The sequence below is a fragment of the Artemia franciscana genome, chromosome 3 (genome assembly GCF_032884065.1).
Source record: "Artemia franciscana chromosome 3, ASM3288406v1, whole genome shotgun sequence".
Taxonomy (NCBI): domain Eukaryota; kingdom Metazoa; phylum Arthropoda; class Branchiopoda; order Anostraca; family Artemiidae; genus Artemia; species Artemia franciscana.
In genome coordinates this window covers 12,988,512-13,132,690 of record NC_088865.1, presented here as the reverse complement: position 1 = coordinate 13,132,690, position 144,179 = coordinate 12,988,512, and the positions used below count along the sequence as shown (strand labels likewise).

The window sequence follows — 144,179 nt, the reverse complement described above, 5'->3', positions numbered from 1 at the left end:
AATGGTTAGTTTACATATATAATATATGCTATGCTTTACCCCCACCCCCCTGATGTGCAAATATATAGCCCAAATTTGTTTCTAAACTATTACAGATTTGTAATGACCCCATATATAGGTCATTTTTATGAGGTCAAGAGGTCAAAAAGTGCTTAAATCTGAATTTGCAGTAGAAGCAATTATTATATTTGTAAAGAGCATAAAAAAAGGCATCAAGTGGTATATTCACTTTATATGAAAGCCAGTAATACTGTTTGCACCAGTTTTACCCTCATTTCTTGTTAATATTACTAAGCAGTCATAGTTAAGCACTAGAGAAGTCATTGTTAAATAACATGTGCTTATGTATATATAGCTTTTTGCTACTTATTCTTCTCTGGTTATATAATGCTTGATGTGGTATAAGCCAAGAGAAGGACCTGTAGACCTATAGAAGAAAACCTGTTAAAAAAAGATGATTCTTTGTTATTTACATAATAATTATACCTAACACATTCTACATGCAGCCATGCTCTAATTTAGCCCCAACCCTCCTAATATAGAAATCTATAGCTGAAATTACATATTTTCTATTGATTCTGCTAATCTATCCCTCAACCCTAGTACCTGTTAACTGAGGCAACTGTGGCAAAACAAGAATTGGAAAATCAAGTAGAATGTGGCAGAAAACATTGGAAATATATAATCAAATTAGGCATGTTAGGGGTGAATTTTTTCTTGTTCATATTTTGATTGACAAATCAAGTGAATATACCACTTGATGCCTTTTTGTATGTTCTTTACAAATATAATAATTGCTTATTTTGCTAGTTCAAGTTTAAGCACTTTTTGACCTTATTTAACCTAACAAATTTTGGCAGTGAAAAACATACATTATTTTGTCAAGAATGACCAAAAACACATACCTTAATTGAAAATTTGGCATCAAAGAAGAAGAAATACAGCATAATATTGTAAAATTTAATAATCCAACTTAACTGTGGAAAATCAGTGCTCATAGATTATACAACATGTAAAAAATGGATTAATAATGAAACAGTAAGTTTGAGACCAATGTTTTGAAGCTTTTTTTTACCCAAAAACTATTTGAGTATACTTTGGTTATTTTCAAGAGCTCAAAAACTTGCACTTGAAGCACTTATTATGTTTATAAAAAACATAAAAAAGGCATCAAGGAGTATGTTCACTTTAATTGTAAATCAAAAATACGAACAACAAAAAATTTACCAATTATTTAGTATAGCTGCACAATTTTCCCCTGGGTATGTAGGCTTAGTGGAAGGTCACTTATACCTGATCATGTCCCTACTGTTTTTACTTGGTTGAAAAAAATCCAAAGAAAGTTCCTATTGAAAAGGAAAGAGACCAAAAGTGAGATTGAATTTGTCATAGCTTGGAGGTTTGCCCCTTCAGTCTGTTTAAAAGAAAACAGATTCATAATTGAAGCTTTGTTCATTTCAATCTTAGGGATGATCTACATTTGTTACACTTCATTAAATGGTTGTAAAGGAATACTTTTATTTATTTGTCTTGTTTGTTTTCTACATAATTTTTTTAATCTTTAAATTGATATTCATTTCTTACAAATTAATTAGTCATACCATAGTTCCATTTGCAAGTTTTGACCTACTTCGTAACCCTGGTCTCAAAATTGCATATAAATTTATTGAAGCTAGGAAACATAGAACTCCTCTCTGTTTAAAAGAAAATGGATGGCCATAAGCAGTGCTGTCACTTACTTGAAGTACTTTTACTTGAAGTACTACTAAGTAAAATTTTCCATTACTTGTACATGTACTTAAGTAAAAACTCTAGGGTGTACTTATTACTTGGTACTTAAGTAAGATTACGAAATACTTATTACTTAAGATACTTTTAATGTACTTGTTTTTCAAATACTTTACCTTTGACACGAAAATTTTGTGTGTGTGCTTTGGCAATGTACAAGAAAACATCACCTTTAGATTTAGAGCAAACTCAGATATAGCTTTTGTGTGTCTGTGCTTTGGCAATGTACAAGAAAACATCACCCTTTAGATTTAGAGTAAACTCAGATATACCTCCATGCCCTATTTTTGGATATGAAATAAGGTATTTGTTTTGACAAAAAAAATTATAGTATTATTAACACTTGGTTTAATTTTTGTTTAAAAGTTATATAACAAAGAAAATTGAAATTATGTCGCAGTTCACTGGTCGACAGTGAGCTATAATCCCTTGTTTTGTGCTAAATGTTGCATACTACAGTCCATTTGGGCTTATATTTCTAACATTAGTGTTTAAGTTTTGTCATCTCGTCAACTGAACCAGATTTCTACCATTTCATCATCTTCAGGACCATATTATTGGTAAAACTACTGAAGCTATGAATCTTTGCCCATCTAAATGTTGTCTGCAATAAACAAGTCTAGGTATTTCTAGCAGGATCCAATGCAGTGGTATTTTGTCAAATTCGTGTCAGCAAATTAAGGTATTCAGACGAATCTGACATCAGATTTGTCACTCCATTCGTAAGTTATAGGCCCTACTAAATTAAAGGAAAACTCAACTTTCTTAAGAATTGAAACCCTCTCCCTCTCGCCCTATTTGAGATAGGGTTTGTGTTACCGGAACTTGATATGAGCCCTGATCTTAGGCATCTTTGGTCTAGTTTAGATTCGGATCCGTTACTCCATTTGCAAGTTATACTAAATTAAAAATTAAAGTTAGGGTCTTTATCTCAAAACTTGATGTGTCAGGGTCTTAGGCCTCTTTGGTTCAATTTTCATTCAGATCCATTACTCCATTCGCAAGTTCCTCTGAATTAAACGAAAAACTGTTTTTAGCAGGTAAAGCCCTCTCCTCCCTGTTTTATTTGAGCCAGGGTCTTCATCTTTCAACTTGATGTGTCTCATGGTCCTTGGCACAAAATCTTGCCATCAAAATTTTCATCCGAATCCAACCAACGTTTCTTCCCCTATACGTGATTACACAGACGGACGGACAGACAGACAGACGGACGGACAGATTTTACAACGTCTTAGGTAGCCATGTTGGCTAATTGGATCCAAAACAAGGAAAACAATGGCATATCATCATGCAGATATCATCACCTATTTGGACAGTGGAAAATATCCATCAAGATAGGTTTTTGAGATCTATCTGTCTGTCCGTCCGTCTGTGCAATCGAGTATAGCGGATTTGTATTGAAATTGAAATATTTGGATTAAAATTGAGCTTAATTAGGGCGATGGGGCTTTAAGTGTTAAAAAAATTCGAGTTTTCATTTAATTCACTGTAACTTACATATGGAGATGAATTTCGATGAAAATTGAATAAAGATGCCTAAGAGTATGATAAACATTGAGTTCTGGGATGGAGACCCAAGCTTAATTAAAAGTTGAGTTTTTCACTTAATTCAGTTGTAGCTTGCGAGAGATTGATGGATCTCAGTGAATAATGAACCTAAGGTGTCTAAGACCGTGACAGGCATCAAGTTTTGAGATGAAAACCCTAGCTCAAATAGAACGAGGGAGAGAGGGTTTAAGTGCTGAAAAAGGTCAAGCTTTTAGTTTAATTTAGTATAACTTGCGAATGGAGCAACGGATCCAAATAAAAGCTAGACCAAAGATAACTAGGATCAGGGCTCATATCGAGCTCTGATATCACAAGCCATATCTAAAATAGGGTGAGGGGGTTTCAAGTTTTAAGAAGGTCGAGTTTTCCTTCAGTTTAGTAGGGCCTATAACTACTTCCACCCATGGCTTGCCCAAAGCCTGGAAATAACCCTTTTCCAAAATAAGTCATACTGAAGCCAATCTTCAACCAAATATTCCGTCCCCAGAGAAAAATTACTTTGTATGGCACTTGGTATTTACCAAGTGACATACAGTGATCGCAAATTCTGTAGGTCTGTCGGTCTGTCAATTCCGGTCTTGCTAGTTTAGGCAATTCCAGATAAGCTAGGACGATGAAATTTGGAAGGTGTATCAGGGACCAGACCAGATTAAATTTGAAATAGTTGTTCCCCCGATTCGACCATCTGGGGGGAGTGGGAGGACGATTAATTTGAAAAAAATAGATCGGGATTTAATTAAATTTTATATTTATATGGATATCATGTCTCAGAGCTCTTACTTTAAATTCCGACCGGATCAGGTGACATTGGAGGGGGAAAACAAAAATCTTGGAAAATGCTTAGAGTGGAGGGATTGGGATGAAACTTAGTGGGAAAAATAAGCACAAGTCCTAGATACGTAATTAACATAAACAGAACGAATTCACTCTCTTTTGGGGAGTTGGGGGGAGGGTTAATCCTGAAAAATTAGAAAAAATGAGGTACTTTTAACTTACGAAGGAGTAATCGGATCTTGAATTTCATCGGATGAAATTTCATATTAGAAGGACCTTGTAACTCAGATCTCATGTTTTAAATCCCGACCGGGCCCAGTGGTCATTGAGGGGATTGGGGGGGGGGGCGGAAATCTTGGAAAACGCTTAGAGTAGAGTGATCAGGATGAAACTTGGTGGGATGAATAAGCACAAGTCCTAGATACGTGATTGACATAACCGAAATGGATTCGCTCTCTTTGGGGGAGTTGGAGGGGGTGTTAATTCGGAAACATTAAAGAAATTGAGGAATTTTTAACTTAAGAGCGGGTGACCGTTCGTGAGGTATGCTTGAATTTGACATTAAGAAGGAACTCATGTCTCAGATCTCTTATTTTAAACCCCGACCAGTTCAGATGACATTGGGGAAGAGTTGGAGGGGGACACCGGAAATCTTGGAAAACGCTTTGAGTGGAGAGATCAGGATGAAGCTTGGTGGGTAGAATAAGCAAATGTCGTAGATACGTGATTGACGAAACCGGACTGGATCCACTCTCTTTGGGGTAGTTAGGGGGTCCAGTTCTTTGGCGAGTTCGGTACTTCTGGACGTGCTAGGACAATAAAATTGGTAGGCGTGTCAGGGACCTACACAAATTGACTTGATAAAGTTGATTTCCCCGATTCAACCATCTGGGGGGGATTGAAGTGAGAGGAAAAATTAGAAAAACGAGGTATTTTTAACTTGCGAGTGGGTAATTGGATCTTAATGAATTTTGATATTTAAAAGGACCTTGTGTCTCAGAGCTCTTATTTTAAATGCCGACCAGCATTAAGCCTCTGATTTTTCTTTTAAATTAATATATTGATTCTTATAATTTTGCTACAGCTCATGCCATATGAGCTCTTGGCTCTTCCGACCTCGTCACAAGTGCCATATATATATAAATATATATATATATATATATAATATATAAAATACTTGAAGTAATACTTAAGTAGAATTTTGGCAAGTACTTGATATTTGATACTTAAGTAAGAATTTGGAAAGTACTTATTACTTGATATTTAAGTAAAAAAACAATGAGTACTTAATACTTGATACTTAAGCAAAAATTTGGAGTACTTGTTGAAGCACTGGCCATAAGTAGGATTTAATACACTAAAGTCCTAGGGCCATGGAAATTAAAACAAAGCAATGAAGATTAACTTTAAAATTCTGGACATGACATAAATATAACATCCACAAAGGCAAAACCATTCAAAAAATTTTACTTTTGTGCTCAGTTGCCAACCTGAGCAATTGCCCTAAATTTTTAAACCTTGCAAAACACTCACCAGCCACCTCTTATGACCTACACTCTTGTCTGTACATCAACAATTCATTGAAAAGGAAGGACCACCTTACTGGCATTTCTTCCTTTGTACTTATATTTAATGGATTTAAAAGAAAGCTTCTATTGGCTAAGTCAAAAGCCCAGTAAAGGACCAGGTGATCCTTTAGCCAGGAAGTGCAATAAGAAGCTAGGGACCAGTCATCCTATGCTTTTGCATGCCCTATCAGGGCATTGCGGGTGATTGGATCTCCATGAAATTTGGCAGGCGTATCAGGAACTGGACCAGATTAAATTAGAAATAGTCGTTTTCCTGATTTGACCATCTGGCGGGGAGTGGGGGGCCTCTTAATTCAGAAAAAATAGAAAAATGAAGTATTTTTAACTTACGAACGGTCAATCAGATCTTAATGTAATTTGGTGTTTGGATGGATATCGTGTCTCAGAGCTGTTATTTTAAATCCCGACCGGATCTGGTGACATTGGGGGGAGTTTGGAGGGGGAAACCTAAAATCTTGGAAAACACTTAGAGTGGAGGTATTGGGCTGAAACTTGGTGGGGAATATAAGCATAAGTTCTAGATACATGATTGACATAACCAGAACGGATCCGCTCTCTTTGGGGTAGTTGGGAGGGGGGGTTGATTCCGAAAAATTAGAAAAAATGAGGTATTTTTAACTTACGAACGGGTAATCGGATCTCAATGGAATTTGATATTTAGAAGGATATCGTGTCTCAAAGCTCTTATTTTAAATCCCGACTAGACCTGGTGAGATTGGGGGGAGTTTGGGGTGACCTAAAATCATGGAAAACGCTTAGATTGGAGGGATTGGCCTGAAACTTGGTGGGAAAAATAAGCACAAGTCCTAGATACATGATTGGCATAACCAGAACGGATCCGCTCTCTTCGGGGTAGTTTGGGGGGGGGGGGGGTGATTCTGAAAATTTAGAAAAAATGAGGTATTTTTAACTTATGAACGGGTGATCGGATCTCAATGAAATTTGATATTTAGAAGGATATCGTGTCTCAAAGTTCTTATTTAAATCCTGACCGGAACTGGTGACATTGGGGGGAATTTGGGTGGACCTAAAGTCATGGAAAACGCTTAGATTGGAGGGATTGGGATGAAGCTTGGTAATTTATGTGACCAGGCATCTCACGCCATCTACTACAGCTCTGATCCCGAGGACTTCCGAATCCTATATTTGGCCTATATTTGGGCCCGGGAAATCCTATAAAAATAGGACAGAGCCTATAATTTGAAACGAACCAACATGTCCGAACCCTTTTTTTTCATAGGCATGTATTTTGGGGTGATACCTGACACGGGGATGCCATGGATATTCTGTGGTAGGCACAACAGTTGAGAATTTAAAGTGCCAAAAGCCTATAGGCAAGTGTATTCTCCTGATGAGCCCTTGTGTTGGGTTGTTGCCTGTGAATTATTTGTCTTTATTGTTTGTATTGTTTGGTAAATGACAACTTATACTTATTGACGACATGACTGTCCATGGATTATTCTTTATGGTTGATTGTGTATGGCTATGCTGCTTGACCTATGTGGTTGTATGGATGAGTAGGGTTAAGGCCTCATTCAAGTGCTGGTCTATATTAGCCACTAATTTAGGAAAACAGTTTTCTCTTTCTTTTTCTATCTCCTCTCTTTTTATATATATATATATATATATATATATATATATATATAAGGCAAAGGAAACAATGATGACATCTATATTACTTGCTATATTGAGAGCATCAAGATTTCGATATCTGTAGATACATCGAACCTCATTGGTCTGCTTGCAAAATATTGTTTTTTTTTTTATGTATTTAAAAGCTTCTAGCCTGTTGAAACGTGCTTGATATTTTTTCAGTCAGTAAACATTCAATGAATGAACTATAATTTAAAAAAAATTTCTGAAGACAAATTCTGTCTGAATGAAATAAAGTAATGTGTTTGGGGGGACTTAGAAACTGTAATCACAAGGGGCCCTTGACCCCTGAATCACAAAGGCCGTGGAATAAACTGTTGAAATTACTAAAAGTACTTTAGGGTAAAGAGTAAGGTATTGTGGAGGAGACAAACCCCCTTATATACGTAATATTTTATGTTCGTTTTAAGTTCTAATGCTACTCATTATTTCTTTGTGAATTTTTTTTAAATTTATTTTCTCATTGTTTTTTTTTAAGCAATGCTGGAAAATCCTGCGCCCCTTCATGGAAATTCTCTTCCCTCATGATAAATTCTCCCATGGAAAGATCCTCCCACGTAACCCCCTCCCCAACCCATTCTCACCCTAATGCAAAAAATTCCCCCTGAAAACGTCTGTACACTTCATAATAACCATTACTATATGTAAACAATGGTCAGTTTGTAACTTGCAGCCCCTCCCTGGGAACTGGGGGATTAAGCTGTCCCCAAAGACATAGTTATTAGGTTTTTGACTAAGTTGAACAGAACAGCTTTCTCAAAATTTTGATCCGGTGACTTTGGAGCAAAACTGAACGTGGGAGGGGGACAAACTAAAGCAAATTACGGAAATAACTCCTAAACAAAAATGTGTCTAACAGAAGAGAGGAAAACTATATGGACCTTCTACAGGTATGAGAAACAGGTGATTAGAAACAATACATCTTTGTATTTCTTTATCATTAACTAATATGATCAAACCACAAACATCTGCATCAAAGATATCTGCTAAATTTTAATCTAAACTTTAATCAAGACACTTTCTGTTTGTGAAATTTGAATTTAAGAAGAGCAATTCCTATTCTGCAGGACAAAAAAAATTTATAGAACCAAACAATACAAATAAATAAAGGAAATTACCCTTTTACACCAATTGAATGTAAGATAGAATTGATCGAAGCTCCAATTATGGATCCGTGTTTATTTAACAGACAGGAGGATTGAGCCTCCAAGCTTTGATAAGTTCAATTTCACTTTTGGAATGGGGATCCAAGATAGGTCAAAAACTTGTAAATGAACATCTAGTATGAATAAGTCATTTCAAAAATGTATATCAATCAAAAAATTGTCAGTTCTCAGAGGTATATAAATCTTACTCCCATTGCTTTTCTTAATTTTGCAATATTATTTTCACTGTATATTAACAAAACCAGCATTCCAAAAAGCAACAAATTTCGGTATTATATGCATAGGCACCTGCTTGAGTGAACGACTAGGCAGCCTGGTCCAAGCTATGAGCACACTTGAAGTTGACAAAACTTATTCTTACCAGACTGTTCTCCACTTAGTAGGCGTCCAGCAACCAATATATTTAAGCTAGGATAATAATTAGAAATAGACTTTTGTCTGTTTCAAATAAAAGGTAATATCTTCCCTACCTCAGAAGAGTTAGTGGATTCCTTATTAAGAAAGTACCCCATACTTTCTGCCAAAATATATAAATTATATGCCAAGTAATTTCATGTTTCCTACCCAAGGGATATGAGATTCTGAAATTCCTAATAGGTCCAGTTTGAAACCTCTGTATTCATCACTTAAGATGTTAACACAATATTATTTTTTTAATGTTGCAAAATTCCGAGTTCAAATTTTCATATTCTTTTAGTAATTGAAATTAATATGGACTAAGGAAAAGCAATGAAAATCCCATGATCAGATTCAATGTACTATAGATCCCTACTTGAAGCCCCAATCTTCTTTTTTCTATCTGCGAAAATTTCGAATTTTGTATTTTTTTCAGAAAAAAGATCATGATTTGATGTTTATTTGTTGTTGTTTTTTTCCCCATGGGTGATTCTATCAAACCAATTTCCTTAGAAAATTGGAGAGCTTATTTGAATGGAAATTGTAAGTTTTCTATTGATAGAATGACCAACGTATTACATGGCAATCCTCCCCTCAAAATTGTACCATCAAAACATTTTGCTCAGAAGGTTGAAAGCCCTAAAACTATGCATTTGGAGATAAAAAAGAACCCCCCCTCCAGTTCCTGGGGATAGGTCTAAGTTATAAAAAACTGCCCATTTTGATAGTATTTGTTATTGGGAAGCTTTAAGATATATTTTTTGTGTGTGAGGGAATTTTGTGCTTGAGCTGAGTTTTCATGGAGATAATTTTTGTACGGAGGGGAATTCCCAGAGGTGAACATTCTAGTGATAATTCTAGACTGGGTGGATTTGATAGAATTCCTGATCGAAATTATTTTTATTTGTCTTATTTCTCTTTACCTTCTTAGTTTTGCATATATCCCTGGGAATAGTCCAGGGAAATGTTTTGCGTGTTTGGATTTCCGGGAAATAATATCTATGAAAGGAAGGACTTCCAGAGTGATTGAAAAACGATTAGAGCTTAGTCTGTTTCAAATAAAAATATTCTTAAGAGAATTTTTCTGACTGAATCTTCTGCAAGAAATTTTACGGGGGGGGGGTATTTTTTGCAAGAGTGGAATTGTCCAGATGGAATACTATGGGGAAGAGATCTACATTACGTGAGAAAAAACTTTCCCTTCATTTGAGGAAATTTTTTTTGGAGGGTGAGACAGACTTACCAGCATTATTTGAAAAACAATTGGAATTTAACAAAAACAAGTTTTTTCAGCTGAGAGTAAGAAGAAGCATTAAAGCTCAAAACATTTTTGAAGGGTTTGCAATCCTCCTTAATAACTTGCTCTTTACAGGAACGTTTGATGGTTTGTCCAAATTTTCCCAATAACAACTCTTCAAATGCAAGGGCTATTTGATTAGAATAGGAAGCTTTTTTAGAAGTGGAAAAATTTAGCGTGAAGAGCAAAGCAATGAGGAGGGGGGCACTCCCTTCATATGCAGAATAATTTTTATGTTTGTTTTGGGTTCTAATTTTACTCCTTACTTTCAGTTGAAAAAAACTTATTTTTTTATTTGCTTGGCTAAAAATTTATGTAGTGTTTTCAACTTGTCATGTTACTTTTGAAGAATTATATATATTCTTCTCTATATTCTATATATATTTTCTAAGTTGGAGCCAATTTTCCCAAATCCAGTGAAAATGACAATGAAAACCGAAGAATGAGTCATAAATTACTACAAAGGTAAAGAGGCACTTAAGAAAACTGACATGTTTCTCTAAATACTAGAAATATGCAGGTTTATCTTTATTTTGACAATTTTTTTACAGAAACTAAATTTCAGTTGGGGGGGGGGGGAGTGTGCCAAAATAAGGTTTAGAGGGCAAACTTGGATCTAGAGAGGGCAGTTAACCCCATGCCACATAGCAAATTACACCCCTGTAGACTACACAAAAAGAAATACCCAACCATTTGATCTTTAATGATTGCTCCTTGTAGATATTATGGCTACTAACATCACATTTTAATTTTCACCCAGTCATGAGGCCATATATAGACTAGCTAAGTTTTTTTTAATGCATTTCTCATTGACAAGTAGCCTACTCGAAACTGAGGCCCAAAATACAAAACTGGAAATAACAATATTAAATATTCAAAACTGTTAAGTCTTTAGCCTAGTTGTTTAACTTTCTATCCAACATGGTAATTAATAGAAAACCAAAGTTTGTAGCAAAAAATTGATTCAAGTAAGACTTGTGGTCCCATATCAAAATATATAGCTAAAAATTAATCAGAGCAAATTCTTGCATATCTGAAGTACCTTAAAAACAAATTTAAATATTTTTGATTCACATTTATAGATAAAAACACCAACAATTTTTATCTAGATAAGGTTAATTGCGGCTTACTGAGTTTGAAGCACAGTAAGTAAATAATTGCAGCAGTTTCTAATATGTGCTTTTGATCATAATAGCAATACTTACAATAAGCTGAATTTGATGCAGGGCATACCAAGATTGCTGCCTTAGATAGCAGAAGTATATCCCTAATAGGTCCCAAAAGAGTGCCTATTATACCTTCAAGTTATATAAGACAAGACTATTGTCTGATGAAGCTTACCTTAGATTCCTTTTGGAAACAAAACTAGGGACATCCACATAAGTATTTTGAATAACAGTTAGGCAGTAGTAATTTTTTTATGGGGAGAGAAGAAAGAGAAACAGTTAAATTCTAGTCAAGGGTTTCTTAAACCCTGAAAACTTGTTGAATTAGGTGAATATAACTTTCAGAATTGAATACAAAGCCAAAGTGTACCATAGGAGGCAGGTCCATTGGACAGGGGCCAGCTTCCTGGGTGCTATGGTTGGGGTAATACCATGGCTTGGAAGTTACTCACCTAGATCAAATTTGTCACTTTGATTTATTTTTTGCTTATATTTGAGTTAGAAGGGGGGGGGCTGTTATTAATTTTACTCTGGGTACTTGAAATTCTAAGAACAGCTCTCTTGGGAATGTGTTGCCAAGTTACCCTTTCTTGGTTTTAGGGCTTAGAAGATTGCATATATGAGAGTTATAAAAGAACCTGTCTTAATTCTGACAAAACTATTTTAACTATATTTTAAGTTTTCAATGTTTTCTTTTCTGTCAAAAAATACAGTTCATACTATGTCAGTAGGATTTTAAGCAATATCTCAGTACAGTTTTAAGCAATATCAGAAAGTGCTGTCTTAAAATTACAAGTAGGGGTACAGATCTAAAAGAGTTTTATTCACCTGACTCAACTATAGTACTTTCCAAGATGGCAACAAGCCCACAAACTAGAATTTTACCAAAGATCAGGCTTTTTAGATGTAGCCAAATTAAAAATATAAAATCCTTATATAGCCTAGGCTACATATCAAGATTGGATGATTTTGAAGGTCTTTTATTCAAATTGGCTTTGTTTGACATTATAAATGATTGTTGATGAGAGATAGCCTCAAGAAGTAAAAACAAACCTATGCCACAAGTTAACTTTGGTATATAGGGTAAAATAGGACAAAACGTTTTGAGAGAAATAAAAATGTTTTCTTACTTTTTTGGTAAATTTTTTGTTGTTCATTTTATTGACTTACAAATAAGGTGAACAAAACATTTGATGCCTTTTTAAAGCTCTTTACAAATATAATAATTGCTTTTATTGCAAATTTTGTTTGTTTTAAAGGTTAGGTTCTTTGTTTTAAGGTTGAAACTAATGTTTTAAGCCTTTGTTATACCCAATAGCTAGAAATATTTTGGTCATTTTTAAGAGCTCAAAAGAGGCTTAAATTTGAATTTGCGATAGAAGTGATTATTATATTCTTAGAGCTTAAAAAAAGGTATCAAGGGGCACATTATTCTAAGTCAATAAAATGAATAATGAAAAATTTACCACTTTTTTACTTTGAACAGTTGGGTAGGCTAGTCTAGTTTTTCTGCTTAATAGTGCAGTAGCCTAGTTTTTTTAGGCTATTGCATAATTAACAGTTTCACTAAATGGGTCACATATAGATTAGGTTTGCTAGTTTTGAGGGAAACCCCTCATTCTTTACTTATTTTCAACCCTTAATTGACTCATGATGCCAAATTATTGTAAACTAATGAATAAATTATAGAATTAGCTATTAAAGGGAAGTGATCAAGGTGTAATTGCTATTGGAGAAATCAATAGGCCTACTAGCCTAGTCTATTGCCCATTATGAACCAATTGAAGATCAAACTGAATGTGCTGTTCTTCTAATTAGGCAATAGTGTTTATCTAAGGCCAAACATAAGCCTTACAAAACACAAGGCTATCAATGATTTTGCTATTTATTGTCCTAGGCTATCTTGGATGTCCAAAAATAGGCCTATGTCTTTGCTATCATCAGCCCAGTTCTGGAGCAGTCTCAACAGTTATTGAAACACTCAGAACCATGCCTTTGGCCTGGAGATCTGGCTTTGCAAGAATTACCAAGCATATATTTCAGATCTATAATAGAAGGATAATTCTTTGGAACTTTTGTAGCCTACTCCACAGGATTTTAAACATCAAATAGTAGTACTAGCCTACTATCAGTTTTAATTCACAAAATAATTTAATGTTGCATAATATGATAATTGCACCATGATTGAAGTTCATAGCCTGTCTCGATATTACCTTCTTAGCTTTGTAAATTATGTAGGTTGAATGTCATTCTGCCAAAATTTAAAAAATTTTGCTTTCCGATAATCTATCATAATTTAATCCTTAAAATAAATAATTTAATAATAATCCTTAAAAATAAATAATCATAATAAAAAACTGCTAGCTTTTTTTAAAATATAAAAATATATATTTTTATATAGTTAAATAATTAAAAATTGTTTTCAATACACTAATTTATTACTTTTTTATTTGAAAAAATTTAATTGTGTATTTCACTTTTTCGCATTTTAAGAAGAAAGTTTGAGTCTGGCAACGTTAGCGCTAATTACTAATTTAAGACAATGGATGAGGAATTTTAAACTTTCAAGCTTTGGCGTGTTAGGAAGACAGCCCTTCAAGTGAGTAGGGTTTGGAGAAACTATAAGTCCCGTTAAAGTTGTCTTGAAGGGAGAGAAATCAGTAAAATTCTTGATGGGGTATTGTTTAGTATCTTGTAGAGTAGGTGGTAAAAATCTAGACAAGCTACTTCTTGCTGTCTTGGAGAGTAGTTATTGTATGAAAATGAAACTTTTAGGGATGAATCTATTGAGTGACGTATGGGTAATTACCCAGCAGTTTATATAACTGAGCAACAAATAAAGTGAACACAGACTATACTAGCCTACCACCCAATGCCACTTGTTTTGCTCTTTCTGAATATAATAATCACTTTTCTTGCTAAATCAATTTTAAGTCTCTTTAGGAACCTAAAATGATGATATTTTCTTGTACATATTTTTGGATTTAAAAATGGTTTAAAATATTTATTTCAAACTTACTATTTCAATAAAAATCCATTTTGTAAAAGTTGTATCATTCACAATTAGCCTATTGATTTGTCAGGATTGAGTTGAATAAAAAAGAAATTGAAAACAGTTCCCCATGTTTTCTTTTTGTTAGCCTGCATAAAAACTGCTGTTTCTCTTATATGTCAAAAAATACCAAAGCCAATGGAAGAAACATGGTGGACAGAAAAATAGATAAGTTACTTTAAATTTTTTAGACAGCTTAATTGTGACAAATCAATGCTTTCAAATCATCTAACTTTAACAAAATGGATTTTATAATGAAATAGTAAGTTTGAAACCAGTAGGTCTATTTTAACTGTATTTATCCAAAATAAAACATAGAAAGAAATTATCATTTTCAAGGGTCTAAAAAAGGCTTAAAACTGAATTTTGAAAAAAAGTGATTATTATATTCAGAAAAAGCATAAAAAAGGGCATCTAGGATATGTTCAGTTTAGTGTGAAATTCTAGTTGAGTGACTTCCTGCTTTCTCAGAAAGGGGTTAAGTTAGGAAAATGAAATTTTCAGGGATGAGTCTACAGGCTAAAGTATATCCCAGGAAGGTATTTTAAAGTACCCACCTCCACTCCTTCTTCCTCTAGAGAGCCCTGAAATTTGCCTACATGACAGGTTATACCTATTGAAATTTTGACAAAACAACATTTTACCTTAATTTTCAGTTACCAGTTGCTTTTTCTCTGCCTTTAGTTCTGAAATTGCAATTTCTGTAATTTGAGTACAATTCTGAGCCATATCAATGTTTTTTCCAAAATTTAGGAAATGTATTTGCATATTTTTAAACCTTATAAATTGGGATTGAGCAAAGTTGTGAAGCAGAAAACAATTTTGTTGTACTTCATTCAAGCAGAAGATCTATTTTGCAAGGTTTGACTTTTATAACACACATATTTTTGAAGGTTATCAGAGGTCAGGGCCCTCTAGAGGGAGAAGGAGTAGAGATAGGTACTTCAAAATACCTCCCCAGAACATACTGTAGACCCATCCCTGAAAGTTTCATTTTCCTAACCTAACCTATTTCTGAGATTTCAAGAAGTCAATCAACTAGAATTTTACTGTTCAGTTTTTTTTGTCAATTATATAAACTGCTTAGTATTTATCAAAGTTTATTCTGGGAAGGTATTTTGATCTACCTACCTCTGCTTCTTCTCTCTCTAGAAAGCACTGGCCTTTGAGGATTTTTAAAAATGTTTGTTTATAAAAGTGAAACAGAGAAGTATTGGTTACTCACTCTGGTATCTGCTGTCTTCTGGGATGACTTTTTACTATGCCTCTTTGTCCTCAATGATTCTTTTGATATTAAGATTCACCATTCAAAAGCATTGTAAAAATTCACCTCTTTGGCATTGGTTAACAAGTATTGGAAGCTGTAGTTTATTCAATCAAGATTGATAGCCAAGATTCTTGCATCCATCAACAGCTTTTGCTGCCCATCTTTGAACATGTTTTGTTTTCTGCTGAACACCCTTATTCAGGGGTATTACAAAATACATCCCAAATTCTATCAATTGTTACACAAGACCCTTATATAGTTTGCTTGCAACTTTAATTTAAATAAAAAAAGCAGTTTTTTCCAACTGAAAGCAAGGAACAACATTAAAACTCAGATGAAAAGAAATATTTCCATATATGAAAGGGACTGTCCCCCCTCCCTCAATGCCCTGCTCTTTAGCTAAAGTTTACTGTTGTTTTGAAAAGTAGAGTTGTAAGAGAGAGTCAAATTTTAGTGTAAAGAATTGAGCATTGAGAAGAGGACAACCCCATTCATATACAGAATAGTTTCTGTTCATTATAAGTTTTAATGTTGCTTCTTACTTTTAGATTAAAAAGCTTGTTTATATTTAACTTCTGATTGTTCTTCAAATAATGCTGGGAAATCCAGTACCCTCTATGTGGAAAGTTTGCTTCCCCCATGGAAAAATCCTCCCACATAACTTTCTTTCTCCAACCAAAAAAATCCTCCCTGAAAATGTCTGTATACTTTATTACCTTAAATCGCAGCTTGGAGTGATATAAGGATTATCCATCCTTGTGATGCTCCATGAGAAAAAAGAATTCGTTTGGTGTAGATTGTGGCTGTTAGATTAGACTCTTGTGGAAGGCTCTGCAGCTTCCCAATTGTAAAGGAACTCCTGGCAGAGCCATTCCCTATCAAGGTGGGACTTAAAGATGTCAGTTTAAGTAGCAGAAACTGTTTCTTCAGACAGCTGGTTCCACATATTGATGATTCTTTGGTTGAAGAAGTGGCTTCTATGTCTACTCATGGAATGCTGCATGGAGAGCTTCAAAGAATGTCCTCTAGTACCAGAATGCAAGGGCTGTGCAAAGAGACCGGGAAGGGTACTTCCCAATAACCAATCCTATATGTAAAAAATAGGCAAAGTTTACAAGTGGCAGCCCTTCCCCCAGGGACTGTGGGGGATTAGGTCATCCTCATTGAAATATTTTTGAAATTTTTTGAAAAAATGAGTGTAGGAGGGGGTCTAGTTGCCCTCCAATTTTTTGGTCACTTAAAAAGATAACTAGAACTTTTAATTCTTGTTTAAATGAGCCCTCTTTTAATATCCTAGGACCAATGGGTCAATGGGTTCAGCAATGGGTCAATGGGTTCACAAACATGCAGCTGTGATCTTTCTTTGGACAAAAAAAAAATACAATAATCCACTTTTTGCAGATATGAACCTGAAACCTCCACAGGAAGGTTCTCTGATATGCTGAATCTGATGGTGTGATTTCCATTAAGATTCTGTGACTTTACGGGATGTTTCCTGCTGTTTTGAAAATAAGGCAAATATTCTAAGGCTTGTAGCTTTTGAAGGGTTAGAATAAACTTGATGAAACTTAAATATTTGAAATGCAGTTGAAGTAGCAGAAACTGTTTCTTCAGAGAGCTGGTTCTAAATATTGATGATTCTTTGGTTGAAGAAGTGGCTTCTATATCTACTTGTGGAACGCTGCATGGAGAGCTTCAAAGAATGTCCTCTAGTACCAGAATGCAAGGGCTGTGCAAAGAGACCGGGAAGGGTACTTCCCAATAACCAATCCTATATGTAAAAAATAGGCAAAGTTTACAAGTGGCAGCCCTTCCCCCAGGGACTGTGGGGGATTAGGTCATCCTCATTGAAATATTTTTGAATTTTTTTGACTTTGCTGAACAAAATGGCTATCTCAAAATCTTATTGGGTGACTTCGAGAAAAAATGAGTGTAGGAGGGGGTCTAGTTGCCCTCCAATTTTTTGGTCACTTAAAAAGATAACTAGAACTTTTAATTCTTGTTTAAATGAGCCCTCTTTTAATATCCTAGGACCAATGGGTTCAGCCTTGGTAAGAAAAACAAACAAACATGCATCTTTGATCTTTCTTTGGACAAAAAAAAATTACAATAATCCACTTTTTGCAGATATGAACCTGAAACCTCCACAGGAAGGTTCTCTGATATGCTGAATCTGATGGTGTGATTTCCATTAAGATTCTGTGACTTTTATGGGGTGTTTCCTGCTGTTTTGAAAATAAAGCAAATATTCTAAGGCTTGTAGCTTTTGAATGGTAAGAATTAACGTAATGAAACTTAAATATTTGAAATCAGCAAAAAAATCAGACTCTTTTGATGTATCTATTAGTATCAAAATTCTGTTTTTGAAAATTTCAGTTACTATTGAGCTGGATTGCTCCATAATTAAAGTTTGTTACCACAAACTGTTTAATGATCTGCTGCATATTGTATGCTTGATTATGCCAACAGTCTGGAATGCTTTGACAACTGCCATTTGTGCATATTAATGAAATTTTAATTTTTTATCAGCAACAAATCCCAAATCTTTCCTAGTTGCTGAAGAGTCAATCGGTTGTCTCAAGCCATCCTCTCCAATCATATAGCACTGCCATTTTATGTTCACTCTCCCAAAGTACTGTAACTTGCACTTTAGAATATTAAATTCAAGCTTCTACTTGCAGGCTCAAAGTGAAAGCCAATGCAGGTCTTCCTGTATGAAATATCTCATAACTGATGAGTCTGCAGAGCCAATAAGCTTTGAATCAAATATAGTATATATAGCTAGGTATAACGTGAAAGAAATCCAGGGTAAAACCAAAAGAGAGGGATATCTAATGCACAGTTTTTAATAAAGTGGTATGGAGAAAAACTTCATTGTCAAAAATTAAATATGAAAAAAAATATATTTGCAAATAGGTGGCTAATGTGAATATAAGTGTATTTAAAAGCAGGGGCAAATCTCCAGCATTTTATTGGGGGAAGGGGGCAAGAGGAGACCATATATGGATAGTCAAGGGGCATGGGATATATAATGGTTTTTCTCCACATTATGGGGGGGGGGGCACTGCCCCTTGGCACACTATTAAACACCATTGTATCATTAAATTACAAAAGTCATCTACATATAGATATTCAACAGCATGAAGTTAGTGGGAAATTACAAGCACCTCAGCTGATATGATTTTATAATCTTTGATATTAATTAGGTACTTTAACTTCTTTATTATGTACTTTAGAGGTCCAGGGTGGTAAATTCAAAGTTTGTGAAAAATTCCCTCCACCCTGCGTTTCACTGAAAAAAATATTTTATTTTACATCCTGTTTTGTAATTTTCAATTTATAAGGATCTTGTCTTGTAAAAAGAAATACCTGTATTTAATTTTGTTATGTTACATGTTACTATCAGCACCCATGCTTCAAACCTAACAAATAGACAAAAACCATGCCTTCTTTTCCTTTTACTCCTTCTTCAGCTCATTTTTCCTCTGAATTTGTATTGTGTTAGTGTCACAAAAAAGGTTTTTTTCTGTGAAAAATATGTTTGTTGGAAATTTAAATTTTTAATGACAGCCTAATGGTCATATAGATGGCTCTATGGCTCAGATGAATTTTACTTACAGTTACAGGAGAAAATAGACAGGGTTCCAGGTAGAAATATGGTGTTTTTATTAGGAGATTTAATCCACAGGTCAGTAGAAACAGGGATAGATGTTATCCTAGCCTAGGTAAATTTGGTGTTGAAAAAAAAAAATACAGTAATGGCTAAAGACTCTTGTAATTTTGTAGGTATAACAATCTAGTTATAACCAGTACAGTGTTTGGTCATAAAATGGCCAATAAGTTAACATGGTATTCAAATGATGGTAAGGCAGCAAACCTTATTTATTATGTTATTTTAAACCAAACTTCAGCAGGATCCATAGAAGATACTAGGGTATATAGGAGTGGTGTTATTGATGCTAAAAGTAAAGATTACTATGTGGTAGTATAGGGTTAAATTAAAGCTGAGATTTCAGAAGGGTAACTACCTTCCAGGACGTTATGATATTGCTAGACTCCAGAATGAGAATTTGAAAGAGAATTTTCAGGAACAGTTGAATACTAAACTGCAGAGTATAAAATTTGACAATGTGGGATATGGATGTAATAATTTTAGGAAAACAGTTTGTGAAGTTCCTGATGTTATTTTAGGGAAGAAAGTTAGGACTGCAGCTAGGAAAATTAGTGAAAGGTTTTATGTTTATCAGAGAGGAGAAGGGGCTTGTACAAGAATTATCTGAATGATAAGTCCTACAAAAACAAAAGGAATGTAAACAATGTGAAGAATTATATTAAAATATGAACTTAGGAGGTGCAAAGCAGAGGCCTTGGATAAAAATGTCAAGGATTTGGAAGATGCAGCTATACAGAATAATAGGAAAATATTATACTGGCATATTAATAAATCGAGAGGAAGCAGTCAATTTGGACTTATCCCAGTCAAAGATAGGAATTAAGCCACAATTAGTGATAATGAAAGAGAGAAGAGCAGAACATTTTGAGAATATGCTAACCCAAGATAGAATTGCAAGAAAAGATGTAGGGAAAAATGAAAAAGTTTGTGATACCTTGAAAGTGAAGGAACATTTGTTTTATGAGGAAGAATTAGCAGTACTAAAGACTTTAGCAGTACTAAAAGTATAAAAAAATAATAAGGCTATAGCTGCTGATTATGTGGTGAATGAGTTCCTTAACTATGGTGGTGCTGAGGTTAGAAATAAGTTACTGAAGATTAGGAATATTATTTAAAAAAGGGAAAGTACCTAGCAGTTATAGGGAAGCCTGAATTAAACCACTGTACAATAAAGGTGTTTGACTAAGTGTTATAACTATCAAGGCATTAGTCTGGTCTCTGTAAGTAGCAAATTACTTAGTAATATGATATTTTTTAGACTGAGAGAGGCTGTAGACAAAGTTTCAAGAGAAGAACAGTGTGGTTCTAAAAAGGGTAGATGATGTGTCAACAAAATTTTCACTCTTAGGTTAATAATTGAGAAGTACCTGAGTTGTCAAATACCTTTGGTCCTCAGTTTTACAGATTATAAGCAAGCATTTGATTCTGTTAATAGAAAAGCTTCATCAAAGGTCTTATCCTTGTATGGTATACCAGACAAATACATTAAAGTGGTTAGTCCTATGTACAAGAAAAAAGCTGCCGCAGTTTAGGTAGGAAATGAGGTTAGCAGTTGATTTCATATTAAATCAGGAGTTAAGCAAGGCTCTGTTCTATCCACGTTTATATGGATTATATTGATGGATTTTGTCTTAAGAAGCACGTGAAAGGCAATGGGAGACCACAGAATCAAATGGGGAGGAAAAACTTTCCTGGGCTTGGATTATGCTGATGATTTAAGCATCCTAGATGAAGTGTGAGCAAAATGAATGAACTTTCAGAGGTTTTACATGTTCAGGATGCCAGAATAGGTTTGAAAATAAATGTTAGAAGACTAAGTCACTAAGGCTAAGAAAAAGTGAGGATGAAAAGGTGACTTAAGGTAATGTGAAAATTGATCAGGTGGACAGCTTCACTTACCTTTGTAGCATTACTAGTAAAAATAATGGGAGCACTGAAGGTGTTGAAAGTAGAATTGACAAGGCTCAGGTTGGTTTTTCATGGTTAAAAGAAGTTTTGAAGAATAGGAAGATAAGTCTGCAAATGAAGACTAGAATATTAGAAGCTACAGAGGTAAAATAGCGATTCAGGTTTAAGTGTGCTGAAAAGCAGATGAAGATGACGTTTTCCAAAGAAATTGTTTTGGATACCCAGCTTACTGACTGTATTTCAAGCATTAGGCTCTACAAAAAGGTTGGTTCAATCTTGATTTCTAGGGTAATAATGAGAGAAAGGTTGAGATGGCTAGGGCATATTCTCTGGATGAAGGATGACATATTGTCAAAGATTTTCCTTTTTGGCCAGCCACCTAGTGCTCCAGTTCCAAAAATTGGAAAGTGCTAAATGGAAAGTAGGTTGTTTTCAGTTGGGGTGGATGGATGTTGTAAAGAAAGATTTACAGGAAATGAGAACTTCCTGGGAGGGTGTAAAGAGAGAGGCTTTGAATAGATTAGGCTGGAGGAGGAGCTTGCATAGCTGTGTTGGCCTCAGGCAACTTGGTACTGTGGTGAGCTGTTTGTAGTAGTATCAGTTGTAGTAATAATGGTCATGTAGTGTGTGTTTGTTTTTGGTAGTGTGTATGGTGATAGTATTCATGTTTGAAACAGTCCAGAAAGAATAAAATACTCTTATTAAAAACTGTATGTCAGATTGCTGGCTGTTTAGAGAAAACCTATGAAAATGTTTTGACAGCTGTTCAGAGTAGTTTAAGGCTCTTTGCATTAAAATATAGGGATTTATGAGAAAGAGATTTAAAAAAAGAGAACAAAGAAAACTAAGTTATTCCGCTTATACTTTTTTTTTCTCTTTTAGCTATGTCGTCAAAGAGGATATTATGTTGATCAGAGGGACTTAGATCAAACAGTGAGAAGTTTTAAATGGGCATTTGGACACCGGCCAAGGTTGTTTTTTTGTTAGTTTTTTCAACTATTAAAGTATGCTCAAAATTTTTGCTTTGTTCTGTATCCTAGATATTTGCTTATCATTTTCTGTTATCAGCCAGGAGATTCAACTTCATTTTTATCTTGCTCAATTACTTGCTTTGTCTATTTGCAGTTTATATGAGTAGCAAAGCCATGTTACTGAACTTTACAGCCCTATTTTCTGATTTCAATCAAAGCTCTCTGTAAATAAGCTTTAAAATATTATTGTTGCTCTACTGTATAATAAAAAAAAACTTTTGGGTGTTATGTTATAGCCTATGTATCCCAGTCCTAAAATAAAAAAGTTGTTTTAAATGCAGTACTTCTATATAATAGACTGTGAACTAGGGAATATTTTACAAATCTCCCCCTCATCCTACCAAATGAAATTATTGCATAGGCTACTCCTTGGTAAAAGACCTTTGATAACCCTCAGGAACCAAGCTGAACTTTTTTTTTTTAGAAAGCATTAGGAAAAGTAATAAAAAAAAACTATCCATTTTTATGGTTCCAAAATTATTCTGCTTGAATGTTTGTGTTTTTAGCTTGATTAGATTAGCTTACTTTTCAGTTGCACAAAATGTGTACACACAAAACGTCACTGCCACTATAGATTCTATATAATACTAAATTTCTGTTGTACTTGAACATATTTAGTGATGCTATAAGTTAAATTACAAAGGTCATCAAAGTTATAAAGTGATGACTGGGATACTTTTCCTTTTTATCATTTTCTGGTCATTTTGCAACCTCTTCCAAATTTCATAGAAATATTAAAAGCAGTTATAAACTAAGTAGCTCTTATCTGCCCTAGTATAGGTAGTACAAGCTAGAAGTGGTTCATTTTTACAGTCTTCTATTGTTTGTTCTTTAATAACAAGAGCTAAAAGCTCATATGGCACTTTTGACAAGTTCGGAACAGACGAGAACCAGGAGCTCACATGGCTTAATACCGGTCGCGATTAAAAATAAGAGCTCTGAGACACTAGGTCCTTCTAAATATCAAAATTCATTAAGATCCGATCACCTATTTGGAAGTTAAAAATACCTCATTTTTTCTGATTTTTCCTCTCCCTTCAGCTCCCCAGATTGTTGAATCGGGGATAACGACTTTATCAAGTCAATTTGTGCAGATCCCTCACACGCCTACCAATCTGCATCGTCGTAGCATGTCCAGAAGCACCAAACTCACCAAAGCACTAGACTCTCCTAACTTCTCCAAAGAGAGTGGATCCCTTCCGGTTACGTCAATCACGTATCTATGACATTTGCTTATTCTACCCTCTAAGTTTCATCCCAATCTCCCCACTCTATGCATTTTCCAAAATTTTCGGTTTCCCCCTCCAACTCCCCCCAATGTCACCAGATCTGGTCGAGATTTATAGTAAGAGCTCTTGATATAGTAAGAGACATGAGTTCCTTCTAAATATCAAGTTTCATTAAGATCTAGTCATCTGTTCTTAAGTCAAAAATACCTCAATTTTTCTGAATTAACCCCCCCACCCCCAAAGAGAGCGGATCCGTTCCAATTATGTCAATATACGTATTTAGAACTTTTGCTAATTCTTCTCATCAAGTTTCAACAGTTCAAACAGAACAAATATCCTAAATAAGCAATAGCATCCACCAGCAATCACTAGCTCCAAACGGAATGAATGCTGGCAAGCAACTGAAAAAAGGCAAACCAATTCATTTGGAAATTGAGGTGATGATATTGCAATTCGACCATGCACACTACAATCACCAAATTAATTATCTTTGTTCGCTAATCTTTCCTCTGGAAAATGGTGGGCTCCACACTATTTACATATAACATTACTGAGTTTGTGGCATCTTTGTATGCAAGTAATTGGTTTTGTTCAGACGGTATTTGTGACGAAGATTACGACGCTGCTGTTCTTCTAATCGAGTGTGTCTTTGATCTTCACTTTCAAATTTCGACCTGCTCTAATTCTTGCTTTTGTTTATCTTAACACCAAGCCGCCGAAGACCAACACAGCTATCCTTCATCTGCAGAACATGCCCTAGCCATCTCAACCTTCCTTTCATTATAACCCTAGAAATCGAGATTCAACCACATTTTTCGTACAGCCTATTGTTTGAAATACGGTTAGTCAGCCAGGTACCCTGAACAATGCGTTTTTCATCATCTGCTTTTCAGAGCACACATGCTTCAGAGCCATATTCGACCATTGTCAATGCAGTAGTTTCCAATATTCTAATCTTGGTTTACAGACTTATCTTCCTATTCTTCTAAACTTTTTTTTAACTGTGAAAAAAAAACACCCTGAGCCTTGGCTATTGTAGTTTGCTGCTCATACCTCACTACCAAGATAACATTTTTCACTACCAAGGAAAGTGAAGCTGCCCACCTGATCAATCTTTTTGTTACCCATCATCACCTTTTCATCTTCACTTACTCATAACCTTCGTGATTTAGTCTTCTTAACATTAATTTTCAAACATATTCTAGCTCCCTGAACTCGTAAAACCTCCAAAAATAATTCATTTTGCTCACACTTTCATCTAGGATGCTTAAATCATCAGCATAATATATGTCCATCAGAGTTTTTCTTCCTTGTTTGAATCCGTTGTCTCCCATTGCCTTCCCTGTGCTCCTTAAGACAAAGTCCATCAAAATGATGTATATAATGGGGGATAGAACACAACCCTGGATAACTCCTGATTTGATACAAAACCCGTTGCTAACCTCATTTCCCACCTTAACCGCAGCAGAGTTATTCTCGTACCTAACTCTAATCATTTTAACTTATTTGTCTTGATACCACACTAAAATAAGACCTTTTCTAAAGCTCTTCTATCAGTAGAATTGAATGCTAGATCATAATCTATAACACTGAGAACCAAAGGTGTTTGACAACTCAGGCACTTCTCAATTATTAGCCTAAGGGTGAAAAATTGGTCAACATATCCTATACCTTTTTTAAAACTGCACTGTTCTTCTCTTAGAACTTAGTCTACAGCATCTCTCAGTCTAAAAAATATCATATTACTAAGTAATTTGCTACCTACAGAGACTAGATTAATTCTTTGATAATTATGACACTCACTCTTATCACCTTTCTTGAAAAGTTGCTTAATTAAGGCTTTCCTAAAATCGTTAGGCACTTCCCCATTTTTCAAAAATCATATTCACAATCTTCAGTAACTTACTTCTCACCTCAGAGCCACCATATTTAAAGAACTCATTTACCACACTATAAGCACCTGGAGCCTCATTATTTTTTAATCCTTTTAATACTGTGGCTAATCCTATTAATGAAGGGGGATCAGATGTTAAACCTGTAATCTTCTGAATACTGATTCATTTCTTAAGGGAAATGAAAATATTCATATTGTGTAGCTAGTGGCTTTAGGACTTTCATAAATGTTGAATTCCATCACTTAATTTCCTTCAAAGTTGTACCTCTTTTAGGTAGTTTAGCTCCTGTTTCTGAAACTATGTAAACTTTTCCTGTGCTAATATTAATGATGAGTAAATTTAAAATTAATGCATTGTTTCAGATTTAGAAGGAGCATACATGATAGATTTTGTTATATCTTATATTATAACCAAAACTTTGCTTTTTAGAATTTCAGTTTCTACTGATAAGGGTTGTTTCTTACTTGGACTTTGTTATGACATGCTGTTTGATCCAAGGCTTTTAAAATATGAAAGAGACTACTACTCCCTACTTTAGACCCTATTTTTTACATCTAATATTCATATTCCCTTAATTTGCATTTTGAAGCAAATTAAGATCCATTTTGATCTGAGAATTGCTCCCTCTGAACATTTATTAGCATGGGGTTCTGAAATATCAAAAATTAGTTATATCATTCCATGGTTTGTCAAGGCAAGCTCTTAGAACAGACCTTTTTATAGTGATGCTCACTATAGACCAGGAGTGCCAGGGAGCAACATCTCCTGGAAACAATAAAACATTGAACAATGTATTGAAACAGGAACATTAGAGATATTCCTGTTTAAACTTCTGCAAAATATAGTTATTGGTAGGTAAATGTCTATATTAACCTTTTATTCTGGTGGCCTAAGTGCATATTTAGGAACAAATGCATCATTACACAGTATTCCTGTATCTGAAACTAGACAGTTTAATACATAGTTGTTTTTCTTGTTAATCTAAAATCGGCAGGTTATATCAGACTTTTCGTTCAATGGCTTTTTGACACCCTTTTTGCTAAAAATGTCATTTTGCATAAAAAAATGGCAGAAGCGCCTCTTCACTGAAGCACAATCCTTTATACTACTTCAAAAATGCATTATAACCCTCACTTTCCTTTCTAATGAGCGTTCTCCCGATACTCTAAAACCATTGGCTCGGTATAGAGGTGAAAAGCAAATAAAAACACATCAATGATCATCCTACAAAAAAAATCCCTATTGTAAATAGGGGCTTGAAATCTCTATAATAGGGTTCTTTTACTTGCTGAATTTGATGGTATAATTGTCACCTGGATCTTTTGGGTTAACATTCCCCACATCCTTTTTCAAAATACTTTTCTTATGCTTGTATTTTTGGTGCGTAACTTTGAATTGATAAAACATAAAAGTCAATTCTTTTGATGTATGTGTTTGATATTTATAATCACCATATAAGCTGATCCTTTTAACCTGTATATTGGTATTGAAATTTATTTTTAGAGTTTTAATGTAATATTAGCATGAGTCGTTCCTTACGTACAGTTCGTCAACACGAAGTGTTTGATTATGGATTTTTGGTAATTTATTTTTTTTAAAGTTACCTATTAAGTTTTGATAAATCAAACCTGAAATAGAATATTTTTTGATCCATTTTAATATAAAGGCCGATGCAAGTTTGCCATGCTAGGGTTGTCTTCGTCTCTCTTTCTCTTCTTTTGGTTTCTACTTTAGTTAGATTTGTAGTTCGTGCCGTGTATTTGAAACTAGTCAAGTTATGCATATTATTTATTTTTAATGGCTGTGCAATCAGTCAGTTGTCCAGCTCTTATTGGTGACTACTGTCAACATGTTCTTCTGTATGGGTGCTTTTCCGCCACCCCATATGTACCCTCTGACTCCATCGATGAACCATGCCTTGTGACAAGTAGCTCACAATTGTTTTATTTCTTTTTTTCAGGAGAGCCCTATCATTTGCCGTGCCTCATTTTAAGAAAAAAAAAGGTAAGAAAAATGAGTGCAAATTATATATATTTAAATATTTTATAGATGATATAAAAATATTATACAGGTAGATATAAAATTTAAGGAAGAAAAACGGGTTTTAATTTCAATAGAGCAGTGAACAAAAATAAAAACAAAACTACACTTTAATTAAGGAGCATCTTGTACGCGTGTTTTGCCTTTTCAGGTTCAGATTGCATGTTACTGGCATCAAACACTCTACTATTTTGATGATAAAAGATTCGCATAAAGTGCTACCTCCAACAGACCATGGCCTCGCACAACAGGAGAGACACTTTAGCCTTATAATATACCTCGCCCAGTGTTAGCCGCGTATGCTTGACTTTGGTTTCCAAAAGTCCTGATTCAGTCATAAGGAAGGCAATGGCTCCTAGGAAACTCTTGCGCGTGTCAAATTCATTTAGGACAACAATGACATTTCTCAAAGCACTTACGGCAGGCTCTGCATCGACGATACACTTTGCCTTCCAGTAAAGCGGTTGGTCAATAGTAATGACTAGAGTTTTTCCAGCTCGCTAGCATTATTCTTTTTTCTTTCTTTTTTTTTGGAAGTAAATAAAACGGTGCAAACCTTTTATATAGCCCTGAACCCAGTCATGTAGCAAGCGCTATGGTAGATGGCTCAACTGATCAGGTCAGCCAAAGAAAGGCACTAAGGAATGGAAACCGCAAATTAGAGGGGTGGGGTGATTCTGGAATACTGGTTTGAAATTAAACTTTTCGAGACTCATTTTTTAAGGCACCATTCCTAGCTTGATAGGAAGTGATGAATTGACCAAAAATTATTAAAATTACTAGTTCATATAGGGCTATTTTCACAACCGTTTCAGGTAAGATGAAGTAATTGACAACGTAAAATCAAGTTTTTATCTTTAATTTTTTTTTTTCGTCACCATTCACTTCATAGGAAACAATCATAAAATACGACAACGTTGTAATTTCGAGTTTTACCCCCTCCCCGTCATTTTAGGATGGAAATGGGCTTAAGGGTACGGAATAATGTGAACCTGAATTCGGATTTGGAGTCAACATGCTTGATTTTATAGGAAACGACTATTTAAACTCCAAAATATTTATAGTCGCAAAAATCGATTTTCTTTCCCCCTTCAAGGGCAAATTTGGGACACTTCTGCAATAGCATTCGAGTGATTTTTTTTTGTAATGAAGCTGATTTTTATGAACATTTTGGGGTTTATAAAAAAAATATGTCTCAATTTCCCCGAGGTTTGACCTTTTTTTCCCGTATCTCCTCCACTTAAATGATGGCGAGAGAAGTTGTTTTAGAATACACATGAAAAAGCATTTTCCCCTTGGGGATTGGCTTGCCTGATGGACCATACACTAAAGAAAATACTTTTCACAAAGGTGTGCAAATTTTTGAGTGATTTCCGTGGAGATTGCTAATAAAATAAGAAATTTGGAAACTATTTTGTATTTAAGGTTGGCTGATGAAAATTGAACATTTCATTCCTTTGGCCAGACAGTTTTTTTTTCAAATTGTTCATGAGCCTCAGTTTTTTTTCTCTTGTTTTTCGTTTTTGTCTATTCTACAAAAATTTCCCACTGCTAAGGGTGTAAATTTCGTATTTTTGTAGACTAATTATAGATTATGGCATAATACAAGGACGCTAACTTTTAAGCAAACTCCGAATGAGTATCTTATGATAGATACCATGGTTGCTTCATCCTAAGTTGCATAAAAAAGAAACAGATTCTGACAAATAAAAAAGAATAATGGCTAGATTTCTTAATATTCTAAGTTGACAGATCCAAGGTCATTTATCAATGATCTAAGTATAAATATAATGATAAAGAAAACGTTCTCGATAACTTCCTTCAGTTAAATGAAAATTTACTCATTCAGATGGATGGTTCAACTAGGAGTGGTTATCGTTCATGGCAATGAATGGTAAGTAGAGAGTGGCCACTGTCAATAGAAACCTAAACTCTATAAACGAATGTATAATTTAAATATTTATATAAAAAGGACCTTTTTTTGTATTATCATTTATTGATTTTAAGTTACCTGTCTTCGACTATTAGCATATGAATGTTTACATTATTTTAGGAAAAAGGGAAAACTCCAAAAGGGATTGAATTTTAATGAGAATAACACCATGAAATTCAGCATGTATGTACCTCCTTGAGCGAGTACCTCCTACTATGTGCGAAAATATGTTATCCTGTATACCTTTCTTCAGTTGTAGCACAAATTTTACTTGTTACTTAACTTGCCGTTGCATCTCATCTATGGACTTAGAGAGGTCCTTTCCCCTCTTTTTTGTTTTCTCTTATTTTAGCTTCTTTTTTTAGCCTATAAATATATAAGTTAGAATAGTGAGTAAAATATGTCTAATAGGTTTGTCTTCTTAGTGTATTTACCCTCTGATCAAATTTTGACTTTTTTGTTTAATAAAACATTCGAATGTATATTTGTATTATTTCTAGGTTCATTGGGTGTATTTTTCTCGGAGGAGCCAGCAAACCTCCGAACCTTCACAATGTATTATCAGATGGTGGAAGAAGATAATGCAATGAGGTCAAGTGGAAAAATAACAAGAATTGTTGTTGTGGTCCAGCGAGGCCCAACACCCCCAAAAAGGGTAATGAATGAATGAAATATTTTATTACTCACCAGCACACAAAGTGAAAACGATGGAGTACAAATTGAGAGAAAAACAGGAAAAGAATAATTACTATACACAAAAAATACATAACACCCATTAAAAACAATTCATACAAGAATAATGATCCAGAGTTGGCCCATCTCTTTACTACACAGGCTAGACGCCATATCTTTAACGCTAAGAATAGGGTCGGTAATAAAAATTTTTGCTTAAAGAAACTGAATTTGAGATCAACTGGGGAGCTGAAAAAGGAATTTGGGCAACTTAAAAACAGTTTTCTAGTCTCTTTTTAATCTGTGCCTTTCTTAAGATCCTAAATTGGTTCTGGGAACCTGTGACAAAACAATCAACACGCATGCTCCGCATAATTTAACAGGAAGTGTAATTTTCTTCCTGTTCGCTGTAGGTGAAGATAAGTTTAGGATCTTTCCATCGTATAATGCCACCATAAAGTTGGCTTTCTTAGACACCACTTCCTGTTAATGGGCTCAAGTAACCTGAAAAACAAAAGCTGCCACTGTCAGTCGTAATCTTGAATCTTAAATATTTTGTATATATTAAACTGTGTAGCGCCATTCATATTCAAAATAGTAAAGTAGTGGCAGCTGTGCATCCAGGAGGTGACATCCCTTCCCCATTTCTGAAATGAATTTAATTTTCACTTACATGTATCAAAGGCGTAAATAATGCCCAATGACCTCACCCATCCTTTCTATGGATATTGTGCAGATAATGATCCTGGAATCCCTTGTTGATTCAAGTTTTGTTCTTGTTTTTTGTCCATTATCATCCAAAGCAATCACATAAGGCAATACGAGCTGTTCAACGGTCAATAGATTAAGTGCCTGAAACAATAAGCAAATGAGAAAATTAAAACAGAAGTTGCACTGATTTTTGTGGCCTATTTTACCAAATGTTTGGTGGAACAAAATAAGTTCTTGTTATTTTGATGTTTAATTCGTTCTTGAACTTTAATAATGTGCTTAAGTGTATCTAATGTTGACTTCGCCAATTTTCCCGTAGTAAAACATTTTAAGTTTTTTTGGGGGGTAGGGGATGGCTGATCTTCATATTTACGTTTTTTTTGTAAAACTACAAAACTGACATTCAATTAAGTGGTTTTGAACCTAAAAAAGTTAACTTCTTGGAATTTTGTTCTGTACATCTCATTTAAGTGACAGCAGCCATTTTGTTTTTAATTCTTGAATTACCAGTAATTAAATGCATACTATGTTTACTTATGGTGAAAAAAATCCTTTCATCTAAAAGCAGTTGAAATGCATTTCTTTTTTAAAATCTTACATGCTTGAACATTTTTCAAATCTAGAAGAATATTCTTCTTTTGATTCTGCACGCAGATTTGAAAGTGACGGGATGTATAGCCTACAGGATTTCAAAATAAATCACATTTCTTATTATTATTATTATTATTATTCTTAATGGGAGAAATAAATGAGGATATAGGATTTCTTTTAAAAGTCTGTTTGTTTTTTTTTCGGTCTTTTCCCGCTTCTAGTTTTGCTGGGCTTTACTACGTTTTTGTACTAGGTTCTTTACCTCTACTATGTCTGTACTAGGTTTTGGTTGCGAAAAAACGATGGAATCTATTTTTACCTTATCAAGTCGTTTCTCAAGAACCATTTTAAACGCAAAAGTTCTGACTTTGTCATTGGTCTCATTATGTTAAGGCTAGGGGAAGTCTGTCCATAACTTTACGTCAAATTTTTGTGTAGACGCTGGTATTTTGCGTAAATATTTCAGTTCTTTAAGTATAAGATGATTGCACCTTTGTTACTAATGTATGATTCTTTCTTTTGTAGAAAATTGGCGATATCGTCTTTGAAACATTCCAAGACCATGAGCTGTTCAACATCAGTGAGAATGAATTGGTCCCTGATCATGTGATTCTCACTCCGGAGGAGAAAACAGAACTCCTTATGCAGTAGTAAGTTTTGTCTATGCCAAATATTTAACATATCGATAGTTCTTCGGCACAGCTGTCGTATCTGTGTTGATCAAAGATTAATCCAAACAGTAATATCGTTATCTATAATCGTGACAAAGGATTTAATTGAAAATACCTCAGTCTTTGAAGTATAAGGTTTAGTGTTGCAATAATGAAATTACTAAAAAGGAGCTTGATCCCTCTTGATCAGTTCCTTTATTCAAATTAAAAAAAAGACAAGATAATCCAGGATTTTTTTAAAGGGGGGGGGGGGGGTACGAAAAACTTTCAAGTAGAAGGAAATAGCAAAAAAAACTGAAACCGTCAGAAAAGTGACCACATGACATTCTAGCAATGCTTTTCCGATTGAAGGTACCGTATTTCATGTGCCCTATTTAAGATGTGGCCAAACAGTATTGCTAGAGTTGAGCGTGCTTCCTTGGCATTTCGTTGTGAATGGTTTCTATTTTGAAGGGAACGACTCTAAGCCACAAGAAAGTAATGGTGTCACGAGCAGAAAAGGGTCAAAGGCCAGAGGGAAATAATAAACCAAAGCTATGAGTCATATTCAGACGACGTGGGTGCCAAACCTCAAGCTGATAAGTTATTTAAGGTACCTTGGCCCACGGAAATCACCTTACCTAGGCGACATGAAGTGTTGCAGTAACCCTATCGTCTTCGCCAACAGAAATGTTGCAGACAAATGTTGACGAGAAAGCTGAGGAGTTTTATTGGCAACCATAAATACAATGCCTTTTGATTTATTTTAAACCAATATTTAGTTTTAAGTTGTATTGGGCCAATTCCATAATTGTTGGGGTTTGACATGCCTTATATATCTAAAGACATAGTTGCTGGACCGTTCTACTATGCTGAACGAAATGACTCACAATTTAGACTGGATTCATTTGGAAAATGAATGAGCTTGAGAGAAGGGCTGCTTATCCTCTAATCTCTTGTTACTTTTAAAACAAGCACCAGAACTTTTAATTTTGAATTGAATTAGGTCCTTTAAAAGTTTCAATGATATGTCTAGCTATTGTAGAGTGATGCTGCCTATTATATTGCTTATATGTCCTTCTGAAAACCTGCATGCATACGATTTTTTCCTTTAATTGAAATTCCTAAACGTTCCCTAAAAGTTTCATCTTAATGCCTTTAGCATTCTTGGTTACATTGACAGTAATGGTAGCATTAAAAGTATAAATATAGTACCTTCTATCTAGTTCAAAATCCCCCACAACTTACCCTTAAAGGTCTAAATTACTATTATAAGTTGTTCATCAGATATTGCTTTGTCGCCTTTTTGAAAGTCCACATGCTCTTAGTTTGCCTTTATTTCATTCAACATCCGCCTAAAAATTTCTTAAAAGATTCATCTTAATAACCTTGGCTTGTGCAGTAGTAATAGTTGTAGCAGCATTAGTAGCAGTATGCACATATCACCTTTGGTTTCTTTAACCGCCCCTTCAGCACACGCTGAAAGTGTCAGGTTAATAAATACCATCAACCATTCCTGAAGCATTTCTGATGTGTCTGCTTGACAACTTATGTGGGCCTAGTATGTCTCGATTTAATTCCATACAGTTTCTGTATATCCCGAATTTTTCACCTTAATACCCTTAGTTTCGATAGCAGTAATAGTAGTAGTAGAAGTAGTATTAATTGTAGTAGCCTATACTTCAGCGACAATAGTAGTAATAGAAGTAGTAATAGTAGTAACAGTAGTATGAGTAGAAGTAGGACCATTAGGATGCAAATATTTTCTTCTGATTAGTTCAACACCCATCCCAACAAGCCCTGTTAGTTTGAACTTCACACACCAAACTGTCAAAGCAAGATATTGCTTTGACACCCTTTTGACAAACTGCATACAGAGGGCGTTTTATGATTCAGTTATCTTTCTTCCTCAAAATTTCTTGAAATTTAGCTTCCTGTATCAGGTGTAGTCGTAATAGTAGTCGCAGTAGTAGCATTATCTATATGCAGTATAATCCGAAGTTTATGCGATCACCCTTTCAATATAAAACTTGTTTGCCCTCGGGGCATAACTTACAACCCTTGCCCTGAGGGCTGTGGGGGTTTGTCATCCTTACAGATATGATTTCTGGGCCTTTCGATTACGTTCTCAAAATTTGATTGGGTGTGTTTGAAGGATTTCAGGAGTGGGGCTAGTTGTCCTCCAAATACTTTCAACTGTTAAAAAGGACACTAGCCCTTTAAATTTCCAATCGAATGTTTTCGATGTTTTACAACAATAAATCGTCCCCTGAGAGCGGTTTTGTTGTAATTAAGGTTTTCAAAATTCCGAGGAAAACGACTTTGAAATGTTCACCTTTGCTGGAACTTACACGGTACAACCGATTTTCTTCGGAAATATATAAAAAAAAGAGAAAAAATAACTAGGAGGGTCTCCTAAATATGAGATGGAAAAGGTGAAGTTTTCAATGTCAAAACATAAAATGAAATACAGATACGACAATCCGACCTTGCCGAAATTTTAGTAAACGTAGATACGACAAAGTGTTGTGGGCCGCCTATTCTTTTCACCATGAAGATACGACAAACGAGTTCTGATGCAGCAATACTATTTGAAAAATTATAAAAATTCAAAAACCCCAGAAACGTTCATTATCTGTTGAGTTTCTTTGCTGGCCGCCGTTTTGTTTCAATGTAATTCTCCTCTGGCCATGGATCTCGCGCAGACGGAGAAGCTTCCAAAAATTCAATATCCCCCTTGGCCTTGTAGTACTGTTCAATCTTGGTTTCAGAATACTTCTGGTTGGGGATGAAATTCAGGAGATACTTGACATCTTTGATTTTTGCATCAGGTAGATCAATATTTTTGCCACAAAGTTTGGGCAAAACAAGACGTTCAACAACACGGACAACCGAAGTACATTCTTGTGATATAGTAGCCATTTGCAAGTCTCCAGAGAAGGAATTGTTAAATTCGTAAAGAACATAAAAAAAAGGCGTCGAGTGGTATATTCACTTTATTTGTAAGTCAATAATACGAACTGCGAAAAATTTACCGACAGGCTGCTGCGTTACAAGGAAGCACTACCAAAATACGATCATAACCAATATTTATTCTGACCACTGATACGTAGCAAAAATCATGACAAATCTGGCAGTTGATAAAATTAAATTATACTCTATATATGTACAATATATTATATAATATATATAAAATAAGATATAATATATTATATTCTTGGAACAAAATATTAATCAATTCCACAAATATGAGGTACGGGATTCCTGTATATATTGTGCAGCTTGTGCAGATGTTAATAATGTCCGTTTGTGACTCATTGTGAAACTTCTACCAAATCTTTTATTCTTTAAAAGTGTACGTCGACGGAGTTACGACAAAAATGCCCATGTAATTTTCCTATATGAGATGCAAAAAACCGCTCTTGACAAAACGGCAAAATGTGAGATACGATAAACGAGGAATTTAAAATTGAGGCACTTCTAGTTGAGGTACAATAAAATGGTCGACGGAATCGAATAGAGCAAAAAATTTCACATTAGGTGGCAGTCTTAACTCCACTTCCCGAAAAAGTTGCAGATACGACAAAACCGCTCTCAGGGGGACGAAATTGTCATCTCAAAATTTCTATCCGATACATTTCAGGAAAGTAAGAGGTGTTGGGGGTGGGGTATTGACCCTCCTGCCACTCTGAAACTTAAAAAGGGCACTACATGTTCTGATAACTATTCTAATGAGCCCCCTTCGAAGTTTGTACTATCACCTTTTCTATATATACCTTATATGGCCCCAGGGTATAACTAATAACCCTTGTCCTGTGGGCTCCGGTGGTTTGTCATCCTCAAAGATATAATTTCCGGACCTTTCAATTATGTTGAACAAAATGGTAATCTAAAAATTTTGATTGGATGTGTTTGGGGAAATGTTGGTCGTGGAAGGAGGGGTTGGTTGTCCTCCAATCAGTTTTGACTATAAAAAGTGTTCTAGCCCTTTCAATTTCCAATCGAATAAGCTCTTTTTGAAATTTTGACGACAACAAATGGCCATATCAGAATTTCTATCAAATACTTTTGGGGAAAATACGAAGTGTGGAAGGGGGTGATAACTCTGAATCTTAAACTGGGAATTAGAACTTCTGACTACCAATCCAATGAACCCCCTCTGAAGTTTATACGATCACCCTTTCTATATATGCCTTATATGCCCCCTACGTTGAATAAAATGGCTATCGCAAAATTCTGATTGGATGTGTTTGGAAATACAGTAGACGTGGGAGGAGGGATAGTTGCCCTCCAATAAATTTAAAAAGGGCACCAGCCCGTTCAATTTCTAATTGAATGAGCTGTTTTTAAAGTTCTATGCTAACAAATAGCCATATAAATTTTTTTATCAGATTCATTTCAAGAAAATACGAGGTGTGTGTCTGGGGTGGGGTGTCCACACTCCCATCACTCTGAATCTCAAAAAGGCTCTAAAACTTCTGAATAGCAATCCAATGAGCCCCTTGGGAAGTTTATATGATCACTCTTTCTATATAAACCATATATGCCCTGAGGGCATAACTTACAACCCTTGCCCTGAGTGCTGTTGGGGTTGTCAACCTTAAATACATAATTTTCAGACTTTTCAACTACGTTGGACAAAATGTTATCTCAAATTTTGGTTGGGTGTGTTTGGCAAAGTGGTTGGCATGGAAGGGGGTTAGTTGTTCTCAAATCACTTTCGGCTATTAAAAGGGGCAATAGACCTTTCAATCTCCAATTGAATAAGCTCTTTTCAAGGTTTCTACGACACCTCCATCGATGCGAAGTGTCCGGGTCTAAAACTGAAAATAAAAACAAAATAAAGAATACAGTGTGCCCATATCGCTCTTTACTTAGGCAGCGCTAATGGGCTGCCTATGATAAAGAGGATAGACACAAGGTTTGCAGTTAGAAAATATTTGGTTGCCATGAAAATGACTTTTATGTGTTTCAACTTTTTCCTCCTTAGGACAAAAAAAAATTCCGATTTGCCCTCTTTCTAATGCTGAAAATATTGACAATAATAGTCGTTATAAAATCATGTTGATTGTTCCCACTCGCATACCTGTAAAACTGTTATATTTCGGAAGCTTAGCTTTTTATGCTCCAATGTTCTTATTCATTTTTTTGTTTTGTTAAAGCGATGAGAATCAACTACCACGACTTCAAGCTGACGACTTCGCAGCGCGCTATTTTGGAGTAGAGAGAGGTCAAGTAAGTTAGTTTTGTTGGAATTCTTTATTTGATTGATTGAATTTTACCTTTATTGTTTCACTTCAATCGTATTTGTCGTTAAATAATTTTTGCTGCTACTGAATGCAGCTTACTACTACTAGTAACTCATTGCTGCACAAAATGCCTAAGCTCAACATACCTGCACCAGCCTCTCATCAAACAAATCTGATTCAACCTACTCTTTGTTCCCTCTTCTGACATTCACACTTCCTTCTACTTTTTTCTTATAGTTTGTTTTCTTTCTGTGCTTTGTGGTTCACCCCAGCTAATTACTGACAACCTAGTGTTCGGCAATTTATGAATCTTTCGTGTTTCTGTTATTTTTTGCTCATTTTATAAACTTTTCGCCAGCTAGTTTACGAGATAAAGGCTGATATGGAGTAAAATTAGTTGATTTTGCAAGTAATTGAGAAAACCACCAAAACATGGAAAGTCAAAGGATTTACGAGAAATCTCCGCTGGTGGTAACACTAGAGGTGGTGGTAACCGAGAGGTGGAAACCGAGCCTGAGTCACGCTTAATTAAAATTAATACGATTACTAACTTCATTTGACCCTATCAGGATTACTAGGCAATTCCTTTTGTTGAATCCTCCCCCCCCCCTTTATTTCAGTCATTATCTAGAGTTTGATAAATATATAGTGAGTTTGATAGAATGTTAAAAAGAAAAAAAAAGCTTTGGAAAGTATGGATGACGACTGGTATCGTTGTATCTGTGAAACTGAAGAATAGATTGCATAAAGATTATTTAAAAGTATAGAAATCGGCTGAATAAAATTGAACGGTACGCTGAAAGAGCTTATTACGAAAAAGAGTTTGAACAGATAAAAGGAAACTTGAAGCGGACTTGGACTAAAATCAATGAGACACTGGGAAAAAAGTTAACTAAAGTTTAACTTTCATATTTGCTCTCGTAAAGTTATAAAGAAGTTTAAGGAAGCAACTTCATGAAGCTTACCAACGACTTTACGAACTTTATGAACGTCGTCTGAGCCGTGCATTCAGACGGATGCGAAATTAATTCTGCATACTTGAGATTTCGGACACGCTCCCCATTGGACGAGTAAAAGAACACGGGGTACGTGTGGCATTTCTGGTTACTCAGGGGACTTATCCATGAACCGAAAAGTTGGCAACTCTGATCGATGGCGATAATCATCATCAATTATCATTGGTATTCTGAAACTGTCCATAGCATTGAAAATTCGGAAATTTAATTATACTCAAAGAAAAATGGAAGGACCAGAAATTGGCCAAATCGATAGATTGTCTGAAAATGCACTTAAAAAACTCAGGTACTGAGAGTCCTTTGGAAGTATGATTTACAATTCATTGGACCACATAGGCTAAATGGGTAAAATGCTACGTTAGCTACTTTATACTACTTTGGAAATGGCGAAGGTTCAGAAAATAAAACTTTCAGGGATGAGTCTACAGACAAAAGTTTGTCCTTAGAGGTATTTTGAAGCACCTACCTTCACTCCTTCCTTTAGAGGGCAGTGACTTTTAAGAAACTTTGTTATAGAAGTGAAACGTTGCAAAACAGATTTACTTAAGGGGAGTACAACACAATAATTTTCAGTTTCCCAGCCTAGATAGCAAGAAATAGCTAAAATAGAATTTCACCTGTAAATGAACTCTATTAGCTTAGCATACATCCAGAATATAAATGATTTCCTGAACATAGGTGTAGATAAGGGGACATGAGGGATTCCTCCCCCAAAATTTCCAGTTGTATTGCTAATTTAAATGGTTAGAGTGGCATTTGTAGCAAGAGTATGTCCCTAGAGAAAGGAACATATTACCAAGACAGTTTATTCTTACTAATATTCAGAATAAAAGCACTTACATACCACATTTTGGATACAGCCCTGCTTTTTTACCCCTCCCCCCTAATGTGCAAATACAAGCCAAAATTGTATAGTTCCTATTTATTCTCCCAATCTGTGTCTATTGTTTCAACCCTTGTAGGACTACCTGTGAATTAAATCAACTGTGACAAAACAAAAATCAGGGTAAAATTCTAGTTAATTGACTCCTTGCTATCTCAGAAAGGGTTTAGGTTAGAAAAAATGAAACTGTCAGGGATGAAGCTACAGACTGAAAAATGTCACAGGAAGGTATTTTGAAGCAACTACCACCACTCCTCCCTCTAGAGGGCCTTGACCTTTGATGACCTTTGAAAATATGTGTTATAAAAATTAAACATTGCAAAATAGATCTTCTGCTCAATTGAAGCGCAACAAAATTGTTTTCAGCTTCAAAACATTGCTCAATTCCATTTTATAAGGTTTTAAAGATGTTAGGGAAAGCTTCCTTTCCCTAACCTAAACCCTTTCTGAGATAGCAAGAAGTCAATTAACTAGAATTTTACCAAAATCAGAATAACAAGTGATAGACAGAAGAATGCATTAGAATCATATAATTTGGGCTTGATATTTTGCACAGTTAGAGTTAGGGAGCAGTAGCTCTGCCATGGGGTGTTGCCCCTCAATAATTCAGAGAAGGTTGAATTGGATTGATGATTATCTATCAGGCAGGATGCAGAAAGTGATTGTAGGTGATGCTTTGTCCTCTGCTGAGATGGTTTTAAGTGACATTCCACAAGGTAGTTGCCTTGGTCTGGTACTTTTCTACCTTCTCATCAATGACTTGCTTCTTGTTGTGCACCATTCCACAGTTAAAATGTTTGCAGATGATGTAAAGCTTTACTGCTCCTTGAAAAATTCGGATGAAGTATCATTGCTTCAAAAAGACTTGGATACAGTGCACAATTGGTGTAATGTTAACTCCATGTTTGTCAACAAAAATAGGTGTAGGGTCATCCTTTACTTTTACAAAGTAGAACAAAGTTACCATTACCATCTTGCTGGGCATTCAATTTTACCTGTTGAAAATGTCTGTGACATTGGTTTTCATTTTGATTGTAGTCTTAGGTTTGAAAGGCATGTCTTTGAAGTAACTCCTAAGGCAAACTATCAGCTATTATGTCTCAGATGCAATTTCTGTAAGTTTAATCTCCATTCATTCATTACCATTTATAAATCAACTGTTTGACCTATACATAAATATAATTCACCATTATGGTATCCATTGAATTAAAAAGACAGAGTAAGGGTTGAAAAGTTATAGCAAAAAGCAACTAAGCTTGTACCTTATTTTAAACTTTAGCCATATGAAAATAGACTGCACAGGCTAGGATTACCAAGTCTTCAATTCCAAAGGGATAGGGCAGACATTATTAACACATTGCATATAATCAAAGGCATTGATAATATAAGTACATCATAGTTCTTCACATTTAACAACACTAACAGGACCTGTTATCACCCACATAAATTGTACTCCCCTCTTTCAGAAGGAAAATAGGTCAACATTCAGTTTACAGCAGGGTGTGGAAGCCATGGAATGACCTTCCACCTGAAACAATTCTAACAGATGACATAAACATATTCAAAACAAAACTAACAGAAACCCAATTTCAAAGTAAATCATTTATAGTATTATTTGTCAGTGTTTATTTTATTTGTTATTTTCATAGATTTATGTGTGTGTATTATGCTGTCAGTATTGTCATAACTTCTTTTTATTATGTTTATTGCAACAAGCTTCAAAGCTTACCCTATTTGGTATTAATAAATAATAATAAAAACTATTGTATAACCCATGTCCCTTGACTCTCTTGATCTGAACTGCTCTTGCCCCCCCCCCCCCTGCTCACACAGTAAATGTTCTGGAGCTATGCCTGTTGCTGGGGGTTAGATTAGGAACATGAAACTTTCAGGGATGGTGCTATCATACTAAAGTATTTTTTATGAAGGTATTTTGAAGTACCTACCTCTATTCATTCTCTCTCTAAAGGGTAGTGAATAACTGTACTTGATACAGTTTGGATACAACCCACTATACTTTATCCCCAACTCTACACCTGCCACTAATGTGCAAATATACAGTATCTAGCTAAAATTATATATTTCTCATCTATTCTCCCAACATGTCTGTTATTTCAACCCATGTACATGTAAATTGATACAAGATAAGATGATTAATTTCAAAAGATGTCTTATCACAAGCCCCAAAGGAACAAGTTCACATTTTGGTGGCATAAAACCAAGCAAATAAAAAAAAATTTATTAAAAGTAGCACAACAACTAAAAAGCTGGCCAAACAATGCCAAAAACAACAAAATTAGAAAGGCAAAGCCATTCATTAGTCACCACTACCCTAATTTATTCACTACTTGTTAACTTTGAACTTAGATTCTCTCTTGGTAAATATTGTTATATCGTTTCTTTCAAATAGATCTCAAGTTGTAAAATACAAACACATTTTCTCTAACCCCCTCCCTATATACTGTAGAATTCCTCAAGGAACCTTATTGGGACCACTTTTATTTCTAGTTATGGTTAACAATATTGGTAAGGAATTCTCCCAAAGTTGGAAATTCGTGAATGATCTTTCAATCCTTGAAGTATGTCACAACAATGTTAAAAGTTACCCCTCGAAATCCTAACTCGTATTTCGGATGAAGCTAAGAACCTAAATATGAGAGTAAATTCCACTAAATCAAATATAATAACGATAAATCTCTTGAAATCCACTCCTGTGTTTCTTCACCCTATCCCACCCGAAATGCTTGTGAAACATTTTAAACTTGTTGCTGGGGGTTTGGTAATATGTCTCACAGTTGCTCAGGATTAAATTCAGTATCCTGCCGGATTCATGTTTTAGGAAATTTACAACCTGATTGAGGGAGAGGCACGATGCTAGCCAGCTTTTCTTAGTTTGTTTAAAGTCCCCAGCCGGAATAATACAAGGGTTTCAATAAAAAGTATGACGGTGGTCGACAGTCTTTTGGAGGTATGTCACTAGATTACGGCAGTTTTTAGCACTTTCTGGGTAGTAGATTGAAGCAAAGATGATACATGAGCAACCACGCGGCATGGCTGATGGTTTACACCAAACACAAACAGCCTCATGTTTAGTACTTTCGAGTTCACGTAGCTCCTTTATAGGGATATCTTCACGCACACAAATAGCTACACCACCGCCGAGTCTCTGGTCACCGAGAGCTTGTCTTGTTCTGACATATAGGGCACAACTAGTGGGTTTTCTTGTCACTTCAGTCAGGTTCCAAGTTTCTGTTATGGCTGCGACGGCAACATTGTTCTGCCGTAATACTACGTCAATCTCATCTGTTTTATTGCAAACAGGACGGGCGTTACAAAGCATGAATGTGGGAAAACGCTTCTTTGCATTGTACGCGACGGGAGACAGAGTTGGTGGGGACAGCCTAGAGCTTTCTGGGCGTGGGTCTGCGTCATATCTTGCGAGATAGAGCGGAGTTTTCTGATTTGAAACGTTTACTTCTATGTAGAACCTGTCTCTTTATTGTCGGCAATTGGGCGTTCTGGCAGAGACAATTGTCTCTATCACTTTACTGGGGTGGTCCCTTTGTCTAGTTTTAATCCGTGTTCCAGCTCTTTTCTCGCACCGCCTTGTTCTTTTCTGTCTGTACTGAGTAACGCATCCTGGTGGAGCCCTCAGCGGTCCAAGTTCGTCTAAACGAATGAAGGTAGATGGTGAAAATGGATGAAGTCTCATGTTGATGAGCGTTTTCATAGTCTGCTGCATCAACAGCGCAATGACCATCTATATGACTGTAGATAGTCATAAATGTAGATGGCGCTGATACCTGTCGAAGTGAATAAACTCGTAAATCGCCGAATTTTCCTTCATTATAGGCATGAATACTACACAAAACAGAGCCAAAAGGGTCAAATCTTTAATTACTTAAATTGACAGGGAAAGAAACTAGGAACACTAGCACTAACAAGCTAATCTAGGCATGGGTTTGAAGCAGCTATTCAACGCTTGCTATGGCATTTGAACGGATGTTGAACTATGTGTTCGGAATTTTTGGCTATTCTCTAGTTCTCATCAGTTGCTCATGCACTTCAAAAGGATCCAAACTTATCGTAAATGCCGGCAGGCTAGTCGCTGAAAGTTTCATGTACAAAGAGGCTGAATTAGATACCATTGTTTTTTATTTATTTTTCCTCGCCTACTTTTGTTAAACTTTTTAAAGGACAGTATTGAAGAAAATGAAGTTACAAACTTATTATTTGTATAGCAATTCTAGTCTCAAAACAGTTGCCCCGTGGCCGCTGGGCCTTAGTCGCTCCTGAGCCGTTCTTGATAGTGCAAATGCGTCTTTCTTACCACCTTGTTACACGTAGTACACCTTCCTGACTGTCATATAGTTCAGCACCCTTCTCACCGTCCCCGAAGACCTGACTAAATTTGATTTCCAAGGATTTCAATAAAAGGGGTACCAGAATTGATAATAAGTAAAATATGCTTAGCTACATATATATATATATATATATATATATATATATATATATATATATATATATATATATATATATATATATGTATAATATATTAGTTCTTCGTCACTTTTTCGATGGTTTTATCTCCGTGGGGCTCTTAGAAAATGTAAATTTTTTAAATCACACCTTATCTACCCATGAAAGTTTTTGCCCAGAAAATTTCTTTTCCGCCAAAAACTAATCCATGCTACCCCCGCCCCTCCTTAGGTAGTGCTTATTTTCACATTTAGCATTTATCTTGTATTGACTAATTCAGTTTTAAGGAACATATTTGTATCTGTGCTTTTCCTATATCACAAAATGTTCCAGGAAAGTCTAAAAGGATTTGTTAATAGCAAGCATAATTACATGTGAAGAAAAAAGGTCTTGACCAGACATCGCAACCATCTTGAGGTTTTCGCTTTTGTAATGTATTTAGCCAGTCTTCAAAATTTATCCTTCTATAAATTTTTTATTTCGGAAAAACATGTTGTCTATTATCTGCAAATGATTGACTTTTCTTTTCTTTTCTAGATAATGAAGTAGCTGGGCAATAAATTTCGAAACTCTCTGTATAAGCCTGTTCTCTGTTGCATTCGTCTTTTTGTGTATAGACGCTTATTTTTACATAAAAAGACAGTGCAGCAGAGCTGGTTTCTAATAATTTTAAAGTTTAAATAAAAAAGCAAGGGTTCTAAACCTCAAGTTAAATAGAATCTCAGTAAAATTCGCGTATATTTTTTTTTGCTCCCCTTTTTATATTTTACTAAAAAAATAGAACCCTCAAAAAATTTTTAACCAATTTTGCTTTAATTTTTTGCTCATCCTTCACCTAACGAATTTACTGCTCATTGAAGCTGTGCAATTAAGTGGCCTCTGCTCCTGCCAAAGAACCTCTTCCTGACTCAACATACAACAACATTTTTTTATTTTATATTTTAATATAGATTTAATCAATAAAATATTGTTTCTTTGTATTCTTGCAAACTGCTTGTTGTTCTTAGAGCTAGGGATAGTTCATAGGGGCGGAGTACAAGATAGAGAAAATTAAAATAAATACATAACTATGTTTATCAAAACAATTTATGAAGAGCACTTACTATACACGAACAACTATTGTATACTTTCAACTTTAAGCATCCCCTTTTAAGAAGGGGATCCCATGAAGGAAAAGTGATATTGTGGTTATGTTTCAAAAACAGTTTCGACAGACCTATTTTGGGCCCGCCATTTTATATTTGCGGATTAATGCTAAACTTAAAAAATGTAGCTAGGACTTTTTTATATATAGAGTGAACCTGATAGAAGTAGGAAAGGGGATCTTGACTTGTCCAAAAACCCCAATGCAAGGGTTTACTGTATCTATATGCTTACTAATGGCGAAGTAATAATAATCATAAAATGACTAAAATAATTCATTCTTTCAAATATATTGACAATCGGGTAAAGAATAATTTCAATTGAAAATATATTGCGTATTCGTTGAAGAGGCAATGCTACTAATTGTTTTGGGGAGTTAAATGAGGATTGCACAACTCATATTAATGGCCTTTTCCGTTTCTTTTTGTGCTGGTATCTTCATTCAATTTAGTCTGTTTGGTTTAAGATTGTTAACTTATGCCCGCTTCGACTTATGATTCGACTTATTGAGGATTCAACTTATGCCCGCTCTGATCTCTAAAATTGTGTCTTTTCTTTCGCGAAAATGCATCGTTTTCATGCATTGAATTTTTAAATCAAATAACAGTGTATACAGTACTTTTGCGTTGACGATAGCTTCTGGTCTATGGATGAGCATCCTAACCCCAAAAAACCTTTGGACGTTTTCATGAGTATCTAGGCTTGTATGAGAAGCCTAGAGGAAACTTTTAAGAACCTAATAAAATTATTGAAGAAGAATTTTTATCGTCCTTCAAAAAAAACTATGCAGTAAGGTCGTGGAAATATGGCATATATTTTATGACAGTTTACAAAATGTTGAAGATTAGCAAAAAAATATATAAAACGCCATTTAAACCGTCGATTGTTGAAAAGACGTTATACTTTTGACTGTGGGGGAGACCTGTACTTAACGCTTTCGGTCTCTAAAACTCGTGAAAATTTGGTTATAATAGATTTTGAGTTGATTGTAAATTGAAAGTAACTCTAGAACAAAAGAGGTTATAGCATTAAACGTTAATTATTTATAGCATAAGTGCAATAGCATTTTTCATAAGCTTGCTCTTTGGGAAACAAGTTCTTTCTGCTGTTGTAATTGAAAATACCCTTTATAACAATTTTTTTTTTGGCGATTCGAGATATAAGGCTCAACCTCTTTTCATAGATTGTTGGCAACAGTAGTATTTTTTTTAGTAATGACTTTAGTGCAATCAGGCTGTCTAAACATAGGAATTGACTATCCCTTGTGAGGTGTTTCTTTACCTACCGTAACGGTGATACTAGTATATAGCTAGTAAGAATGGTGGGTACTCAGAAGAATATCCATTGACACCCTGTTATATCTCTAGAAGCCGTATTATTAATCCTTTGGAGGAGTATAAACAGCTCTCTATGAGCTCTGCAAAACACGGGCATTCATTTTTGGGAACAAGCTTTGTGTAAAATTTGCAGAGAAGTATAATTGAGATGGATGGCATTGTGTCCATAGAAGGTATAATTTCACCATGCTTTCTTGCCCAGAAGGAACAAACCCATTCGAGAATATCTACCGTGTGAATGGATGGTGAAAATATATTTTTGAGGAGATGGGATTAATCAATATTCTTTATAGCTTTACCTCCAAAGATGAAACCAGGGTGTTGCATGATCTTTGACTGACTAACTGATTTTTGTGTGTGTTCTCTCTGTCTTTGATTTTTGGAAACTGACCCTCTTGGCAATAAATAACTTTTCTGTCTCCACAAGATATACCTGTGGGTACCGGGAAACCTAGGTTGTGTCTCCATTTCTAAGGACATTTGTCAGTATCAGTAAAAAAGTATAGAGAATTCTTTACCTCAAAACAGCGTCGATCTGTAAACACTGTCAATTAGTCCAATCTGTTTTAATGTATTGCACCTTGCATACGGTAAAGCCCTGCTTGTCCATAAATGTGGTCATAATAAAAGTTGAAAAAATCAAAAAGAAAGTGTTCTCCACTAATATTTAATATTTGCACCATAATGCATTTTAAATTACATAAGCCGTTTTTTTTCTTTTGACAAGATTATTACCTGCCCTTTAAATAAAAATGGTTAATGGCCTCTTTTGAATTATATTATTGAAAACAGGAAGTTTTGCATAAAAAGCAAAAAGTTCAAACCAAACGAGAACCAAAAAGTAAAATCCAAAAGATTTTGCATAAGCTCTTAGTTTGAGCAAAATAATTTTGATAAATCAAGCAGAAATCAATAAGAGAAGGAAACTTAAAATGAAGAAAAATGAAAAGAGTGAATGAAAGCAAGCTTAGAATGAACGTAAGTTGCCGTAAGTAAGGGTGGTGATGTCTAGTGCGGGCTAATCAACAAAAAACTTCAAAAATCCTCAGAAAAACCGGTAATTTAAGGCATTACTTAAAGTTTATTTTAGCTCTTTAGATGCAAGTTTTGAGTAGGGACTATAAGAATGATTGATAAAACCCAGCAGATTAAATACGATTTTACGTTTTATTCCGACACAATCTTCCTATATTAGCTGTCTTACAAAACAAAATTGAGTCTTCTTCAGTATGGATATATACACTGTCTGTGTCAACTAGAATTTCCCTGTGGACATTGAGATTGGCAAAGCCATTTAGCCTACTTTCAGACGTCACGTTTCTTAGGTATGTCTTGATTCTCCGAAGTGTAAAAGGATCGCTCTGTTGTGCTGGTCGATACAGGTATAGTGATTAAAATATTAAATAAGATATGGATGTCGGAGAGATTGCTTTGCCACAAATATTTAGAAAATCAGTTGCATTGACATGGTGTGCCTTGTTCCGTTAGATAAATTTTTGCCAAATTTTTCTTTCCGCCATCAAACGTTTAAGGTGTTGTTTTCCAAATCTTCTTCATAAATTTCGATCAACTTCAAAAATGACTCTTTCATCTCTTTACTTTCTTCACTATTCTGTGGATAAGTGTGAAGCAAACAGTGAAACCCTTTTAAAATATTCTTGTGCTTTAAGAGACGTTCTTCTATAAAGTTTTATACTTTCAATCCAGAAGATGAATAGTTTAATTCTTTAAAATTGTTCTGTGCTTTCGGCTGAGACATTTCTTCTGTGTATCTGCCTGTCTACGATCCTTGTAACACTAATTGTAGTTCCATTCAATTTGGCCATTTTTGGCCAAATTTCCATTCAATTTGGCCAAAGAAAATAAAATCAGTGAAAAATAGAATCTTAAACTTTATTTTGCCGTGGGGGGGGGAGGGTAGGTGTCAGCACGCCATAAGTTGAACACCTTACGAATCGTGCATGTTTTTTCAATTTCTCTGGCGGGGTGTCCATATTGCTGATGGACGTGTTCTCTTTAGTAACAAACGTAGTGAGAGCCAATTCAAGTTTTGTTCCACTTTCTTTTTGTAGCTCTTTAATGTTAACAATGCTTGATATAGCAACAGGGCCCTTGACTGATACCTAGTGCTTTGCTCAATCTTTGACAAAAATTTTTAAGGCCTACTACCGCTCTATCTTGATAAGTCCATAGAACTTGCTTGCTTGCCTTTTTTTTTTTTTTTTTTTTTTTTTTACTGAAGTAAGTATTTACAGTATACACTACAATATAATACTCTTCTGATCTTGTCAAGTGCCTGACAAAAGGCTCTAGAAGGGCAGTCCAGTAGACGTGAAACAAATATACCCTCATTCAAAATTTGATTCAATCCAAATTTCAATTTTCAACCCATCAACTAACAGTGGTCCCTCAATTACCTAAAAAAAATTCCCATAATACCAATCTATTAGCTTTATACAAGTTCATAATTTTTCCTTTTTCCATTTCAAACACCATAATTAGTTAAGGCCTTTTTATTGTAGTTGCCCTGAAAAATTGAAAAAGTACACCAGCTTTGCCTGAAAAATTTTATTGAAGACACGGCTGAATGTGAAAATTGCCTGTGCTATTGAAATTTATTCTGCTTTTCAACTGGCTGCAAACTACCATGTTTTCTTATATTTTCTCATGCTGTCGATAAATGAGTTTCTTAAATTGAAATTGCTGGAACTCAAATAAGGAGAAATAATATGTAAAAATATCGTACAGATATGTAAGTTTCTGAACCGTCTCTATTTGACAATACGGGACAATAAGGACACGGAAAAAAAACGAAGCTATCCACAGCAAAAAAGAAAATAATAATTTTGCAAAAAAAAATCTTATTTGAACCATGATTTCCATGAGGCTTTTTCAGGAAACGACTTCGCGCTTCTGATTTTTTTTTTTTTTTTTTTCTTAGCAACTAAGCGGATTTGAAAATTGTTTCCACTCAACCAATTTTGCCTAAGAAAGCTATAATAAAGAAAGGTCAGTACTTGGAATTTTTTTTTTTTTTTTTGTTGTTGTCCTGTTGCCTTGCATTGTCTTGCTTTGCCTGCTTGGTCTCCGAACTTATTTAAGAAAACGCTCTAGTATGTTACTTTAAAAATCTAACCCAAAATACTACTCGAACCTTATTAGAAACTATATAGGATTAATCAAAATATAGCTCATGCTTTGTATACAAAATATTTTGTTGCTAAACTCCGATTCAGCTCAGGTTCGTTTTGATGGAAATTGGCATTAGTGCATTGTCAATAGTCCTTATCGAATTTACTTGTTATGGCACTTGGTACTAACCAAGTGACATATAGCAATTGCCAATTCTGTCGGTCTATCTGTCTGTCGGTCCCGGTTTTGCTACTTTAGGCACTTCAAGGTAAGCTAGGACGATTAAATTTGGCAAGCGTATCAGGGACCGGACCAGATTAAATTAGAAATAGTCGTTTTCCCGATTTGACCATCTGGGGAGCCGGTTAATTCGCAAAAAATAGAAAAAATGAAATATTTTTAACTTATGAGCGGGTGATAGGATCTTAATGAAATTTGATGTTTGCAATGACATTGTGTCTCAGAGCTGTCATTTTAAATCCCGACCGGATCTGATGACATCGGGAGGAGTTGGAGGGGGGAAACCTAAAGTCCCAGTTTTGCTACTTTAGGCACTTCCAGGTAAGCTAGGACGATGAAATTTGGCAAGTGTATCAGGGACCGTACCAGATTAAATTAGAAATAGTCGTTTTCCCGATTTGACCATCTGGGGGGGGGGGGTTGGTTAATTCGGAAAAAATAGAAAAAATCAAGTATTTTTAACTTATGAGTGTGTGATTGGATCTTAATGAAATTTGATGTTTGGAATGATATCGTGTCTCAGAGCTCTCATTTTAAATCCCGACTGGATCTGATGACATTGGGGGGAGTTGGAGGGGGGAAACCTAAAATCTTGGAAAACACTTAGAGTGGAGGGATCGGGATGAAACTTGATGGGAAAAATAAGCACAAGTCCGAGATACATGATTGACATAATCATAACTGATTCGCTCTCTTTGGGGTAGTGGGGGGGGAGTAATTATTAAAAATTAGAAAAAATGAGGTATTTTCAACTTACGAACGGGTGATCGGATCTCAATGAAATTTTATGTTTAGAAGGATATCGTGTCTTAGAGCTCTTGTTTTAAATCCTGACCGGATCTGGTGACGGGGAGTTGGGAGGGGGAAACCTAAAACTTGGAAAACACTAGAGTGGAGGGATCGGGATGAAACATGGTGGGAAAAATAAACACAAGTCCTAGATGAATGATTGACATAAACGGAAGGATCTGCTCTCTTTGGGGCAGTTGGGGGGGGGGGGTCTTTCTGAAAAATTAAAAAAATGATGTATTTTTAACTTACGAACGGGTGATCGGATCTCATTGAAATTTGATATTTAGAAGGATATCCTGGCTCAGAGCTCTTATTTTAAACCCGACCGGATCTGGTGACATTGGGGGGGGGAGTTGGGAGGGGGGAAACCTAAAACTTGGAAAACACTTAGAGTGTAGGGATCGGGATGAAACTTGGTGGGAAAAAAAAACACGAGTCCTAGATACATGATTGGCATAACCAGAACGGATCCACTCTCTTTGGGGTAGTTGGGGGGTGGGGGTTAATTCTGAAAAATTAGAAAAAATGAGGTATTTTAACTTACGAGCGGGTGATTGGATCTCAATGAAATTAGATATTTAGAAGGACATTGTGTCTCAAAGCTCTTATTTTAAATCCTGACCGGATCTGGTGACATTGGGGGAAGTTTGGGGTGGGGAAACCTAAAATGATGGAAAACGCTTAGATTGGAGGGATTGGGATGAAACTTGGTTGGAAAAATAAGCAGAAGTTTTACATACGTGATTTACATATTGGAACGGATCCGCTAAATTGGGAGGGGGGGTAATTCTGAAAAATAAGAAAAATTGACGTATTTTTAACTTACGAAGGAGTGATCGGATCTTCATGAAACTTCATATTTAGAAGGACCTCGTAACTCAGATATCTTATTTTAAATCTCAACCGGATCAAGCGTAATTGGGGGGAGGGCAGTTGGAGGGACCGGAAATCTTAGAAAATACTTTAAGCGGTGAGATCAGGATGAAACTGGATGGGAAGAATAGAAACGCTGTCTAAGATACGTGACTGACATAACTGGACCGGATCTGCTCTCTTTGGTGGAATAGGGGGGGGGGGGGGTAGTTTTGAAAATTGAGGTATTTGTAACTTACGAAAGGGTGACCAGATCTTAATGAAATTTGATATTTAGAAGGATCTTGTGCTTTCAAGTTCTAATTTCAAATTCCGACCAGATCCTGTGACATTCGGAGGAGTTGGAGGGGGAAACCGGAATTCTTGGAAAACATGAAAATGGGGTATTTTTATCTTACGAATAGATGATCGGATCGTAATGAAATTTGATGTATAGAAGGAATTCATGTCTCAGAGCTCTTATTTCGAATCCCGACCAGATCTTTTGACATTGGGGGGGAGTTGAAGGGGGAAATCTTGGAAAAACAATTGGAGTGGAGGAATCGGGATGAAGCTTGGTGGATAGAATAAACAAATGTCCTTGATACGTGATTGACAGAATCGTACTGGATTCGCTCTCTTCGGGGGAGTTGGGGGGAGGGGTTCAGTGATTTGGCGAGTTCGGTGCTTCTGGACGTGCTAGGGCGATGAAAATTGGTAGGCGTGTCAGGGAGCTGCACAATTTGACTTGATAAGGTCGTTTTCCCAGATTCGACCATCTGGGAGGCAAAAGGGAGAGGAAAAATTAGGTATTTATAACTTACGAGTAGGTGATCGGATCTTAATGAATTTTGATATTTAGAAGGACTTTGTGACTCAGAGCTCTTATTTTAAATCTTGACCGGCATTAAGCCTCTTATTTTCCTTTGTAAATCAATCTATTGATTCATAGAATTTTGTTAGAGCTCATACCATATGATCTCTTGGCTCTTAGCTCTTCTCGCCTCGTCACACGTGCCATATGAGCTCTTAGCTCTTGTTTCTAAATATTTTCTTTTTTCAGACAATTGTTGTTCTGTGGTCACATTTGTGTTCCTTCCTAAGTGGCTGGCTCTAAAGCTTGAGAATCCTTTGTCCAAAGGGCACAGGTTTAATTCCTGGCATTACCAGTTTATTTGGTTTGGGACAGGGATCAGTGATATGACTCTGATAGCTCAGCTAGAATTGGCCCAACTTTAAAAGGTTACCTAAAGAAATGTGGGGACAGTAAGCAGGAAGGGCGTGCAAAAGCACAGGATGGCTGGCCCCTAGCTTCCTATTGCACTTCCTGGCTAAAGGACCACCTGGTCCTTTACTGGGCTTCTGACTTAGCCATATAAGCTTTCTTTTAAACTTATTAAACATAAGTACAAATGAAGAAATGTCAGTAGGGTAGTTGTTCCTTTTCAATGAATTGTTGATGTATAGACAAGAGTGTGGGTCATGAGAGATGGCTGGTGAATGTTTTGCAAGGTTTAAAAATTTAGGCAATTGCTCAGGTTGGCAACTGAGCACAAAAGTAAAATTTTGTGAATGGTTTTTCTTTGTGACTGTTATACTTATGTAATGTCATGTATTTTAGAGTTAATCTTTATAGTTTTGTTTTAATTGCAATGGCCCTAGGACTTTAGTGTAATTAAACCAACTTACATCCATCCATTTTCTTCAAACAGACAGGAGTTCTTTGTTCCCTAGCTTGAATAAATTTATATGCAATTTTGAGACCAAGGGTTACAAAGTAGGTCAAAACTCGCAAATGGAACTGTGGTGCAACTAATTAATTTGTAAGGAATGTATATAAATTTAAAGAATTAAAAAAACATTTAGAATTCAAACAAGACAAATAAATAAATAAAAGTATCCTTTTACAATCGTTTAATAAATTGTCACAAATGTAGGTCACTCTTAAGATTGAAATGAACAAAGCTACAATTATGAATCTGTTTTCTTTCAACAGACTGAAGGGGCGAACCACCAAGCTTTGATAAATTCAATCTCACTTTTGGGCTCTTTTCAATGGGAACTTTCTTTGGATTTTTTTTTTACCAACTTAAAAAAGTAGGGAAAGCATCAGGTATAAGTGACTTAAGAGACTTGACAACATTTAGAAAAAGCTACATGCAACCTCATCTAAATAAGGATGGTGTTGTAGAGTATCAAAGAGAAGCCAACAGATATATTCCAAATACACTAAAGGCATATTACAAAGAACAAGAACAGGTTCATAGAATACCATTGAAGCGGTAAAGAAACAAGAAAATTGCAAAAATTGAGATTATAAGATTAACAAGAAACTATGAAAATTGCAAGTACAGTACTAGCCTCCTTCCAACAGGACAAAGAAGGGGATTCACACCCCAAAGCTCTGACTATTTTCAAATACACCTTTAGGAGCCAAAAAAATTCAATATATTTTTTCACATATGTCAAATATGACAGTTGACTCAGGAGTTTAGGGTCAGGGATTCAATACTCTGTGGTGCCACAAATGGAAGGACCTTTGCTGTCATAAGCATTGTTAATCCTAGCATACACCCACACTCCAATATAACATTCTGTAAAATCATAAACATCTTAAACAGCAAAAATAAAAGTTTTTTTATTTTTGATAAATATTATTTGAAAAAGGACACTACAAGGCAAATATCAGGTTCATCAGCATGCTAAATTTGATGCGACAATGATAAAATTTGTTAAATCTTTTCTGGGATCAATTGTGTTAACTATAGATAACAGAGACACTGCAATATCTATTTGTCCATCCATCTGTTTGATTGAGATTCTGAGACTACAACCCTAGGTCAAAAAGGCTAAGGCTTTTAAAGTTTTTTTCATTGACCTTAGGTCAAATAGGGAAAGAGGAGGGGGTTCTATACACAAAAAGTAGAATTTTTTGTTGATTTGCTGAAGTTAGTGAAAGGAGTATCGAATTTAAATGAAAGATGGAATAAATGTACATAGCAAAATATCACCAAATTGGATCCAACTAGAATTTATCAGATTTGTTTAGTATAATTTAAAAAATAGGTAAGGTGCTGTCTCTGATAGTTGACCAAGTTTAAAATAAAATCCTTTAGATCAAAAAGCTTAAAAATAAATTTGTGTCTGATACACAATATAGTTAAATATATGTAGTTAAAGGAAAAGCTACCATATTTTTCATCCCTGGGAAATTAGTTTAAACCCTGTCCTGATTAGAAGAGGTAGCTCACATCAGGTTACTCAAACATAATTCTAAAGGAGCTAGACCATGGTTAAAATGCTAATACTGCACTGATACTTAGTCAATTATACTGCTATTTCAGCTTATTTGCATTGTGATGTTAACAATGGGTTTGCAGCTTTAATGTGATGATTGCTTGAAGACAGGATTATCACTCTATTTAGGGTAGATCAATTTTATTTGAAAGAAAATCATTTGGTAAATTCTAGTTGATTGACTTCTCGTTATCTCAGAAAGGGGTTATGATAGGACAATAAAACTTTCAGGGATGCATCTACAGGCTAAAGTATGTCCTTGGAAGGTACTTTGAAGGACCTACCTCTACTCCTTCTCCCTCTAGAGGGCCCCAACCTTCAAAATATGTGTTATAAAAGTGAAATCTTGCAAAATAAATCTTCTGTTGAATGAAGTAAAACAAAATTGTTTTCAGCTTCACAACTTTGCTCAATCCAAATTTACAAGGTTTCAAAGATATGCCAATACATTTCCTAAATTTTGAAAAAAAAAACATTGATATGGCTCAGAATTCTACTCATAACAGGAATTGCATTTTCAGAACTAAAGGCAGAGAAAAAGCAACTGGTAACTAAAACTTAAGATAAAATGTTGTTTTGTCAAAATTTCAAGTTTGACAAACCTCTTAAACTTGTCAAACCTGTCAGATAGGTGAATTTCAGGGCACTCTAGAGGGAGAAGGAGTGGAGGTGGATACTCTAGAATTCCTTCCTAGGACATACTTTAGCCTGTAGACCCACCCCTGAAAGTTTCATTTTCCTAACCTTACCCCTTTCTGAGATAACAAGAAGTCACTCAACTAGAATATTAACAATCACTTTACTCTGCTTAGAGATAATCCTTTAGCAGGGCATGAGAAATTTTGTGTTTTCTCTGTTTAAAACAGCTTAATTTTTTTGCTTCAAGAACAACAGAACAAGAAGTCAATGATCATTGTATTTAGCAGTTATCATACAATTAAAGCTCTATGATCACTGAGCAAGGTGAAGATCTACATCCTTAATCATAATCATCTAAAAGCTGCTGATCACAAATAATTTTTTTTTTTAAACTGAGATATTCTTAGGGTGTGTTCCAGCTGACGGTTTTCCAGTAACTGCAGTAACTGCGCGGTAACTGCCCATTTCTAACTGCGGTAGAGCCAGTGGGAACGGCACAGTAAGCTGACTAGCAGTAGGGTCATTTTCGAATTAAACGCACGTGTTTAAATTTAAGGGACAGTTTAATGCTGATTAGTATAATTTTTTTTATTCCTTCTGTTTCAGAGCATTTAGAGAGGTTCTAAGCCAACCATGGGCATTTGGCTGTCACAAATGATTTTGCTCAAATGAGCTGGTGAAAAATAAATAGATCATATACTTTTTCTCTTTTTTTTATTATTTGAAGACTAGAATATCACATAACTAAGCATTCAAATAGCTTGATTGTATCTTAAGCATATACAATCCCTGATGGAGTTTTGTTGATACCTGTCTTAAATTGATTTGTCTAAATAAAATGGGCTATAGCATTTACAGGATAGTAGTGGGACAACTATAGCAAGTTTTTTTTTCAATATTCTACTTTTTTTAAAATAATTATTGTTCTCTGGTCAAATTTGTGTTCCTTGCTAAGTGGTAGGCACTCTGGGCTGGAATGCTTTGTCCAAGGGGTACAGGTTTAATTCCAGGCATTGTCAGTTTATTTTGTTTTGGATAGGGGTTGGTGATATGACTAACCTCAGCTAGAATTGGCCTAACTTTAAATGAGTACAGATGGAAATCTAGGGACAGTAAGAAGGAAGGGCATGCAAGAGCATAGGCTGGCTGGTCCCTAGCTTCCTATTGCATTACCTGGCTAAAGGACCACCAGGTCCTTTACTGGCCTACTGACTTAGCCATAGAAACTTTCTTTCAAACCCATTAAATATAAGTAAAAATGAAGAATACCAGTATGATAGTCCTTCTATTTCCCTGAAATGTGGATGTATGGACAAGAGTGTGGGTCATGAGAGATAGCTTGTGAATGTTCTGCAAGATTAAAAAAATTTATGACTGTTGCTCAGGTTGGCAACTGAACACAGAAGTATAATTTTGTTATTTGTTTTTCTTTGTGACTATCATGCTTATTTAATGTCCAGTATTTTAAAGTTAATCTTCTTTAATGTGTCTTTAATTGCCATGGCCCTAGGGCTTAAATACAATAAAACCTACTTATATCCATTGATTTTCTTTAAATAGATAGTAGCTCTATGTTTCCTAGCTTCAGTAAATTTAAATGTAATTTTGAGACCAGGGATTACAAAGTAGGTGAAAACTTGCAAACGAACCTCTGGTATCAATAAAAATTTGTAAGAAATGGATATCAATTTAAAGATTAAAAAAAACTGGTAGAAAACAAAGAAGACAAATGAATAAACAAAAGTACCCCTTTAAAACCATTTAATGTATTGTCACAAATATAGATCACCCTTAAGATTGAAATGAACAAAGCTTCAATTATGAATCCATTTCCTTTAAACAGACTGAAGGGGCAAACCTCCAAGCTTTGACAAATTCAATCTCACTTTTGGGCATTCTCACCTTTCCTTTTCAAAGAAACTTTCTTTGGATGTTTCCCATCCAACTAAAAACAACACGGACAGCATCAGGTACAAGTGACCTTCAACTTAGCCTACATACCAAGGGGAAAAGTATGCATCTATATACTATAATTTACCTCCAACCTGCCTAATGTGCAAATATATAGCCAAAATTATGTAGTTCCAATGTATTCTGTCACCTGTTACCTTTTCCCCCATTCTTGCTTTGTTTACAGTTGCTTCAATTAACAGGGAGTTAAAGGTTGAGGGATAGATTGGCAGAATCAATGGGAAACATGTAACTTCAGCTATAAATATTTTTGAAGGTCATCAAAGATCAAGGCCCTCTAGAGCAAGAATGAGTAGAGATGTGTACTTTGAAATACCTTCCCAGGACATACTTTAGCCTGTAGACCCATCCCTGAAAGTTTCATTTTCCTAACCTAACCCATTTCAGTGATAGCAAGAAGTCAATCAACTAGAATTTTACTGGATAAAATTACCATCCTTTGGAATAGACTCTGAATAGTCTACCCTAGCCTACTTCTTCAATAGGATTAAAGACAGTCTCAGAATAATGATTTGGCAGCCCATAAATCCTCAACTTATCTGTAATACTTCACCTAGGCCTGTTTACAGAGCCTAAAAGGAGTTAATGCTTAAAATGCTACCATGTGGCAATTTAATGGAGCCTCAATGTTACCTGGAAGAAGTCAATCCTTAGAATGATTCTAAATGGTAATTTAAGGTAATAATTATGCCTGGATATGCCAGAAAACATGGAAATCTTTAAATTAAATAACAAGTTTTTCATTGATTTAACCTACTTGCTAGTAGATAGCCTACTACTCAGGGTGTCCTTTAATGTTGATCCCAAAATATGGTGATTTACTAACCTGGCTCAGATCCCTCTTTCTTTTGCAAAATCACTGTCCCACCTTCTTCCAAGCAAATAACTTCATATTCCATTATTCCATATTCATTCTTGTCCATATTTATTTTTTGTTGAATGAGATTTTTGTTGAAGAAGGTGAATTATGTACTTACTGCGCTAACCATTCTTTTGAGCACGGTAAGAAAATCACTTACTGCGGTTACTGCCGGCAGTAACTATTCTCGTTCCCAGTGGGTTGGGCAGTAACCATTTTCCCGCTAGGAACGGAAATAGTAACCATTCGGTTACTACAGTAAGTCCCTGGAACACACCTTTAGCCACTTACACTGGAAGTTTTTTGAAGTGAAGTGAATCGCCGAAAGACCCCCTCTGTGTTTTAACACCTTAGGGTCCATGCACTTCCACAATTGTATTTTTAAAATTCGCTGCGAAAAGTTTACAACGTCCTTTTTCTATCAATTAAATAAAAAAACAAGTTTTTTCAACTGAAAGTAAGGAGCGACATTAAAACTTAAAACGAACAGAAATTACTTCGTATATGAAAGGGGCTGCTTCCTCATCAACGCCCCGCTCTTTACGCTAAAGTTTGACTCTTTCTCTCAACTCTTCTTTTTAAAACAGTAAAAAACTTCAGCGTAAAGAGCGGGGCGTTGATGAGGAAGCAGCCCCTTTCATATACGAAGTAATTTCTGTTCGTTTTAAGTTTTAATGTCGCTCCTTACTGTCGCTCTGAACGTTTTTGAATCAATGCATGTTTTGATTTTGGCTTTCCGCAGAGAAATAATTAAAACGAAATTTGCATATTTTTTTTTTTTTTGCTAAATGGCTTTCTCATAATTTTGATCGAATGATTTTGAGAAAAAAAAGAGCGGGGGAGGAAGCCTAGTTGCCCTCCAATTTTTTGGTTAATAAAAAAGGCAACTAGAACTTTTAATTTTTACGAATCTTTTTATTAGTAAAAAATATACGTAACTTATAAACTAGCTTACGTAAAGAATTTTTTATTCTCATGTTTTTATTACACATATGAGAGGGTTTTCCCCCTCGTCAGTACCTCTCTATTTACACTAAATCTTAAATTTTGGCCCAATTCATTAAGAATGACCCCTGAATCACAAAAGCCGTAGAATAAATAGTTGACATTACTAAAAATACTTTAGCGTAAAGAGCGTGGTATTAGGAGGAGGTGAGCCCCTTATATGGGTAATAAATTCTGTTCGTTTTAAGTTTTAATGCTGCTCCTTACTTCCAGCTGGAAAAAACTTTTTCATATTTATTTTTTCATTGTTTTTTTTTTAAATAATGCTAGTAAATCCTGCGCTCCCTTCATGGAAATTTTCTTCCCCCGTGACAAATTCCCCAATGGAAAGTTCCCCCAGTATATCCCCCTCTTTTCAACCTCTCCTCCCAACCAAAAAATCCTCCTGAAAACACCTGTACACTTCCCAATAACCATTACTATATGCAAGCACTGGTCAAAGTTTGTAATTTGTAACCCCTCCCACGGGGACTGCGGAGGAGTAAGTCGTCCCCAAAGACATAGTTATAAGGTTTTTCGACTGAGGTGAATAAAATGGCTATCTCAGAATTTTGATCCGTTGACTTTGGGAAAATAATTAGCGTGGGAGGGGGCCTAGGTGCCCTCCAATTTTTTTGGTCACTTAAAAAGGGCACTAGAACTTTTCATTTCCGTTAGAATGAGCCCTCTCACAACATTCTAGGACAACTGGGTCGATACGATCACCCCTGGGAAAAAGAAAAAAGAAAAATAAAAAACAAACAAATTAACACGCATCCGTGATCTGCCTTCTGGCAAAAAAATACAAAATTCCACATTTTTGTAGATAGGAGCTTGAAACTTCTACGGTAGGGTTCTCTGATACGCTGAATCTGATGGAGTAATTTTCGTTAAGATTCTATGACTTTTAGGGGGTTTTTCCCCCTATTTTCTAAAATAACACAACTTTTCTCAGGCTCGTAACTTTTGGTACGTAAGACTAAACTTGATGAAACTTATATATTTAAAATCAGCATTAAAATGTGATTCTTTTGATGTAGCTATTGGTATCAAAATTCCATTTTTTAGAGTTTTCGTTTCTATTGAGCCGGGTCGCTCCTTACTACAGTTCGTTACCAAGAACTGTTTGATCAATCTCAAAAATTCACAAACTAAATTTATACTTTCAACCGATTGTTCTTCAGTTAATGCTCCTCCGAGTAATTCTTCACACAGTTTTATTCGATGTTCTCTCATAAACCTTCTAATGTCTGTCCTGTAACATTCTGTGCGGACACAATGGATGATGAGGTGTGCTAAGGTCTCTGTCTGACCACAGTAGATGCAATTCGGATCTTCTCCATAGAAACGAGAAAGATATGATCTTGTAGCTGCATGTTGTGACCTAAGTCGAAATGCAATTTTTCCTTCTTCTCTTGATAAACTTTCATATAACTTATTTTCGAATTTCCTTCTAATCTTCTTTGTAATCAAAAGATTTCCAGAGAGATTTCTATTTTCTTCAAAGCTAAACTAATTTATCTGCTGTATTATGTCTTCTATCTGGAATACTATTGTTGGTGTCGTTGTTTGCATTATTTGTATGTCTGCACTGGCGGCCATTTTAGCTGCTAAATCAGCTTGTTCATTACCCTGGATTTTCTTGTGACCAGGTACTCAATGAAGCGATAGCTTTATTCCTTTAGAAAGCAGTTGTTGCATGGCTACAAAGCATGAAATCACTTCTCTTGATTGATTCGCTCCATCACTGAATTCATTTAAACATGAAACAGCACTTTTAGAGTCTAAACGTATTCTAACTTGATCCCCGCGTTGTAATTTTTTATATAGATACGATACTGCTTGTCGTATAGCAAACACTTCAGCGTCGAAAATTGACATTTATTCATGGAGACGGTAAAGTTCTTTCACATTCCACATTGGTATCCAAAACGCACCAAAACGGTATCAAAACAACTACTCCATCCTTCCAGATTTTTGGAAACTGTCCTTCATTCCACAACTCATTTATGATATTTAATAATGCAGCAACCCAGTTTTTTGGTAGGGCTTTTACAAATTGGGGAAAAATCATATCTTTTCCAGGAGCAGTGAGTGGTAGATGATTGATAACTTTCTCAATTTCTTGTGTAAGAAAAGGTTGATTATAAGCTACAGATCGATGACTTTTGGAAAATCTCTTAACTTTAGCTTTCCCTTCTATTTCACAGTCACTTAATGGATCAGGTACTCCAATGACACTGTCAAGTAGGGATACAGCTGCTTCAGCTATTTCTTGATCGGTAACTAGGGTGGAATTCTTGTATGTTATTGGAGGATTTCTTTGACCTTCACGACTTCCACTAATCAGACTCTTAACTGTTGAGTAGACTCTTAATGCAGGGACTCTAAAATCTAACTTATTGAGGAAATTAATCCAGCTTTCAAGTTTAGCAGCAATTACTGTTTTCTTAAATTCAGCAGCCTTTCGTTGGTACTCTACATATCCATGAAAGGTAGGAAGGCGTTCATAATTGGACTTCAAATCCTTAAGGTCATGTTTCGCTTTGGTGCATGTTTCATTCCACCACTTAGTAACTTTGTGATTCAATTTGGGAACAACTCTATCCACAACATCCATTAACACTGTTTGAAATATCTTAATCTTTTCTTCTGATGAAGACACCTCCTTTAACTGCTCCTCAATATGGACATTTTCTAATGCAGTTGAGAAGGTTTTCCAATCAGTCTTCTTCAATTTGAACTTATGTGCTATGTTATTGGCTTGTATATTATTACAACCATTTAACTCAATAATCACTGGAAGATGGTCACTATATAGTATTGTATTCTTTAAAGATGTCACCTTTGTGGTAGGAGCAATATGTGGGGAAGAGAACACTAGGTCTATGGTGCTGTATTGTCCAGTATTATGGTTGAGGTGGGTAGGTAAATCTTTTGGGGTTAAAAGGCATAGGTCATTATTATTCATAAGAAAATCTTCAATATCTCTTCCAGCATTGTTGGATCTGCCACATGTGCACCAACTCTCACTGTGGGCATTAAAGTCTCCTACAGCTATTATCAATTCTCGACTAGGTACACTTTGCATCATTTGTTCAAATGTTTCTCTTAAATTGTTTTCACTTCCATCAGGGTTGTAAATATTGAAAATATTTATTTTCTTCTAGCGATCTATAAACATTTTGCATCCTATTATCTCGGCTCTTCCTTGACTTAAATTAACCCATTGTTGATTAAACCGAATGTGATTTCTCACTCCAATAAGGATTCCCCCTTTGTCATGATCTGTTCTTTCTTGTCGTATGACCCTATAACCATGAAACTGTGTCTTTATAGAAGGTTTAAGGAATGTCTCTTGGATACAAAAGATATCTATTTGACTATCCAAACAAAACTGCACAAGAAGGTCCTTATTAACTTTCACAAGTGATCTGGCATTCCATGATAGTATTTTTAGATTTAAAGTCATTTGTTAGCACACTGATTCCTTATGAAACTGGTGTCAACTGTTGTCAAATTGAGTTTATCCATAAACTCACATATCTTCTCCACTCTTTCTGCAATTGGAGCTGAGCCTATTGAAAGCACTTCAGGGGATAGAGCCAATGCAATCAAGATTTTATTCACTGTGTCTGTTATAGTTTGACGTTTCACCGATTCTATGGTGTCTGTATTCTATTTACATTGGTTCTTTCAGGTTTTACTGCACTACTATGAACTTCTTGGGCATAACTTCTGTACATAACTTGAGCTCTTTTGCAGCTAACTTGATATTTTTCAGCCACATTCAGAATCTCTTTATTTTTCACTCTAATTTGACAGGCTGGTGAAGTTGAAGAATGATTTCCAAGACAATTGGCACATTTATACATGTCTTTGTTGGTAGTGACTTGGTTATTCTTAAGACGACATTCTGCTGATGAATGCTTCCCTGCACATCGCAAGCAGATTGGTTGGTTGGCATGGCAGTCCTTCTGGATTTGACCATATTTTTGGCACTTAAAACATTGGATCACTCTTCTGTTATAGGTATGAAGTTCCCTATTTCTTCCACAGAACCATATGCTAGAGGGAAGAAGATTTGATTTAAACGTAACTAAAACTGCAAGGCTGTCCTCTAGTTTTTTCAATTCTTTGTTAAATCTTGTCTGTCTGATAACTGATAAAACTTCAATGTTTGACCTCATACTTGCTAGAATATCCTCATTTGAGAGATGTAGAGGAACACCTTTCACAATGCCTCGAGTCAGGCTTTCCCGTTTATTCACTTTAACTTTAGTTTCTGCTATTTGACTTATTGTACACAGTTTAGCAGCTATCTCCTCTTTTTCTGTTTGGATTAAAAGTCTTTCTCTTGTCTTATTAACTTCAAATTCAAACTTTTCCTTTCCAAAAATCGAGCTCAAAAACTTAGCAATTGTGAAATCATCTGGGAACTTTTGGTTATCCTCAGTTACTTGAGCTTCCACAGAAATGGATAAAAGATTACTATATGGCATTTCAACACTTTTCTAGTTCAACATGGTAGGATTCTGATTTATGCTACTTTGTACTTCATTAAGCTTCCGCTTCAAATTTCTGTTTTGAGGTTGATTCAGGTACTCAGACACTGGTGAAACATCTCTTCTTTTCATTCCAGTTTTTGTAGGATTGTCAGTGTTTGCCTCACTGATGACACCTTCAGCTTCTAGTGGGTTCACTGCTCTCATTTCTTCTTCACTATTTTCACTTGATGGTAAAGGAGGAAAGTCCTCATTCCATTCTTGAAGGGATTGAAATCTGTTTGAAGTAGGCACTGAATAGTTTGTCACAATTGGGAAATGGCTGATATTTGTTATTCCTCCTGACACTGGACTAAAATGACCTTGTCCCTGGCAGCTAGAAACACTTGCAGGTGGGTTCACTTGCATATCCTGGAAAATCACAGGCTGTCCTTGATTGGTAATGGGAGATCTCACAAATATAAGTTGTCCATGTTGTTGATAACCAACCACATTGTAGTGCATGGCCACAGGTACAACAATCCCTGGATCTGGTGGGAGATTCATCTTCTCTTTACTATTTTCTATGCTTAAAAGTCAAACTTCCACTCTTAAATTACCCTGTTTCTCTATCTTCTGCTGATATTTCAACCACGTTCTATATTTTTAAACTTCGCCAATCTTACCCTGGAAGTTTTTTTTGTCACACATTTTTGGAATTTGAAATCTCTCTGGAAACAGATCTTTCTCCTTATGCTCTGGTCTTCCTAATACTTTGGATATGAATCGCCACTATCTTTCTTTAGTTTCTTCTGAAAAACCTCAGATAAATGCTGCAATTTCGTAGAAATTTTTCGTGGTGTATTTGACGTCATAACCCTGCGATAATTACAGATGAAATTCTAGTCCGGACTGAGAAATCTTCGAAGAATTCCAGACGGATGCGAAATTAATTCCGCATACTTGAGATTTCGGACACGCTCATGATATTGATGTTAACATGGACCGTGTCCGAAAGCTTATTTCACAAAGAATGCTGCATCCAGATGCAGGGTTAATTCTGAATACTCAGTCCGAAAGCTGTTTTCGTCATTTGTTCGTTGAAGCTCAAATCTCTACTCAACAGCAACTCAGTAGTAGGAGAAGAAACAGAAATCAACCATCAGATTGAAAACAGCTTCTATGTAGCTCCTAATCACTTTGCTACTACTGCAAATTAAAGTACTGGACATGTTTTTGCTCTGTCTGATGGAGGAGCAATTTTTCTCTTACAGATAATGCATGCACAATTGTCAAGATTTTGTAAAGCTTAGGTCAGACACTGGGTATATCTAGCATTTACCATAGTCTTTGGTAGGCCTATGCCTAACAATAAGTAAGGCCCAAGACTTTCTTATAATGTCAATCAAGATCGAAGGTCATCACTAGATTCAAGGATCAAATTTTCTCTGGCCCTTGAAATCTAGTGGTCATGCAAATTGGGTGATCATTAGATTTGTAACATAGTGCATATCCACTTATGCGCTAAATATACCTCTAGAGAAAATAAAATGTAAATGTCTCCATAACCATCTAGACCATATCTAGTAGGCTAATAGAACTGAGATTGTCTGTTGCCAAGCTATTGCTAAGAATCAGAAACACAAAGAATTCAGAATAGAAAACTGTTGTTTTTATAGGCATTGATTATTTAGACCAATAAGATCTGTCATATATTTCACCAACTTTTAGCTGAATTCTTATGTTTTGAATTTGCTTTGCTAAAAAGTTGTCTTAAAAAGTGCCAAGTTTAGAGAGTTATGTTAATATTTTTTTGCTGATCAGAACAATTGTCTTTACAATTCTTTCCGTTAAAAGCATTTCAGAGAGTTTATAAGTGCACTATGGGCATATTGCAGTCTCAAATGAGCTTGTGGAAAACTAATAGGAAATATAATTTTTTCTTATTTTGCATTATTTCAAGACTAGAATATCACAAAACTAAGCTTTCATATTGCTTGTTGTATCTTAAGTAAATACAATTCCTGATGGAGTTTTGTTGATACCTGTCTTAAATTTACTTTGTTTAAATAAAATGCACATTGTTTATGGGCAGCAACTATGACTTGAGTTTTGTTTCAATATTTTCTTTTTTCAAACAATTGTTGTTCTGTGGTCACATTTGTGTTCTTTCCTAAGTGGCTGGCTCTCTAGCTTGAGAATCCTTGTCCAAAGGGCACAGGTTTAATTCCTGGCATTACCAGTTTATTTGGTTTGGGACAGGGATCAGTGATGTGACTCTGTCAGCTTGGCTAGAATTGCCCCAACTTTAAAAGGTTACCTAAAGAAATGTGGAGCAGGAAGGGCATGCAAAAGCATAGGATGGCTGGCCCCTAGCTTCCTATTGTACTTCGTGGCTAAAGGAACACCTGGTCCTTTACTGGCCTACTGACTTGGCCATATAAGCTTTCTTTTAAACTTATCAAACATAAGTACAAATCAATTTAAAGATTAAAAAACAATCATTTAGAATTCAAACAAGACAAATAAATAAATAAAAGTATCCCCTTATAACAATTTAATGAATTGTCACAAATTGTAGGTCACTCTTAAGATTGAAATGAACAAAGCTTCAATTATGAATCTGTTTTTTTTAACAGACTGAAGGGGCAAACCTTCAAGCTTTGACAAATTCAATCTTACTTTTGGGCTCTTTTCAATGGGAACTTTCTTTGGATTTTTCTTGACCAACTAAAAACAGTGGGGAAAGCATCAGGTATAAGTGACTTAAGAGACTTCACAACATTTAGAAAAAGCTACATGCAACCTGATCTAAATGAGGATGCTATTGTAGAGTATCAAAGAGAAGTCTATACAGGTATATCCCAAATACAGTAAAGGCATATTACAAAGAACAAGAACAGGTTCATAGAATACCATTGACGTGGTAAAGAAACAAGAAAATTGCAAAAGTTGAGATTATAGGATTAACAAGAAATTATGAAAATTGCAAGTACAGTACTAGCCTCCTTCAAACAGGACAAATAAGGGGATTCACACCCCAAAGCTCTGACTATTTTCAATCACACCTTTAGGAGCAAAAAAAAAATTAAATACATTTTTTCACATATGTCAAATATGACAGTTGACTCAGGAGTTAAGGGTCAGGGATTCAACACTCTGTGGTGCCACACATGGAAGGACCTTTGCTGTCATAAGCATTGTTAATCCTAGCACACACCCACACTCAAGTATAACATTCAGTAAAATCATTATCATCTTAAACAGCAAAAATAAAAGACTTTTTTTTTATTTTTGATAAAGACACTACAAGGCAAATATCAGGTTCATCAGCATGCTAAATTTGATGAGTCAATGATAAGATTTGTTAAATCTTTTCTGGGATCAAATGTGTTAGCTATAGATAACACAGACATTGCAATATCTATTTGTCCATCCATCTGTTTGATTGAAATTCTGAGACTATGACCCAAAGTCAAAAAAGCTAAGGCTTTTAAGTTTTTTTCATTGACCTTAGGTCAAATAGGGAAACAGGAGAGGGTTCTATAAACAAAAAGTAGAATGTTTTGTTGATTTGCTGAAGTCAGTGAAAGGAGTATAAAAATTTAAATGAAAGATGGAAAAAATGTACATAGCAAAATATCACCAAATTGGATCCTACTAGGATTTATCAGATTTGTTTATTTTAATTTCAAGCATAGGTAAGGTGCTGTCTCTGATATTTGACCAAGTTAAAAAAAAATCCTTTAGACCAAAAAGCTTCAAAATAAATTTGTGTCTGATACACAATATAGTTAAATATATGTAATTAAAGGAAAAGCTACCATATTTTTCATCCCTGGGAAATTAGTTTAAAGCCCTGTCCTGATTAGAAGAGGTACCTCACATCAAGTTACTCAAACATAATTCTAAAGGAGCTAGACCATGGTTAAAACGCTAATACTGCACTGATATTTAGTGAATTATACTGCTATTTCACCTTATTTGCATTGTGATGTTAACAATGGGTTTGCAGCTTTAATGTGATGATTGCTTGAAGACAGGATTATCACCGTATTTAGGGCAGATCAATTTTACTTGAAAGAAAATCACTTGGTAAAATTCTAGTTGATTGATTTCTTGCTATCTCAAAAAGGGGTTATGTTAGGAAAATGAAACTTCCAGGGATGCATCTACAGGCTAAAGAATGTCCTGGGAAGGTATTTTGAAGTGCCTACCTCTACTCCTTCTCTCTCTAGAGGGCCCTGACCTTTGATGACCTTCAAAATATGTGTTATAAAAGTGAAATACTGCAAAATAGATCTTCTGCTTGAATAAAGTACAACAAAATTGTTTTCAGCTTCACAACTTTGCTGAATCCAAATTTATAAGGTTTTAAAGATATGCCAATACATTTCCTAAATTTTGAAAAAAAAACAACATTGATATGGCTCAGAATTCTACTCATAACAGGAATTGTATTTTCAGAACTAAAGGCAGAGAAAAAGCAACTGGTAACTAAAAATTAAGATAAATATTGTTTTATCAAAATTTCAATTTTGACAAACCTGTTAAAACTGTCAAACCTGTCATGTAGGCGAATTTCAGGGCTCTCTAGAGGGAAGAGTGGAGGTGGGTACTCTAGAATTCCTTCCCAGGATATACTTTAGCCTGTAGACCCACCCCTGAAAGTTTCATTTTCTTAACCTTACCCCTCTGTGAGATAACAAGAAGTCACTCAACTAGAATATTAACAATCACTTTATTAAACAACTATCAACAACTGCTGATACGTTATCACTCTGCTTAGAGATAACCTTTAGCAGGGCATGAGAAATTTCGTTTTCTCTTTGTTTGAAACAGCTTAATTTTTTTGCTTCAAGAATAACAAAACAAGAAGTCAATGATCATTGTATTTAGCAGTTATCATAAAATTAAAGCTCTATGATCAAAGAACGAGGTGAAGATCTACATACTTAATGATAATAATCTAAAAGCTGCTGATCACAGATGATTATTTTTTTAACTGAGATATTCTTAGCCACTTACATTGGAAGTTTTTTTTATCACACATTTCTGGAATTTGAAATCTCTCTGGAAAAAGACCTTTCTTCCTTATGCTCTGGTCTTCCTTATGCTTGGATATGGATCGCCACTATCTTTCTTTAGTTTCTTCTGAAAAACCTCAGATAAATGCTGCAATTTCGTAGAATCTTTCGTAGGGTTTTTTGACGTCATAACCCTGCGATAATTACAGATGAAATTCTAGTCCGGACTGAGAATTCTTCGAAGAATTCCAGACGGATGCGAAATTAATTCTGCATACTTGAGCTTTCGGACACGCTCATGATGTACAACAAAGCTATTTTCGGTCGTCAGAAGACTGCGAAATTTTGACCGGATGTCAACATTTCGCAAATTGAACTTCCGCCCAAGAGCGTTGCAACGCAGCCTTATTCAAACAACAACAAGAAGTGTGCCTTTAAAGGCAACAAATGATGTTGACCTAATCAAACCCCTTCTAGTGCTTCTTTCAGCCAGGTCATTTAGTGTAATTGAGAAGCACGATGAAGATGATTTAAGGAATTCAGTTGTTACATTAAACAGCTTGAGGCAATCTGCTACAAGTAAAGGAATCGACAAGCAAAGTTCTTGTTTAGAAGTCATGATTAAGTAAGATGTGATTAAAGTTATTAGAGAGAAAAATTCGCTTGGTATATTTTCTGATTAACCCACGAAGATGAGAGCTAAGAAGACGTACCTTTATAATAAGATTTTCATTCTAAATCCTGAAAAGGCCGTCTGCTCAATAAGAAGAAGAAGATGAAAACGGAATTATTAAATTCCGTTTTTGAATATTAAAATTACAACACTGTGGTAGGTCCTTTAAATTAACACTTAGGGTACTATAAGAATGGAAATAATGCAAACAATAAATAAAAAACAGTTTGGTATATATTTATCCAGGGTTCAAATTTATGCAGCCACATGGGTTTGTCATTGTTTGAATAGCCTACTGAAAGGTCTAAGGTAAAATAAAAGATCTGAACTAGTTTTTGTCAGTGGTTAGTTTAAAACTTACAGCCATATGCATTTTGGCCAGAGAACAACAACATTCAAAGGAATACTTTCAAACTGGCTTCAGGAAACACCACTCATCAACAGATGCTTTCATATTGTTAACAAATGCAATAAATGAATCCCTATAAAAAATAATGTCCTAACTGCTGCATTCCTAGACTTTGAAGGAGTATATGACAATGTTGACCACAAGATTCTTTTAGTTAAACTTGCAAATTTTGGACTAACCCTCAAACTTGTATCCTTCATAGAAAACCAAAGTTTGGTAAAATTCTAGTTAATTGACTTCTTGCTATCTCAGAAAGGGTTTAGGTCTGGAAAATGAAACTTTCAGGGATGAATCTAGAGACTAAAGTATGTCCTGGGAAGGTATTTTGAAGCAACTACCTCTACTCCTCTCTCTAGAGGGCCCTGACCTTTGATGACCTTTAAAAATATGTGTGTTATAAAAGCAAAACCATACAAAATAGATCTTCTGCTTATTTGAAGTACAACATAATTGTTTTCAGCTTCATAACTTTGCTCAATTCCATTTCATAAGGTTTTAAAGATATGCAAATACATTTCCTAAATTTTGAAAAAAAACATTGATGTGGCTCAAAATTCTACTCAAATAACAGGAATTGCATTTTCAGAACTAAAGGCAGAGAAAAAGCAACTGGTAACTGAAAATTAAGGTAAAATGTTGTTTTGTCAAAATTTCAATTGGTATAGACCTGTCATGTAGGCAAATTTCAGGGCCCTCTAGAGAGAGGAGTGGAGCTGGGTACTTCAAAATACCTTCCTGGGATATACTTTAGCCTGTAGACTTATCCCTGAAAGTTTCGTTTTCCTAACCTAACCCCTTTCCAAAATAACCAAAAGTCAATAAACTAGAATTTTACCATATTTTTTTTTATAGAATACAATTCTACTATCAAGACTAAGCACAACAACAATTGAACTACTATTCCTGAATAAGTCACAGATTTCATTTTTTTCTCAGTAGGTAATTTTCTTACATACAAGTTTCTAAGCTTTTGATTAAATCCTAATTTGTTACTTTTTGCTATCTTGGAAATGGGCTAGGTTAAGAAAAGGAAACTTTAAGTGGTAGATCTGCAGTTGACTATATAATTTAGTTAGGATGTAAGTGAAAATGTGATTTGATGCCTTTTTTTATGCTCTGTCATAATTTAGTAATTTCTTCTAGGGCAAACTATGTTTTGAGACCTGAAAGGTATTTATATGAATTATAAAAGAATATAAAAAAAGTATCAAATGATGTTTTCACTTTCATCTGAGCTAAATTTGTAAATATATGACTGTTCATAGCATTGACTAACCAATAAAGTGAACATACCACATGATGCCTTTTTTTATGCTCTTTATAAATATAATAATCACTTCTATTGCACATTCAAATTTAAGAACTTTTTCAGCTCTTGAAAATGACAAATTTTCAATTAAAGTGTGAGTTATTGGTTGTTTTCCAACAAAATAATACTAAATTTTCTCAGTGCTGTTTTCTTGGTCATTTTTGACAAAACAATACTTAAATTTCTCAGTGCCAAAATTATTTATAAAAAGGTTAGTTTAGGCTGGGTTAGGTCTAAAAGTGCTTAAATCTAAATTTACAATATAAGCAATTATTATATTCATAAAGAGCATTAAAAAAGGCATTGAGTGATGTTCACTTTATTGGTAAGTCAATACTATGAACAAGCAAATATATACCACTAAATTATATGGCCCATTGCAAATTTACCATGAACTTTACCTATCAACCCCTCCTCCAAATGTGGAAATATATACCCTGCATTAGAATAGTCTATATCCTGAATTGTTGACAGCAAAGTTTTGGATCTTCAAGATTCAGTGCTTTTTTTTACATCAATTGAAAAACAAACAGTTAAATTGAAATGGTAGGAAAACAGTGTATATTTCAGTTGCATGATAAATCATATTTGAATTTTATAAACAAATATTTTTGGAATATTTATTCCAACAACTTATTTATAAACTAATCATATGTTTTTTAACCACTTTTCAATTGCTTTACTAATGTTGATAACTTCTTTGTGTGGTTACAAAATGAAGTACCTTTGGGGTCCCTGTAAGGCCTCTAAGTGCAATTAGCCCAAGAAGCAATTACTCAATTATGAAAGAACATATAAAAAGGGATCAAATGAAATTTTCACTTTCATCCTCCTAGCTACAAGTTTACACTTTCAGTAATCAATCCAAGGCCAAAAACATGCTCTTGAAAGGTACTTCCAAGCTTCTCTGTTAACCCTCTTCTGATTTTTAAGTCTTAGAAATTTTCCTACTTGAAAGGCTCATAGGCTACCAATTGAAAATTTGACAAAACAAAATTTGACCATAATTGTCTGTTATCAGTTTCTTTTTCTCTAGTTTTTGTTCTGAAAATGTTTACCCAATATTTTACTGTTCATATTATTGACTTATGAATAGAACAAATATACCAATTGATGCCTTTTTTATGTTGTATTAAAATGCAATAATTGCTTCTCTTCAAATTCAAATTTAAGACCTTTTTGAACCCTTGAAAATGACCAGAAAATTTCTAGTTTTTGAGTATAAAAAGCCTTAAACCATGGATTTCAAACTTACTGTTTGATTATAAATCTATTTTTTAAAGTTATATAATCCACAAGCATTGTTCTTTTACAATAAAGTTAGGTAAAATATTGAAAACAATTTCTCCATTTTTTCTCTTTGCCATGTTTATTCTGTTGGCTTTGATATTTTTTTACATATAGGTGAAACAGCAGTTTTTGGACAGCTTAATAGAACAAGAAGAAAATCTCGCAGATTTATTTGGATTTTTTTTTAATGAACTTAATGTTAACAAATTAATGATTGTGAATTATACAACTTTTACAAAATGGACTTATAATGAAATAGTAAGTTTGAAACAAATGCTTTAACTCATTTTTATATCTAAATGTTTCTTTCAAGGATTTTAAAAAATTGAATTTGAAATAAAAAAGAATTAGTATATTCAGAAACAGTATAAAAAAGCATTTAGTGGTATGTTCAATTTATTTGTAGGTCAATAATATGAACAATGAAGTACTTAAATAGAACAGTGAAGTACCAAATATTGGACCATATGAATGTTTTGTTCCTAAATTTAGGAAATGTATTTGCAGATATTTGAAACTTCATAAATTAGTATTGAGCAAAGCTGTGAAGCTGAAAACTGTTTTCTTGTACTTTATTTAAGCAGAAGATCTATTTTGCAAGGTTTCATTTTGATAACACAAAGACTTTTAAAGGTCATCTAAGGTCTGTGTCCTTTAGAAGGAGAGGGAGTGGAGTTAGGTACTTAAAAATACCTTCCCAGGTCATACTTGTGTGTAGCTGAAACCCATCCCTGACGCTTCCATTTTTCTAACCTAACCCCTATTCAAGATGACAAAAACCAGCTAAACTATAATTTTACCAAACTTAAGTTACTATGGGTTGTTTTGAGCCCTTTAAGGGCTCACAGCATAATTCATCCCAACAGCAAATATTGAATTATGAAATTGTATGAAAAAAGCCTTCACATGATATGTTCATTTTCATTCTAGCTAGATTATGTTGTAAATTACAAATTTAATAAGGATTTTTATAATGAGTACAAATAAACTGCTAATAACTTATTTATATTACTATGACTTAAAAGTATTTACTATATTTACAAAAGAGTTGGCTACGGTACCAATTTATTTGCTGTTCAAATCTTTTCCCAAATACAATGGTTACTGCTGTGACAGTTCCAAATGTGGACCCCTAAAAGAGTCCAATATACTCCTAGTAGATATACAAATCCTGATAATCGTATTAAAATATTTCTTCCATATAAATAAACACTAAATTGTCTAATTAACATAATGTGGTGATAACTTTTAGAATCAGAATTTCATAATTTCATCCTGTATCTTAATGCAAGATTCATTTTTGTCAGAAAAGAACTCCCCCTCCCTAATTTTGAAATATAGCTTATAAACTGAAATGTTTGTTTGCTAGCCTGTATCCAGGGGGAATAGGAGGTTTAAACCCTTCCTAATATTTTTGTCTGACTTGTAAAACAATAAAAAAAATGCATGTAAAGAAATTTTTATACGGCTCTAGAAACTTTGAAGGGGTTTTGTAAACTGCATCCTCCCCTTAAAAAATACCCTCCCTCAAAACAAAATCCTGGATACAGCCCTGCGTGTATACAATTAATTCAACATTATTTTGAGAAATTGTTGAATCATTTTTGGCATAATTGCACAGCTTAGGCTTTTGAGGAGATTACATAAAAAAAACTAGTTTTTTAACTGAAAGTAAGGAGCGACATTAAAACTTAAAACGAACAGAAATTACTCCGTACATGAAATGGATTGTCCCCTCCGAGATCCCTCGCTCTTTACGCTAAAGCTTTTAATTGTTTTAAAAAGCAGAATTGTGGCAAAGAGTCAAACTTTAGCGTAAAGAGCGAGGGATTGCGGAGGGGACAATCCATTTCATATACGGAGTAATTTCTGTTCGTTTTAAGTTTTAATGTCGCTCCTTACTTTCAGTTAAAACAACTAGTTTTTTTATGTAATTTCTGAACGTTTTTGAATTAATGCATGTTTGATTTTGACTCTCCACACGTTAACTATTCAAATGAAATTTGCATATTAATTCCTTTTTTGGCTAAATGGCTTTCTCTTAGTTTTGATCATACAATTTTGAGAAATATGGGATGGGGAAGGAGGCCTATTTGCCTTGCAATTTTTCGGTTACATAAAAAGGCAACTATTAATTTTAATTTTAACAATTTTTTTTTTTAGCAAAAAATATACGTAACTTTAGAATTAACTTACATAACAAACTTTTATATTTTTTAGTTTTTATTATGTATATGAGGGGGTTTGTACCCTCGTTAATACCTCCTTCTTTACACTAAATCGTAAGTTTTGTCCCATTTCTTTAAGAGTGACCCCTGAATCAGAAAGGCCGTAGAATAAATAGTTGAAATTACTAAAAATACTTTAGCATAAAGAGCAAGGTATTTATCTCCTTCTAAATACCTCGCTCTTTATGATAAAGTATTTTTAGAACCCATCATATGCGTAATAATCTCTGTTCGTTTTAAGTTTCAATGCTACTTCTTCCTTTCATTTGAAAAAACGTTTTCATGTTTATTTTTCATTGTTTTCTTATAGTAATGCTAGAGAATCCTGCGCCCTTTTCATTGAATTTTTCTTCCCCCATGACAGATTCCTCCAAGGAAAGATCCTCCAACATAGCCCCCTCTCCTCAGCCCCACCCCCAAACAAAATAAAATCCCCCTGAAAGCGTCTGTACACTTCCCAATAACCATTACTATATGTAAACACTGGTCAAAGTTTGTAACTTGCAGCCCCTCTCCCAGGGATTGTGGGGGAGTAAGTCATCCCCAAAGACATAGTTATTATGGTTTTCGACTATGCTGAACAAAATGGCTATCTCAAAATTTTGATCTGTTGACTTTGGGAAAAAAATGAGCATGGGAGGGGGCCTAGATGCCCTCCAATTTTTTTGGTCACTTAAAAGGGCACTAGAACTTTTCATTTCCGTTAGAATGACCCCTTTTGCGACATTCTAGGACTACTTTGTCGATACGATGACCCCTGGAAAAAAACCAAAAAAAAAACAAACCAACAAATAAACACGCACCCGTGATTAGTCTTCTGGCAAAAAATACAAAATTCCACATTTTTGTAGATAGGAGCTTGAAACTTCTACAGTAGGGTTCTCTGATACGCTGAATCTGATGGTGTCATTTTTGCTAAGATCCTACAACTTTTAGGGGGTGTTTCCCCCTATTTTCCTAAATAAGGCAAATTTTCTCAGGCTCTTAACTTTTGATGGGTAAGACTAAACTTGATGAAACTTATATAATTAAAATCAGCATTAAAATGCGATTCTTTCGATGTAGCTATTGATATCAAAATTCAATTTTTTAGAGTTTTGGTTACTATTGAGCCCGGTCGCTCCTTACTACAGTTCGTTACCACAAACTGTTTGAAAACACTATAAAAATCAGAAGAAACTTAAAAACGTTTAAAACACTTATCATTTATTCACTTTACTTTTCACCCTCTCCCCTTAATGTGCAAATAAATGGACTAAATGCTATGTTTCCCATTTATATTTTTTTCTAGATTTTGTCCATATTGCTTCTTTGCTTTGAAATCTATTTGAACAAAAGGGTTTTGTAATCAAGAAGTGAAAAATAGATATAAAATATACAATTTTGCTATTATTTACACATCAAAGGAGGGGGGGGGGAATAAAGTAAATTGGATCTTCTTTAGAAATAATATAAGTAAATACTTTCAGTTTTTTTCCTACTATTATATTCCTTATTTTATGCTCTTTCTGAATAATATGGTTGCTCTTCTGACACTGCACACTGCATCTCTGGTGGTTCTATATATAGCTATTGGCCTGGAATATATGAAAAGTAAACAGTAAATCAGTGAAATTCTTACTTTATAATATTCAGCATGTTTCTTTTAATCAAGTCATCATGGTTCCATTAATTGTTTTTGCACATTTCAAATAACATTTGTGTCAAATAATTGTATTAAATTCTGTTGATGTATTGTTTTCATCTGGTTTGGAAGGCAAGAAATCTGGTTAACAAATAGAATATGTTTGAATTGTTAGAAAAACCAACGTAGTATCTCAAAAAAGCATATCTCTGTATTTATTGCTAGTGTCTTGCCATTAAGTATGGTCAACCACACAAAACTTACTAGACATTGTTTGTTGTGTAACATTTTTTTTATAATATACTATCAATATTTACAAGATCGGATAACTGACATAGGGTAGGAACTGAGTTAACATACAACATGATACCTTTGATACCTTTTTATTGTTGTTAAAAAAGATTTTGATAAGTAACCATTATCCAGGTTGGTTAACTGACCAGACTTTTTTGAAAAGAAAAAAAACATTTCTAGAATTTTCTGACAATATTTTGGAAACAACAGAAAAAAAGATATTTTTTGTTCTCTACCATATGTTCCAGGGTTGAGTGAAAAACTTAAAAGAATTTTACAAAATAAGGGCTTAAATGTAGCTTTAAGAGGTAGTAATACTTTGGCTTGTCTTTTAAATTCTAGAAAGGATCAAACTTCTGTAGAGCAACAAACTGGGGCTTATAAAATCCCATGTACTTGTTGAAGCTCTTATGTGGGGCTCACTAACTAGAATTTAAAAATGAGATTGCTACAACATCATAATTCTATTTCATTGTCTTTAAAGCAAAATCCCAAGCCTGAAGATTTCACGTCAACCCTTTTGGAACATATCTATAATTATCCAAACCATTTTATTTTGTTTGAAAATGTTTCTTTGATTCTAGGGACCAAGGTTTAAAGCAAATTTTCAGGGAAACAATCAAAATTAAAAAAATTTTATTCAAGAATAATTCCATAAACAGAGATACAGGTGAATTTGGATTGAACTCAATTTATGATAATTTACTGAGGTCAAATAAAGTAAATATCACCTCACCTAAGAGCTATGACCTCTGTCCACGTAATATGTCAGATAAATCTAATGAACCGGAACCAAAAAGGTCAAACAGATTTGCTTCTGCTGTTGTTTTGAAAAAAAAGAGCAATAAACTATATGTAATTAGTTTATTAGGTATAAATTTTGTTTATTTTTATTCATTTCTTTTAGTTTTACTGCTGATGATGAACACTGTATATGTGTTCGAAATATTTAGCTAAATAATTTTATATCTGTTCATTGTCAATTAAATGGTTTCATCCCTTTTTTGAACTGTTTTACTTTTGTTTGATTCTTGTTTTTAGAAACAGAATTAAAAAGGGATTGATTATGATAGAGTGGGGTGACTTGAAACCACTTTTTGCATTTTAAACTATATATGGCTAAATATTTTCAGTAACTCATTTGTTTTTCTTTATTTTGGTGAGTCCTAACCTTCAGTACAAAAATATGAATTTTTTTTTTTTATTCAACCTCAAGTGGTAAAACGAATATATAGTGTCAAGACTCAGTTAGTGCCAAATATGTAAAACAAAACCCAAACATTTCTTGAAAGGTTCAAAAATAAAAAATGGTGCTTAAGCAACTGTACTTACTTAATTGAAGAAAATTGTTTTAAATTTTGGTTGGAAAATCCAATTATCATAAAGTCAATCATTGATTGATGTTTTAAAATAGTCCATGTTTTTGCTTCTAAAGAAACAAGAAAATATCATAAATTTTTGTCAGCAGCACTAGTAAGTTCCATTACTTAAATTAATGTCAAATGTAAACTATTTACAAACACAGTAAAAGATATTTGTTGATCTTATACTTGTTCTGTTATATAAGTATAACAGAGCAAATATAACGGGAATAGCTTAAGTACCTTGGGCATATATTAACTTTGGGGGTGCAAGGACTTTTAAAAAGTTTCTGACTTGTTACACTACCTACATTACCTTACTTCCAATCACTTACAATGTCTGGGACCACTCATAGCTATTCAAAACACTGCCTGTCAGTTATAAGGACAGAATATATAGTGGTTTCTAGTCACCCCCCTACAACATGACAATTGGTTAGATTTACTTGAAGTAATTACCAGTTTATCAGATAAAGGGAAATACATGATAGTTTCATGGTCCCTAGCCTAATTAATAAAGAAATAAAAAATGGTTTGACCTGTAGAAGTAATAGTCAAGGTTTTACATGCCACTTGAATTAACTTTCAATATTCATTGCTCAAAACAAAATTTTCTGTTATTTTTTTTTCTTGTTCCATATCTTGTTAAAACTTTTTATCAGTAGCCTATCATATAGTAGCCCAAACCTGATCTTTAATCTAAGATGTAGTGGGACTCTCCAGATGCTATAGTTTGGCATTCATGTTAGTGTCTATTTTAGTCAGTTACTGCCTCTGCTTATTGCTAGTAAATTCTACCTTATGTCTTTTTTTTTACACATCATTCAATAACTCTTTATTTCAGAAATCATGGATTCTTTGAAAACTGAAACTGATGAACCCTTGGAAGATGGAAATTTTGCTTATTCATCCAATGATTTGGATGCTCCTAAGGGCAATTCTTGTAGCATGTCCCAGATTTTAGTCAGTTCTTTTACATTGAAGGAGGAAGGTATGACTTGAAAAAGAAAAAGTGCAAAATCCTCATTTGGTTATTTTATGCTTTGATGTCTTTTTTTTATAAAAATGAACCATAAACATAAATTTTGACACACTTTGTTTCAGTCTATATGAAACTTGATGTGATTCTTTCTTTCATGGAATTTTTGTTTTTGTGATGGGATTTTGATATTTAATTGGTGGGAGCAGCTGCCTAATTCTTTTGGTTATATAAATTATTTTATGTTTTTTTATTTATGCTGAATAAAAATTTAGATTTTATTTTTTCTTAATACAGAAAGAATTGTAAATGATCACACTCAATAGAAAAGGTTAAATAATGAATGATTCATTAAATAATAATTAAATTCATTAATAATTCATTAAATTCAGTAAATATGCAGCTGATTATTGCAAGTTTGTCTGTCTAAAAATTACAATGTTTAATAATAATCCCTGTTAAGGCACATATACTTTTTTCTAAAGCATACAAGATCTGTTTAAGTCTCCAAGTATCCAAGATTTTCAAAGTCCATTGTTTAAAACTGCAGGAAAAAACAATTTTGGGTGTAAATTCTTCATTAGTGTTTATTTTAGACTTGGGAGGAGAGGTCTTGCATATTTTTGTAGCATTTTTTATTTTCTTTTGCCTAGACATATCATCAACATTTATAATATTTGGAAACGTTAAGAGGAAAGTTGAACTAAACCAAAACACACTGTGTGCATACAGATTGCTGATTCAGGCGTCAAAGCAATATTTTTTTTTTGATGGGTTGCTGTATCAAGATGATACTTCTGGGGCATCATGAGGGGGGTGTTCAACTGACTAGAAGGCAACATGTACCTGCTACTACTGTTGAAATTATTACTAATACAACACTATTTTTGCTACTACTGAACCTACTACTATCACTACCACTGTGATACTACTACTATTAAGGCTACGTGTGTGAAGGTGAAAATTTGATAGATTGTTTGGGGGGGGGGGAGACTTTGAACAAATCATAACACACCATATATGTACAGGTTGTCAAAAGGATGAGTCTTAAGAATGGATTGGGGTATTAAGTTAGAACATTCAGAGAATGCTATAAGGGGAAGATCAAATGACCAAAAGGCAGTAAGTGTATACTACATAAACTACTTCAACTTACACTACAATTGCAACTACTTGTAATGCTATGAGTATTAACATAAAGAAGTTATAGACAGAGGATCAAAAGGGCACATCAGTAGGGTTTTTTTCTGACCAAGACGCTTTGTATAGAAGGAGTTATTGTAGAAACTTTGAAAGAAGTTCATTCAGTTGGCAATTGAAATTTCTAACGCCTTTTTATGCGTCAAAAGTGATTGGAGGACAACCAACTGCCCTTGCTACAGCCTTCATTTCTCAGGACACATCCTATCAACATTTTTAGATACCTATTTTGTTCAACACTGTTGAAAGGTCCAGTATTTATGTTTTTTGGTAAATCAACCCCTCAGGGCCCTCAGAACAAGAACTATAAATTATACTAGTTGCCCATTATTATTGTCTAAGGCTTTTAAGGAAAGGATGGTCATATAAACTTCGGAGGGTACTCGTTTGGTGGGAGGTCGAAGTTATAGTACCCCATTTAAGCATTAAGAGGGATCGGGCGACTAGCCACCCCCCTCCTCTCCACGTCCTCGTTTTTGTAAATGCATCTGATAGAAATTTTGGTACAACTACTTTGTTCAAAATTGTTCAAAGATCATATAACAAGGCCTTCAGGGCTGAACCCCCCTCCCCTTCTAAGCCTGGGGGTAAGGGTTATAAGTTGGGCCGTAGGGGCATATAAGGTTTTTATGGAAAAGAAGGTCGCATAAACTATCAGGGAGACGCATTTGATTGAAAATTGAAATCTTTAGTCATCTTCTAAGTGTCAAAAGTGTTAGGAGGGCAACTAGCCCCCCTTTTTCTGCCTCTTCTCCCCAAATGTATTTGATCAAAGTCCTGAGTTAGCTATTTTGTTCATGACAGGTCAGAGATTGTATAACAACACCTCTAGGGCTGACAGAACCCCAGGTCTAAGGGTTGTAAGTATTGCCCCAGGAGTATGTAATATTATTATGTAACAGTTGGTCGCATAAACTTCCGATGGGGCTCTTTGGACTGGAAATCACAAGCTCTTCATCTTTTAAGTGTCAAAAGTGTTAGGAGGGCAAATAGCCCCCCTTTTTCTGGCTCTTCTCCCCAAATCTATCTGATCAGAAGTCCTGAGATAGCCATTTTGTTCATGACAGTTCAGAGATTGTATAACAACACCTCTAGGGCTGACAAAACCCCCAGGTGTAAGGGTTGTAAGTAATGCCCCAGGAATATGTAATGTTATTATGTAACAGTTGGTCAAATAACTTCCGATGGGGCTCATTGGAGTGGAAATCGCAAGCTCTAGTCGCATTTTTAAGAGTTAAAACTAATTGGAGAGCATCCAGTCTCCCCCCACCCCAATCTCCATATCAACGACAATCTCATATAGTTTTCGTCAGTGATAAACGCCATTATATATTTCCCACCAAGAGGACCATATCAACGACAACTAGTGGAATACCTCCAACAAAGTTGTGACTTCATCAGAACGAAATATCCATATCCTGGAATCTTTCTTTGTGGGTACTAATAGTACAGAAAATGGGGTGTCTGTGTCACCTAGATCACCCCATCAATTTACATCATTTTCAGTCCATTTTACATCCGTTTAACATCAAATTTCGCGCATTTTGAACATTTTTCATCGAAACATTCAACATGAAAACAGGTCTTTGGAAATCAAATTTTTCTCAGTGTGAATACGGGTTCTAAGTCCACCTAGATCACCGCATCAGTTTAGGCTATTTTGATTGAGTTCATACCTTTCTAAATAAAGATTTCCGGCATTTTTACAATTTAACATCCTGAGCTTTAAGAACAAAACAGGTCTTGTGAAATAACAATTTGATTAATTTGTGATATATGTGTTTAATTATATTCCATTTTTCCTATACTACCGATATAATGTAATAATTTAATATTTAGTGGATAGTTCAATATCTAAATAATTTATTTTATCTTTATTTTTTCTTTCAATAGCCTTTAAAATCATACCTTTATGTAATTTTTAAATTTCTTTTCAAAGTCGTCTGCTTTAGAATCAAAACGCTTTGGTGTAAACAGATGAACCATTTCACGTCTAAAATCAATAATGATAATGATTTTCTTCCCATATTTAGTTGTAACGCATTACATTCCTTTAATCATATATTCCACTCAGATGGCTAGTCTTCTTTCCTAACAATTCGACTATATTTATTTTAAATTTTCATTTTGCTTAAAAGTTCCTCCATTTATTAGCTGTTAATTTCATTAAACAAATTTTCTGAATCAGAAAAAGTTTTTCTTTTAATCATCGTTGCTTTTTTCCCAAGAATTATTAAAGAATTCAAGAAAGAAATCCAAACACGCGTCAGGACCTTGTCATATGAAACACAAAAAGATCGTATAAAATCTCCTTACAGGTCAGCATGGCTGAGCTGGTAAAGCTATTGACTGATCATTGGTTGCGATCCAAAGTTCGACTCTCACTATTACCTCTTGTAGCTGTTGATGATGTCAATACGTTTGGGCCACTGGCCCAGACCAAGGAGTAAGAAGCATTCAGCTTCCCTCTAAGTAAAAAAACCTGCGAGGTTTATCTCAGAAACCGGGCTGACGTGAGATCACCAACCCAAAAAAATGGATAACAGCCTGGGGTAGAGTTTTTAAAAAAGTTTTGAATTTTATTTCTACTAGTTTATCTTTTGAAAAACGTAAAGAAATATTGAATCCAATAATTTCAAAGTATTATTGGAATCCAACATTTTAAAGTATTGTTCGAATGAATATTTGGATCACTTAACAAAAGAATTTTGTTTACCATACATAATAATTCGTCTATTTTATTATTTTTTTTATTTTGGGATTTCGGCCTTTTTGGTTTTTATCAATAAAACTATTTCATAAATTAATAACGAAATAATGAGGAAATAACATAAATATTTAACCATTCTTTTGCTGTACATAGTTTTTCCGAATGGAATAAAGACTGAATCTTCGAGAAACTTGCAAGAAATTGCTGTGTCATTTTTTGTGTGTGCACAGAAATAAGCTATAAATGCCATCTTTGTTTGAACTTTGAAAAGAAACAATATGATTATTTTAATGATAGGCAGAAGCGAATAGAAAATGAGCACAGATAGAGTGATTAAAGAACCAAGCAATATTAACGGGTGGAAAGTAAGAGGGTTTTATTTATGTGTTAAACTTTAAAAACTTTACGCAATATTTATAACAATTAATTTAGCTTGTTTCGTATATTTTTTACGAGGAAAAAACTGTAATATTTTGCGTGATTCATTTTCTCGTTTAATTATTCCTTCATTAATCAATTCACCTTATTTTTACATAGCAAACAATTCTAAATAGAATGAATAAGCAGTTTTATGCTCAGCCTTTCTTTCTACTAATCTTTAATATTATCAAGAATTTCTATCATAGCTTTCCCAAGACCTAAAGAAGTTCCACGTTTTTCGGAGCTTCATCAACCACTTCTGATCCAGATCCAACAATTTTGCGTGTACCTGATAATTTTCAACTTCGACCTTTCGGTAAAGTCCCGGGTAATGTTAAATCTTCATCTTAACTCTTTGAAGAATCAGTAATTTATCAACAATTTTCTTTCCAGCAGATGTACCTAATGCAGCTGCACCACTTGTTACAGCAGCTGCTAATGGTATTAAAAATAGAAGTAAACCACCATTTTAAATTAATTTACGATACAATATAATTATATAGACAACTTTATTCTTTAGTTTTCCTTGCTCACTTTGTTTTCTTTTAAGGAATAATTTAACAGGTTCTTTACCAACAATAATGTTTAAATTCGCATTTGGCTCTTTCTATTTTTCTTAAAACGTCTATTTATTTTTACTTTTTGAAGAGGGGATAAATGAATTGAATTGATTTCAAATTTACTCGCACTTTACATTTTTGTTTTGGACCGAAACACGTTTTCTTTTTTTGTTTTTGAAATTTTGATGAAGAAATTGTATACTCTTCGATTTATTAGAGAATTATTTTTATAGATAAAATTCCAAGGTAAATATTTTTGCAATACTTTTTAAAAAAATTAAAAGGGTTGATTTTTACTTCAACCATCTTTTCATTCTCTTTTAAAATGCATCGTCGGGATCTTTTTTAAGTATATTTATTATAACATTTTCAAAATTGTTTAAACATTCAGATAACTGCATAAAGCACTTCGAGTATACTAATTAAGTTGAAAAATTAACTATGTTTGAACCTTCTTTGGGTTTACAATATTTCTAATTCTTCCGTTGTGTGAATTAATATCTTCTTTTGTTACTTTTTAGGTATTTTTTACTAATGGTCTTTTGTCATCAACTCTAATCAATATGATTGATGATTGATGATTCAATGTGATGATAGATGAATTTTAGTTAATCCATTAATATCCTCGCTTAAATCCTGATTTGTAAGAATTTGTCTGTTAACAACTTCACCTTTGAAATTGTTTAAAATAATTTTCACACTTGTAAATCATACCATCTTTCTCTCATTTTGTCTCATAAAGATTGCCATCATCATCGAGTAATCTGCTTTCATTAATGGTATACTTACTATATTTACTTCCTAAGCTTTCAAACTTGTTCATTTAGTGTACGCTAATTTTAGTAAGCGAATATCCAAGTTCTATCTGTACTTGGTAGATTCGTCATTTGTTTTCAAATCAATTAGTAAAAATCACCGATTCTTTGTTGTTTCATTAAAGCAGACGATAAATTTTTCTTGTTTCAAGTTAGATGCATGGTTTCATCTGATTTTAATAATTTCTTTTGGATTACGACACTTGAAAAATGCTCTACAGTTACAGTTTAATCATATAGTTTTAGGTATATCAAAATAGCTCTGAGAAATATAGATTATTGATTTATTTCGTTTTCCACCTCTCATGAATAAATCTTCAGTTTTATCCTGATCCTTCTATGTTACAAAATCGTCAAAGGTAACTAAATTTTGACACTTGGATCCAATGCTCTACAGTTACAGTTTAATCATATAGTTTTAGGTATATCAAAATAGCTCTGAGAAATATAGATTATTGATTTATTTCGTTTTCCACCTCTCATGAATAAATCTTCAGTTTTATCCTGATCCTTTTATGTTACAAAATCGTCAAAGGTAACTAAATTTTGACACTTGGGATCTAGGTAATCTACATCAATAATATCGCTTTTATCATTACTCGGAACCAAACGATCCATTTCAGCTATTTCGTCCAGGACATTCGTATTAATCATTAAATCTTTATGTATATCTTCTTCAAGATTTTTAGCATACAGATAAGTTTTTTGAAAGTACAAGTAATCAAACATCAAGCTGAAGAATAATTGTTTCTACATTCATATAGTTTAATAGGTAATTTTCCATCCATTTACTTGGTAAAAATTTTTGGTAATAAGATTCAACAATGAAGCTTATAGCTTTGAATCTTATAGCTTAACATTTTTTATGAGGGTTAACTTTAATACTGAATTAGCCCAACTATAATACCTTAATTATCTAATTAGCTTATAATTTAACTAGCTTATAGCTTCAAGGGATTAAATCCCCAGCGTATCGTGTTCACTTTATTTTTCAAAGCCTTTCTTTTAGTCTGATTAGGGTCTAGGGCTTTTGTTTTTCCAAGAACATTCTATGTTTGTTTGCTTTCAAAGTTTACTCAGTTTCTGATAAGCTTTTCACTTTTTTGAGTAATCTTTATAAATCTATGATGTTATTTTTTTTTAACAATATTCTTTTTCATACCTTTCAATTTTTTCTTTGCTTTGGTTTCATCGTCACCCTTTTTTAAATAAGTATATACTTTTTATCTTAAACCCACAAACTCAGACATTATTGTTCCAGATAGTTCATACCTATCGCTTTTTTATTGACTGCAGGGACGTTATGAAGGTTATTTTTTTTATCATCCAAATTGAATTTTTCTTGGAAGTCAGCTTTAATGTCTTAATCCATGTCAATGTAACATAAGTCAATGTTTTTGCTATATTTTAGTTTCATGTATTCATAACAAAATTCTTACATCAGCAGCTTAGATAGCTCTAATGCAGTGAGTCGATTATGAATAGGTTCATGTAGATTTATTTTTGACTTAGCCATTCTGGCCACCGAGGAATTCGCGCTAGAGATTATTTCCGACCTAAATTTATGTTTTTAAATTATTTTTCTCTTTTTTCCTCACTAGTGACTGTTCCAATACTTGCTCTTTTTCTAACAATTTCCATGGTTTTCCCAAGACAAGCACTATTCATGAGTTTAACAAAATATTTCTTGAAATCGTTCGTTCCATTTTGTCTTAATTTAGTATTATGATTGATATATTCTTTTAAATTGGGTGACTCAGTAAATGCTAGTTTTCTATGTATTTGCTTCAATACTAAGCCATGTTTAAATAAAATGATAAATTCGTATAATGTACAATATTATTTTTTTTATTATGTAAAATTGTACATAATTTGTATATAAAATGTTCAGGGGCTAGTGGCAAATGTTTATGTAAATTGTGTAACTCCCTTGGATATTCTAAATCAACTTTGTAAATGGCTCCTACATTATCTTTATTCATTTATGATTGTACGTAATCTTTAATTGTTGGTAATAGTCTGGGGGGTTCGTTTTCTTTTAAATGGTCGGATATATTAAAAAAGGTTAAGTCTTTTTCAGGTAAGTTTTGTGGTGTTGCCCAACCATATAAACTATCAGCTTCTAAATACATTAAATAATTTAAAGGTTGTGTTTGATAGAAGTTTTTCATATATTTATTATTTGCTTTATTATATCTTCTCATACACTGAGTTACACCTCCTCTTCTTTTTTTTCAATAAAGGTATGCATATCTTCCTCAGAAAATAATGGAATTTCAGCCTTAGAGTGTTAGAGAAAAGCTTTCCATGTTAGTCTTGGTCATGGGAAGAAGTGGATTGGGTCTAGTGTATAAATATTTAAACGTACATTTCGAAAATTTTCAACGACAGCTGATAGAATTAAAAGATAACTTTTTATAATGTAGTTTAACCTAATAATGTTTTATATTTAAATAATTTCCAAATAGATTTTTGCTCTTATATATTCTTCTTCAAAAATATTTTTCCGTGTTTATCTAGAATAAAACTTGTCTATTGATGGTAATTTGTTTTATTTTTTTTATAGTTAGTAATATATTCATTGGGATAAATCCCTTTCTTTATTATTTTTTGAATTCTCTAGTATTTTGAAATACATCACAAGTATATCTAAAATTATTTCTTAAACAATTGAAATTTTCTTTACATTCAAATTTAGCTAAATTTTCAGAAAGACTATTTAAAGATGAAGCCATAAAACAGAGTGAATCTATGAAACGCATTTCGTATTTGGTTTCATTACCAGTTATTGTTTCTTAAAACTATATAAAACTCTCCGCTAAATCGAAAATACCGTTATCAGCTACTAACTCTCTAAGTAATAAATGAGAATCATATTTTGAGAGACTGCATGGCAATAAGGATATCTTTAGGAATAGGAAAGGAAAGGCATATGTTTAGGAAAGGGATATGTTTAGGAATACAACATACAACATACTTGGAATCCAAAAGCAAAGGCTTTCGTTCTGCCGCTTTAATTGTCCTTTTACCTTTCTATTGATTAAATTGTTAATTATATGATTAAAAATCAGCTATAATACGTCAAGGTACTTTCATTTTTTTTGCCACACTTTCAAATTCAATTTTAGATCCTGTTTTTGGCATTATTATGTCACGGTCTTCACAGTTATCTTTTTTAGAATGTTCTTCGAACTTTTGCTCTTCTGTGAAATGTCTTTCACAGAAGGTGCAAAGATAAATTTTCGAGTTCAAATAATTTGAATTAAACTATTGATTCTCAAAACAGTTTAAATTAATCTCATGTGTAGCAGTTTTTCATCGAACTTAGTTTTATTTATATGAACTCTAACCACTTTATTTTTACTTATTTCAAATAAACAAATTTTAATATTATACTTGTTTTCAAATTTATAAATATCTTGAATATCCGTAGGAAACTTAGTAATCCCTATAAATCATTTTCATTGGGGTTTATATTTTTATAGTCTGTCAACATTTCAATCATTCGCATGGCAAATATAAGCGAGAATTGACCAACGAGAGCATTTACAATCATTATTCTTATATTAATGCAAGATTTTTTTTTTCAAATTCAAGTAGTACTCTGTAAGTACTTCTCACATAATTTGGTAATCTTGTCATTTGATAATCAATTCCATAAACTCTTTCTAATTATAAACCTGATCTGGGTTTATTCTCTATGACAAACGTGTGTATATTCCTGTGATTACTATTTAGGTTGCTTTGTTCAATTTATATTTTTCATATTTATGATTTCATATTATGACAATGAATAGGTTCGCGCTCTTCATTATCCAACTGAGAATAATATATTACACGTGTTGTAAATCGAACTCTGTAACTGTTCTTAATATTCATTCTATTTTTAAAATCTTTAACAACATAGTCAAAAAGGGGCCCAACATCAGCTTTATTTGCATTCATTGAAATATTAATTGTAAGGGAATTTTCTCGAATCCATTGAATATATGAATTATTGTCGTATTCATCTTCTTTAAACATATATTTTGGGATATCTGGAACTTTTCTTGTTTTCCCTTATTTATAAATAAATTCGAAATGTCAATATTCCTATCTTATTTAGCAATGTCTCTACCAGTTACATCTCAAAGGAATTGTCGATTTTGTCACTATCCTTTTTATTGATTTCTATTTGATTTTTGAAATAACTTTTTACTTTATTCTTCACTTTATTATAATTTCCAGTAATTGAAATCTGTTTTGATTATAACATTTTTTAAGTTTAGGAATATCTTCATTTTGTACACTATTAAATTTAAAGTTTTACATCTGAAATAATTTTAATCTTTTCTTTGATTTCATTTTCTAATTTTACTTTTAAATCAGGTTCAATTTTGAAGCGATACTGCTTTTTGTCCTTTTCACTTTTTTCATTTCTTGGCCATTGAATATAGTGATCGCACATTAATACTTTATTATTAAGATGATCATTGATGGTATTGAACTTTATTATTTTTATTTTAGCAATAATCTTTAAATTATGATTTTGGCAAATGATTACAATTCATATTTGTGGCTATTGATTTTTATCTTAGACGAATTTGGATTTTTGTAGTAAACAACTTATAATCACTTCTGCAATGTCAGCCATTTTTTAGGAGCTGATTTTATTAAGCAAAATTCCAAATCTTAAAAAATAGTCGTTAGTAGACTCTCTAGAGAACTTAGAAGTCTGTTAGTGTTTATTAATATGTTTAATAGTTTAAATCTGTAATAATCTAAAATTTATTGTATGCGATGTAAATAGGTTACTTCAACCGATTCTTAAACTCGGGAAGTTTAAAAAGAAAAGGAGTGCCGCTGATTAAAGGTATTTGCGTATTTTGTGGTTGCAGGAAAAGCCATATTTGAAAAAAGGAAACGAATTAAAATTTTAAAACTTATTATACGAACATTTCAGGGATTGATGATTTATATCTATTACACCGTCCAACGTATCCTTTAAAAGAAGACGCGTTTACATTCATAGTATCGATGACAAGTGGCAGACATATTTCGTTGATATGCAGTAGTAAAAAAGGATTTTTCTATAAAGATAAAACCCAGTCCATTGAATCCTATAAAGCAGAAATAGAGTTTGAAAACACTTTTATACCTGTTGCAGCAGGTGGTGGAACCAACGCTTTTAATAGTAGTTTCAAACAGTTCGTGGTAACGAACTGTAGTAAGGAGCGACCCGGCTCAATAGTAACCAAAACTCTAAAAAATGGAATTTTGATACCAATAGCTATATCAAAAGAATCGCATTTTAATGCTGGTTTTAAATATATAAGTTTCATCAAGTTTAGTCTTACCCATCAAAAGTTACGAGCCTGAGAAAATTTGCGTTATTTTAGAAAATAGGGGGAAACACCCCCTAAAAGTCATAGAATCTTAACGAAAATCACACCATCAGATTCAGCGTATCAGAGAACCCTATTGTAGAAGTTTCGAGCTCCTATCTACAAAAATGTGGAATTTTGCATTTTTTGCCAGAAGGCAGATCACGGATGCGTGTTTATTTGTTTTTTTGTTTTTTTTGTTGTTTTTTTTCCCAGGGGTGATCGTATCGACTCAGTTGTCCTAGAATGTTGCAAGAGGGCTCATTCTAACGGAAATGAAAAGTTCTAGTGCCCTTTTTAAGTGACCAAAAAAATTGGAGGGCACCTAGGCCCCCTCCCACGCTAATTATTTTCCCAAAGTCAACGGATCAAAATTCTGAGATAGCCATTTTATTCAGCGTAGTCGAAAAACCTTATAAGTATGTCTTTGGGCTGCTTCCTCATCAACGCCCCGCTCTTTACGCTAAAGTTTTTTACTGTTTTAAAAAGAAGAATTGAGAGAAAGAGTCAAACTTTAGCGTAAAGAGCGGGGCGTTGATGAGGAAGCAGCCTCTTTCATATACGAAGTAATTTCTGTGCGTTTTAAGTTTTAATGTCGCTCCTTACTTTCAGTTAAAAAAACTCGTTTTTTTTATTTAATTTGTTTAAAAGATTGAATAAAACAAAAGAAAGTCATATGGCTAGTATTTATTTACCATTATTACGATTATTTGGATTTTTTCATGATATTAATCATGTTTTTAGAGGCATTACATTCGAATTATCTTAAAAAGAAACGATTTTTCTAATATGATTATAAAATCTGGAGCTCAACATTTTAATCTAGATCTAATGCATTTATCATGGATGTTACTAGTATTAGATCCCAGATTACCCATAGCGGCTCAATTAGAAGCTGGATTAATGAAGAAGGTGGAGCAATTAAAAGCTGGATTTGGAAGGGCAGCTCATTTGGATTAAGATGGGAAGTGTGTAATACGTATAAAAGTGATAATAAAACGGATAGAGAATTATCCGAAAAAGATAACATTTAAATGCAAAACAATGTTGTATTTGACCATTTGAACACTGATAGAATTGAAGTTAAGCGGAGAATTGAATTGAAATTACTCAAATAGAATTGAGTTATCGGATATAAATATCTACAAGAAAATTTGAATTGTGATTCCAGTAATGCTAATGAAGATTATTCCAACGCTTATCAACAATTTTTACATTTAGGATATAAAAAAAAAATGTTGATAGTGGAACAATTGTAAGTTACAATGATATTAAAACAGCATATCCTTTATTTTGTTTTCATGTTTTAAAGCATGAATCGAATATTTATCGAAGTGGATCAACTGCTGATATAGAATTGAAACTTTTATTAGATGAAGTACCTTCTGATCCATATAATATTTACTGTGTTGAATGAAAAGCAATTGTGGAGGTCATTGACAACAAATTATGTTTTAATATGTTAATTATTTTTGATTTTGACATTTATTTGATAAAAGTGCCAAATAATAAATGGAGAAACTTTTAAGCAAAATGAAAACGGAAAATAAACATAATCAAACTATTAGGAAAGAAGATTTAGACATTGAAATGGAACACGTAATTCCATGAATGGAAACTGTTACAACTAAATTTGGAAATAAAAACGATTATCATTGTTTGTTTTAAAGGTAAAATGGTGGATCTATTTGCACCTAAGTGTTTTGATTCTAAGCAGTCGACATGAAAATAAATTAAAAAATGAGATGAAGGTATTATTTTAAAGGTTATTGAAAGAAAAAATAAAGACGATATAAATTATTTAGATATTGATGTCGACTATCCACTGAATATTAAATTATTACATTTTATCGGTAGTATAGGAAAAATGGAATATAATTAAACACTTACTTCACAAATTAATCAAATTTTCATTTCACAAGACCTTTTTTTTTATCTTGAAGCTCAAGCACCACGTCCAACCAGTGAGCATGCTACAGTTATATTACGACCAAAGTCAACAATGAAACCTAGTAAACCAACCCAGTTCACCTATCTTTCATTTACACAAGAAGGGATCATTGGCTGAAGAGAATGGCTCAACTCAGTATGCTGGTTCCACTTTTTCAAAAACAAAGACGTGAACAGCATGACCAAACTCCTCTGTCAACAAACTATTTGAGAGTACGAACGATTCTTACCTGAAAAGTGAGTTACAATTAGGACACAGAATTAACCATCGCTTAATCTGACAATTAATGCAGCAATGGCAGAGTGAGACAAGTTTTATCAGACAAAACCACACTCTGAAGAATATAACGGAAGAGAAATATAGTAGTCCGATTACTAAAGCCAGCTAAGTGGCTAAGTTGTCAGCCAGTGACCCAAGGAGGTTCCACGCAGCTCTACTGAATCTAATGGGACAGCAGAAGTCTAAATCCACCCTGAGGGACCAGCAAGGAGAGAATATAACTGTAGAAACAATTAGTGCACAGTACATATTAATAATATTGCTGCTATTTGTACTAGTGGTATTACTATTAACGCTCCTAATTGTAATACTACTACTGTGACTACTATTACACCTATGGCTAAGGGTATGAAGGTGAAATTTTCAAGAAATGTTGAGGGAGAAGGTGAACTGAATCACAACCACGCCGTCGGTATACCTGCTTACCAAAGGGCGTATCAGAAATCTCTTGGGAACTTCTTCTTGTGTAAGCCTCCTAGATGGAAATATGATCAAAATAAATGAACTTTTGGAGGTTTTGCGAGTTCAGGGTGCTAGAATAGGTTAAAATGTTAAGAGCTCTTAGTCAATAAGGCTAGGATTAAGTAGAGTTTAAGGTTTGACGTTGGGTAACGAAAAGATTGATCAGGTGGACAGTTTCGATTACTTTACTATTATTAGTAAAGACGGTGGGAGCAATGAAGATGTCAAAGTAGCCAACACCCCAGATGTCACACCCCAAGCCAAGGCTTGGGGTGTTTTCTCACAGTTAAAAAGTTTGGAAAAATAGGAAGGTAAGTTTGCAAGCCAAGATTAGATTTTTGGTAGCTATAGTAGTACATGTATCATTCTTCACTATTAAACTCTACTTTCACAGTAGCTACACTACATGTCACACTTCAGGTTGCCTCTCAGATCAGGCACTGGTCTTGCCTCAAAGTTATGACTTACCCAAGCTCTCGTATGCTGTAATACTAAAAAACCCTCTAAAAGACATTAAAGGTCCAACTGAGCGCCAAAAATTTATAGACAGTCTTTGTCCTAGTCCTGGCAGCGATGTATCTGAGCTACGCCGTGGCAAAAATGAATGGAAACTTGTCGTCTCGGCTAAGAAAGCCGCTAGTCTAATTGTTGAAAAGGCAAAGGGTTCTGAGTCCACGTTAAATGTTACGCTTAAAGAGCCTACTTTTGTTGCTGTTGTTAAACAAGTACCAGATTAACTGGCCTACTCGTGACTGAAAGACTTAATCCCGAAATACATCAGAACAGCTAAGTGTGCTGCGTCACGCACATTCAAAGTGTATTTCAAATCACGAAAAGACTTTGATCAGTTCCTTCAAGAGTCGGTGAAAATTGGTTATGAGTGGCTTCCCACCCAGGAGTTTGTGGTTTTGCCTCGTTGATGCATCTACTGCCATATGACTAGCCACCTTGCAGCAAACTGCACAAACACTACCCTGTGCTCGAAGTGCGGAGCTAGTGATCATAAGTCAAATGCTGAATCCCCGTGTAAGAATGGTCCTTTTTGTGTAAGTTGTACAGTTCCAGGCTATACGTGCTACTTTAATAATTACGTCCTTGATTCTCAGGATCTATGTCCCTCCTCATTAATTTTATCGTCAAGAAATCTGTCACTAATTTTCAGTGATGTTTTTTCTATCTTCCAAGCAGAATATCTTAAGCTTGGTCTACATTTCAATTCTGCCAAGTCAGAAATAGTCCTTTTTAACTGGAAGAACGATCTACTAAATTCAGTCAAACTTGGGAATTCTTTGATTCAACGTGTCGATCACCTCGTGTATCTTGTCTACCGATAGATCCATCTATACACCACACCCTGTACCTCCTCATTGAACATCTAACCCGCCGCATTTCCACCTCTTATGCGTCAATAATTGCCTGCAAGTTCAGATTCAACCGGCATTTGCTAGCTAGTCTTCAATGCAATAGCTCTCCCTCACATTCTGTATATTTTTCTCTTTTAGAAACTGTTAACTAATACTGATCGAACCAAAATACTTTCACTCTTCTTCTATTTTGCAAAATATTTACTCCGCCTTCCACCCTGGGAAAGCAACACAAAAATTGTCCGTCAGTTTAAAATTGCTGACCCGAATATTGCAGTTGCTAGAGTAATAGCTAAACACCAAAGAGAAAAAGAGAATATGACTGCTCAGGAGTGGTATTATGTATTATTTCAGTAGTCTGTGCCTTTTTTATTTTTAATTGCTTATTTCGTATTTTGTGATGTTTTTACTTATGTCGTTGCTGTTTGTTTTCCTTTTTTCTCTATCATTTATGCTACGTCTTGTTCAAAACTTTGTATTTTTTGTATGTTTGTGTCATGACCTTATATCATGAAGCAATTTTTAAATTTGTTGCTAATTCGTGGTTTATTTTTATCTGTAAATATCGGCGTTATGACAAGAGTTAATGCTATAATCGTTTTCTTCTTATTTTGCTTTTCATCTTTGTTTTTTTTTTCGTTTTTTTTCCCTCTTCTTGGTCTTATCATGTTGTGTGAATGATAAGTGTTCGGTTAAAAAATAAATAAATAGTATTGACAGGGGTTAAATATGGCTCTGAAGCATGTGCGCTCCGAAAAGTGGATGAAGATTCTTAGATATTTCGCAGAGATTTTGCTTGCGCACTGTTCCGGGTACCCGGCCGACTGACCGTATTTCAAAGAGTAGGCTGTATGGAAAGTATGGTTAAAAGCCGCTTTTTAGGGCTATAATGAAAGAAAGGTTGAGATGGCCTGGGCACTATCTGCGGATGAAGGATGACATATAGCCGATGCTTGTTTATTTCGGCCAACCGTCTAGGTCTTAACAGAAAGCAGGTCGTCTCCAGTTGGGGTGAGAGGATGTCATAAAGAAAGATTTAGAAGAAATAGGAACTTCTTGGGAGGGTTTAAGGGAGAGACTTCGCATGGATTTGGATGGAAGAGGAGTGTGCGCATCTGTGTTGGTCTCAGGTGGCTTGGTACTGCGGTGAGTTGTTAGTAGTAGTAGCCGTTTCTTGTGTGAAGCTGAAACTTGCAGGGCTTGTTGGGGATGTTGAACCAAAGGAAAGACAATCTTTGCATCCCGATGCTACTGTTTCTACTCATACAACTGCTACTATTATTATTTATGCTACTACTACTGCTACTATATCTAAGGTTACGACTTTTAATTCTACTTCTGCCCCTACTACCGCTATTATTGCTGGTTTTACTATTGGTTCTAAAGCAACGGGTATTAAGGCGAAAAATTTGGGGAATATTGAAGTTGTATTGAACTAAATCGCGTCACACTATGCCTACTCAGGCTGTCAAAAAGGTGTATCAGCAATGATTCAGGAACGGTTTATGATATTAAGTTGAAACTTTTTGTGTATACTACTAGTATTTCTACAACGCAAGCAAAGTGTATCAAGGTGAAGCTTTCAAGGAACATTTCACTGAATGGAAACTATTAGGGGAACGCTTAGGGTGAGCTTCAATTCAATGGAAATACTATATGCATGCAGCTTTTCAAAATGTTTATAAGCAGTATCATATGAAGCACCCCTCGATCATAGATAGCCATCTCATTGGAGATTTTAAAGGAGCCAATTCGATTGGAAATTAAAAGTTCTAGTGCTCTTTTCAGAGTCAAAAGTAACTGGAGGGCAAGCAGCCTGCATCAAAAGCCCATTAATTATCCAAACACACCTAATCAAAATTTTGATATAGCCATTTTGTTCAGCAAAATGAATGATCCAGTAACTATGTCTCTAGCGATTGCTGATATCACAACCCCCCACAGTTATGTAATTTGTTCATTATGCTTTTTTGTTTTTAATATTTTTCACTAAGAATTGATATATCATTCTGATATTCTTGTTCTGGTTTTCTAGTTTTTTGCTTGTCTTTATTTTTTGATTGTCTTGCTTTTTTAAGCACTCTTAAATTCGAATTCGACCCTTTGATGCTTATGATAGTGATTTTTCGAAGTAAATACTTCATCTTGACTAAACGTTGCTTGAAAAGTAACTCAAAAGGTACTATGCGTATTCTAGTAGCCAATGTGATACTTCTTCAATATCTCAAGAACGACTGAGGGCATTAAATTGAAACTTTCAAGGCTATTGCTATTACTACTTCTGCTGTTACAATTTAACTTTATCAAAAGAGTTTAAATGTATCCAGTTTGTCAAACAGCATAGATAGAGATTTTTGGGAATGGTATTAAGTTTTATTTTTCAGGTTAACTTGAGTAGGTATAAAACTAAATTAAATAATATTAATCGTGTCGCGATTTTCAAAAGGGTGTATGTTGTTTAAAGTTGCTGAAAAAAATTCTCGAGTATACAAATAGGAAGCCGAACGATGTATTATTATAGAATAAAAACTGAACAGATGCAAAATATTGTTTTCTTTTTCCATCAAAAAGACTATGTCAACAAAAACAACAAAAATTGACAAAAAAAAATCCGCAAAATATGCAAATTCAAAGAAAAGTAAAGAGTAAAAGTAAAGAAAAGAAAAATTAAATCAAAAATGAGCAGAAATAAATTCAAATAATCTTCCAAGCGTAAAGCTACCACAAAACACCATCAATAAATTAATAAAATGCAAAATAAATACACATTTGAATAAATAACTTAAGTCAAACTTGAAAGAGCTGAAATTAACACGAAAAGGGGGGGGGCAACCCCTACGGCTTCTCAAGACTAAAACGTAATTTGCACTTCTTGATGTAACTGTGTTTGTTTCACTTGGCACGAAGCTGTTCAGAAATGTGACGCTGACAACGCAGCAAGTATATTTGTCAAGGTCATCGAAAGCTTCTTGATGAAATGTTTTAGTTTTGGGCTGACAACTGTACAACTCTGAATAAGAACTGGATCATTTTCACAGCTCTTACTTTACTTGTCAATGATCTTAGCCACCTGTATCTGAAGGAAATTTGATTGAAGTTTCTTACCAATGGCACTACCGATATAGCCGTCCATAACATTAATCAAACAGTTCGTTGTAATGAACTGTAGTAAGGAGCGACCCGGCTCAATAGTAACCGAAACTCTAAAAAACGAAATTTTTATACCAATAGTTACATCAAAAGAATCGCATTTTAATGCTGATTTTAAATATATAAGTTTCATCAAGTTTTGTCTTACCATCAAAAGAATCGAAAGATTCTGTTACATCAAAAGAATCGCATTTTAATGCTGATTTTAAATATATAAGTTTCATCAAGTTTTGTCTTACCCATCAAAAGTTACGAGCCTGAGAAAATTTGCCTTATTTTAGAAAATAGAGGGAAATACCCCTTAAAAGTGACAGAATCTTAACGAAAATCACACCATCGGATTCAGCGTATCAGAGAACCCCATGGTAGAAGTTTCAAGCTCCTATCTACAAAAATGTGGAATTTTGTGTTTTTTGCCACAAGACAGATCACAGATGAGTGTTTATTTGTTTGTTTGCTTTTTGTTTTTCTGTTTTTTTCCCAGGGGTGATCGTATCGACCCAGTGGTCCTAGAATGTTACAATAGGGCTCATTCTGACAGAAATTAAAAGTTCTAGTGCCCTTTGAAGTGACCAAAAAAATTGGAGGGCACCTAGGCCCCCTCCCACGCTCATTTTTTCCCAAAGTCGCCGGATCAAAATTCTGAGATAACTATTTTATTCAACATAGTCGAAAAACCTAATAACTGTGTCTTTGGGGACGACTTACTCCCCCACAGTCCCCGTGGGAGGGGCTGCAAGTTCCAAACTTTGACCAGTGTTTACATATAGTAATGGTTATTGAAAAGTGTACAGAAGCTTTCAGGGGATTTTTTGGTTGGGGTGAGGGAGGGTGTTATGTGGGGGAAGTGTCCATACAAGAATTTTTCAGGGGGGAGAGAATTTCCATGAAGGGAGCGCATAATTTTCCAGCATTTAAAAAAAATGAAAAAAATAAATATGAAAAACTTTTTTCTACTGAAAGTAAGGAGCAGCATTAAAACTTAAAACAAACAGAAATTATTACACATATGAGGGGTTCACTTCCTCCTAATACCTCACTCTTTACGCTATTTTTTAGTAATTTCAAATATTTATTCTACGGCCTTTGTGATTCAGGGGTCATTCTTAAGGAATTGGGACAAAATTTAAGCTTTAGTGTGAAGAGTGAGGCATTGACGAGGGGGCGAACCCCCTCATATAAGTAGTAAAAACATAATAATAAGGAGCGACATTAAAACGAACAGAAATTACTCCGCATATGAAAGGGGCTGTTCCCTCTTCAACACCCGCTCTTTACGCTAAGGTCTTTGAATGTTTTAAAAAGTAGAGTGGAGGGAAAGAGTCAAACTTTAGTGTAAAGAGCGGGTGTTGAAGTGGGAACAGCCCATTTCATATACGGAGTAATTTCTGTTCGTTTTAAGTTTTAATGTCGCTCCTTATTTTCAGTTATTAAAAAAACTTTCTTTTTTATATTTAATTTGTAATAAAAGCCCAAGCAAGGTGTACGAGGCTCTTTTGAGAGAATACAACAAAGGGTTAATTCCATAGTTTATTCCACGTTTTGTCTTGTCATGTGTTCTGTAGTGTTTTTGTGTCATTCAATTACTTTAATTTTCAGAAATCACGGATCCTTTACAAATTAAGAATGATGAACCCATGAAAGTTTCAAATTTTTTTCATTCATTCTATGGTTTGGATACTCCTTCATGGAACTCTTTTCAGGCTCTGGCTGGTTGTTTCACGTTAAACGAAGAAGGTATGCTTTCAAACAGTAAGAATACAAAAGCCTTTTCAACTTGTTAATTTTCCATTATGCTAAAAAAAATTTGTCATATCAAGCATTATCTGCAGATGGGGCCTGAATATTATGAAATATTGAAAAAAAATAGGATTTTTTTTTCAATATTTTAAGAATACTAATTATTCTCTTTAATTACTCAAAATTATGCTTATTTTCATGTAAAGTCAGTAAATAAACAGGTGAATTATTGTAAGGATCCTTGTCTAAAAATCGTAATGATAATGTAAATGCGAAAAAATTGGACCCATCTAAAAAATTCTCCCATGTTAGGATTTTTGTCCTGTTGAGGCATGTAGTTTTTTTGCCAAAATTATTGTTTTATGCTTTTTTTTCGTCTGATTTTTCTACAGAATCAATAGATTTAAAGCTAAAAAAAAGTTCTTTTTTCATCCTGTCTAAACTAACTTTATCCTAAATCGATACGTTCAGCTTGTTGTCTGCTAGAACCGCCCACACGGGCAGTGGCGTTGTGGGCTAAAATTTATGTACCAGCAGGCATCTAAATGTAATATTTTTTTTAGTACAAGGAGAAACATTTAATTGCTACAAGGTTTGAACGCATTTCATATGCATTTAGCGTTGAAAAATTCCTTTTACAATAAATACAATTTAATAAGTAAAATTTAAATAGTGCAATATGTATTTTCATTTCAATGCTATAATAACTGGAAAAGAGAATATTTGTAATATAAGTCGCTTTCAGTGAAGCGCCAATTACGCAGTAGGCTTTATAGGTGTTAAGTTAAGAAAGGAGGCAATAGCTAAATTCTTATTTTTAGTGAAACTAAATTTGTCGTAAACGGTCTTGGGAAGAAATAAGGTTAAATTAAAAATTTGATACATAATTATGTCAACTGCTAGAAAGCCAATCAGTTGGAAATTTGATTTTACTGTAATTTCCTTTTTATTTCGAATGTTGTAATAAGTAAAAAAGAAAATGTTTTTAATAAAGCGCCATTTCCAATAAAGCGTCAATGACGCAGTAGGTTTTAGATTTTTCAAACAGTTCGTGGTAACGAACTGTAGTAAGGAGCGACCCGGCTCAATAGTAAACGAAACTCTAAAAAACGGAATTTTGACGCTAAAAGATACATCAAAACAATCGAATTTTCATGCTGATTCTAAATATATAAGTTTTGTCATCAAAAGTTACGAGCCTGAGAAAATTTGCCTTATTTTGGAAAATATGGGGAAACACCCCCTAAAAGTCATAGAATCTTAACGAAAATCACACCATCGTATTCGGCGTATCAGAGAACCCTATAACAAAAGTTTCTCTACGTAAAATTTCTCACGTGAAAATTACGTGAAATTTCTTATAGAGAAGAGCCAGATTTCTCGGTATTATTTGAGAACGGTTAGAATTTTTTTTTAAGTGTTTTTAGATGAAGGTAGGCTAAGAAGCATCGTCAAAACTTAAAATGGACAGAAATTGTTCATTATACTTTAATGTAGTTTAGTATATAGTATACGTATACAGTTTAGTTTAGCATGCAGTATACGTATACTTTAGTATACATATACTTTTAATTGATCGTAAGTTTTGACTATTTGTCCCAATTCTTTAAGAACGACTCCTGAAACAGAACGGCCGTTTAATAAGAATATTAAATTTGTCTTTAATTTCCAATCATTGGTCATGAAAGAGTGTCAGTGGGTCCAAAGTGGGGTCAGGGGATGATGCCTGAATCCCCCTTGAGGGAGCCGGATTTCCGGCATGATCTCACTATCAATCAGAAACTAAAATTTAGAAAAACAAGTTTTTTCAACTGAAAGTACAGAAAAACATTGAAAAAGACAAAAAATTAGTCCATATATGAGATGGGTTGCATCCCTTTGAATCTCTTGTTCTTTAAACTAAAGTTTCTTTTGCTTTGACAAAGCTTTTATTCTAATTTAGTAGATCTAATGTTTGTGAAGTCTTTCTTAAAGACTTCAGAAAAAACAAAATCAAAATTCACCTTAAAGGAAGAGGGGTCTAGTAGGGGGAAGCCCCTTCATACATCGGAAAACTTCTTTACTTAAAGTTTTAATACGGGTCCTTACTTTTAGCTAAAAATAACTTGTTTTTTTCTCTAAAATTTAATTAACATGTTAATTTAATTAAAGCGTTGCTGTATTGAATATTAAAAATATTTTAATAACAACTTTATATCCCAATCCTTTATGAACAACCAGTGAAACACAAGGTTCGCTGACTTCGAATAAGAATCTTTTTGAAAATTCCAAAGAACATCAGCGTGTAGAGCGAGGTATTATGAAGGGGGTATACTCCTCATGGTTCTAGGCGTTTACCCCCTCCCTCCCCACGGTTTGGTTCAGGTGGTTTGGTGCTGCGTGAGTAGTTAGTAGTAGTAGCAGTAGCAGCATTGAGTATTATAAATATTTTAAGAACAAATGCTAAATTATTGAAAACATAAGTGTGGGCCCGGAAGTATTACGGTTTTTACCAATTTTTCATGTGGAGATGTTGTGGCGGAATTATCTGGGGGCTATTTGCCGCGTGTTTTGATTTCTATGAAATAGTTTTCGCGGGAGGGGATATTTCTGGAGTGATCTAGAAGCAGACTAGAGATTAAAGTCTCATTCAAATGAAAGAATGCTAAGGAGAATTTTTCCGGCTGAATCGCTCGCAAGCAATTTTACAGGGGGGGATCCTCAAGGAGGATTGAACTGTCTGGAGGGAATATGACGGGGGAAGATTCACTTTACGTAGGACTGTTTGACTGTTTGTCCCAATTTTTTAACAGCGTTTACTGAAAAATTGGGGCTTTTTGATTACAATTGTAAGCTTTTTTCAAAGTGCTAACAGCTTTGGCGTAGACAGTAAGGTAATGAGGACGGGGCAACCTTAATATAAGGAATGAATCTTCCAAAATTAATATGCAAATTTAGTTTTAAGTTTTCATGTACGGTGAGGCAGATTTAAACCTGCATTAGCTGAAAAACGTTCAGGAATTAAATACAAAAAACAATATATTTTTTTTAACTGGAAGTAAGGAGCAGCGCTAAAACTTAAAATGAACATAAATATACTATCTACGTTGTGGCTCACTTCAACTTTCCGTATCTGGACAGGGGTTGTCCTCCCCTCAACGCCTCACTCTTTATGCTAAACTTGTTATCAAACAGTTCGTGGTAACGAACTGTAGTAAGGAGCGACCCTGCTCAATAGTAACCAAAACTCTAAAAAATGGATTTTTGATACCAATAGCTACATCAAAAGAATCGCATTTTAATGCTGGTTTTAAATATATAAGTTTCATCAAGTTTAGTCTTACCCATCAAAAGTTACGAGCCTGAGAAAATTTGCGTTATTTTAGAAAATAGGGGGAAACGCCCCCTAAAAGTCATAGAATCTTAACGAAAATCACACCATCAGATTCAGCGTACCAGAGAACCCTACTGTAGAAGTTTCGAGCTCCTATCTACAAAAATGTGGAATTTTGCATTTTTTGCCAGAAGGCAGATCACGGATGCGTGTTTATTTGTTTTTTTGTTTTTTTGTTTTTTTTTTCTTTTTCCCAGGGGTGATCGTATCGATCCAGTTGTCCTAGAATGTTGCAAGAGGGCTCATTCTAACGGAAATGAAAAGTTCTAGTGCCCTTTTTAAGTGACCAAAAAAATTGGAGGGCACCTAGGCCCCCTCCCACGCTCATTATTTTCCCAAAGTCAACGGATCAAAATTCTGAGATAGCCATTTTATTCAGCGTAGTCGAAAAACCTTATAACTATGTCTTTGGGGACGACTTACTCCCCCACAGTCCCCGTGGGAGGGGCAACAAGTTACAAACTTTGACCTGTGCTTACATATAGTAATGGTTATTGGGAAGTATACAGGCGTTTTCAGGAGGATTTTTTTTGGTTTGGGGGAGGGGTTGAGAAGAGGGTGATATGCTGGGGGAACTTTCCTTCGAGAATTTGTAATGGGAGAAGAAAATTTCCATGAAGGGAGAGCAGGATTTACTAGCATTATTTAAAAAAAAAACAATTAAAAAATAAATGTGAAAAAGCTTTTTCAGCTGGAAGTAAGGAACAGCAATAAAACTTAAAACAAACAGAAATTATTACCCATATGAGGGGCTCACCTCCTTCTAATACCTCGCTCTTTACGCTAAAGTATTTTCAGTAATTTCAACTACTTATTCTACGGCTTTTGTGATTCAGGGGGTCATTCTTAATGAATTGGGATAAAATTTAAGCTTTAGTGTAAAGAGCGAGGTACTGACGATGGGGCGAATCCCCTCATATATGTAATAAAAACATGAGAATACAAAAGTTCTTTACGTAAGCAAATTTATAAGTTACGTAAATCTTTTACCAATAAAAAGATTCGTAAAAAATTAAAAGTTCTAGTTGCCTTTTTAATTAACCAAAAAATCGGAGGGCAACTAGGCTCCGTCCCCCCCTCTGTTTTTCTCAAAATCATTCGATCAAAATTATGAGAAAGCCATTGAGCCAAAAAAAAAAAAAATATGCAAATTTCGTTTTGATTATTCCTCTGCGGAGAGCCAAAATCAAAACATGCATTGATTCAAAAACGTTCAGAAATTAAATAAAAAAAACAAGTTTTTTTAACTGAAAGTAAGGAGCGACATTAAAACTTAAAACGCACAGAAATTTCTTCGTATATGAAAGAGGCTGCTTCCTCATCAACGCCCCGCTCTTTACGCTAAAGTTTTTTACTGTTTTAAAAAGAAGAATTGAGAGAAAGAAACAAACTTTAGCGTAAAGAGCGGGACGTTGATGAGGAAGCAGCCTCTTTCATATACGAAGAAATTTCTGTGCGTTTTAAGTTTTAATGTCGCTCCTTACTTTCAGTTAAAAAAAACTTGTTTTTTTTATTTAATTGTTTTAAGAAGTAGAGTTGTGACAAAGAGACAAACTTCACTGTAAAGAGCGAGGTGTTGAGGAGGAAATAGCACCTTTCATATACGGAATAATTTCTGTTCGTTTTATGTTTTAGATTGTTTTTTTTACTTTCAGTTCAAAAACTTTTTTTTCATTTAATTCAAAAAGAAAAGCCTATTGAGTATTGCTTGCACATATTATTTGTTATTGGGAAGCAAACAGACATTTTTCGGGAGGCGAATTTTCTCTGGGGAATTTTCAGTGGTGGGATGGGGGGGTGTTTCACTCTTAAATCCTTCAATCTGTGCGCTAAAGTATGATTTTGAATGGGTTTTCCTCTCCGCAATCCCTCGCTCTTTACGCTAAAGTTTTTAATTGTTTTAAAAATTAGAACTGTGGCAAAGAGTCAAAATTTAGCGTAAAGAGCGAGGGATTGCGGAGCGGACAACCCATTTCATATACGGAGTAATTTCTGTTCGTTTTAAGTTTTAATGTCGCTCCTTACTTTCAGTTAAAAAAACTAGTTTTTTTTATTTAATTTCTGAACGTTTTTGAATTAATGCATGTTTGATTTTGGCTCTCCGCACATAAATTATTGAAAGGAAATTTGCATATTAATTCTTTTTTTGGCTAAATGGCTTTCTCTTAGTTTTGATCAGACGATTTTGAGATATAAGGGGTGGGGAAGGAGCCCAGTTGCCCTCCAATTTTTCGGTTACTTAAAAAGGCAACTAGAACTTTTAATTTTTAGCGGACGTTTTTATTAGTAAAAAATATGCGTAACTTAAGAATTAACTTACGTAACAAACTTTTATATTCTTATGTATATGAGGGGGTTTTTCCCCTTGTTAATACCTCGCTCTTTACACTAAATCTTAAGTTTTGTCCCAATTCTTTAAGAATAACCCCTGAATCAGAAAGGCCGTAGAATAAATAGTTTAAACTACTAAAAATACTTTAGCATAAATAGTGAGGTATTTGTCTTCTCCTAAATACCTCGCTCTTTATGCTCAGTATTTTTTGAACCCCTTATATGCGTAATAATCTCTGTTCGTTTTAAGTTTTAATGCTACTCCTTACTTTCAATTGAAAAAAAACTTTTTCATGTTTATTTTTTCATTGTTTTTTTTTATAGTAATGCTAGAAAATCCCGCGCCATTTTCATTGAATTTCTCTTCCCCGATGACATTTTCCTCCAAGGAAAGATCCCCCCACATAGCCCCCTTCCCTCAACCCCATCCCCAAACCAATAGAATTCCCCTGAAAACGTCTGTACGCTTCCCAATAACTATTACTGTATGTAAACACTGGTCAAAGTTTGTAACTTGCAGCCCCTCCCCCTGGGACTGTGGGGGAGTAAGTCATCCCCAAAGACATAGTTATTATGGTTTTCGACTATACGGAACAAAATGGCTATCTCAAAATTTTGATCCGTTGACTTTGGGAAAAAATGAGCGTGGGAGGGGGCCTAGGTGCCCTCCAGTTTTTTGGTCACTAAAAAGGGCACTAGAACTTTTCATTTCCGTTAGAATGAGCCCTCTTGCGAAATTCTAGGACCACTTGTTCGATACGATGACCCCTGGGGAAAAAAAACAAAACAAAAAAAAACAACAAATAAACACGCACCCATGATCTGTCTTCTTTCAAAAAATACGAAATTCCACATTTATTTAGATAGGAGCCTGAAATTTTTGCTATAGGGTTCTCTGATACCCTGAATGTGATGGTGTGATTTTCGTTAACATTCTATAACTTTTAGGGGGTGTTTCCCCCTATTTTCCAAAATGAGGCAAATTTTCTCAGGCTTGTAACTTTTGGTGACAAAGACTAAATTTGATGAAACTAAATGAATGAATTTTTTCTTTGTGTTTCTTGATGTAATTGTTGCAAATAAAAAATGATCTATCTATCTATCTATCTTAAAGCCAAAATAGTTTGTCAGCAGATTTGGTCAAAAGATATTTTAAGCCAGCAAACTGCTGGCAGTTTCAAGATAAAAATTCATCCAAAATTATCATTGCCATTACAGGTGATCCTGGTATTCACTCCATTCATTCTAGATTTGGTCTAATCATGATTGAACCAACTTAACACTGATCAAAACATTAAAACATGCCTCTCCAAGACTAAGCAGCTCATAACAATCTCCTCTGCTAACAGGTTTTTTTATTCAGTAAAACAGGATTTGCATAATGTAAAACAATACCAACTGTTCAGATTAAATATTTTCAACACTTAAAGAGAAAACAAATGCATTAGTTGTTACGATAATTTTGTACAATTTCAGTACAAGCAAAGTACGTAAACAAAACATGTCAAAATATGAGTATGCAACAGCTAAAAAGTAAATTTTCCAGGTCAAAGTTTAAATATATCTGGTCAGCCATTTCATTTTTTTTTCAGGGCTGTTATTTCTTCAAAATTTTTAAATGTAGAATTAACGCCAAAGTAAAGTGTACGAGGCAATTTTCAAGTCAAGGCTCCTCCTTTGAGAGAATGCAACAAAGGGTTCATTACATAGTTTACTACACTTTTTGTCTTGTCATGTGCTCTGTAGCTTTTTTTATGTGTGATTCAATTAAGGTTGTGTAGTGTTTTTTTTGTGTGATTCATAAAGGAGAAACTTAGGCTTCTCCTTTATGAGAATGCTGTAAAGGGTTCATTCCATAGCTTACTGTTTACATGTTTTATCTTCCCATTTTTTCTGTTGTGTCTTTTTTGCCATTCAATTACTTCATCTTTTAGAAATCGTGGATCCTTTGCAAATTGAGAACGATGAGGCCATGAAAGTTTCAAATTTGTCTCATTCATTCTATGGTTTGGACAATTCTAAGAACAATTCTTGCAACACATCTCAGGCTCTGGTTGGCCCTTTAACATTAAAGGAAGAAGGTATGCTTTCAAACAGAGAGAATACATAAGTCTTTTCGGTCTTTTGTTTATTTTACATGAGGCTAATGTTTTATTAAATGAAGCATAAACAGGCATTTTGACGCGCTTGGTCTCAGTCTTTTTTAAATTTGGCGTGATTATTTCTTTCATGGAATTTTCATTTTTGTAGTGTGTGGAAGAATATAGAGAAAATGCTTGGAATCTCTAGATGCTCCAAAAAGGCTTAACGGAACAGTGTTGATTAATTAACGTGAAATTAGTAAATTATGTAGTTTGGGGAAGGAATTAATGAAAATTTTCTTTAAAAAAAACTGATTTCTTGGACCTTTGATTTTTGTAATGTTTGAAGAATATAGAGAACATGCTTTGAGTCTCTTGATGCTCCAAAAGGGCTTAACCGTAAAATTAGTAAATTAAGTAGCCGGTTGAAGGCTACCGGGTAAAGGAAATTTTTTGAAAATTTTCTTTAAAAAAAAAGGACAAAACGATCCTAGGTGCAAATTGCTCACTAGACTCAGTTATTGACTAAGAGAAAAGAAGGTTATAGGGTTTCTCATATTTATGTACTCTTTTCCTTTTGTTCTTCTTCTCAATGTTATTTCAAAGCTCAAAATTCCAGAATGCATAAATGAGAGACGAAGTGAGAGAAAAAAAAACATCAAAATTTATCATTATTGTTTAGATATTTGGAAGTAAAACATCAAAATTTATCATTAATGTTTAGACATTTGGAGGTAAAGGGATCATTTAAAATTTTATTTTTAAAACGTGTTTGTAAGGCTTTCTAATAGCTTCTCTAACGGTGTATACCGCTTTTCCTAATTTTCTCCTAAGTTTATTATCACTGATGAAATACCCTCTTTTCTTTCTTTTCAAGAACTTTTGCCTATTTTCCTTCCAAAAAACTCTGCTATTTCTTGTGAATATATAACTGTCTATTACTACTAATACGTCCTAATTCTGCTCGAATAGTCACGCGTCACTAGTCAATAGTCAATAGTCACTCTGAGTCACGAGGTCCTTTTAAATATCAAAATTCATTAAGATCCGATCACCCACTCGTAAGTTAAAAATACCTCAATTTTTCTAATTTTTCCTCTCCCTTCAGCCCCCCAGATGGTCGATTCGGGGAAAACGACTTTATCAAGTCAATTTGTAAAGCTTCCTGACACGCTTACCGATTTTCATCATCCTAGCACGTCCAAAAGCACCAAACCCGCCAAAGCGCTGAACACCACCACCTAATTCCCCCAAAGAGAGCGGATCCTGTCCGGTTACATCAATCACGTATCTACGACATTTATAAGCGTTTTCCAAGATTTCCGGTTTTCCCCTCCAGCTCCCCCAAATGTCAACAGATCTGGTCGGGATTTGAAATAAGAGCCTTGAGACATAAGTTCCTTCTAAATATCAAATTTCATTAAGATCCGGTCACCCGTTCTTAAGTCAAAAAAACCTCAATTTTTCTATTTTTCCAAATAAACAACCCCCAGCTCCCCCAAAGAGGACGGATCCGTACCAATTATGTCAATCTCGTATCTATAACTTGTTCTTATTCTTCCCATCAAGTTCCATCCCGATCTCTCCACTCTAAGTGTTTTCCAAGATTTCTGTTCCCCCCCCCTCCAGCCCTCTATGTCCCCGGATCCGATTCCAATTGAAAATGGAACATCTGAGACATAAGATTCTTCTATATATCAAGTTCAATTAAGATCCGGTTTAATTAAAGTTCAATTTAATTAAAGTTCAAGTTTAATTAAGATTTAATTAAGATAATCAACCATTCGTAAGATACCAGGATTTTCACGTTTTCCAAGAATTCCGGTTTCCCCCTCCAACTCCCTTCAGTGTCACTGGATCTGGTCAGGATTAAAATAAAAGTTCTAAAGCACAAGATCCTTCTAGATATCAAATTTCATTAAGGTCTGATCACCCGTTCTTAAGTTACAAATACCTTATTTTTTCTAGTTTTTCCAAATTACTCCCTCCTCCAACTCCACCAAAGAGAGTAGATCCGGTCCGGTTATGTAAGTCACCTATCTTGGACTTGTGCTTATTCTTTCCACGCATCCTGATCTCTCCGCTTTAAGCGTTTTCCAAGATTATCGCCCCCCTCCTACTGACACCGAATCCGGTCGGGATTTAAAACGGGAGATCTGAGTTTCGAGGTCCTTCTAAATATTAAATTTCATTAAGATACGATCACTCTTTCTTAAGTTAAAAATACCTCATTTTTTCTAATTTTTTAGAATTAACCCTTCCCTTCCCAACTCCCCCAAACAGAGCAGATTCCGTTTCGGTTATGTCGATCCCGTATCTAGTGCTTATTTTTCCCACCAAGTTTCATCCCGATCCCTCCACTCTAAGGATTTTCCAGGATTTTAGGTTCCGTCCCCCCCAACTTCCCCTTCACCAGATTCGGTCAGGATTTAAAATAAGAGCTCTGAGACATGATATCCTTCCAAACGTCAATTTCATTAAGATTCGATCACTCCTTCGTAAGTTAAAAATACCTCATTTTTCTAATTTTTCAGAATTGACCCTCCCTCCCCAACTCCCCCAAAGAGAGTGGATCCGTTCCGGCTATTTCAATCACGTATCTAGGGCTTGTGCTTATTTTTCTTACCAAGTTTCATCCCGATCCCTCCACTCTAAGGGTTTTCCAAGATTTTAGGTTCCCCCCTCAATTCCCCCCAATGTCACCGGATCCGGTCAGGATTTAAGATAAGAGCTCTAAGACACGATATCCTTCCAAACTTCAAATTTCATCAAAATCTGATCACTTGTTCGTAAGTTAAAAATACCCCTTTTTTTCTAATTTTCCATAATTAACCCTCCCCCTCCCCATCTCCCCCAAACAGAGTAAATCCATTCCGGTTATGTTAATAACGTATCTAGGGCTTCTTCTTATTTGTCCCACCTAATTTCATCCCGATCCCTCCACTCTAAGCGTTTTCCAAGATTTTAGACCCCCCCCCCTCAAACTCCCCCCAATATCACCGGTTCTGGTCGGTATTTAAAATAAGAGCTCTGAGACACGATATCCTTCCAAACATCAAATTTCATTAAGATCCCATCACCCGTTCTTAGGTTAAAAATACTTCATGTGTTCTATTTTTTCCGAATTAACCGGCCCCCATTCCCTCCCCCAGATAGTCAAATCGGGAAAAAGAATATTTCTAATTCAATCTGGTCTGGTCCCTGATACGCCTGCCAAATTTCATCGTCCTAGCTTACCTGGAAGTGACTAAAGTAGCAAAACCAGGACAGACCGACAGACAGACTGACAGAATTTGCGATCGCTATATGTCACTTGGTTAATACTAAGTGCCATAAAAAGCAAGGGAAAGTGGAATAAGAAGAAGAAGGAATTGAAAAGAGACTTGATTCCCATCTGTCCTCTTATAGTATCACAATAAGAGAAAGTGAAGACAGTTTTAACTGTGAAAGCAGCTCAACTTTAACTAAATTAATTAATAAATGTGATCCAATTAATGGTCCAACCTCAGCTTTGGCTCATATTTTAAAATTAAATAAAAAAAACCTAGTTTTTTTTAACTGAAAGTAAGGAGCGACATTAAAACTTAAAACGAACAGAAATTACTTCGTATATGAAATGGGTTTTTCCCTCTGCAATCCCTCGCTCTTTACGCTAAAGTTTTTAATTGTTGTAAAAATTAGAATTGTGACAAAGAGTTAAACTTTAGCGTAAAGAGCGAAGGATTGCGGATGGGAAAACCCATTTCATATACGGAGTAATTTCTGTTCGTTTTAAGTTTTAATATCGCTCCTTACTTTCAGTTAAAAAAAATAGTTTTTTTTATTTAATTTCTGAACGTTTTGAATTAATGTATGTTTGATTTTGGCTCTTCGCACATAAATTAATTAAAATGAAGTTTGCTTACTAATTCTCTTTTTGGCTAAATGGCTTTCTCTTAATTTTGATCAGACGATTTTGAGAAATAAGGAGTGGGGAAGGAGGTGTAGTTGCCCTCCAATTTTTCGGCTACTTAAAAAGACAACTAGAACTTTTAATTTTTAACGAACGTTTTTATTAGTAAAAAATATATGTAATTTAAGAATTAAATTACGTAAAAAACTTTTATATTCTTATATTTTTATTATGTATATGAGAGGGTTTGTCCCCTCGTTAATACCTCGCTCTTTATACTAAATCTTATGTTTTGTCCCAATTCTTTAAGAATGACCCCTGAATCAGAAAGGCCGTCGAATAAGTAGTTGAAATTACTAAAAATACTTTAGCATAAAGAGCGATGTATTTATCTCCTCCTAAATACCTCGCTCTTTATGCTAAAGTATTTTTAGAACCCCTCTTATGCTTAATAATCTCGGTTCGTTTTAAGCTTTAATGCAATTCCTTATTTTCAATTGAAAAAACTTTTTCATGTTAATTTTTTCATTGTTTTTTGTTTATAGTAATGCTAGAAATTCCTGGTTTTCATTGAATTTCTCTTCCCCCATGACATATTCCTCCAAGGAAAGATACTCCCACATAGCCCCCTCCCCTCAACACAACCCCCCAAACCAAAAGAATCCCCCTGAAAACGTCTGTACACTTCCCAATAACCATTACCGTATGTAAACACTGGTCAAAGTTTATAACTTGCAGCCCCTTTCCCAGGGACTGTGGGGGAGTAAGTCATCCCCAAAGACATAGTTATTATGGTTTTCGACTATGAGGAACAAAATGGCTATCTCAAAATTTTGATCTGTTGACTTTAGGAAAAAATGAGCGTGGGAGGGGGCCTAGGTGCCCTCCAATTTTTTGGTCACTTAAAAAAGGCACTAGAACTTTTTATTTCCATTAGAATGAGCCCTTTTGCGACATTCTAGGACCACTTGGTCGATACGATGACCCCTGGGAAAAAGAAAAAATAAATAAAACAAACAAACAAATAAACACGCACCTATGATCTGTCTTCTGGCAAAAAATACGAAATTCCACATTTTTGTAGATAGGACCTTCAAATTTTTGCTATAGGATTCTCTTATATGCTGAATGCGATGGTGTGATTTAAGATTCTATGACTGTGACATGTGATTTAAGATTCGTTAAGATTTTATGACTTTTAGGGGGTGTTTCCCCCTATTTTCCTAAATAAGGTAAATTTTCTCAGATTTGTAACTTTTGATGACAAAGATTAAATTTGATGAAACTTGTATATTTGAAATCAGCATAAAAATCCGATTCTTTTGATGTATCTTTTAGTATCAAAATTCCGATTTTTAGAGTTTCGTTTACTATTGAGCCGGGTCGCTCCTTACTACAGTTCGTTACCACGAACTGTTTGAAAGAGAATGGATTTTTTCTTAGACTAACAAAAGAAAATTTGGAACAGAATCGTCAGAATTTTCTGACATCTTTAAAACACATTTAGAATTTTTTTTCTCTCACAAGTAGGAGAGTGAGGAAAAGGAGGGGGCACCTCACAAGAGGAGGGGGTGAATAAAGCTAAGGAGGTATTCGCCCCGGATGGAGAAAGTTTTGTGGAGCACTAATTTAAAATAAATAATCTTATATTTAAAATTTTTCTTAGTTTTTGAAATTTTATCATTATTAAAATAAAGAAAAGTTCTCAATTGGCCCTAAGTTACTTACTTTTTGTAACACTATGCTAAATACTTACTGTAAGTATAAGCAAATTGAAATGGCCAGAACCGCCCCTGCTTTTCCGCGAAGGATAAAGAATGCCCATTGACTTTATGGACCTGTACCCTCTTTATCCCTGGAATAAAAATGCTGGAGTTACGGCCGTGACTGAAGGTATAAAAATGTTTTCCTCAAATAGCCGTATCCTAAAAAGAAATTATTCCTCTTCGCTTAACTTTATGGTTTTAAAACAGCATTTCCTCAAGAAAAGCACAAAATGATCCTTAATAAGCTATTAATTTGAAAACAAAATTTACTAAGACTGTACCTTTTTTCAAAAAAGGTAGTTCTTGACTTCCAAGTGTTCTGGTATCACTGAAGGAGGAAGAGCATATAAAAAAAAATGTCGATAGGATTTATTTGGCAGCACTGCAAACGGAATAAAATTTTATAACAATTTGCTAGACGCAGATTGTGTACATTCCAAAGGTTTTCCCATTTGTGTGTATACAAAGTGTAGTGTATATACGGTTAGCAGGGTATAAAATTAAAGTATGTTCCTGTATCGCATAATTAACAATTGTATAAAATGTGACTTTATGCTGGACGGGCTTAATAACCATCTATAAATGTACCATCTGTCTCAAATCTATTCTATTGATGTTTTTGTTATCTTGACTAATATTTTCACTGGTGTTTATCTACGAATTTTTCCCAACTTTGATTATTTTTTTAAGTTCCTTTTTCGGCTTTTAACATAAATTGAAATCATCCCCTGCTTATTATGTGGGGATAAATCAGGTGGAGTCCATTATTGAGTCATAACCTGTGAATGGTGTAAAGGATTTTTTAGAAGATCACCCAGTAGCGTTGTAAACTATGGATGCCCCCGACAAAAGAATTGTGCGGTCGGCAGAGTCAACCAGAAGCAATGCCAATATTGCCGACTGGAAAAATTTACGATCATTTAGTATCATACTTTCTGATTTCCTACGATAATGCATGTTTTTTTTACCATACATGTAATAATAGTAAAATGTGCTGCATTAATTTTTAGTAAAGTAGAATAAGCAAAATTTTATTGCATAAAAAAATCACTATTGGCTTGCTGATAAACTACAGAAGGAGAAAAGAGCTATTGGGAATTTCTCCTGTTTAGGACTTTTCCACCTGACATTCTGTAAATTTTACGGCTAATGAGCACACTTTTTGAGGACGTTCGCTCACAATTCTCAGGGTTTGAATTCAAATATTTTTTGCAAATACAAAAAAAAATATCTAGTGCACCATTTTTTTTTGGTGAGAATTGATATGGGTATTTGACTAGGGGGTGGGGGGAACACAAGCCAGGAAGCTCTGAGGCTATGATGTAGATGGTATATTGCACCTATTCATAACAGTGGTTTCTTTATACTCTGTACCTTTCTCACCTGGAAACTGTTTGCTTGATGTTTGCTTTAAAATAATTACTATTGACTCATAAGTCAACTACCTGACAATCTTTCTCTGCTCTTCTAGGCTCTATCCATAATGGTTGTTCTCGGAAGAAATGTGGTGGACTTGTTAGGAATTTGTCAAGTACTGGAGAACTAATTTGGTTGAGTAATGTGTCCAACAATTCTAAAATACATGAAAAAATGTATTTAAAAACAACTGTTGAGATAGAAAAGCTAACAAAACGCACTATTGAAGAAAACTGCTGTGGTAAATGGAGGTGTAGTGCTTGTGGAAAGATTGAAAATACTTTTTATTTCTCACAACTGCACAAGTCTACAAACTGTGAAACGGGGCTGTCATTTATCTGTGAAATTTGTCTTAAAGAAATAAATAACTATTCGGACTTTGCCATTCATTATATAGAACATGAAGCTGATAAAGAAAAGAAATGCCCCATTTGTTTATGTCCAAATGTTAATGATATAAAGGAACATGTAATTATGGAGAATCATCTTTCTGTGGATGTTACTGGACTTAAATTTACTGCTAATAAATACAAGAGAAGCAATGAAAAGGCAAGACTGGAAGTTATTTTAAATTCCAACATTGATGGATACTGTCAAGGTATTTATTTGTTACTGTTTTAGTGTTCAGTTATAATTCTAAGTCAACCCAAATTTTTGAACTACTTTTACTTACTTCAATGTGTCAATACATACACTAAGAATTGACACTACACATGACACTTTATTTCGTGATTAAACCAAAAGCAGGCATTTCACAGAAACAAAAACAAAATACTCTACAAAAAGAAAAAAAAAGAGAAAAAGAGTTCACACTATCTAAAGCAAAACGTAAACACTAACTAAAAAGTCAAGTCTCTTCGTGCGGGATAAAAATCTGTTTACAATAGTCCGAACTCTATTATTTCTAATTATCAGCGATAAAGGAAACGGCACACTTATTTCATATTCACTTAATTCGAACTCCATTACTAAACCTGCTCTACAATAAACAGGGCAATCAAATACTACACATGTTGAATGTATAATTTAATGCATAATAAAACAAACAAACTAATGATAGTGGACTGTCAGTTAAACTGACATATTATGACATTTCTTTGTTAAGGTTTTATTAACACCTATTATTAGTGTTTATTACAATAACCATTATTTGTGTTTATTAACACAAATAATGGTGTTTTTGATGAAAATATCATTTATTTGTGTTTTCATTATAAATAAATGGTGTAAGCATTTCAAACGTATTTTGTTTTCAGTAAAGCGCAAATTGTATTCTGGTCTTAAGAAGGCATGGGGGTTATTAGCATTCTCAAAAATGTGTTTTTGCGATTTTGCTCGTTTTGAGTTCCGCTCGGCTATTTATTATAATTTTTGTTCGTTTGAGTTTCATTTATTTATTGATAGTGGTTTGTGGTTGTTTTACGCTTGGAAGGCTATTTGACTTTATTTTTACTCATTCTAGGCTTAATTGAGATCTTTAGTTTTCTTTCAAAAAATTGTCTCCCCATCACTTATCCCCTCCGATCGCCCTAAATCTGAAAAAAGGGCACTAGAACATCTGATTGCCAATCCAACGAGCCCGCTCCGAAGTTTATACGATCACCCTTTCAATATATTCCCTATATGGTTCAAGGACATTACCTTGCCCTGAGGGCTGTGGATGGGGGGTTGTCATCCTCAAAACCATAACTTCCAGACCTTTCAGTTACATTGAACAACATTGCTATCTCAAAATTTTATTATATGTGTTCGGGGAAATGATGGGCGTGGGATGGGGGTTAGTTGCCGTCCAATCGCTTTCGACTATTAAAAAGGGCACTGGTTCTTTCGATTTTCAATCGAATGAGCTGTTTTTGATTTTTTTTTTTTTTGCAACAAATGGCCATCAAAGAATCTCTATCAGGTGCATCTCGGGAAAATACGACGTGTGTGTGGGGGGGGGCGTATCTACCCTCTAATCACTTTGAATCTTAGAAAGGGCACTAGAACTTTTGATTACCAATCCAATGATCTCCCTCCGAAGTTTATACGATCACCCTATCTATATACATCTTATATGTCCCCAGGGCATAACTTACAACCCTTGCCCTGAGGGCTCTGGCGGGGGGATATGGTCATCCTCAAAGACATAATTTCCAGACCTTTTAATTGCGTCGTGCAAAATGGTTATCTAAAAATTTGGATTGGATTGGTTTGGGGAAATGGTGGGCGTGGGAGAGGTGTTAACTGTCCCCAATCATTTTCAACTGTTAAAAAGGGGTTTCCAATTTCCAATCGAATAAGCTCTTTTCTAAGCTTTTAAGACAACAAATGGCCATCTAAAAAATTCTGTCAGATGCAATTCGGGAAAACATGAGGTGTGAAGGGGTATCCACCCTCTTTTCACTCTTGATCTTAAAAAGAGCCCTAGAACTTTTTATTACCGGTCCATTGAGCCCCGTCCGAAGTTTTTTACGATTACCCTTTGTTTATATATACCTTATATTCCCCCAGTGCATAACTTACAACTCTTGCCCTTAGGGCTGTAGGGGGGTTGTCATCCTCAAAGACATAATATCTGGGTCTATCAACTACGTTGAATAAAATTTTGATTGGAGGTGTTCGAGAAAATGGTGGGGAAGAGAGGGGGATTAGTTGCCCTCCTATCACTTTCGAGTATTAAGAAGAGCACTAGCCTTTTCAATTTCCAATCGAATGAGTTCTTTTCGGAGTTTCTACGACAACAAATGACCGTTTCAAAATTCTTCTCAGATGATTTTTGGGAAAATACGAGGGGGGTTTGACCACTTTGAATTTAAAAAGGGCACTAGAACATCTGATTTCCAATCAAATGAGCCCATTCCGGAGTTTTTGCGATCACCCGGGAAAATACGAGGAGGGGGGTATCCACCCTCTGATCTCTCTGAATTTTAAAAAGAGCACTAGAATATCTGATTTCCAATCAAATGAGCCCATTCCAGAGTGTATGCGGTCACCTTTTCTACATATTCCTTATATTCCCCCATGGAATGAATTACAAGCCTTGCTCCGAGGGCTCTGGGGAGGATCATTCTTATGACATAATTCCCGAACCTATCAATTATGTTGAACAAAATGGCTCTCTCGAGATTTTGATTGAATGTGTTTGGGGAAATTTTGGACGTGGGAGGGAGTTAGTTGCCCTCGAATCACTTTTGATTGACTATTAAAAAGATTAAAAAGGAACTAGTCTTTTCAATTTCCAATCAAATGAGCTCTTTTCGAAGTTTCCACGACAACAAATGGTCATCTCAAAATTTCTATTAGATGCATTTCGGGAAAATACGAGGTGCATTTATGTCGGGGGAGGGGCATCCACCCTTCGATCACTCTGAATCTCAAAAAGGGCACTAAAACATCTCATTAGCAATCCAGTGAACCCTCTCAGAAGCTTATACGACAACCCTGTCTATATAAACCTTTAATGCACCCAGGGCATAACTTACAATCCTTGCCCTGAGGGCTGTGGGTGAGGGGTTGTCATCCTCAAAGAAATGATTTCTAAATTTTTCAACTGCGTTGAACTAAATGGCTATCTCAAAATTTTGATTAAATGTGTCTGGGAAAATGGTAGGCGTTGGAGGGGGATAGTTGTCGTTCGATCAGTTTCGACTGTTAAAAAGGGTACTAGCCCATTCAATTTCCAATCGAATGAGCCATTTTCTAAGTTTTTTACGACAGCTCCTTTGATACGAAGTGCCCTGGTCTAAAAAACAATACATTGTGCCCACATCGCTCTTTACTTAGGCAGTGCTATTGCTTTTCCTATTATGTTCTTTAGGCGCAGAAATAATCGTTATATTTCTGATTACGTGTGTAATTGATACACCGAAGAATAATTAAGAAGTTCTACTTGTCCCTCGCCTGTCACTTGAGTCTTATACATTATTTATTCTATGAGTAAATAATGTGTAGACAATGCTATATTTTCTGGCTGTAGAAAACAACATCAATCTATTATTTTTTTATTAATGTAGCAGTAGCCTATAGGCTACAGGGTATTAAAAAATGTATTAAAACAAAAAACAAACATTCAACAACAAATACACACCACTGATCCCAAACACGATTCTGTAAGGAGATTAATAAAAAAGAAGCATTCATTCCGAATATTTACATCCGGTGGAAATACTAGTTGCATTTATCCTTCTTGAGTCCTTACGTTAATCTTAATGAGGCTTATCAGTTCAGTTTAGACCCTTCTGCTTAAGATAAGTCACCCTAGTTGTGCCTTTTTTCTCTTTTAATATGTAATGAAATTTATTTGATAACAGATGGACTGCACGTCAATTTTTTTCTCTGTTAGCTATATATTTTCCATGTGAGAGGCTAAGATATTTGTTAAACCAAAAAACAACATCACTTTTAACAGCCACCTCGAGAAGTAAAAAGAACTTGCCCGAAGGGCTGTATTAAATACAAAAAAAATGATACAGGACAGTTTGAATTATAATACAACTAATAAAAAGCACACATCCTAATTGGTACCACAAACCGTACAAAAAAAAAAACAAATTCAGCTTCAAAATTAAAATTAAAATCATGCCCCAAGAGGCCATAATAAGTTGTCCTGTTATTTGTTTACCCCCCCCCCTAAAAAAGTTAGCGAAAAACTAAAACTTATGCTATCTAATTAGATTTCCTTAATTTCTATCTTAAATATAGATATATTCCTATTATTTATAATACTCTCATCAAGATGATTGTAACTTCTAATCCCCGTATGAACCACAGATAAGATTGACCTGGTTGAAAAAATCAGTGTATTATTACCCTCCCGAAGATTGTGTGTCTTGTTTAATAAATTAAATTATTAAACAAGTTATTTTAGCTAAAAGTAAAGAGCAAAATTAAAACTTTAAATGAACATAAATTATTCTGTATATGTTGGGGGGTGGTACCCCTTCCTCTTTACGCTTAAATCTTAAGACTCTTTAGAAATACTTCTCAATAAAAACCAACGGCCCTTTTCTAAGGGTCTTAAGGGTACCTTATCTTTTTCTTAAGGAATCAGGACAAAAAGTCAAACTTTTGATTTCCGTTCGAGTGAAGTCTCTCGATTTTTTCGGACCAACGGTCCTAGAAAATAAACACAGATTCGTGATCTTTTTTCTGCCAAAGGCTACAATATTCCACATTTTAGATAGGGTTCGCTGGTATACTGAATCTGAAGGTCGGATTTTTGTTAAGATCACTCGACTCTCTTGCGGCGTGTCCCCCTTCTTCGAAAATCATGTAATTTTTTTGAGTTTCGTAGCTTTTGATTGGTAAAGCTTGTACCTTAAACAATGTATCAGTCTCTTTCATTTATTTTCCAAAGAAGATCTATTGTTATCGGTAATATCTTTAAAGTTTATAATAACTTCAACAATCTCTTTCATTTATTTTTTGAAGAAGATCTATTATTATCCATGACTTCTTCCCATTATGTTTTCGGCCTTTCATATTCACAACCCCTACTTCCTTAACTTTTTCCAATGGCTTACTATAAAAAAGCGCGAATTTACTACTTATATAATTCTCGTTTCCAAGCAGGGACATAAAATCAATTTGAACAAAATTCTTCAGTCGGAATGCTAATCGTAGGGACTAAACGTAGATTCAAAAGTTGAGAAATCACGGAAGACTCGATATCTAACCTATTGATGTCACCTAGAATGAAATAAGATTATTGCTAAATTGCACTTTCGCCTTCTGTTCATGAAAATTCTCAAAAAACATGACTATGAAAGTCGAGAGCATAATGATGACTGTTAACAGATTAGCTCCGGTAATGAAAGCTATCAAACAGTTCGTGGTAACGAACTGTAGTAAGGAGCGACCCGGCTCAATAGTAACCAAAACTCTAAAAAATGGAATTCAAATGGCTAATTAAAATGGCTACATCAAAAGAATCGCATTTTAATGCTGATTTTAAATATATAAGTTTCATCAAGTTTAGTCTTACCCATCAAAAGTTACGAGCCTGAGAAAATTTGCATTATTTAAGAAAATAGGGGGAAACACCCCCTAAAAGTCGTAGAATCTTAACGAAAATGACACCATCAGATTCAGCGTATCAGAGAACCCGACTGTAGAAGTTTCAAGCTCCTATCTACAAAATTGTGGAATTTTGTATTTTTGCCAGAAGACAAATCACGGGTGCGTGTTTAGGCTATTTGTTTGTTTTTTTTTTTTGTTTTTTTCCAGGGGTCATCGTATCGACCAAGTGGTCCTAGAATGTCACAAGAGGGCTCATTCTAACGGAAATGAAAAGTTCTAGTGCCCTTTTTAAGTGACCAAAAAATTGGAGGGCATCTAGGCCCCCTCCCACGCTCATGTTTTCCCAAAGACAACGGATCAAAATTTTGCGATAGCCATTTTGTTCAGCATAGTCGAAAACCATAATAACTATGTCTTTGGGGATGACTTACTCCCCCACAATCCCTGGGGGAGGGGCTGCAAGTTACAAACTTTGACCAGTGTTTACATATAGTAATGGTTATTGGGAAGTGTACAGACGTTTTCAGGGGGATTTTATTTTGTTTGGGGGTGGGGCTGAGGGGAGGGGGCTATGTTGGAGGATCTTTCCTTGGAGGAATCTGTCATGGGGGAAGAAAAATTCAATGAAAAGGGCGCAAGATTGTCTAGCATTACTATAAGAAAACAATGAAAAATAAACATGAAAACGTTTTTTCAAATTAAAGGAAAGAGTAGCATTGAAACTTAAAACGAACAGAGATTATTACGCATATGAGGGGTTCTAAAAATACTTTAGCATAAAGAGAGAGGTATTTAGGAGGAGATAAATACCTCGCTCTTTATGCTAAAGTATTTTTAGTAGTTTCAACTATTTATTTTACGGCCTTTCTGATTCAGGGGTCATTCTTAAAGAATTCGGACAAAACTTACGATTTAGTGTAAAGAGCGAGGTCTTAACGAGGGTACAAACCCCCTTGTATACATAATAAAAATATAAGATGATGAAAGTTTGTTACGTAAGTTAATTCTTAAGTTACGTATATTTTTTTCTAATAAAAACGTTCGTTAAAAATTAAAAGTTCTAGTTGCCTTTTTAAGTAACCGAAAAATTGGAGGGCAACTAGACCTCCTTCTCCACCCCTTATTTCTCAAAATCGTCTGATCAAAACTAAGAGAAAGCCATTTAGCCAAAAAAAGAATTAATATACAAATTTCATTTTTCTAATTTATGTGCGGAGAGCCAAAACAAACATGCATTAATTCAAAAACGTTTAGAAATTAAATAAAAAAACTAATTTTTTTAGCTGAAAGTAAGGAGCGACATTAAAACTTAAAACAAACAGAAATTACTCCGTATATGAAATGGGTTGTCCTCTCCGCAATCCTTCGCTCTTTACGCTAAAGTTCGACTCTTTGCCACAATTCTACTTTTTAAAACAATTAAAAACTTAAGCGCAATGAGCGAGGGATTGCGGAGGGAAAACCCATTTCATATACGGAGTAATTTCTGTTCGTTTGAAGTTTTAATGTCGCTCCTTACTTTCAGCTAAAAAAATTAGTTTTTTTTATTTAATTTATTTAATAGATAGATGCTTACAGTACGGTTGAAAATTGAGCTGAAACATAGAAAGTAAGAAAAGCTATGTTTGAGGGTTAAATACTTATAATAAAGCACCATGTATTTTATGATGACCGGCCTTTAACCTCTGGCGATTACCCCCCTGAAAATACCATCCGCAGAAAACACTCCTTGGAAGATACCTTCCGGAAAATAACCCCACTGGAAAATACCCCCGCTAAAAATACTCCACCCCGTAGGAAATACCCCACCGGAAATCACCCCTCCCCCCGAGGAAAATACCCCTCCGCGGAAAATCAGGCTTTCCAATTTTGAGATTTTTATTTGAGTTTTTTTTTTCAATTTGTGTTGGGGGGAGAAATTTCGGTACTTGTGCATTATCCGCCTCTCACTCAAGTTTACGTTGTGTTTAAAACTCGAGAACAAACTGGTTTCTTCGTTAGTTTCTTTCAGCTTTGCGCGAGACAAGACAAAAACAAGTGACAGAATAGATGAGAAATATATAATTTGGGCTATATATTTGTACATAAGGGGAGGGGGGTAAAGTATTTGGACAATTTGAAGTCGGAAAACAATTCTTACTTCATAATATAAAGAATAATTGTACATAATACATTTTGCATGCAGACCCGCTATACTTTACCCCCCCCCCCCCTAATGTGCAAATCTATAGCCCAAATTTGTTTCTAAAGTAATGAAGAAACTAACACACACAAAAAACAGTTTGTTGTCGAGTCATTTTAAACTTTAGTGAGTAGTGTATAATACACAAGTATCGGAATTGTTCATAGTGAGAGAGAGCTGGTTTTTCTGGTTTTATTTAAAAACGATCAGAAATTAAATTTAAAAAAAAAAGTTCTTTTTTCAACTCAAAATAATGAGAACATCCTTCTCCTTAAGACCTCGCTCTTTACAATGACGTTATTTTGTATAGAATTTTATAACAAATCCTAGTGTTCTAATTAAACAGCCATTTGTTTTTCAGGAATTGTACTTAAATAATTAGAACAAAAAGTAAAAACTTTAGCGTAAAGAGCATGGTATTGTGGAAAGGGCAACTCCTTTCATAAACGTAATAATATTTGTTCGTTTTAAGTTTTAATCTTGCTCTTTGCTTTAGTTGAAAAGACTTGTATTTAATTTCTGATCGTTTTTATGGCACTTTATATTAACCAAGTGACATATAGCAATCGCAAATTCTATCGGTCTGTCTGTCGGTCCCGGTTTTGCTACTTTAGGCATTTCCAGGTAAGCTAGGACGATGATATTTGGCAGGCGTATCAGGGACCGGACCAGATTAAATTGGAAATAGTCGTTTTCTCGATTTGACCATCTGGCGGGGAGTGGGGGCCGGTTAATTCGGAAAAAATAGAAAAAATGAAGTGTTTTTAACTTATGAACAGTTGATCAGATCTTAATGAAATTTGATGTTTGTAAGGATATCGTGTCTCAGAGTTCTTATTTTAAATCCCGACCGGATCTGGTGACATTGGGGGGAGTTAGGAGGGGGAAACCTAAAATCTTGGAAAACACTTCCAGAGTGGAGGGATCTGGATGAAACTTGGTGGGAAAAATAAGCACAAGTCCTAGATACATTATTGACATAACTGGAACGGATTCGCTCTCTTTGGGGTAGTTGGGGGGGGGGGGTTAATTCTGAAAAATTAGAAAAAATGAGGTATTTCTAACTTATGAACGGGTGATCGGATCTCAATGAAATTTGATTTTTAGATGGATATCGTGTCTCAAAGCTCTTATTTTAAATCCCGACCGGATGTGGTGACATTGGGGGGAGTTTGGGAGGGGGAATCTAAAATCATGGAAAACGCTTAGAGTGGAGGAATCGGGATGAAACTTGGTGGGAAAATAAGCAGAAGTCTTAGATACGTGATTGACATAATTGGAACGAATTCGCTCTATTTGGGGGAATTGGGGGGGCCTGTAATTCTGAAAAACTAGAAAAAAATGATGTATTTTTAACTTACGAACGGGTGATCAAATCTTAATGAAATTTGATATTTAGAAGGATCTTGTGCTTTAAAGCTCTTATTTTAAATTCCGACCAGATCCTTTGACATTGGGGGAGTTGGTGGGGGAAACTGGAGTTCTTGAAAAACGTGAAAATTTGGGTATTTTTATCTTACGAATAGGTCTTACTTTGTTACTTACTTAAGTCTCCTGCCGGGCACTACTCGGCGTAGAGAGTGACGTCTGCCTCCTTCATCCACTTCGGTCCATGGCGAGTATTTGCTCTTCGCCCTGTCTGATGTTTACCATCGTCAAGAACTCGGACAGGCTGTCGGAACAACGTTTCTTCGGTCGGCCGCGAGGTCGCTTCCAACCAATTTTGGTAGGGTCGAAGTCATAGATCATCTTCGCGGGTAGATGTGGTGGCAGTCGAAGAAATTTACGAATAGGTGATCAGATCTTAATGAAACTTGATATATAGAAGGATCTTATGTCTCAGATGCTCCATTTTTCACTCGAATTGGATCCGGGGACATAGGGGGATGGAGGAGGGAAACAGAAATCTTGGAAAACGCTTAGAGTGGAGAGATCGGGATGAAACTTGATGGGAAGAATAAGCACAAGTTCTAGATACGTGATTGACATAATTGTAACGGATCCGTTCTCTTTGGAGGAGCTGGCGGGGTGTTAATTTGGAAAAATTAGAAAAATTGAGGTATTTTTAACTTAAGAACTGGTGACCGGATCTGAATGAAATTTGATATTTAGAAGGAATTCATGTCTCAGAGCTCTTATTTCAAATCTAGACCAGATCTTTTGACATTTGGGGGGGTTGGAGGGGGAAGTCGGAAATCTTGGAAAACGCTTAGAGTGGAGGAATCGGGATGAAGCTTGGTGGATAGAATAAGCTAATGTCGTAGATACGTGATTGACGTAACCGTGCTGGATTCGCTCTCTTTGGGGGATTTGGGGGTTAGGGTTCAGTGCTTTGGTGAGTTTGGTGCATCTGGACGTGCTAGGAAGATGAAAATTGGTAGGCGTGTCAGGGAGCTGCACAAATTGACTTGATAAAGTCGTTTTCCCAGATTCGACCATCTGGGGGGGGGCTAAAGGGAGAGGAAAAATTAGAAAAAATGAGGTATTTATAACTTACGAGTGGATGATCGGATCTTAATGAATTTTGATATTTAGAAGGACATCATTACTCAGAGCTTGTGACGGATCCGCTCGTCACAAATGCCATATGAGCTCTTAGCTCTTGTTAAATAATACCAGGAAACCCGGCTGTCTTTGAAAAATTTCGGTACTTGTGTATTATACGCCACTCACTCAAGTTTACGATGTGTAAACTCGAGAACAAACCGTTTTTATGGCACTTGGTATTAACCAAGTGACATAAAGCAATCGCAAATTCTGTTGGTCTGTCTGTCTGTCAGTCTGTCAGTCCTGGTTTTGCTACTTTAGGCACTTCCAGGTAAGCTAGGACGATGAAATTTGGCAGGTGTATCAGGGACTGGACCAAATTAAATTAGAAATAGTCGTTTTCTCGATTTGACCATCTGGGGGGGGGGGGGGTCGGTTAATTTGGAAAATAGAAAAAATGAATACATGAATAATGAATAAATGAATACATGATACATGATTGACATAACTGGAACAGATTCGCTCTCTTTGGGGTATTTGGGGGGGGGGGGTATTTCTGAAAAATTAGAAAAAATGAGGTATTTTTAACTTACGAACGGGTGATCGGATCACAATGAAATTTTATATCTAGAAGGATATCGTGTCTCAAAGCTCTTATTTTAAATCCCGGCTGGATCTGGTGACATTGGGGGAAGTTTGGGGGGAACCAATATCACCAGAACCGGTGATATTGGGGGGAGTTAGAGGGGGACCTAAAATCTTGGAAAACGCTTAGATTGGAGAGATGGGGATGAAACTTGGTGGGAAAAATAAGCAGAAGTCTTTGGAAAATAATCCTAAACACCGAATATCACCGGAAATCTTAGAAAATATTTAAAGAGGAGAGATCAGGATGAAACTGGATGGGAAGAATAAAAACCTGTCTAAGATACGTGACTGACATAACCAGACCGGATCTGCTCTCTTTGGTGGAGTTGGGGGGAGGGTTTGTAAAAATGAGGTATTTGTAACTAACGAACGGGTCACCAGATCTGAATGAAATTTGATATTTAGAGGGATCTTGTGCTTTAAAGCTCTAATTTTAAATTCTGACCAGATCCTTTGACATTGGGGGGAGTTGGAGGGGGAAACTGGAATTCTTGGAAAACGTGAAAATTGGGGTATTTTTATCTTACGATTAGGTGATTGGATCTTAATGAAGCTTGATATATATAGAAGGATCTTATGTCTCTGATGCTCCATTTTCGACTCGAATTGGATCCGGGGACATGGGGGGCTGGAGGAGGGAAACAGAAATCTCGGAAAACGCTTAGAGTGGAGAGATCGGGATGAAACTTGATGGGAAGAATAAGCACAAGTTCTAGATACGTGATTGACATAATTGGAACGGATCCGTTCTCTTTGGAGGAGCTGGGAGTTTTTAATTTGGAAAAATTAGAAAAAATGAGGTATTTTTAACTTAAGAACGGGTGACGGGATCTTGATGAAATTTGATATTTAGAAGGAATTCATGTCTCAGAGCTCTTATTTCAAATCCCGACCAGATCTGTTGACATTGGGGGGGGGGGGTGGAGGGCGAAATCTTGGAAAACGCTTGGAGTGGAGGAATCGGGATGAAGCTTGGTGGAGGAATAAGCCATGAGTCATGAGCTGCACAAAATGACTTGATAAAGTCGTTTTCCCTAATTCGACCATCTGGGGAGCTAAAGGGAGAGCAAAAATTAGAAAAAAATGAGTTATTTATAACTTACGAGTGGGTGATCGGATCTTAATGAATTTGGATATTTAGAAGGACATAGTGACTCAGAGCTTTTATTTTAAATCCTGACCGACATTAAGCCTCTGATTTTCCTTTTAAATTAATCTATTGATTCTTAGAATTTTTTAGAGTTCATACCATATGAGCTCTTGGCTCTTAACTCTTCTTGCCTCGTCACATGTGCCATATGAGCTCTTAGCTCTTGTTTTTCGTTATTTTCTTCGTTACTTTTTAGAAACAAATTTGGGATATAGATTTGCACATTGGGGGGGGGGGGGGCAAAGTATAGCGGGTCTGCATGCAAAATGTATTAGGCGCACTTATTCTGCATATTATGAAGTAAGAGTTGTTTTCTTACTTCAAACTGTCCAAATACTTTACCCGTCCCCCCCCCCTTTGTGTGCAGATATATATCCAAAATTATATATTTCCCATATATTCTGTCCCTCTTTGTCTGGTCTCGCCCTAAGCTGAAAGAAACTAATGAAGAAACCGGTTCGTTATCGAGTGGTGCATAATACACAAGTATTAAAAATTCTTCCCCCTACGGAAATAAAAACAAATTCTCAAATAAAATTCTCAAATTTGGAAAGCCTTATTTAACACGGGGGTGGAAGGTATTTTCCGCAGAGGGTGCGGTAATTTCCACCGGGTATTTTCCGTGGGGGCATTTTCATTGGGGGGGGGGGGTATATTTTTCGGGGAGGTGATCGCCCAGGGGGGTGCTAAAAGTCAGAACCATATTTTATTATTATAAAGAACATGTTTGATATACTGCCATCTGTCGAAACACAGAATCTGAAGTTTTCCTTCTATATCTTCAGATATGGATAGTGCAAAATTTTCTCCTCTTTTTAATCAACTTATACCGAAGAATTAACAGCAAGTTGATCAAGCAAAACCAGATCTCACACGAGGAAAGAACAATACTGTTTACTATGATTTTTCTGATTCTGATATAAAGGATATCACCTATGAAGGTTTGGCATTCATTTTAACAGTGAAAAAGAGAGGAGATTCAGGGACCTTATGTCCTGCGAGTCTGTTTCAAAGGATTTTTGTCTCAGTTCAATCAAAATTAGAGGCCCAATAAGGAATTTTTATGTCATTTTAATGCCTCCCTCCTCGTCTCTCTTGCCAGTTTTTCTGATCTCACCCACAGGATTATTTTGTGCCTATATTGTTTTGGTCTTCTCAATTTGGCAGTTTTTGAAAGTGACACAGTAAAATAAAAAAAAGTATTTTGGAGTAACTTATGCTAAAACAGCAAGAAAATCAGTTTTTTATGAGCTAAGTGTGATTGCTTCACGTTACAATTGAACATGACAGTGGTGTCCAAGCACTTGACTGGCCTAACTTGACTGGCAAACTCAAAAAAATAAAAATAAATTCTACAAAATCTCAAATAGCACTTTGTATTGAAAGCCAAATCATTTATCGCTTTACTCAACGTTGTTTCAGCAACGAAGATCGAAGCAAGAGTTACCATCACGCCATACACCATCGTCTGCTTTTTTGGCTATTTTCACAATGCCCATTTTTACAACTTAATAGCACCTAATTTGGTGGATCCGAATATTAAACTTTTTATAAATTTTACAAGAAAATATACCTGTGGACATTCATTTCTTACGTTTTTCTTCTTTTTATTCTTTTTTTGAAAAATGATTTCGTTGTTTATTGTCTCTATACCTTATGCAAAATTTTGGTATCTCAATTTATGCAATCCTGTTTTTTTAATGTTTCAGTATAATGTTATTATTTATTTTGTTATTGTTTGATAGCTCAAATCTCAGAAGGTATTTTGTGCAATATATTGACAAGCAAAAATAGGACACTTTTTTTTTTTTTTTTTTTTTTTTTTTTTTTTTTTTTTTTTTTTTTTTTCTTTTTTTTTTTTTTTTTTTTTTTTGTAAACCAGCCTTAAAGAAAAAGAACTATTATAATTCTGGCTCAGTCAAGTTCAAAAAGATTTAATCCTTTGATTTAACTATCTTACATTTCAATGCAGTTTAAAACTTATTACAACATAACATGTACCATTGAGATCTTAAACCTGAAGAGACCTTTTTTGACTAAATTATTATTAAAACTTTCCTTTTTAAATATTATTTCTGTCTACGGCATTATTTCTGTTCGAGGATTTTTTAAATCTCGTTGTAGTGCCAGTATTGAGTTGAATCCAAACTGCAATTTTCTGATGTTGAAGCCGAAGTTTTCCAAATTATTTTATTCCCAAAATGTTTAAATTTTGGGTGACATCTATGGGGTTTTTTTTACGTTTTTACCTGACAATCATGGCGTTGAATAGGTGGCAAAAAAAACATCAAAATTACTGCCTGAGCTTGGCAAACACAAAAAAGGACAGAAAAGGGAATAACATATTCCCCGGTTGTCGAACGAGCGCTTAATTTACAATCTTTATCGTGTATAGGGGAGTCAATCGCCCCACATTCTTTGCTTCTGAAAATTAGATGAAGCTCTACCATTTTTTTTTTTAAATGTAAATATTTTTTTTTGAAATAAGCCTCAATATACTCACTTATAAGTGAATAACTTATGTGTTATTTACGGGGAGAAATAATCATTTTATATCTAAGTAATTATATTAATGAAATACTAGAGAATAGTTACAAAGTTCCCCCTTTCTCTCGTGTGTGACTTGAGTTAAATGCAAAATTTAGCCTTTGTCTAAAATGTTGGTAGACTGGGGTGGAATTTCTGTTAGTAGACAACACGATAAGCTACTATTCTTAAATTACGAATTTAGCCGCAAATACGATATTATAAAATTTAAAAACACAAAAAAGCATTTCACTACGAAAACATGGCACTGATTCCTGCTATACTCCATGACTTGTAGAGGAAACTTATTACAAATAAATACCCATCGAATTTTACACCTGGTTGAAATAGTAGGCCTATCTGTCCTTATGCTTCTTGAGTCCTTAAGTAACTATTAACCAAGTTTTATGAACTCAGTTTTGACCTTGATGTTGAAGGTCTTTAACCCTAGTTCTGTTATTTTTCAACTTTTAGTACATAATAAAGAAAGATCATAACAGATAGACATCGCTTCAAGCTTACCTCTCTGTTAGCTGTGGTTTTGCATGTGTTCAAAATAAAAAGAAGAATGAAAACCTAGGTGCCTGGGTTGAATTGTTTTAACGAAGCAGCATTTATTTTATGATTTCAGACACCACAGCTGATATGCTCACATCGGTCGAAGCTCAGAGTAAAGGTGTTTCTTCTGCATCTGCCTCTGTGGATACTGTAAAAATTTCTTCTGTCTTCAATCACCTAATTCTGGGCAATCAAAAGCAAGAGGACCAAGGAAAGACTGATCTCATATTAAGTAAACCCTACCGAACAAACGATATCAGTGATGAAGGTATGACGTTCATTTTAAAACGTATTTAGGCAGAGAACTCGTGTTCCGTAGAGTCTACTTCAAATGACTGTTATCTCAAGATAATTGGGACTAGAGGCCAAATAGTGAACTTTTTTGGACATTTTAACCCTTCCTTCCTGGCCCTTCTCTCTAAATTTCTGATTTCATCCCCTAGAATTTTGGCTTTGTTTGCCCATATTATTTGGATCTTCTTAATTTGGCAGTTTTCGAAACGTTTTGGAAAGTAATAAAAAAAAAAAAGGATCTGTGAATTACTAGCATTGAAACACCGGAAAAAATAAATCTTCCTGAATCACCAAATGTGATTGCTTCACGTTACAATATCACGTGACAGTGATATCCAATGACTTGCCTGGCCTAATTTCACTGACAAGCTCCTAAAAATAAGAATCAATACTGCTAAATCTTAAATAACTTTTTTTAAAGCTGAATTGTTTGTTACGTTACTCAAATATTTTATTCATCCTAACCCCATGCCAACCCAACCCCAATATGGAACTGTAGGTTATTAGCGCCAGTTTAAATGGCTTTGTTATTACAATGAAGGTCAAAACAATAGGGATCGTCACGCCATTCACCATTTTATGCTGTTAGCTGTAACAAAAAAAAAAAATTGTCATTACTAAGAAGATATTATTCTTAAAATAATTTCTAAAGTTAAAAAAAGTTTCTAAAGTTATATAAGGATGAGGATTTATTAACTTACATAGAAACAACATTTTATTACCTTCCCGAAAAGCAACACTTGATCGGGGGGAGATAGAGCAAACAAAAAACTGAAAGAGAAAAAGAACGAAGAACCCAACATTCTCGGAAAGTTTCAAAAATTATTCCTCAGATATTGCAGACATGTCATTTTGACAACCGACCATGCCATTTTTGCTACTACTAATACTACTATTGATACTAGAAAAAAACCAAGCAAATCGATTTTTTTCCACTATACCCTTCCCCTTGGCCTATACTCAAATCCATGCATCCACTCTGTTATGTTTATATTTGGATTATTACATCAATCCATAAGACGACCTCAATGCACATAGCTCCCCTTGAAAATGCAGCCGAAAATGAAGCCATTTCTTTTGCAGATTCAAAATTTCGTCGGCCAAAGGACCTGGAAAGATATAGTTTGGGGGTACATATGGCAGCCCGAAAAATAAACCAGAATTTTATATTTACAATGGCTCAAAGCCATCAACAGTAAGATTTTGGACTAAGTGGAGCCTAGTGCACAGAAAAGTTAGATTTGAGACGTGAAACTGCTGCCATTAACAACAATTGCAGCTCTAAGCCATCGTTGACCAAACCCTTATGATTTGATCCTTGCCAATCCAATCTATTCAAAGCCTACCTCCTTACAACCTTCTAAGAGGCTCCGATGTCCTTGAAATCCTTCCTTACGAACTGCTTTCATTCCACTCTATGACGATCTGCTCTTGGTTTAGGCGTAGATGGTTGGCCAACGAGAACGATCTCTGACAATATGTCATCCTTTATTACCAGAACGTATTCTGCCAAAAGAAAATCTATAAAATTCCGTAAATAATTTTTCTAGAAAATGTCCAACAAATCCTCTTCTGTCCTCCCAAACACTCACGATTTAGAACCATACTTGACCACTGTCATCCCTTTAGCTTCCAGTATTCTAATCTTTGTTTGCAGAATCATCTTCCTATATTTCCAAACCTTATTCAACTGTGAAATTGAACGTGGCTACTCCACTTTTAACATCTGTGCTGCGACCATCGTCTTTACTAATAATACTGACCAGGTGGCTTCACGTTACTCAACATCATCTCTTTATTGTCATATATTCACAATCTAAGCGACTTAGTTGTCTTAGTTTAGGTTTTGAACCTATTCCTGTGCCCTGATCTCTCAAAACCTTGTAAGTTATGCCTTGGGGGCATATGAGGTAAATCTAGAAAGGATGATGTTATATACTTCGGAGAGGGTTCATTGGACGGCTAATCAAAAGTTTTAGTGCACTTTTTAAAATTCAGGATGATCGGAGTGTGATACCCCCCCCCCCTCCCACTCTCAAGCACATGTCTCTTATTTTCCTGAAATGCATCTGATAAGAAATTTTGAGATGACCATTTGTTGTTGTACAATCTTTGAAAAAGGATCATTCGATTGGAACTTGAAAGGACTAGTGCCCTTTTTATTACTCAAGTGATTGGAGGGCAACGAGCGTTTGGGAACGTAAGGGAAAGTTTAGGAGGATTTTCTGTTAAACGAAAAATTGTATACATGCAGGTTTTTCTAAGAGCATGTAAGCACTATCGTAAGTAGCAACACTATAATTGTTAGAAATATCATTGAAACTTGTGAAGGAACTGATTCGAATCAAAATTAAAAGGTCTAGCGCCCTTTTTAAGAGTAAAAAGAGATTACATGCAAACAGTCTTTCTCTCAAGCCCATTCATTTCGAAACGCATCCAGTCAAAATTTTGAGACAATCATTTTGTTCAGGATAGTAGAATTGTCCAGCAACTATTTTTTTTAGAGATTTTGGGCGTGTCAACCCCCGACAGCTATGCAACGGGTCCATTAAGCTTTAAAACAAAATGTTGCTTCAAACTAAATCAAAAGGCACTGTGTTTATGGTTGCCAATAAGACGCCTCAGCAATATATCGAGAACAACTGGGGGGTGTTAAGTTGAAACTTTTGGTCTGCTACTATTACTTATTTTGCTCTTACAGTTTAAATAAACAAAAAGTGTGTAAGTTTTTCCAGGTTGTCCTTGACCATAGATCGAATTTTTTGGGAAGATACTATGTTTTATTTAGTTTAAAAATTGTAGAAAAAATTTCGCGAACATACAAATATCAACCCAAACTATGGATTCTTATAGAAAAACTAAAAAGATATAAAATGTTATATTTTTTTTCCATGAAAAAGGCTGTGTCAATAAAAATGAATAGACATTAATTTAAAAAACTTTTTCCACCAAACAAGTTTTTCAAAGAAAAGTAAACGGCTCGATTTAGCCAAAAATGAGCAGAAATAAAGTAAAATAATCTTCCAAGCGTAAAACTATTACAAACAACTATCAATAAATAAATGAAATTCAAAACGAACAGAAATTACAATAAATGGCCGAGTCCAGCTCATAACGAGCATAAATTAACATCAGTAGGTCTGATAACCCCCATGGTTTGACAAGACCAGAATATAATTTGCGCTTTACTGAAAAAAAAATGCATTTTAAATGTTTTAACTTTTTTTACTTTCATAAATGAAAAATTATCAAAACTTTAAGGAACAAATATCAGTATATGTCAATTAAACTGACAGTCAACGGTTATTTCTTTTTTTTTCAGTAAAGTGCAAATTATGTCAAATTACTTTATTTGGTGCTGAAAATTCTTGAAAGGCGATCCTGGCCTTTTGTCTACGATTTAAGGCGCCAAATAATAAAATATTCGTGTAGTCTTTGTGAACAAATTCTCTAGCACAATACTGCTGATAATACATTGGTTTATTATTATATCTGATGTCAATTTTCGTATTTTAAAAAATATTCAAAACTCGTGCGAATGCACAAGTTTTTGTAAATAATATGTGCAATCTGATTGGGGGTGTTTTCATTCATCAAGCTGGCATTATTGTTTTATAGGATTATCGTTATGAAGCTTGTGTATTGCTATTGTATTTTTAATCATAATTTTTACATTCTAGAGCAAATTCCTAGCTTCAACAGTTCCCCAGGTCCTAGTAAAAAAAAAATTGTGTGCAAGGTGTGTGGAGATAAAGCATCGGGTTTCCATTATGGTGTTACAACATGTGAAGCTTGCAAGGTAAATATATTTTTGACTTTTAATTAGTTATAACTTGCCAAGGAATATAAACTGATGCAAGGTCATTCTTTTTAGACAACCCTCCCCACCCCCCACCCCAAGAAGGCATTTAATTGTACATTGTGTCTGTAACGTTTAAGGGTGTTTTGCTTTTTGTGATATTTGGTCAGTGACGAATGTGAATGTAAATCACTTACGAATATGAATTCTGGCTGCATCTACTGCATCTTGCGTTAATCTGCATCTACTTTGGGCATTAAAAATTGAATGGTAACATGTCTTTTTTTACAAAAATTGTAGGTTTTAATGAGAGTTCTTTAAGTGGCTTGTCTTTCTCGTTTTATCAGATTTAACATCGAATGCATATTTTAGATGTGAATGACTAATATGTTGAATCTCATTTTTTAACCAGCCAGGGAGTACGGATTAACTCAAAACACCTGCCAAAAACGACCTGTAATGGTATATTTTGTCTGTATGGTCTATTTATTTTATACTGGTAGTAGTATTTAGTCATTGAAATGACCGTGATAACCTTGGCATATTGTAGTATTGGAATTAAAAATTAAATTAGTAATCTTTTTTTATAAAAATTCTTATATTTTAGTGCCTTTACTGTAAACTGGATTAGCTTTCTATTTGAATTGACTGTAAATCTAGCTATCCTTATTAGATTTAAAACTCAGATAACTGGTATATTACTTACTTACTTAAGACTACACACAGGCTGTTCAGCCCAGCTCAATATCAAGAAGCTGCTGGACCAAATATTTCCATCGGGTTCTGTCTTCTGTGAATGGTTGAATAAACTCCAGCCACGCCTTGTCCCACTTGTGACCATGCTTTTGGAATCTCCCAAGTGGTTCGAAATTCCTTCTGACGACATTATGCCAAGATTTCATCTGGCCACCTGGTTAATTTCTTCTAGAAGGAAGTAGGGGCTGCTATTAGTAGCTGGCGTCTCAGAGTTTCTTCCAGGCGCCTCATTACGTGACCTAGCCACTTGAGACGCCTTTTCTTGATCATGGTGGAAATGTCACACTTTTGTCTGCATACTTTCGTCAGCAGTTGATTGCTGATTCTTTGCGCTAACCCTATGTGGATAATGGCCCGTAAACATTTTCAGTCAAAGTTGTCAAGCTGACACTCTTCCACCACCTTGAGGGGCCAGGTTTCACGTTCATATTTGGGGAAGTCCTGTATCACTAGCCGTATTCGCTACTCTTTCTGTCATATTTTGTGCTCTCTGGGCAGAGTCAGCGCGTGGAGTAGCATTGTCTATGAATTCAGTGTCAGAAATTTTCCATTGTGCCGAAAAGGTGACACATTCATCTTCTTTCAATCCGTTTTTCATAATCTAGTATATAACATACTTGAAACAAATTGGCGATCCTGGATGTCGTTGACTGACGCCATATGATATTTCAAAAAGTTCCGTTACTCGGGGTATTCTCATAGTATGCTCTTAGCAGCTCAACTATTTTCGTCTGAACACCGTCTTCGAGCATTGTTTGCCATACCAATGGTAGTAATATTGAGTCAAATGCAACTAAATCAAGAAAGTCTGAGAAGATAGCCAATCCATGAATGAAATGTTAGTAAAGAAGAATTCTTAGGGTAAAGATATAATCTACACACTCCATTCTTCGGTGGAAGCCTGCCTGGTTCTTCCTTGTCCGATGTAAAGCGGTTCACTGACACCATTGCAAAAATCTTCCCAGCTATGTCTATTATCGAGGCTGTGCGGTAATTTTTACAGTCTCCTTCATCTCCTTTCTTAAATATAGGGATTGTAGTTGCGCTACGCCAGTCCTGGGTAATATATTCCCCAATATATAAAAGGGACTCAAATCGTTAGGGCTTCAACTAGCGCCGGACTTTCTTTGTATATTTCTGCCGATAGGGAGTCGGACTTCCTTTGTATATTTCTGCCGGGAGGGAGTCCTTACAAGGGGTTTATATTTTTTTTAGGACTTCACGGCTTTTCTGACTTCTTCTTTTGAAGAAGGAGATACATCGCAAGAATACCGCTCCACGAGTAACGGAGCTGCTGGTCGCATATTTTGGCTGGAGTGGATGGAGGAAGTTTAAGATATAGCGTGGCCTCTCCTGTATAATAGACCCTTGGAATGTTCTTTCCAATCGGTTTATTCTTTCTAGTCGCCCTGTGACGATATTCCCATCTGATCTTTCCCATTTTATGTAATGATATTACTTTTTTTTCAAGTTTTGCTCTCTGATAATCCTATATTGTCTACGACTCTCATGTCTAGCGGCAGTCTCTTCTCGGTCTATGGCCAGATTCGACAAGTAGGTAATTTCATCTCTCCTTGCCAGATTATTAGCTCTCTTGCGGAGTTCTCTGAATTTCGTCTTTTTCGGTACGTCTTGTGCGATTACCTTATTCATTAAATACCCAGAGAGTGCAGACTGATTCAAGGACATGATGTTAGATTCCCATGAAAAATAAGGTCTAAAATGGTGTATTATGCAACATTTATGAGCTCTGTGCTGATAGCGATGTCTAGTCAGTAACACAGATGTAGCAGTATCTTCCGACTATAAATTTTTCTGCATGTGCATTAACTGGACTAATATATCTGTCAGGAAACTAAACATTTCACAACATTATAGTATTTATTAAAATTGTATTTCTAGTGCTTAAGTTATAAAATTGAACATTTTTTTTTATGGTGCATGGTATTAACCAAGTGACATACAGCAATCGCAAATTCTGTCGGTCTGTCTATCCCGATTTCGCTACTTTAGGCACTTCCAGATAAGCTAGTACGATGAAATTCGGCAGGCGTATCAGGGACCGGACCAGATTAAATTAGAAATAGTCGTTTCCACGATTTGACCATCTGGGGGGGGGGGGGGGGGTGTGGTGGGTCAGGTAATTCGGAAAAAATAGAAAAATGAAGTATTTATAACTTATGAACGGGTAATGGGATGTTAATGAAATTTTATGCTTGGAAGGATATCGTGGCTCAGAGCTCTTATTTTAAATCCCAACTGGGTCCGTTTAGATTGGGGGGAGGTGGATGGACCTAAAATTTTGGAAAACGCTTAGAATGGAGGGATCAGAATAAAACTTGGTTGGAAAAATAAGCAGAAGTCCGAGATACATGATTGATATAACCGGAACGGATCCGCTCTCTTTGGGGTAGTTGGGGGGGGGGCGGGTAATTCTGAAAAATTAGAAAAAATGAGGTATTTTTAACTTACGAAGGAGTGATCGGATCTTAATGAAATTTGAAGTTTGGAAGAATATCGTGTCTCAAAGCTCTTATTTTGAATCCTGACTGGATCTGGTGACATTGGGAGAAATTGAGGGAGGAACCTAAAATCTCTGAAACGATTAGAGTTGAGGGATCGGGATGAAACTTGGCGGGAAAAATAAGCACAATTCCTAGACACGTGATTGACATAACCGGAACGCATCCGCTCTCTTTGGGGGAGTCGGGGGGGGGGGGGGGGTAATTCTGAAAAATTAGAAAAAATGAGGCATTTTTAACCTACGAAGGAGTAATCGGATCTTAATGAAATTTGATTTTTGGAAGGATATCATATCTCAGAGCTCTTATTTAAAATCCTGACCAGATCCGGTGACATTGGGGGAGTTGGGGGGGGGGGGCTAAAATCTTGGAAAACGCTTAAAGTGGAGTAATCAGGATGAAACTTGGTGGGGAAAATAAGCACAAGTCCTAGACACGGGATTGACATAACTGGAACGGATCTGCTCTCTTTGGGGGAGTTTATGGGGCTGAAGTTAGTTCTAAAAAATGTGAAAAATGAGGTATTTTTAACTTACGAAAGTGTGATCGTATCCTGATGAAATTTCATTTAGAAGGACCTTGAAACTCAGATCTCTGATTTTAAATCCCGACCGGATCCAGTGTCATTAGGGGGAGGGGATCGGAAATTTTGGAAAACGCTTAAAGTGGAGAGATCAGGATTAAACTTGGTGGAAAGAATAAGCACAAGTCCAAGATAGATGATTGACATAACCGGACCAGATCCGCTCTCTTTGGTGGAGTGGAGGGAGGGGAGTAATTCTGAAAAATTAGAAAAATGAGGTATTTGTAACTTACGAAAGGGTGATCAGATCTTAATGACATTTGATATCTGGAAGGATCTTATGCTTTAGAACTCTCATTTTGAATATCGACCAGATCCGTTGACATTGAAGGGAGTTGGTGGGGGGGACCGGAATTCTTGGAAAACGTGAAAATCGAGGTACCTTACGAATGGGTGATCGGATCTTAATGAAACTTGATATATAGAAGAATCTTATGTCTCAGATGCTCCATTTTCAATTCGAATCGAATCCTGGGACTTAGAGGGTTGGAGGGGGAAAACAGATATATTGGAAACCGGAAATCTTGGAAAACCCTTAGAGTGGAGAGATCGGGATGAAACTTAATGGGTAGAATAAGCACAAGTTATAGATACGAGATTGACATAATTGGTACGGATCCGTTCTCTTTGAGGGAGCTGGGGGTTGTTATTTGGAAAAATCTGAAAATTGAGGTATTTTTAACTTAAGAACGGGTGACCGGATCTTAATGAAATTTGATATTTAGAATGAACTCTTGTCTCAGAGTTCTTATTTCAAATCCCGGCCAGATCTTTTGACATTGGGGGGAGTTTGAAGGGGAGACCGGAAATCTTGAAAAACGCTTATAAATATCATACATACGTGATTGACGTAACCGGACTGGATCCGCTCTCTTTGGTAGAGTTAGGTGGTGGGGTTCAGTGCTTTGGCGAGTTTGGTGCTTCTGGACGTACTATGACGATGAAAATCGGTAGGCTTGCCAGGGAGCTGCACAAATTGACTTGATGAAGTCGTTTTCCCCGATTTGACCATCTTTGGGCCTGAAGGGAGAAAAAAAAATTACAAAAATTAGAAAAATTAAGGTATTTTTTACTTGCGAGTGGGTGATCGGATCTTAATGAATTTTGGTATTTAGAAGGAGCTCGTGACTCAGAGCTCTTATTTTAAATCCCAACCGGCAGTAAGCCTCTGATTTTCCTTTGAAAGCAATCTGTTGATTCTTAGAATTTTTCTAGAGCTCTTACCATATGGGCTCTGTGCTTTTGGCTCTTCCGACCTCGTCACAAGTGCCATATGAGCTCTTAGCTCTTGTTTTATTCTATATGACGAAATCCAACTATCTTTTATATTTAACGTCAAAATACTTTTTTTCTATGCAGGTACATTCTCAACATTTTCTGGGGAGGGAGCGGGTATGGGCTATTCAGTATGCAATTAGTGCCATCGGCTAAAGAATGAATAAAATGAGTCTGTCGTGTGATTCACTTGTTTCCTTGAATGACGTATCAAAAGATTTATATCTTAATTTCAGATATTTTTTCGAAGGATTACACTGAGGCAGACTGAATATACTGAAGCAGATTGCATAAGAGAAGGAAAATGCTTTGTAAGTTGGGTGAACAAAAGTGAATGCCAGTTTTGTCGATTCAAGAAATGCCTCGCTGCTGGAATGTCAAGAGACTGTAAGTGATTTTATCTTCAGTAATTTTTTTTAAGAAGCTGACTTCTATCTAGTACTCCCATGCAGAATAAGCCCTTGTCAGTTTTTCTGTTCGTATTCTTCGTCACTACTTATGCAACTCCAGTTGACTGAATTTGGTTTTGCAACACCGCATGGATTGATTCTCATTATATTTTTTTTTTTTTGCCAAAACCCATGCAGACAGGATATTCATTCCATTGAAATATTCATTCTAATAATAAAAGATAGCGAATTTTATGTGAGATTTGAAATAGAAGTGCCCAGAGATTCGTTGAAATTTAGAATTTTGGAAGTTGTCCTTGGCCACGGTCCCCCTACTTACGTCTTTTTTTTGTGGAATGGGCGTATTTGGATATCCTTTAAGTTGGTTCTCTGTAGTCAAAATCAATTTCTATTAAAAAAAAATACATATTCGGCACGTTCCTGTTCTAGAACTGGTACCTTCAGGATTTTTTTTTTGTTCGTTTTCTTTTGCCACGCAATTTTGTACCAGATTTCGGGTAACAATAATTCTTATTAATATTGAGTTTTGAAAAAAAAATTATGCTGAAAATAAGTAGAAATATTGTGGGTTTATTTGTGGCAACATTAAGAGACTATGCTTACCACAGTGATTTGATAGGCATGCTAGACTGTAATATTCTTTTGATAAGTCAGTGATACTTGTTTTGGTCCCAGAAAATGTAATGATTGCAGCCGACTAGGTATCCTTTTTTGTAACACAATGGTCTTGATCACACTAATTTCTTATTACCAGGCTTGCGCATGAGTTTGGGCCCCTCATACCCCTCCAGGGCCCCTATGCCCCCCCAATGTTTTACAAAAACTTTTTTTGGGAATAAATTTTTTTAACTTAACATTTTTTTAAATTTTATATGTCTTAAAATTACATGTAATCTTAGCTGAACACGGTTTTTCGAATTTTTTATGTGGCCGTCCCTGTGGTACTTTGCGCTTGGTCATCGACTGTAGTTGGTTTGTTGTATGTTTTCTATCAATATTAATTGTGTACTGGAAGAATAAACACACATCTTGATTCAAAAATTAAAAATGAAATATTTCAATAAAGTGTGTTTACATGATAGAGTTCTCGTAGCCTTGAATGCTGACTAGAACAATGATTTGAACCGCGAAACAAGCATTAATGGTAACATCATTGAACATTTATGCGAGCGTTGTCATGGCATTGAGGGATCAAATTTCTTTGGAATACTGAAAAAATTCAAATGTCAATACAAAAAAAAAATTCAAATGGAATACTGAAAAAAATTGACGACCGGGACACAGGGAATATAAATGACGACCGGGACACTCAAAGAGAAATTACAGACTGGGACACCGGGACACAAATGACGACCTGGACACAGGGAATATAAATGACCGGGACACAGAGACACAACTACAACGGGGACGCCGGGGGGCACAGGGGGATATTTAAATGACGACGGGGATACAGAGAATATTCGATTAGCAATCACCATCAACAAAGCTCAAGGGCAATCATTAGAATCATGAGGTATAGATCTGAATCCGGATTGTTTTTCCCATGGACAATTATATGTTGCATCTTCAAGAGTCGGTAAAACTGACAATCTATTTATATGCACAGACAATGGGACAGCGAAGAATGTTGCAAGTTTTACGTAGTTAAAAATATATATATATATCTATATATATATACTAGCTGTTGGGGTGGCGCTTCGCGCCACCCCAACACCTAGTTGGTGGGGGCGCTTCGCGCCCCCCCCAAGCCCCCCCGCGCGCGTAAGTCGTTACGCGCCATAATAGTTACGCGCCATTGTAGTTGTGTCCCTATGTCCCACCTGTGAATATAGATAGATATATATATATGGTTTTAACTACGTAAAACTTGCGAATATACAACATTCTTTGCTGTCCCATTGTCTTTGCATATAAATAGATTGTCAGGTTTACCGACTCTTGAACATGCAACATATAATGGTCCATGGGAAAACAATCTGTATTCAGATCTATACCTCATGATTCTAATGATTGCCCTTGAGCTTTGTTGATGGTGATTGCTAATCGACCATTCCCTGTCCCGGTGTCCCGGTCGTCATTTACATCCCCCTGTTTCCCCCGGTGTCCCCGTTGTAGTTGTGTCCCTGTGTCCCGGTCGTCATTTATATTCCCTGTGTCCCGGTCGTCATTTGTATCCCGGTGTCCCGGTCTGTATATACATTCGTTTTTTAGTTTATTTTTTCTCCTTTATTTTTTTCCTTTTTTTTCTTTTTTAGCTTATTTAGATTTTTAGATTTTTTAGTTTTTTTATTAGTTTTTAGTTTTTTTTTCTTTTTAGTTTTTTTGTCCCGGTCGTCATTTATATCCCCCTGTTTCCCCCGGTGTCCCCGTTGTAGTTGTGTCCCTGTGTCCCGGTCGTCATTTATATTCCCTGTGTCCCGGTCGTCATTTGTATCCCGGTGTACCAGTCTGTATATACATTCGTTTTTTAGTTTTGTTTTTCTCCTTTATTTTTTTCCTTTTTTTTTCTTTTTTAGTTTATTTAGATTTTTAGATTTTTAGTTTTTTTATTAGTTTTTAGTTTTTTTTTCTTTTTAGTTTTTTTGTAGTTTTTACCTTCTTTTTAGTTTTGTTAATTTTTTTTTTTACTTGTGTCCTGGTCGTCATTTATACTCCCTGTGTCCCGGTGCTTTGTTGATTGCTAATCGAACATTCCTTTTGTCCTGGTCGCTTTCTCTTTGAGTGTCGTCATTTATTTTTTTCTTTTTTAGTTCTTTTAGTTTTTACCTTTTTTAGTTTTTTTAGTTTTTTACCTTTTTTTAGTTTTTTTAGTTTTTTTAGTTTTTTAGCTTTTTATTTTTTTTATTAGTTTTTAGTTTTTTTGTAGTTTTTGCCTTTTTTTTAGTTTTTTTAGTTTTTTAGCTTTTTTATTAGTTTTTAGTTTTTTTTGTAGTTTTTGCCTTTTTTTAGTTTTTTTAGTTTTTTAGCTTTTTTATTTTTTTTATTAGTTTTTAGTTTTTTTTGTAGTTTTTGCCTTTTTTTAGTTTTTTCAGTTTTGACGTCACCTGATCCAGTTTTTTCAGGTGACGTCACCTGATCCACGATCCACAGATCCACAGACAACTTATTTTTATATATATAGATAGTTTTTTTTTTTACTTATGTCCTGGTCGTCATTTATACTCCCTGTGTCCCGGTGCTTTGTTGATTGCTAATCGAACATACCTTTTGTCCTGGTCGCTTTCTCTTTGAGTGTCGTCATTTATTAGTTTTTTCCTTTTTTTTTTAGTTTTTTATTGGTTTTTACCTTTATTTTAGCTTATTTTTCAGTTTTTTCCTTTTTTTTAGTTTTTTTTTTATTTTTTATTTTTTTTAGTTTTTTACCTTTTTTTAGTTTTTTTAGTTTTTTTAGTTTTTTTAGTTTTTTAGCTTTTTTACTTTTTTTATTAGTTTTTAGTTTTTTTTTGTAGTTTTTGCCTTTTTTTAGTTTTTTCAGTTTTTTTTTAGTTTTTTATTGGTTTTTACCTTTATAGTTTTTTTAGTTTTTTAGCTTTTTATTTTTTTTATTAGTTTTTAGTTTTTTTTTGTAGTTTTTGCCTTTTTTTAGTTTTTCAGTTTTGACGTCACCTGATCCAGTTTTTCAGGTGACGTCACCTGACACATCCATCCACACATCCATCCACACATCCACAGACAGACAACTTATTTTTATATATATAGAGATAAATAAGTTGTCTGTGTGTGTGTCGAGTGACGTCATGTTTTGTGTGTCGACTGACGTCACGTTTGTCGACTGACAAAATTACAGACCGGGACATCGGGACACAAATGACGACCGGGACACCGGGACATAGGGAAATATAAATGACGACCGGGACACTCAAAGAGAAAGCGACCGTGACACAAGGAATGTTCTATTAGCAATCACCATCAACAAAGCACCGGGACACAAATGACGACCGGGACACAGGGAATGTAAATGACGACTAGGACATAAGAAAAAAAAACTAAAAACTAAAAAAAACTAAAAAACCTAAAAACTAAAAAGAAAAAAAGAAAAACAGGAAAAAACTGAAAAATAAAGGAAAAAACAAAACTAAAAAAAAAAATAAAAAAAACTAAAAGATAAAAAACTACAAAAAAAAACTAAAAAGAACAAAGAAAAAAACTAAAAAACTAAAAAAAAAAAAAAAAAAAAAAAAACTAAAATAGTAAAAACCAAAAAAAAAAAAAACTAAAAAGAAAAAAAGGGAAAAACACAAAAATTTATTTCATCATATACCAATTCAAAAACGAATGTATATACAGACCGGTACACCGGGACACAAATGGACGACCGGGACACAGGGAATAAAATGACGACCGGGACACAGGGACACAACTACAACCGGGGACGCGGGGGCACAGGGGGATATATAAATGACGACGGGGGACACAGGGAATGTTCGATTAGCAATCACCATCAACAAAGCTCAAGGGCAATCATTAGAATCATGAGGTATAACTAAAAAAAAAACTAAAAAAAAGTAAAAACTAAAAACTAAAAAAAAGACCAATTGAAAGCGAATTTATATACAGACTGGGGACACCGGGACACAAATGACGACCGGGATACAGGGAATATAAATGACGACCGGGACACAGGGACACAACTACAAACGGGGGACGCTGGGGGGCACAGGGGGATATATAAATGATGACGGCGACACAAGGGAATGGTCGATTAGCAATCACCATCAACAAAGCCTCAAGGGCAATCATTAGAATCATGAGGTATAGATCTGAATACGGATTGTTTTCCCATGGACAATTATATGTTGCATGTTCAAGAGTCGGTAAACCTGACAATCTATTTGTACGCGCGCGGGGGGTCATGGGGGGCGCGAAGCGCCCCCACCAACTAGGTGTTGGGGTGGCGCGTTAGTTAACTAAAAAAAAAACTAAAAAAGAAAAAAAATAAAAAAACTGAAAAATAAAGGAGAAAAACGAAACTAAAAAATAAAAATAAAAAAAACTAAAAAGGTAAACTACAAAAAAAAAAACTAAAAAGAAAAAAGAAAAAAAACTAAAAAGAAAAAAGGGAAAAACACAAAAATTTATTTCATCATATACTAATTCAAAACGAATGTATATACAGACCGGGACACAAAATACGACCGGGACACAGGGAATATAAATGACGACCGGGACACAGGGACACAACTACAACGGGGACGCCGGGGGGCACAGGGTGATATATAAATGACGACGGCGACGCAGGGAATGTTCGTTTAGCAATCACCATCAACAAAGCTCAAGGGCAATCATTAGAATCATGAGGTATAACTAAAAAAAAACCTAAAAAAAGGTAAAAAACTAAAAAAAAAGACCAATTCAAAAACGAATGTACATACAGACCGGTTCACAGGGAATATAAATGACGACCGGGACACTCAAAGAGAAATTACAGACTGGGACACCGGGACACAAATGACGACCGGGACACAGGGAATATAAATGGCGACCGGGACACAAGGACACAACTACAACGGGGACGCCGCGGGGGCACAGGGGGATA

The 144,179-nt window shown here is 34.9% G+C and overlaps 2 protein-coding genes across 5 annotated transcripts; both read left to right on the top strand.

The window, feature by feature from the left end:
* Positions 1 to 13,885: 13,885 nt before the first annotated feature.
* Positions 13,886 to 44,636, top strand: LOC136024618 (DNA-directed RNA polymerases I, II, and III subunit RPABC1-like). The gene is made up of 7 exons (XM_065700049.1): positions 13,886 to 13,976; positions 22,160 to 22,248; positions 27,393 to 27,436; positions 29,906 to 30,060; positions 31,905 to 32,029; positions 37,192 to 37,264; positions 44,194 to 44,636. The coding sequence occupies exons 4-7, from the start codon at positions 29,959 to 29,961 to the stop codon at positions 44,203 to 44,205; spliced, it is 312 nt and encodes a 103-aa protein (XP_065556121.1). The 5' UTR covers positions 13,886 to 13,976; positions 22,160 to 22,248; positions 27,393 to 27,436; positions 29,906 to 29,958; the 3' UTR covers positions 44,206 to 44,636.
* Positions 44,637 to 69,013: 24,377 nt separating this feature from the next.
* Positions 69,014 to 138,645, top strand: LOC136024896 (uncharacterized). 4 transcript variants are annotated; one of them, XM_065700437.1, is made up of 8 exons: positions 69,014 to 69,038; positions 78,446 to 78,592; positions 98,454 to 98,591; positions 106,233 to 106,379; positions 113,509 to 114,051; positions 129,078 to 129,272; positions 132,979 to 133,097; positions 138,470 to 138,645. In XM_065700437.1, exons 2-8 carry the CDS (start codon positions 78,451 to 78,453, stop codon positions 138,626 to 138,628), a joined length of 1,443 nt encoding a protein of 480 aa, XP_065556509.1. In that variant the 5' UTR covers positions 69,014 to 69,038; positions 78,446 to 78,450; the 3' UTR covers positions 138,629 to 138,645. The 4 variants fall into 4 exon arrangements, with proteins under 4 accessions (XP_065556509.1, XP_065556507.1, XP_065556510.1 ...); XM_065700435.1 differs by lacking the exon at positions 69,014 to 69,038 and adding an exon at positions 69,116 to 69,242; XM_065700436.1 differs by lacking the exon at positions 69,014 to 69,038 and adding an exon at positions 69,371 to 69,395.
* Positions 138,646 to 144,179: the final 5,534 nt, after the last annotated feature.

Excerpts from the sequence above, each read along its gene's own strand:
- LOC136024618 (XM_065700049.1), top strand. The coding sequence starts at position 29,959 with ATGTATTATCAGATGGTGGAAGAAGATAATGCAATGAGGTCAAGTGGA. Across the intron at positions 30,061-31,904 it reads GCCCAACACCCCCAAAAAGG|AAAATTGGCGATATCGTCTT; the intron begins GTAATGAATGAA and ends TTTCTTTTGTAG. Across the intron at positions 32,030-37,191 it reads ACAGAACTCCTTATGCAGTA|CGATGAGAATCAACTACCAC; the intron begins GTAAGTTTTGTC and ends GTTTTGTTAAAG.
- LOC136024896 (XM_065700437.1), top strand. The coding sequence starts at position 78,451 with ATGGATTCTTTGAAAACTGAAACTGATGAACCCTTGGAAGATGGAAAT. Across the intron at positions 78,593-98,453 it reads TTTTACATTGAAGGAGGAAG|AAATCACGGATCCTTTACAA; the intron begins GTATGACTTGAA and ends TTTAATTTTCAG. Across the intron at positions 106,380-113,508 it reads TTTAACATTAAAGGAAGAAG|GCTCTATCCATAATGGTTGT; the intron begins GTATGCTTTCAA and ends CTGCTCTTCTAG.